At 36.9% G+C, this 121,896-nt stretch overlaps 1 protein-coding gene across 2 annotated transcripts; it reads right to left on the bottom strand.

The window, feature by feature from the left end:
• Nucleotides 1-3,161: 3,161 nt before the first annotated feature.
• Nucleotides 3,162-101,421, bottom strand: TNPO1 (transportin 1). Of its 2 annotated transcripts, none has more exons than XM_045495209.1 (25): nt 101,301-101,421; nt 61,819-61,932; nt 58,998-59,073; nt 54,722-54,871; nt 50,585-50,691; nt 48,211-48,344; nt 44,431-44,512; nt 40,754-40,876; nt 38,784-38,902; nt 32,354-32,414; nt 31,383-31,551; nt 27,893-28,045; nt 26,945-27,170; nt 24,692-24,863; nt 22,663-22,749; nt 21,890-21,997; nt 21,599-21,757; nt 21,431-21,518; nt 19,039-19,137; nt 18,731-18,826; nt 15,797-15,872; nt 14,817-14,916; nt 12,330-12,404; nt 11,161-11,303; nt 3,162-8,903 (listed from the first exon to the last, which is right to left on the bottom strand). In XM_045495209.1, the coding sequence occupies exons 2-24, from the start codon at nt 61,921-61,923 to the stop codon at nt 11,196-11,198; spliced, it is 2,673 nt and encodes an 890-aa protein (XP_045351165.1). In that variant the 5' UTR covers nt 61,924-61,932; nt 101,301-101,421; the 3' UTR covers nt 3,162-8,903; nt 11,161-11,195. The 2 variants fall into 2 exon arrangements, with proteins under 2 accessions (XP_045351165.1, XP_045351156.1); XM_045495200.1 differs by lacking the exon at nt 101,301-101,421 and adding an exon at nt 99,031-99,171.
• Between the last annotated feature and the right edge of the window lie 20,475 nt (nt 101,422-121,896).

Below are 121,896 nucleotides of genomic sequence, written 5' to 3'. Positions count from 1 at the left end.
CTAGAAATGCCTTCCCCGTGCTAAGGAAAAAAATATATATATAATAAAATTTAAGGTTTCAACTTAGATCTAACCTTTTCTTAGTATGAGATAGGAATATTTTTTTTTTTCGCACCGATGTCTACCCAGATTTGCCAACACTTGTCAAATTCATCTTTTTTCACTTAAGTATCATATACTAGTTTCATGTATATTTAGATGTTTCTGGATTTAGTTCTTTTGAGCTACCTGTTCATGAAGCAGTTCTTAATTTCTGAAGCCATAATTTGAAAAGAAAATATCTGAATGAGATTGCCCCATGCTTACTACCTTTCTCTCATAATTTCTCTGGCATCCATCTCTTGCTTTGGCACATGAACTCTGGACTAATCATATCTTAAATAAAAAACTGGCTGCTAATCTTGTGGGGAAGTTTTTAACTTTCGACACTACAAGCTGCTAATCATTTAGGGAAGTTCTGTATCTCTGGCCACTTTGGGCTGCTCACTCTTCACAAGCTTCCACATTTCTTGAACAATTTAGTTTCTAGAACATAAAACTACCTTGCCTTGAGGAAAAGGAAAACCTACAGGCTTTCAACCCTTGGAGGAAGAGAGCTCCTATTCTGAGTCTTCCAGAGCCCTAAGTTTGTCAAAATGACCTCCGTTGTGTTAAATGCAAAGCAAATTCTCGTTCTGTTCATCAGAATACCATGCTCCCCTATAGTTTTATCAATTCTTAAGACTTGTGTTGGAGTGTCTCTTTCCTTTTTTTCCCCTAGTCCTCTAATGATGTTCACATTCAGTTTCATGGTTGGAAGCACCATTTATACACTCTCAGTTTTTCTGCATTTGTTAGCCAGGTTATCTCCGCTGACCTCCAACTGCCTACTCTACCTCTCCCCCCGCCCCACCCATGGATGTCTCAACCCAAATATTGGATTATTTCTATCCTAATTACGGACACTTCCATTCTTCCAGCTGCTCAAGTCAGACCAAGCCTTAAGAGTTCTCTTGATTTCTTCCCTCACACAACCCATCCTCATGTTGGCAAATCTGGATTCCACCTTTAAAATACAGCCAGGTAATCCAACCATGGTTCCTTACCTCACAAGTGCAAAACTGACCTATACCATTGGGCCTTCAGTTACCTCTTGGATCATATCTAACTACTCTTCTCCCTTGCACCCAGTGCTGGAGCTACACCCTTCTCATGTGCATGCAAAACATACCAAACCTATTACTGTCTCAAGGTATTGGTCTTTCTTGCCCCCTTTACTTTTAAATACTCATTCCCAGACATCTATGGGCTGGTTCCTTCAAGTTTTTGCTCAAGTGACACCCTTTAGACTTTCCTCTATCTCCCCTCATCTCATTAAAAATAGCAAGCCTCATTCCGACCATCAATACCTTTCATCTGCTTTTTCTCCCTGGCACTTGCCACCATGTAACTCACTTATTTGCCTTCCTACAAGAGAATCGAAGTTCCATGAAACCAGGGAATGTGCCTGTGACAGAAGACTTAGACAAATGTTAAATATGTAACATGAAGATGAATTTTGTATATAAAATTTCCTAAAGTTAGAAAACCTTGCTATTAAATTATAATTCACAGCATACAACATCATTCACTGAAATTGCTGCTGGGTATGAAAATTAGAACTTTATCTGAAAGGAAACTGGGCTGCAGCTGTCTCCTTTAGACACGGCAATTCCACTAAAAACAAAAAAATCACTGCAGGCATACGAACATTTCAGCACAGGGACATTCATCACAACTTTTTTTTTTTTTTAATTTAAAGTAGGCTCCACACCCAACATGGAGCCCAATGCAGGGCTTGAATTCACCATCCTGAGATCAAGACCTGAGCTGAGATCAAGAGTCAGACACTTTAACCAACAGCCATCTACCCAGGTGCCCCACAACTTTATTTCTAAGAGTGAAAAATGAGAACTTCTGAATGTCCAAAAGTAGTAAGATGGTTGTAAAACTGTTCATGGAAAGAGTGTAGCTATCATGTCAATGTGTATTAACAGGTAAATTTGGATACTAAAAGCAATGCACCAATTCACTATCTTACTAGGTGCACAGGAATGGTCAATTATTAAATTGTTTAATGAAATTCTTCAAAAGGCTTGAAAAAGAATACTTGGAACTGAAAACTGTCAGAGAAAGATCATTGTAAGAGGCATAGAATGAATCACATTAACGGCTAGCACAAAAACCTTAAGGTTCTTAGTATACCAATTTCCCCAGGAGCGCTACTGCCAATGGTTTAGAAATGGTGTTGAATTTCTGAACTGTAATTTGCAATTGCGTTGAACTGGAAATCAATGTGGATGTTTCAAGAGGTTGTCTTACATCCAGTTAACACGACTCTGCGATTAAGGATTACTAAATGACAGTCACAGCTTCAGTTTCTACATTCAACTGGTATGGTAAGGAACAAGTCCAAACTCAAGAGCTGTCTAGTTCAAAAGCTTCTTTTCCAATCACTCCTAAAGAATCATAGGTAACCTACTTAAAACAACATGAATTATGAAGTAATCACAAGATAAAAATCCCCATCAGTTAAAAAAAGAAGGATCAAGTGAAAACATCCTAACATTTGTATTTTAGTTTCACAAAAATATTAAAAGACTTACCAAAAAACCCAAAAGTTTTTACTTTCAGGCACAGTTTCTTTGAGATTATAGCAGCAAATCAGGATCTTGAATGACCAATAATTAGGCTGCCTTTGAGTATTTTCTCCCACAATCTAAGTCCTAAACCCTGGAATCTCGCCTTAATAGGACACACATCCATACACATTCATGCAATCTATCCTCACGATGTTTTATTCAGGACTTCATCTTTTCAATTCCTTTTGCAGAGCACTATTTTTCCCTCCTTGTCCACAAAAAGCTGAACCTAGAATCTGTTTAGAAAATACACCAACAATAGCAGTTAAATTAAAATGTGGGACAAATATTTTTACTGAACTATAAAAATAAAAAATACTTCAATTTAAAAATGGTTGCCAAACAAGAGGGCACTATATGTAAGCTAAGAAAAAAACCTGAAACAAACAAAAATCCCCAAACAACAAAAAACAACACAACAAGACTGATCTGGACCCAAAATGGGGGGTAGGGAGGGAAAGAAAGCTCATTTCCTTTCATTAAAAATCAGAGTGAAACATCTATAGTTAAACAACTTTATTAACATAGTCAAGCAGTGATTAACATTCACATCTATTATGTCACATCATACAAATGTAAATACAAAATTACTACAGTACAATATATATTCTCTGCATGATCCAAAATATTTGGTGGCCCCAAAAAACTCTCTTTAAAATTCAGCAGCTTATCAAAAATTAAAACCATATTCTATTTAAAATGAAGATCTGTTAGCACAGAGTTAGACTTCAAGAAATATCAATTTAGTACAGTTTGAGAAGTTGCAGGAGGATCTATTTGAAGGACACATTCTAACATAGTGTGGCAGGTACAGGAAACATCAGATTTAAAGCTTTTAAGCATAACTCATACAACCTAAGTTGTCAGCAGAAAGATCCAGTTATTTATAACTAACGCTAAAACTACTAAATTATTGCACCCAATGTTAACATGAATATTAATTGTAAAACTGCTTTATAATATGAAGTGAAGTCATTAACCACGTTTAAACATCTCTTCTCACAGATGATCATCTACTAAGTAAAATTAATTATACAGTATTGTCTAATTATTATCTCCATAGAAATCATCCAATCTTAATTTGGTTATATATCCACACAGGAAAACATCAGTAAGGTAATATGGGGAAAGTACAGCGAAACCCCTTTATGAGGCTGGTATTAGGAGGGGACAAACACTGCCTTACAGGCTAACCATGTTATAGTAGGCTTTGAGGAAGATAATTAGACTTGCAAAATAGCTAATTCTGCATAATACCAAGCCATAGTAAAAGAGGATTCTATGGTAGATGAACAAAAATTTCAACAAAAGGGAAAATACTATTTTCCTAATTAGTGATACAGTGCTTGGCAAAAAGATTTGGTTTGGTTTTAAAATGTACAAGAGGTGAGAAAAAAAAAAAATCACCATTTTAACTTCCCTTAAAATCATGCATACAGTTTTTTTAAAAACACAATACATTCTGGGATACAAATCACAATAAACAGTTGCTATTAATTTAAATGTATACCTTAAAATTAACATGTATAAGAATTAGGAATAAAGGTAAAGAATCCTCTACATATAAGTAATACCAATGGGGGAAAGGTCTAAATTAAGACTGAAAAAATTCGTCACAAGTCACCTGGAAAGTGTACAAGTGAATGAAAACTTTTATGCAAAATTTAATTTTAAGAGGCATTAGAAATATCTCCGTATTTAATACAGTATGAAGTCTACTAAGTAAGTATACAATGCTCTTGCATGGTATTATTACTAGATGATATTGTTACACAGCTCTTTATCGATCTGATTTTTCACCTAGATTATCCCTTAATCTGAAGACCCTAGTTTTTAAGATTTCAATGCCTACACTTCAGTAACAGTACTAGTAGCAACAGTTAGTGTTTTCCCCCTTGTAATATTTGCAAAAATAACTCAATAAGCAAAGCTGTATTTTAAAGTACTACTAAAGAAGAATTTAAATTGCAGTTACGCATGGTACACTCTTCTCTTGGGAAGAATGTCTTTTGCACCGTTATCTGTTAATACATTCAATATGAATAATATAGATTAATTATATGAAGCAAAAAAACCACTTTTTTCTTTATGGCAAAGGATTTAAAGTTAAATTTAGACTAAAGAGCTTAAGATATAATTAGTTTAATTCTGGCATCTCAGCTATGCAGGGTAATTCAGTACAGGACAGAAAAACCCCTTTTCCTATCTTGAGGGTTTGGAGAAAAGGAGGACCAAATTGAACTCACTTTCAAGGTAAACCTGCATGCAAAAGGCTTGCCAGGAGGGATCTATACCACCCTAGTCTGCTAGAGTAAGGATTGGAAAATCTGACTAAATGCGAAGATTCTTCATGAAATACACTAAAAAACAAACTAAGTACGATGAACCTTTATAGCATATGTCACCAAAGCAAAAAGGATACAAGAGTATTCACCTGAGATAAAACTTGTATCTGAATATTTCATAACTGAGTAGACAAAGCATTTCAAGAGAGGAAAAGTCAGTTCAAATTATTTTAAAATATACATCTGATCCTATTTTACAATATATGCAATTTAAGCAATTCAGATCAATGAAAAAGTCTTAACAAAAAAAATCACAGTGTTTATCAATATGTTAATTACAAAATGTATGCTACTTCTTTCGTTTTTAAGATGTAATGGCTTGGTTAAGTGTCTTAAAATCTATTCTTCTGAAACCTAACTTGCGTCACAAATCAAGTAGCAATAATGTAAAGCATCAGAACTGGCTCTTAAAGATTATTTACATGTTGATTATTTGGGAAATAACCAACTAAAAAATATAAAAAAGTGATTTTTTTTTACACGGTATGAAGTTATTAAAGAGATTAGACAATACAAAAAGCAAAATTCTTTCCTGAATAAATGAATTCTGTGGCACTAAGTTCACTTGCTAATGAACCGACTACAACACTGAACTGCCAAACATGCATTTAAATTATATTAAATACACTTTCTGTTTCCAACTTAGGTTGATCAGCAGCTTTTGTTCTGTTAGAATCCTTCAAAGAGAGAAGCTCGAACAGGAAAAAGAAGGCATATATAAAACAGTAAACACTGACCTCCTGAGGTTCCTACAACATAAAAATATTCAAGTAGAAAATCTACATCACTTAGCAGCGGCTATTTCTGTAGTTGAGCACACTAACAGCACTTTAGTGTGGAAGGAGCAGATGAAGTAAGCCGTGCTTTAAGCATGCCAAGAGGCAGAAACACTGGAATGTAACAAAGACAAACACGATTTCATAGACATTCAGTCAACATTCAAAACTATTAAGACTACACCACAAGAATTAAGTTGCTTTATATATATCCCATGATGTATTAAGTTTTATCAGAATAATAAATGCTAAATCAGAGCTTACCTCAAAAGAGAACTTAAATGGCTTCTGCAAATTCCTAGGCTATACTACGTATCTGAAATATAAATTAGGGAGAAACAATAACCTCAAGGGCAGAAAAGCACAAAAAACCCAACCCAATCTCAGGTTGCCAATCATATTTCCTTAATTTGACTATTTTTAAATTAAATTTCCTTTAAATTTAAAACAGGTTAAGTGACTACAAAAATGGGCACACTCCATCTTACATATCTGCTTAATTAAAAACCAATTTTTAATCAAAGAGGTAACAAATCGCTTTTCAGTCAGTGTGGAATTGTCAATCACAGGTCCAGATAATTTTACTGAGGGTTGTTTTTATAGGTTTGTTTTAAAGTGTTTAGGGAAGAATTTTGCCATTTCTTTCAATCTATATTTTACTTCTTCCAGAATACTAAAATATCTCCAACACTAAATTCTAAGAAGTATTTGACAAACTACAGAGTGTCACTAGGATTTAAGGATAAAATGGCTATACTAATCAGGTTTTGAAGACTGAAGCAAAATTGGAGCTCCTAATGAAGCAAGGTACTAGAAAGCAAAATGCTACATACCCTTTGGATCCAACTTTATAATTAAAAAAAACCAAAAAACAAACTGGACATTTGTAAAATAGGACTTAATTTTGGGCTCTACAGACTGAAATTTGCAAAGCCAAAGTAGAGGGAAAAAGGTGAAAGAACATGTTTAAAAAAATACACACATATACACACACACACGCACACACACACACACACACACACAGTAACAAAAACCTTTCTGCATGCTACCATGCATTTGAAGTTGTTTGAAACGGTATTTTTAAATTCACACGCATACAGCTCAAACTTCAGTGCAATGGCTGTATCATTCAACACCTTTAGAAGAACAGAACCATGCAAAGAGGAGCAACTGCTTATAAAAATGGTTATTCAGGATTTATTCTGCAATGCAAAGGTGACAAACTAAAATATAAAAAGGTTGTTATGGCTTAACATTTTTGTTGCAGATTAAATATGCAGCATTGAAAAATGGAAAGGTGTGGCTTCATCTCTGACCAGCAGAGTTAAAAAGAAAAATCTCTCCATTTTCCTTCATCATCATGGGATACACTGTTCAGGCAATCCAAATTAATAAAGACTTGCACTTTCATATGGACACAAGATCAAGTGTACCAGTTAGGTTTTCACATTCACAGTATATAAGAAAATACACATGGAAGGAAAAGTAAAGGGTTAACTTAACAAGGATTTATTCACAGGAATACATGTAAGTAGAGAAAAATAACAGAAAAGCTAAACAAATGAAATGAAGAGGATCCAAACCAACTTTCACTCTGTAGCTTTTTACTTGCACCCTGTGTGCATCTGTCTAGGGCACAGAGGGCCACCAACATGCGCCAATACAGTGTAGGAACCCTGCATTACATCCATTAACTTAAACATCTTTAAGATCATGCTTTGAACAAAAAAAGAAAGCTTAGAAGGCAATATGTTGAGTGGGAATAAACATTGAGATATAGCAATCATGTCTTCAACTTCTACAATTGTCTTTATGTGCCAACTAACATTTATGCAGCCTCTTACAGATCTTTTACCATGTATTTTATGTTTTAGAAGTTTTGATAAAATCACTAGTAGTATATAACCATGCAGAAAGCACATCACACTGACAGCACGGAGGCAAAGATTTTGCACAGGTATATCAGCTTTCCACATTGTGCAGGTTACACACAATACAATATCAATCTTACTCCTAACAAGATCCTAAAAAGATATTTCAAGGCCTAGCTGTAAACTACAGTACTTTATATCTATATTCTTAATAAAAATAAAAAATCCACAAATCTTAAAAAGGAATTTTAAATGCAGGGCTATATTGAATTGGTAAACTGCAACACACACTGGCGCACCAGAGGTAAATGAATACCAATCTCACTCTATGTGATGCAAGCATGCTACTTCCCCACTAATTTAAAGTACTTTCAATCACTATGAGCCAGAATGCATGCCTGAACCTTAAACTGCACTTTAAAAAGAACGTCTTGGCCTAGAAATTAAATCTAATGAAGTACAACCATCAAATTATATCCACTACATTAATGTTTTAATGCAAAATCAAGATGTCAATCTTTAGTTTGATATGCCCAACCCCATTTATTCCTCCCTCCCTGCCCATCCCACAAAGGTAAAAGGAGTGACTCATTTGGCATTTCACAGGGTGCTTCATTGTTTAAATTTGCTTGGTTTTATTTCCAACTTTTTTGGGGTACCTTTAAATTGTAACTTCCAAGAACCTGCTTCTACTATGGGTAGGCAAGCTGATTTTAATTCTATTAGCTTCATTTGTGTAGTTCTTCATCAGCATGCAAAAACAAGGCCCCATCATGTGGGAAAATTTATAAAAATCTTTAAATTAAGAAAAAAAAAAAAGCTTCTTTACTGTTTGTAACCCCATTCTTAGGTTTCCTTTATTGTGCGCTATAGAATTTTTCCTCTTTCTTATCCCTATGCATCATTTATGTGGTTCTTGTTTTGGTACAATTCCCCATAATATTCCAGGATGTACTGTTTTGTGAGTAGACTGAATAGGTTTTGGTTTTTTTTTTGTTTTGTTTTTTGTTTTTGCTTCTTCACATCCAGTGCGGAGTTGTAATTGGAGACAGATTTCCACCCACAAAGGCTCCAGATGTTAAAACGTTTCCCAACATCGACTTAATACAGTGACGGCAACACCTCCCTCCCGCCCCTCCCAGTAGGGTTGGGATTGTACTGTATTCCCTACTGGTTTACCCTTCCCCCCTGTAAAGGGTAACATTTTCCCTGGGTGCAGAGGCTCCCTCATAGTCTCCAAGACTGAAGGACCTATAAGAAAAGAAAACAATTTTATATTTTAACAACTGTTTCTCTTAAAGCCAGTGAAACACATAACTAATCAAGTGAGAGCGCTACTTCTAACTACAGAAAATGACAAACAGGATAAATTGTCTAAGATCGTGCCAGTAGTCAGTGATAACCCATGTCGCTGCCCTCTCCTATGGCCTTCAACTGTCATCTGCATCAGGTATGAGAAGTGACACCAAGCTGAAGACATGCAGAGAGGTGTGGAACACCTCATATAGATGAAATTTAGATGGACATCTTGTAGGATGCTATCAATCTAATTCTTTAACCCCCTTTGCACAATGGGCTCCAATGGGAATCGGTTATTCCACAAGTAACAAGCTGCCTTACCTTCTTCAAAGTCAAATAACACTTGCTTTAAAATAATTCTTTCTTCAGTGAGAATGAATACATGATCTTTTTTTGGGGCCACTATGCCCAATATTATGCACATGAAAATCCAATCCATGAAAAAATAAAGAAGAATTACTTATTTTTGGTTGTCTGATGTTTTAGCTTAGGAGGCCCTAATGTGTTTGAACTGTACTAAGGTTACTACATTCAGCAAATACCAGAAAGTAAGTTTTAACACCTGCCTCCCTGATGTTCCTTATTAATAATTCTTCGGGCCCTATCCTGCTCAGTCATTTCCTATGTTCTCAGACCTCTTGATTTTCCTATTAAAGACACCAGCGGTTTTAACGATAAGCACATTGAGAAATAAAACAGATTCCTAGGAGATTGTAACCAGTGCCTGACAGTGGTCTTCACAACAAAAATCTACCAACCACTCGTACCAAACACTGGACATTTATTATGAAGACTGATGTAAATTCAGGGTGTGATTAGCCCATCTGTGGAGAAGTACATGCAACACCTTTTCTCTGCCTCTGAAAAAAGGGAACATTATGAAAAAGGCAGGAATAAAGATACTGATCCACTTTTATCTCTAATTAGATAACGAATACTTTCGTCATACATTGTCTTAGAGTAAATCAACTCAGTTAATTCCTAATTGGTGACAGGACAGAGATCACAGAAGATATTAAATCTGAAAAGTCTTTGCTACAGATTCAGCTCACTGTTCTATTTTTCAACCCTTGATGTTAAGAATCATTCTCATCTATTACATTTTCACGATTTAACATAAAGTGAATTACGCACTTTTCCAAAATGCTAAAGCCACAAAATAGCCCCAAGGACTCAAAACTACAGGGGGATAAGTGCATACAGGGCTCTGAGATATTCCAGAGACTACAAGTCCATTTCTACTGCCCTGCAGCTTTGACAACTTGGAAGCTGAAATCTTTCCAGGTTTAAAATCTAGTTCAAAGTAAACAAGCAAGTCGACAAAAACTCCCAACAGAAAAGGTGACTGAAGTTGGTGGACATCTTCTGGACACCAGTGAGTATACTCCTTGGCCCTCCAGTCAAATATGTCTCAGTTCATGTTCAACACCTAAAGAAGGGTATTCTCGTTCCCCGTACTGGTCCATATTCCTAACATTTACTGAGCCAACTTAGTGTGTTAAGCAATATACACTAAGTTCTGGCATCACATACAGTTTACTATTTAATCTTCAAAATAACTCAATGATGGAACTGAAGCTAAGAGATCAGGATTATTAGTTCTACATAAGTAAAGAAAAACTCGAGGAACAGGAGTCCAAATGGACTTACCCCTCTACCACCCCAAAGCGAAATACACTCTTCCATTGTCCATTTTAAGACAGTGCTGGTCACATGGCAGGTGCTCCGTAAAATACAACCTTGAAAAATGAATATTAAATATTCCTATCTACTGAGCCCTACACTAGTTCCAATTCTAGTGGGCTTTTCCCTGAAGCTCACAACCACAGAAGTCCTTCATATATCACAGACGATAAATTCATACTTCAAAATCATTTCTACCCTGTGCCAAAGTGAATGTGGGGAGAATTCTTACAGTGCAAAAAATTTAAGAAGGATTACTATGTCGAGTAGTCTAACTAGCATACCAACTTAGATTTCCTTCTACTCAGGACTGAAAGTAAAATGATGCATTTTGTTAACCCTTGCTTGTCAGTTAAAAAAAAAAATTCTCTAGCCTTAAGGATTTTAAATTTCAAGTCTAATATAGCTTAAGAATGTTTTACTCAACCTCTGTAGAAAAACATATAGCTTTAATTTCACTCAGTAGGTTTAGATTGCAGACCTAAGTTTCTTCACCCTGAAAAACTCAAAACTTCTTACAACTTACCCCTAATTATGGGACTGCAGCTTAAGTGTATGAGATTAAACACCATAAAAAGCTGCAAGACGCTCTTTTAAGGGAAGCGGAAACTGGTCAGAGAAACGCCTCCAATTTTCATCCCCAACTTGATTTTTAAATCCATGAAGGATCTGCAAAAAGTGAAAAAAAATCATTAATTTATCACTAACAAGAGAAAAACTCCAATCTTTTAAAAACATTTTATCCATTTTAAAGCAGTGATTCTCAAACTTTGTTGGTGTGTCCTGTCTAAAAGCACCTCATAAAAGGGGCACCTGGGTGGCTCAGTCGGTTAAGCACCCGACTTCAGCTCAGGTCATGATCTCACAGTTTCTGAGTTTGAGCCCCGTGTTGGGCTCTGTGCTGACAGCTCACAGCCTGGAGCATGCTTCAGATTGTCTCTCTCTCTCTGCCCCTTCCCCATTCCCGCTGTCTGTCTCTGTCTCTCAAATAAACATTAAAAAAAATAATAAAAAATAAAAGCACCACATAATATATGCTAAACTTGGCTTTGGAAAGTTTAGATAGAATTCAGCAAGTGACCTAGTAAGAGATATATACTAAATAAACTCCGACCTAATACAAGAAAGTACAGAACTCAATCAAGGGATAAAATTCCTATGGCACATTAAGTTTTTTCAAATTGAAAATATATAAATTTTTGGGTTCACATCTGCAACCACAGTTCACTAATTTCAGTAATAGGTGATTCAAATGTGTAACACTGTATTTCTTATTTTGTTAATGGTTGAGTACTGACTGGAGTTAATCCAGAGGGACACTACCAGAACAACTATATAGATTTAATCCCTGTGTAAAACACTTAAAATTTACTTTGTTCAACAGTTTAGACTTCAAATCTCAGTCATCTTTGAAAATATATGCTGTTTTGTACAGGTGGGATAGTGGGACCACATGAAATCAGTGGTATTGCTTCAGAAAATATTTTTGAAGTGTGTACTCTACTGAGTCACTGCTATACCTTAAGAAAAGATCAAGCCAACTTTTTTGCCAAGACCAAAGGTTATATGGTCTACCAATCAATACGGATTCAAAGAGTCCAAGTTTCATATGAAATATAAAAGTAATTTAAACTTTCCAACCAGGATTTTAACAGTCCCAAGATATCTACCATAAAAACTTTTTAGTTACCTTACCTTACAGAACATGTCTCTCAGATCATCTTTTGGGTTAATCCACGATGCAACAGCATCACAAAAAAATATAAAATCCTGTAACAAGAGGAAACACATCTTAGATTGTTATTTGTCAAACACAGCAAAACATACCTATCACGACCAAATCCTACCTCAAGTTTTTTTATGATAAGGAATTATAAAGGATTACTTAATGGGTATCCCTATTATTCCACCATCGAGGAACCTCTACTCATTCAGTTTATATTGGAATGTAATGCCCCTTTGTATTAGATTTCCTATTCCAAAACCCCAGTCTAATGAGCATCAACAATGGACTGAAAATATTAAATGAACACCAGTTTTAAAAACCTTCATTCAATGACTTAAATATATAAATTGGGGTGCCTGGGTGGCTCAGTCAGTTAAGCATCCAACTCGATTTAGGCTCAGGTCATAACCTCACGGTTCATGTGATTGAGTCCTACACTAGGCTCTGCATGGACAGTGTGCAGCCTGCTTAGGATTCTCTCTCCCTCTCTCTCTCTCTCAAAGTAAATAAATAAACTGGAGTAAAAAAAAAAAAAAAAAAAAAGGGAAATACATAAATTCAATAATCTTACAGTTCTGACTGGCCTAGAAATAATTTAAAGCTAGCTAAGTAGAAGCCAAATAAGCTTGGGAGTATAGGAATTAACAGATCTAAACTTCAGGTCGAAACTTAAAACAAAATGACCAAAAGTTAGAAGAAAAACTAATTATATATCAAGTTATAATACCCAATCCAACCTAACCCAACCCAAGCAAAAAAGAATATCCAATGCTTTATTATTTGAAAGATAATTGGGTTATTCTCACTATGAAAACAAGGTGACAAAAGGTATAGGCTTTAAATGTTTCATTTAAGTATTTTTCAATCTTGACTAGCATACTTCAATAGCAGTTCAATATATAGCATTTAAGATATTGTTTATGTTCTGATGTCAACTATTTAAAATTCTGCTATTAAATTCAGGGCACCTTCTTAAATTTCAAAATTTACCGACTGAAATATGTGCATAAAACACATATTTAAGCAAATAAAATTCCATGTGCCTGAGGATCTGGTTTATTAGAATTATGATTCCTTGTCTTCCAAATATCACTCTGTTGTTAAAAATTTAAACATAAAAAATAAACCTTAAGATATTTTCTTTTAACCACATATAAGTGAAGAAGGTAAAAAGCAGAGATTTCTACCAGCTCTTAAACTGGCAGTGATTTCATGACCACGTACATATGTGTTAGTTTTAAGGTCTTAAAATGTGAATTCAAAACCAAACAAAAACAACAAAATTCTGATGGGAAAATGTTTCTTTGTAATGTAGTATACTCTAAACACATTAAAGATGACATAAAGTTCTTTGGTATTGAGGGGAAAAACCCCAAAAAACAAAAAAACAACCAGAAACTTAATGCCAGGAGGTTATTTTGTAAGTAGGGACCATTTCCAAAAATAGTACAGGCTTATTTTAATACTAGGTTATTGTTTTATGAATGAGAAATTAGTGAAAAGATTTTTTCCATTTCTAACTTTTCAATGCTGATCACCTATATCAATTTGAATCTTATAAACTTGTAATTCACATGTTTCTAAACTTGAACTAACAAACAACAGTCATTAACACAAGACAGGAAATATCAAAAAGTGTTAATTAAAAGATGTTCAAAGCATGTTATCTCTTGGAAATGAAAGGGTATTTTCTTGAAAACCCCTCCCATACTTTTCCTTACAATTCATCTGTTGAGGAACCTGGGATACTTAACCTAGAATTCTACAGCCTGCATTTTGTTAATTTCATACACGTGGTGTCAATCAACACATTCCTGTTTTGTGTCTTGCAAATTGACACTTGGGTCCCGAGGTTATCAGACTCATATCTTATACTTTTGCCAAATAATTTTTTTAAATGCTAAAAATATCTAGATATTATATAAAACTAAGATAAGAAACAAAATAACGATGAATAAATCATAAGCTCTCCCAGTTAAAGCAGTTCTAATGGCTAATTCACTATTCTCTTTTGTTCACTACTGAATTTCTAAGTTTAATTCTAAATAACAGAAAGCATAACCTACTCTTAAGAAAGAGTAACCTAAACTATTTGGGTCACTGTTAAGGGTAGGTATCTGCAAACTCAACAAACTGATATTCAATGATAGGAGGCACGTACAAAGTGGACGTAGATGAAAGATGCTTTGGCTTAATTTGAGACAAGAATCTGACTTTATTACCTCAATCTATTTATTTCATAAAAAAAGATTTAAGAAATCACAAACAAGCATTACCATTTCAAGACATTAAGAAATAACACATCTTTTTAAAAACATAATTTGTTTTTAGTACCATTGAAAATATATGTAATATATGGTATGTTTTCATGATTTAAAGCTTTAAAACAGGTGATCCTTTAAAAAGTTTCATTACTCAGAATATTAAAAGTTAAAAAATCTTTATGAACATCTTACTTGGATTACTCCACTGGGATTCACACTGATCATGGTACAAATCCCACGAAATGCTGAATCCTTTTCCTCATTGTCCCTTATGTTTCTCAGAGAAGTGCACCTATTAAATTATAGAATTGAGTTTAGCATTTAAGTAAAAAGCAGGTTCAATCACAATACTAATGGACAGTATTTAATGGAATAAGCAGCACAGTATAATATTTATATTCAAAGAATTTTCATAAAGTTTAAGTTTCTCATACTTCCTGCATGTTGGGCCCATCTAATCTCAGTATAGTGGAAACCTCGAAATTCACATTTTCTTATTAATAGATTGCATCTATAAAATGGACAGTTGGTTTTTAATCCCCCGTTTAACTATTAAGGAGGGTGAGCCAAGAGTAAATTATTAATTTTTAAAACTGTATTATGACTTGTATTCCATTAAACACTACTAAAAATGACTTGAATTGAAAGATTATCAATCGAAAGAAGCAGAACATAGGATATACTGCCACAGTATAAACTATTATTATACAACTTATGGTGTAGATGTTTATCTTTAACATTAACAAGCAAATAAGGTTTTTATACATAACGTAATTTAAACATGTATTTCTTAATGCAATCCAAGTTTTCAAATTAATTCTAAAAAAGAAACAATGCAAAAACCTAAATTTATAGAATTTGCATGCATCTTTATTTTACTGGTGGATATTTAAATGCTTTTCATGTATAATCAAGCTTTTTAACACAGCAAGCATGTGACAATCTTATCCCATGCATCAATTAGTCGTTAGCCACAACATAAAAATAAATATACATGACGATGCTACTGAAAAACCTCACAAACCTGATAGGACAAGATTAGTCACATGGTTGGCAATGATTAAGGATTGTGATTTTTGTAACCAACTGAAAATATATCTAAAAGTGAGATAGAAAGAGAAAGAAAGAGTGAAGAAAAATGAATTAAAAAAAAAAGATTGAATAATACACACCAGGGTCTTATAAACTGCTGTAGCATGGGGGCCACCTCTTGAGGACAAACGTAACCAAGACGACCAATTGTTATTGCTAAGGTAACGCAATCACGGTTATACACCACCAAACGCCAACCAAGACATGAGCAAATGAGGGGGAAGGAGAAAAAATAAAGAAAAAACAACAAATAACTCAGAAACAGAAACCAACAGAATTTGTGTATGATAATAAACATAAGATTTCACCAGTGCTGTTTATTACCACCCCCTAAAGTAAGGGGCAGCAACATATATGGCATACTCTTGGAAAAAGGAAAACGAAAGGAATTAAAAAAAACTTTAAAGATTGAGAGAACACCAAAAACCAGGATGAATTGCTTTTCTCGCTCAATCAAGTGTGAAGACATTCTGTTAATAAAAAGATGAGCGATTAAATAGATGGATTTAGAGATTCTCCATTCAAGGCCAGTTGAAATTTCAGAATTTAATAATGAAATCTATGTTTTTCCCCAAGAAATATTAGTAAATGTGAAAGATTACATTTCTGAATTGTTCACTCAAACACAGTTCTCAGAAGTTAAAAGAGTTAAAATTTCTTTACTTCTCTATGTCTTTTTAAATAAGTGATTTCTAATCTTTGAAAATCGAGGAACTTAATTCCAATTTAGGTAGATTTTTTTGTCTGTTAAGATTTCTAAAACCAGTGGACTGATAGCAAATTGCCATATTGCCTAATTTCAAATCAATGGTCAAATTTTAGGTTTTGCAGTAATGCACTAAATGAAGGAATTGGAAAACTGCTGTGTTGTGTCAAATCCCATTCCAATAATCCTCTGATGGTGATAATGGTAACAACTCAGATAATAGCCCACTATTTTCAAACCGTATTTGACAGGAAGGAAATTTATAGTCCACTGTAATGAGGTGATATGTGGACAAAAGGAATAAACAAATAATCTGTCTTTGCTATAAAAGGCAATAGCACAAAATAGATAAGACATCATACTGATTACATGCTAATATTTTACTTAAAAAAAAAATTTCGAAGTGGGAATTACTCAAACATATTCACCATCAAAATTCAGGAAGTCCTTAAACTTACAAAGAGCTAAAAGAAGTGCAACTCAGAACTGCATTCTGCAATTCAAAGGTACATACATATAAATACATTTATACACAACGGGAAAAAAAATACAAACAGAAAACAAACCATAAGGTGCTTTAATGGTGTTCTCTCAAAAACTTACAGGTTAACCTTTCATAAAAAAAGGGTGGGGGGGGGGTAAAGAAAAATGTTTAAGGATTACTTGAAGCAAACTACACAGATAATACTAAAATCCAGCAGATTCATAATGAAGCAAGAGAAAGAAAACCTATGTTCAAAAGACACAAACTATGCAACATTCTCATTAAACAGGCAAGTATGAACGATCCAATGAAACATGCGATAAAGCAGATGATGGTCCATTGAGAAAGTTCAGTGTAGGATATACTAATTGGAAAAAGAGCAAATAACGGCATACACTAAGGAATTGGCTTTATGAAATATTAAGAAAATGGTAATTAAGTTGCTAAAATCTATTGACCTCAGTCATTGACAGTGGTTTTAATAATTAGCCCCTGCCCTTTGGATAAGGAATAATGGAAACATTTTCCGCAGCCATTTGTGATAAAATGAATCCACTGAATGAATCTCTTATCAATTTAAGCTATCAACTTGATGAGCATAATCAACTACTTTTTGGTTTACTTAGAGTAGAATCATACTTAGAACATAAACTTATAATAAAGCCAATTTGTAAATGGAGCTGTAACAAATTCACAAGCTGATATCCCACAAGAAACTTTAATATACATTACATTCAACATTTATTTGCTGTTATGCATTCACATTTAAAAATAAATAGGAAGTTTCTTTAGGTTCAACAGTAATTTTATAATGGTAAGTGTTCCAAATCTGAATGTCATGTATAGGTACTGCATTCTAAAGATAAAAACCCGACAAGATTTCATAACCATCCTAATACATACATTTTTGTACTTTACAGCAAGAAAAATCTAATTCGCTTTATAAAATAAACAGTACCCATACAGCCAAACAGCTATATAACTGTTTCATAATTGAAAGATTTCCTTCCATACCAATAAACATATCAATTTTCATCACATTAAAATATAAGCTTTCTATAATTAAAACATATAAAGTTAAAATGCCTTTGAAAACAAATTTCCTTATTTAGAAAACCTGATTTTAATCTTTGTCCAGTATTTCGGTAAAACCCTCACTGGCTATATTTATTCAAATTATCTTAGGTATATAAAAGAAAAGGATGTGCCTGATTGAAAATAAAATTTACACCTTTTATCACTATTAGCAAAAATTAGGGAGGGTGGGAAAAAAAAAAATCACCCAGAAATGTGTTCTATAGTATGGAAGGTACTCTTTAGTATCAACATGCTCTCTATAAATGCAAAAGAGAAACAAGCCTCCTGAATAAAAATCCTACAAGGTACTGCCTAAGTTCTCAATTTGAAGGAAAGTATACAATAAAATACAAAATACACATGCCATTGTTAACCAGTTAACCACTACTACAGTGAAGGATATTTTTGGCCACATTTTTATAGATTAAAAAGAAAAATTACTTCCCAGCTGCCAGTTACTCTCTGAATTACTGTAAAATTAAAATTCATACTGTTCAGTAGTTATTTTAGCTGGGGTCCATTTTAGGGAGTATTAAACACACAGAATAGGAGAGAAGTGTTTTTCAAAGTCTCTGAAAACTGGTTATGGAATACAGTTAAAACAGTACGTATCGTTACGGAGAATCTAAAATAGCTCTTACTAATAAGCTGGGTTTCTAAAGCTAGCTTTGCTTTGGTTTCTCTACGCATCTTAACCTTAAAGGCAAATAATTTTCTCTTCACCATAACAGTTCAGTCATATGGTACCTGTATTCTCTAACAACGTCTTTGGTGTGTTGGGTCTGTTAATGATTTCTACAAGCTGGTGCAACACCATAGGAATATAAGGCTGCATCTCTATACCTAAATCATCCCCAAAAGAGAAAACAAAAAAGAAAAATTTGAATGTTAAAATATCAATGGAAAATACTTTGCTCCCTCTATTCACTGTGACACAAGTTAATAATAAATATATGTATATAAAATTCATTTAAATTATAAAGAAAAAGCAATTCTAAATATACTAAGGCATCTAACAATTTATACAGTGCTTTTAAAGGGGAAAAAGATCTTACCCATTTGAATGGAGATTTCTCCAATTGCCCATGTGGCATTATTGCAGACTGAAATGAACTCTGGATTTAGGTTGGTTCCCAATATAGGCATGAAATCAGCTAGAAAAAAAATTTTTTAACAACTATGTAGTAAACTTCTCAACAGTAGTGTACTGTGCTTTAAAGGAAATCTACTAGGTGGAAACTGAAATCTAGGCAAGAAATAATTTCTAAAAGGTATGGAGAGTATTTACTTTAAGAAAGTGAAAGGGGCATTGAACTTTCTATGAAGTAGAAGAGGAAACAGAAGTTTTGGTCTATTTGAGATATTATTAAAAAGAGTTGGTCAAGAAATCTCTCTTATCATGAGACAGAAAATTCAAATTAAAAATGAGGAAAACATGATACAGCTTTCTTCAAAGCTCATTTTTCACACACACAAATTTTTTTTTTTTTTTTTTTTACATCAATGGTTTTGGCTTTTAAAGTAACTTTTACCTTAGTTCTCAGATTATAGTCTCTAAATACCATTTTCCACTGAAAGGAATAAAGGCTATCAGAGAAACATCTCATTGCAGGCTAAAGGCAGGAAATGTACAAAACAAGCCTGGACTATTTTGTCATACCAGGAAGGACTAAGGAGCCCGTCTGATTAAGCTCCCACTGCCAGTGGTAGGACAATTTGAGCATCATGAATTCATACTGACACTCAAAAAAGAACCAAACACAAACAAAAACTAAACTCTGAAACACAATATAGATACCTGTGGAAGATGCTGGGAATCAATTCATTATTTTGAAAACTGGTAAACAAAGAGAAAGAATCAAGTAATTATCCTGCCTCCCCTATAAGGTTTGTATCTCTCGGTAATAAATATACCGGTATGAAAAAGGACTCTATGTACGTATTCTCACTATTAAATGAAGAATTAGAGTATCATCCTTTTTTTAAACCCCCAATAAACTCATGGATTTGAGACAGGGTTTCTAAATCTCAGTAATACCAATCATTTGGTCCAGATCATTCTGCTGTGGGGCAAGGGGTGGGAGGGGTCGTGGCAGGGGTGAGGGGCTGGTGAGGGGCAGGGCACTGTATCATGCATTGTATGATGTTTATCAACATCATTTGCCTCTACCTACTAGATATCAGTAACACACCCCCAGTGGTAAACAAAATGTCTCCAGACACTACCAAATGTTTGGGAGGGTCGGGGGTGTCAAAATTGCCCCTGCTTGAGAAACCCTAACCTAGAAAACAATCATAGCTGATAACAGAGAGAGAGAGAGAGAGGGAGAGAGGGAGAGAGAAAGATAACTAGACATGGTGTACCTCCTGAAGAAGATACACATCTATATACTCTTAAAAAAAAAAGAAATGAAACCCTTCATACAAGTTTAAATTCATAAAAACTAAATCAGGTGGTAAATATCTGTAGAACAAGCTTTCCATAAAACAAGAATTGATTACACTTTCATTTAGAGTAATTGGGCTTAAACTTGAGGGTTTAATACAGAATATTATTCAAAGTTCAGAAATATAGTTGTTATTCAAAAGCACAATTGGGAATTGGACGAAGCTGGTTAAAGGCTACAAACTTCCAATTGTAAGATAGCAGATCTTAAGAGTTCTCAGTAAGAAAAAAAAATCTTTAACTATATTAAGGCGATGGATGTTAACTAAACTTACTGTGATTTTGCAATATATACCTATTTCAAATCATTATGTCGTACACCTGAAAGTTATACAATGTTATATGTCAATTATATCTCAATAAAACTGGGGGGGAAAATGCCAAAAAACCCCAAAAAAGTGTATCATAAATAAGTATTATTCAAAACATTGGGATACAGAAATGAAAGAAAACCCAAAACCCATTTAATCCATGATTTTGATAGTCAAGTCATAGTTGATGTTATTTAAGGAATCCTTTATTATCATCACAAAAGGCTAAGACAAATGCTATCCTACTAAAATAAAAACAAATCATTATTTACTTTTGCCGTAAACTGTTTGAAAAGTTCCCTAGGATATCCGAGAAAGTACACTGTTTTATCATGAGAAAACCTGATTGTTATTATTTTTGGTTACCTCTAATCCAAAAAGAGGCTATTCAAAAATTATCCATAAACTGGCATACAGTCCCAAGGCTTCACAGGTGGCATGTCCTTTATACTAAATATTTTTCCAGCTTTTCTCCAGTCACACAAGTGCCTAATGAGCTGCTGTAGTTGACGATGAATTCAAAGGAGCAAGGGGGTTCCCATCCCACCTGCTTCACTCAGAGCACCTTTTACCAGTAAAATGCATGTTTATAAATGTTGGGATTCCATGACATTTCAGTTTAATACAAAAACAAAGCTTATGTAAAACTATTGTTAAAAATCACATCACAGCAGTAGAAAATATTCATACCTATACAAGGCTTAACATGCTGAAAGCAAGCTTTCGTCAGGTCACCTAAGAGGGCGAAGGAACTCTGTCGAACTTCTGGCATTTTATCCTACAAGGAATAAGAAGATATTAACCCCAATGTAACACAGAGAGTCAGGTCTTAATTAATTTTAATTTAACGAGTCTCACCTGCATGCACTGATACATTAGTGTGAGAATGTTACTTCGGGCTACCAGCTGTTCAATGTTGCCTCCAAGTCCTTCAGCCAGGCCACTGAGTAAATCAAGAGCCACTATCATAAAATCTTTATCTGGAGCCTCATACTGATCTGGTTGAGCATTGTTCAGCTGAAATTAGACAAAGTTTTAAAAGACTTACTTTGAATCAATTACATGAAAAAAATGTGTATACATTATGCCTATCCATAGAAAAATGTTTATGATGCCCGGAGGGCAGATATAAGTATTTTTTAAAAATACCATGGCTTGTGCAAGAGTCTTCTGTACGAGGTTCACACAACGCTGGTACACAGGTTCACAGTATGGAAGGAAACCAGACTGCAGGGCTGTGGCAACTGAAGATAGGCACTAGAAAGAATAAAGTACAGAAGTAAATTTCTGGGTACCATAAAATTATGATAAATGCTTTAGGAGTGTACTCGGTATAATTCTGGTCATTTATTAGCCTGCTCTACTATTCTATAATAGCAGGTTATCTTTTCAAACCTCTCCTTTGGATGCCAGCCATGGCTTTAAGTTTGCTGCTGGTAAGGGGAAGCCCCCCTACCCACCCATCAACCAATCAATAAATAAATATCAAATCTCAAGCCGGTCAGAAAGGGTATGAAGTAAAGTCCCTCCTATTAGCACCAAGTCCCAATGCTACTTCACATAAGTCTGAGTATGTGTGTATATACAATACATTAACACAAAAAATAATTTGAACTATATTAATTATCATGGTATAGCTCTATATCCATACAAAGAAATGTAGCTAAATTCACATGACATATATACATATGCTCATGTGGTAGGATCCATTACGCTTTTTCTATTTAACAGTATTTCTTAGTATGGTTGTAACATAATTAAAGTAAGAGCAGTTACATACTTATTCAGCATTTTAACAGAAATGGTTCAGAATGCAAACGTATTAACATTTTACTTATCACGTACACTCAACACTTCATATTTAGACATGCTGTTTTTGCTGAAACACTACTATTAGAGTAATGGTTGCCAGCTTAGCATACCTCTAGTAAAGGGAAGAGATCTTTATCTTCATCCTTCAACATGTTCCATTTCTGGATCAGTGGAGGCATTAGCATCTGAATATATTCCTATTTATAATGATGAAAAACACATAAAGCTCCACTATCATATGTAAATAAGTCCATTTTGGGTCTATGAAAATTAAAATCCACTTAGAGTAATTGTGTAAAATCATTACAGAATGCCTTGTAAGATTGAGTCTGTTCCTCTTAGCACCTTTAAAATTTTTACTTTCTGCCTTATCTTTTAATTTATATAATCTTACTCTATTCTTAAGTCATCTTCTATCCTTCTTGAAATAAAATGCATACAAATACACCACTACAGAAAAATCCTTTGATCAAAATAAGGGGTAATTCCTGTAAATTTTATTCTGAATTTTTTTAGTTCTGGAACTTGCAACATGTAATATGGCTCTTGCTGTACAGCATGTTATAAATGATAGGTAAACTTACAGAGGCATTTGTAGAAAAAGATCGACAGTCATTTACGTGTCTTTTTTGAACGTTAGAATCCATAAAGAGCTAAATACTAAATAAACAATAGTAATCATGTAAACAAGAGGCACAGATTCTAAAGGCTCTAAGACATTCAGAGAAACACTCCCCACGCCCCAGCACACAAAGCAAAACCAACATCAAAGCAAACCCATGAACCAAGTGTCTTGCACCGTTTTAAGTATAACTTATAAACACAGACAATTTCTCAAGACTTCTTATATAGCAATCATAAAGATGTAATCTATTCTTCTGCTGGGAATTTTGAGCTATAATGAAATTCTATTATTTTAATCCTATTTAAACAAATACAATTCCATCACCTTCTTCTTAACACTACTAGAAACAAGAGTTTGGATTCTTAGCCAAACATACCTCCTCTTCTATACTGCTATTTAGCATTTTTAACTTATCCAATTTCTCGTTGTTTTACCTTAGTATATATTCCCCATACCTGTAAGTTCCAGCAAGAAAACACAAACATTTAGATATGGTACTCTAAAGCTACAATATTTATGAAGTGGTGGATAGAAAAATACTTGGAATTAAAAGTTGAAATCCTTTATCCCTTTTCTATTTTATAAAAAAATTTTCATTTACTTAAATGAATAAAGTTTATTTATTTATTTTGAGAGACCGAGAAAGAGAGCAGGTGAAGGGCAGAGAGAGAATCCCAAGCCGGCTCTGCGCTGTCAGCACGGAGCCTGATGTAAGGCTTGAACTCATGACCTGTGAGATCAGGACTTGAGCCAGAGTCAAGACGCTTAACCGACTGAGCCACCCAGGCATCCCATCCCTTTTCTAAAACGCGCTGGTGCATTCATGTGATATACTGATAAAACTTCCAAACCAAGAACATATTCATTAATACCATCTAAAAAGTAAAAATACTTGCTGCCTTTTAAAGATATACATTCTTGGGGCGCCTGGGTGGTGCAGTCAGTTAAGCGTCCGACTTCAGCCAGGTCACGATCTCGCGGCCCTTGAGTTCGAGCCCTGCTTCAGGCTCTGGGCTGATGGCCTAGAGCCTGGAGCCTGTTTCCGATTCTGTGTCTCCCTCTCTCTCTGCCCCTCCCCCGTTCATGCTCTGTCTCTCTCTGTCCCAAAAATAAATAAACGTTGAAAAAATAAATAAATAAATAAATAAAGATATACATTCTTTTTTTTTTTTTTTTTTTTTTTTTTTTTATTTATTTTTGGGACAGAGAGAGACAGAGCATGAACGGGGGAGGGGCAGAGAGAGAGGGAGACACAGAATCGGAAACAGGCTCCAGGCTCTGAGCCATCAGCCCAGAGCCCGACGCGGGGCTCGAACTCCCGGACCGCGAGATCGTGACCTGGCTGAAGTCGGACGCTTAACCGACTGCGCCACCCAGGCGCCCCAAGATATACATTCTTAAAGTAACTAAGTGTTCACATCTCCCCAAACATTTTCATTTCCACATACATGTTAACCTACTGATTTTAACTATGCTAGAATTCTTTTTCTTAACAGTTAAGAACAGATACTCACTGGTTTGTTTAAATGATGTCCTACTGAATCTGCTAAAGTTCCTATGGCATCATAAAGAATGAGCAAGTTCTTATGCTGGTATTTACTAAACGCGAAGACCAGGGTATCAAGTATATAAGCAAGATAAGGAACAAGTTCCGTACAAGCCTCCTCTTCTAGGGTAGCAAAGGCACTACAGTTAAAAAAAGAGAGAGAGATTACTGCTGTTGTAGAAAAGGAATAGGTTATAATAGAGATAGGAAGCTACCTCTATAGTTTATACAGTATCTATTTACACTTTAAATGCCTATCTCCTTATCTCACCAAAACAGAGACTTATTTTTATTGTTTCTCCCCCATTTCTTATCATTTCCTTCAAAGAGGCTGTCACCTATGTGCATCTGCTTCACTACAATGGTAAAATCTAAAACTATCGTTGGTTCTTATATTCAGACATTCAGCAAATTTATCTGGTATTTACTATTTAGTCACTTAGTGCTGGGAATGCAGCAATGAACAATGAAGTTTTCAGGGAGCTTAAATTCTAGTGACCGGTCCAGATGAATGAAATCAGAATTAAAAATGTTAAACTAGCTTGCACCTTACCCTTCAGATTACATACTGAGAGTCACGAAATGACATTTTTAACAGTTAGTTTGAGGTGTATGGGAACAGAGCGTCGTGACCTCTTAAATGTTTCTCTTAGCAGGAGAGGGGAAATGGGATGATGCAGGTGGTCAAAGGGCACAAATTTGCAATTACAAGAATAAATTCTGAGCACCTAATATATAGCATGGTGACTATAATTAATACTACAGTGTTGTATACTTGAAAGTTGCTGAGCATAGATCTTAACCCTTCTCACCACACAGAAAAAGACAAAGTCTTTGTCAACTACGTGAGGTGAGAGATGTGCTAATTATCTTGATCTTGGTTACTATTCCATAATGTATTATTTTTATCAAGACATACCACTGTACATTTTAAATATGTGGGTTATTTTTGCCAACTTTTCCTCCACAATTCTTAAAAATGTTGGTCTAAGTTCTACATTATACATCAGAATGCATAGTGCGTTTATTACTACAAATTTACCTTATGTATGGCTTATCTATTAACACAAATGTACAAGAAAGGAAAAAACTCCAGAGTCTGAGTAGTTACCTCAATTTAGACCTAAATTTGTCTGGACTCTTAAAGTATACCTGGCTCTTCACTTCTAAAATTAAAGTTTGTATTAGCTTCTATTCTACCCACTCAGGGATTTCCTAAAATGACAGGCTTAAACCATTTGTTAGTGGAAGCCCCATCTTAAATTATAAACTGTTTATGTATTTCCTTTACAGCACTTGCCAGGAATTATAATTATATAGTTATTTAGTATTCTGTACTAACCTCTAAGTTTAAAGATGGCAGGGAATGTAAACCCAGCATTTAATATATGCTTAACAATTAGTAGAAAGTTTAAAAAAATACAGATTATGTTTGTAGGAAAGCAAATATAATTTGTATCCTCCCCTCACTTCAAAAACAAGAAAAAGAAAAAGAGTGCTATTCATCACCCAACTCCTTTTGGTTCAACTTTCTTTCATCTTATTATGAATTAGAGGTATCTCCCAGGTATTTCTGCTTCACATCTGGTAAAGTCCAACTCTACTTAAATTTACACTTTTTCAACAACTGTTTCTTCTTATAAACAAAGTCAACAGTAAAGAAATTCTAATTAAAAAGTTAAGACCTATAAACATGTCAGGCCTTTTTAGAACACAAAGGTTTGCCCCAGAAAACTGGAATATTTATAGTAACGAAACTAACTGCTCATGTGATATAAAAACACAGCTCCAAACATGACCAACAGAGTAGCTACTGGGGTAGATTCACTAAGTGACAGATGATATGCGACTGCACTGTGGGACTTTCTATGGAGTTGTTGACCTTTAAACTAATGATGTGAATCTACCCAAACTTTTGTTATTCCCTCAAAAGCAAGACTCCCAACATCACCACTCCAGATGTCTGTGAGAATCAAGGTAAAAGAGAATTCTACTGTTATCAAAGCCACTGAGAAAAAAAGAACGAGTTGAAGAACCAGCAAAGAATGAGGTCTAGTTGCTTTACATTTGAATTTGCAAAACCACCAGGTAAAACCTATAGATGACAAAAGCTCCACTAATGGTTTAATACTAACATTCCATCATGGAGTTGAAAATTAATTTCTCACTGGAATACCCACTCGAATGCCCCACAATGAACACTGTTATGGATTTGTCCCACCTGCAGGCAGCTTCTTGTACTCTCTTGTTGCTGTCCAGGATTCGCTTTAGCAATTCTGTCATTAATGGCTTCAGGTACGTATCGGGGGGCTGGCTGACTACCCAATGTGCATAGCGGCTAAGAGTCCAGCACGTTATTGAACGCACAAGAGCCTTTTTATCAGAGAGGCACTGAATAAGGTGAGGAATGAGCTCAGGCAAGTATGGAATCATGCCTTGCATGCAACCTGGAATAAAAAGTAACAAATCTTGCAGAAAGTGCTAACATTCGGTTACAATTATTTCAATTGAATACTAAAATCATACAAGCATCCATCAAAAACACTCAGATTATCTCCATTACAATAAATACACCATAATAATCTGTTCAAAATTAAGGGAAAAAAAAAAAAAAAAGGAATGAGAGCTAACTGCTCCTAAGTATCTTCTAGTAGGGTTAGGAAAGTTCATTTTACTTCTGCTACACAAATTACAGCTTTCAGAAGTGCCTGTAAAATACTTCAATTTCTTGTATATACAGGCTTACAGCTAGGACATAATAACGCTTCGTAGAGAATGAGGAGACTCTCCTACCATGTTTCTTACACTTACCTATGGAGAACATGATTTTTCTAGCAATGAGGATGCTTCTGACATTAGTCCTCTCATTCTGTTCCCTTTACTGTAACAGAAGCATTTGTGAACTATCTGGGTGGGGTTAGAGATAAGCCGATGGTTGTTAAAGAATAGTTCACTGTTCAAGGTAAAACTTATCCTAAGATGACTTCTGAATTCAAATATCTTTTTTAAGTTAATGTAGATCACAGTATTGTCTATTTCACATCAGCAACACAAGAGAGTATGTGAATTCCAGACTGAAGAGTCTGCTTATAGGGTAACACTCTTTAAAGTGGGCCATCTGCATTACTGCCTGTAAGGACTTCACAGTTCAGTTCTGACTTAGACTTACCTTCAGCAATTGCTCCTAAAACCAAGATGCCGGATTCTTTAACAACCCATTCATGATGAAAAAGTAATTCTTTCAAAAGGGGCAAAATATGTGGCAAAAGCTCATCACGATACACATTTGCAAGAACATCTAGGGCAGCAGCAGAACATTTTCCTAAAGAAATATTTAATTCAAAAATTTTATATTTAACTCTATTATCATTAACTCTATTATCATGACTATTGGTTACATGCATGACACTTTATTCATACATTTACCGTTTCAAAGAATTTAATTAAATAGGACACAGTCTATCTCTATAAACAAGAAATACTTTTTTATGACCAAGAATGAGCAAACTAACCTGCAGCAAAATGTGTACATTTATTACTTCTACTTACCATTCTTAGGGCTAGATCATTCAGAATCAAATACATAATGACTTAGCAGGAGGTTAAGCAAATAAATCTGAACAAATCACCAGCGCATGAAGCATAAAATATGCTGGAAAGCACTCTCTCCAGACAAAGAACTATTAGCCAAGGAACTATGTATCAATTCAGATTTCATTTAATGCAATAATTAAGAAAACAAAATGGTAACAAAAATTAAGTATAAAATTTTTTTCCAACGTGATTAGGCATACTAAATAGTTGATCACAAACTGTTAAATAGTAAAATCCTTTTTTAAAAAAGGCTGTTAAACTGGCTACAAGTAACACCTTACATAACAGTAAGAGTCTTAGTTATACTGTACGCCAGAACTATACCAATGAGTATTAAATTACCATGGAAGAGAATGAAATCTTTATATACTGATATAGAATGAGTTATACAATAAATGGAAAACAACCAAGAGAGTACACAAAATCAATTTCATTTCACTGCTGTAAAGTCAACCTCTTCTCCAGGGAAAGGTATACACGTTTTTTCCACAGGTACACAGAAAAACTTCTGGAAAGATATAAAAATGGGTGGGATGTGAAGGGGAAGTAGTTCCTTTCCCCCAACTCAATGAACATTATTACTTTTGTAATGTTATCTACATTATAATCTGAATCCATCCTGCTCCCAGCCTACAGGGATATATTGGGAGGAGGTAGAGTAGCACCTCACTGTGCAGTTTTTTGTACTTCATGATTTGTTACCCTTGGTTAAGTGCAGTCTAAAAGCAGATGATCCTCTTTAAAAATATTTTTTAATGTTTATTTACTTTTGAGAGAGAGAGACAGACGCCAAGCAGGGGGTTGCAGAGAGAGAGGGAGACACAGAATCTGAAGCAGGCTTCAGTCTCTAACCTGGTCAGCACAGAGCCCGACATGGGGCTCAAATTCACAAACCACAAGGTCATGACCTGAGCCGAAGTCACAAGCTTCAACGAATGAGCCACCCAGGCACCCAATATAACTGTTCTATTTTACTATCATGATTGTTAATCTCTTATGATGCCTGATTTATACATTCAACTTTATCATAGGTATGTATATATGTACATGCGTGCGCGCACACACACACACACACACACACACACACACACACACACACACAAAATAGTACTTAGAGGGTCTAGTACTATCTGTGAGTTTCAGGCACCCACTGGGGGTCTTGGCACATATCCCCTCGTGGATTACAGGGGGCTACTATAATTTGTGGCAGCAGTGAAGACCTCGTGTTCTCTTGTGGGAGATTTGGAGTCCAAGATTAAATATGCCATTAGTACTAGCTATGTTAACCAACTTTGGGCAAGTTTCTCTTTTTGCAGTTTCCTTACCAACCTAAGGCTGTTGTAAAGATTAAATGGGATACACATGCCAAGTCCTTGGCCTAGTGCTGGGCACACTGGGCACTCTAAGGAACAGAAAACTAAATGGGCAACAGAGGAATTAGCATTATTTAACCAAATGAATTACACAGTTCAGTCTGATAATTCATGGATTTAACTGTTTCATCAGTTATTAGAAATCCCAACACTCTGAATTATAGCCATGGTTCTTGACTAGGCATAATTTTGTTTCCCCAGGGAACAATGGGCAATGTCTGGAGACACTGGTGGTCATGACAACTGTGTGTGTGGGGGGGGGGGGGTGGGTGCTGCTCCACGTTCTACAATGTACACAACAGCCACCACAACAAAGAACCATGTGGCAAAATGTCAACAATGTGGAGGTTGAGAAACCTTGAACTAGAGCATGAAACTTTAAGGACCCGCACAGAAACAAAAACAAAACACGAGTGTCTACATTCCTCATTTCATTAGTGTGTGGGGCGGAATGCTGGCTCAATAGATGATTTCGATTTGTAATTAAGTTTGAAAATAAACAAGAGTTTTAAAAACTTCATTTGTAACTTTGAGAATGAGAAAACAATTTATATTATTTTAGCGTTACCCTTGATAATCAACAGGCAAATTATCGTGAAAAATAAGTTTATATCAAGAAAACAGGAAAATCTTGCGGCCAGTGTTCCTATTTTATAATGTCAAACAAAATGTACGGCCTTTTGAAAAATGGCAATTTGAGGTAAGAAGTCTTTAAGAAGCATAATCACATCTACTAGAATGGCTATAAAATAAGTGACAACAAATGCTGGCAAGCATACGTAGAAACCACAACCGTAAGATAATGCTGGTAAGAAAGTAAATGATGGCGCCACTGTGGGAAACAGCCTGGTAGTTCCTCAAAAGCTTAAACACAAAGATATACCATATGACCCAGTAATCACACTTCTGTCTATATCCACAAGTGAAAACATATGTCCACACACAAACTTTACATTAACATTCTTAGCATCATTACTCACAATAGCCAAAAGGGAGAACAAAATGTCCATCAAGTGATGAATGGATAAATAACATGTGGCATATCCACACAATGAATTATTTTTCCACATTAAAAAGAAATGAAGTGGGGTGCATGGGTGGCTCAGTCTGTTGAGCGACCGACTTCAGCTTGGGTCATGATCTCATGGTTTCTGAGTTCAAGCCCCGTGTCAGGCTCTGTGCTGACAGCTCAGAGCCTGAAGTCTGCTTCAGATTCTGTGTCTCCATCTCTCTCGATGCCCCTCCCCTACTCGTATTCTGTCTCTCCCTCTCTCAAAAATAAACATTAAAAAAAAAATTAAAAAGAAATGAAATACTGATACCCACCATAACACGAACAAATATTGAAAACATCCTAAGTGAAAGAAGGCAGTCATGAAGGACCACATATTGTATGATTACATTTATAGGAAATGTCCAAAATAGGCAATTCCAGAGAGACAGAATAGAGACTGGTAGTTGCTTTGGGCTGGGGGACTGGAAGAAATATGGGGAGCGACCTCTAATAAGAACGGGGTTATTTTTAGGGTGACGAAATCATTCCGAAATTTACTGGGGTGATGGTTCCATAACTCTGAATATACGAAAACGACTGAATTGTACCCTTTAATGAGGGTACTGTACAATTATGTGTATGATTTCTCAATGAAGTTGTTATCAAAGCAGGCAACTGAATTCTTCCCTCTGACTTACTTAGATTCCAGTCAGAAATTGTATCGTCATCATCAATTTCATCGTCATCATCGTCTTCCTCTTCAATTCCATCTTCATCGTGCTGCTGAGCCACTGTCCTCGATCGATGAAAACGTGGCCTTATATCTTGTTCACTATCAGGAATTGTTTCATCTTCTTCAACATCACCCTGTTTTAAGAAAAATTTTGATAATACTCAAACATCATTATAACCTAAAAACATATACATGCATAAAAGAATCAGAATAAGGAGAGATGATGCCATGCACATGGTTTTGAAGTACACCTCTTTGTTAAGAACCACTCTCCCCTGTGCAGAAAACAGTTCTGTGTTAAGGGGAGAAGGAACTATCATGTAACACACGTCAGGTATCAGGCACTTTTAATCTCATTATAGTATTGCCTCCCATCAACTGGTATAATCTAGAGTACCTGAATAAGACTGAGATCCTATTCAATATAGCTTAAAATAAACTACAAATAATTTGAATCAAGAGGAAATTTCTCTACTAGTGTCACCATCTGGTTCCAATGAAGTTAGCCTATGTTATTACTCAAATTCATCGTTTGCTTCTCTGCACTTTGCAGCACATTATACGTAACAGCAAACAGCTTTACACAGGGTCTATTTTATTTATTTACTTATTTAAAAAAAAATTTTTTTTCAACGTTTTTTATTTATTTTTGGGACAGAGAGAGACAGAGCATGAATGGGGGAGGGGCAGAGAGAGCGGGAGACACAGAATCAGAAACAGGCTCCAGGCTCCGAGCCATCAGCCCAGAGCCTGACGGGGGCTCGAACTCACGGACCGCGAGATCGTGACCTGGCTGAAGTCAGAAGCTTAACCGACTGCGCCACCCAGGCGCCCCTACACAGGGTCTATTTTAAATAAATGTTCTGTTAGTCAACTTCAAAGATTCTCTAAGTCAAAAGAAAAAAGCTTCCCTATTTATCAGAAAAGTTTCCTTACCTTAAGAAGGATAATATCTATATCTGAGTACTTCATGCCATTCACTAACACAGGAATCAATCTATAAAGAGAGAAATTCATGAAACAAAGAATTAAAGATTTCATAAGAATTTTTAAGCAACCTTAATGACCTTTTGTATACTAGTAATACCGAAGAGCCAACCATCCCTGCCAGTACTGTCTTAGGGCATATTCTGTGATGTCTGCCCTTTTCAAATGACAGGTATTCCTCATTTATATCCCAGGCCTTTTACATACTCATGCATGGGATCTGCTGGGTGGAATCTTAGGATAAGGTAGCTTGTTAACAGTGGTTAGAAAAAGAACGAGACACCAAAATAAATTACAGTACAGTTAAAATGAAACAAAAATGTGTAAAAACACATATAGCATTTGAGTTTCCATTTAAGTTAAAAGTATTGAGATTAACTATGTAATTAATTGTATAAAGAGACTATCTAGGAAAGATATACAAGAAAATGGTATCTTTGGAGAAGAAGCTGAACAGACTAAAAAGGGATAAAATTAATCATTTATTTCTAAATAGTGTGACATTTTCACAATGAGCCTACATTATTTGTACTTCTTTTAATAAAAGAGAGGATAATGTTCAGAATGTTAAACATACTAAGTCTAAAGTAAGTTATCCAAAAGAAATAATGCAAAAAAAAGAAAAAAATACATGAGGTAGGCTCAGTGCGATAAGTGTCTGTTGGTTTCAGCTCAGGTCATGATCTCATGGTTCATGACTTGGAGCCCTGAATGGGGCCCTGCACTGACAGCACAGAGCCTGCTTGGCATTCTTCCCCCTCCCCTCCTTCCACCCCAGCCCTCCCCCATTTGTGCACATATGGTCTCTCTCAAAGTAAAAAAAACTTAGGGGCACTTGTGTGGCTCAGCCGGTTGTGTTCAACTTCGGCTCAGGTCATGATCTCATGGTTCATGAGTTCAAAAGCCCCGCGGTTGGGCTCTGTGCTGGCCCCTCAGATACTGGAGCCTGCTTTGGATTCTGTGTCTCCCTCTCTCTCTGCCCCACCCCCTGCTCTCACTCTCTGTCTCTCTCAAAAGTAAACATTAAAAATAAATAAACTTAAAAAAAAAAAGAGCTCTATCAAGAAGATCATAGCTTTTGATAAAAAAGTTAGGAAATTTTTAAGAAATTAACTCAAATTTCCAATAAGAAAATAGTTAAATCAGGATATCATATCCAATCTAAAGTATTAATGTACTTATTAAATCAGAACCAAGATATTTGTAAATATGGAATCCCAGGTATGTAAGAATAGTTAAAAAATTATCAAAAAACATAATAAAAAGGTCAAAACACTACAGTTCCTTTGTAGCTATGAGAATTTTAAGCTTTGATAGGTTTCTTAAGCTTTGATGATTTCCTTTCTCAGTGGCCCATTACACACTTAAGAGTCTACTGAGGATAAAAGGTTATGAGAACACTTTGGAAACATTAAAAAAGTCCACAGTTCTCTGCTTCTGAATTCTACCTTTAATAGTTCTGGGTGGCTTGGGAAGTGTGAATAGCCAAAAGAAACTCATACTCATGACTACCAGCTGTGGGACTTATTAGTAAGCACTTTCTTTATAATCTAGTGAAAAAGATATTATGATCTCCTTTTTACAGATGAGTCAGCTAAGGCTCAGAGATGTTACATTATTTCCACAAGGTCATTAATTTTAAGTAATGGGAGAGTCAGAATTCAAAACCAGTTTGGTGTGACTCCAAAAACAATTTTGTTTCCCTACAAAAGATCTAAGAAATTCTCACTCTCTACAATGTCTTAGGCCTTTGTAGAGGCCTTACTTCAAAGAGTTACATCATCTGACACCAATTAATAAACATGTGCACAACTAATTTTGGGTACAACTCTACCATCAATGAGATAATTTTGTAAGCCCTCATTAACTAAAGGAATAATAATAGGGAAAAGAAAGCAGTAAGATTCAAAATTTCCTAGACAGGTAGAAAAAATATGGGCCAGCCACACTTTCATGTTTAAATCCTTTCAAATTCTAAAATACAGATTAATATCAATTTAACATTACAGCTAATATAACACAGCTATATAAAATTTGTAACAAAACCCTATTTTATAAGCTACAGGCATTTTGCAGAGACAGATCCATTTGGATCACCAACAATTAAGTCATCTCTGTCAATAATTTGGGGGAAGTGGGGAGACAGATGGCAGACTGTGAAATAACATGAGGTGAGGTAAAGAAGTAAGGACAGTGAGCCTCAACTGTTCTTCTGAACCATTTTTAAGACGGAAAAAATTCAAGTTATGGAGAAAGAAGAGGCAGAAAGTTCAAACAGAGAAAAGTATATATTCGATGGAACGAGGTACCTGAAGAAAAAATTATGCTGTCCAAGACCACTCACGTGAAAATATATCTTTAAGTTTTGGGGCAAGATGAAGGGTCACTTGTTTTTCCTACAAAGCAGAAGTGCTCAGAATGAATGAAGAGAATTCAAAAGAGTGATAAAGGTTTGAATGGCTGCTCTACTGAATGGAAGATAAAAAGTGACCTGGAATAAGAAAAACTGGCAGAGTGAAGGGGTCACTTGACATCGAAAACCATGCATTTCTACAACCATCAATCCTGGTGGTGTGACTTCCCAAAAGCATTTGACAGGAAGCAAAGACAGTTTATTAATCCAGAGCAGGGGAGATGCAGGGTAGCTAGAAGTTTATGGTCAATATAGTTGATTTGTGAATCGTGATGTCTGTGCCAGAGAAAGACAGAATGAAAAGATATGCAGGCAATAAGGGACTGATAAAGCTGGGTAAGCAAATCAAATTGGAAAGTGAGATATGGACATTAACTGTGACCATGTAGCAATATAGCGTTTGTCTGAAGAATTCCCATCTTTCAAGGCAGACCACTATTTTTAGGTCTAATTATTAAGGAGCCTTCTCCTGAAGCCTCATGTAGCCAGAAAAAAGAGAATTTTTCTTTTTTAGAAAAAAAATTAAGCACTACGCCCAACATGGGGCTTGAACTCATGATCCTGAATCAAGAGTCCCATGTTCTACTGACTGAGACAGCCAGGCACCCCAGTAAAGAGAGAAATTTTTTTCTTTTTAAGGTTTTTATTTATTTTTGAGACAGAGCAGGGGAGGGGCAGGGAGAGAGGGAGACACAGAATCTGAAGTAGGCTCCAGGCTCTGAGCTGTCAGCACAGAGCCCGACGCAGGGCTCGAACTCACGGACTGTGAGATCATGACCAGAGCTGAAGTTGGACGCTTAACCAACTGAGCCACCCAGGCGCCCCAAAAGAGAATTTTTAATGCAATTTCACGGAAAGGCAACGGCGTCAATACCAACAATGAATGTTTACTGAGTCCTTAAATACGTACTTAGCATTACTTGCTTTACATAGATTAATCCAAACAGTGCCAGGAGGTACTAATATTAACGTATGAGAATAAAGGTGGGGGAAAAGCCAAAATAGCTGGGAATAAAAAATGAAATGAGGGGCACCTGGATGCCTCAGTCAGTTAAGCATTCCACTGGTGATTTCAGCTCAGGTCATGGTCTCACAGTTTGAGTTCAAGCCCTACGTTGGGCTCTGCACTGACAGTGTGGAGCCTGCTTGGGATTCTCTCTCCTTGTCTCTCTGTGCCCCCCCCCCCCCCGCTCACTCACACATGCACGCACTCACTCTCAAAATAAATAAACATTAAAAAAAAATGAAGAATTGCTCTGCCAGATAAGAAAATATATCATCAAATATTCAGTAATCAAAAGAGAATAATATTGGTTAAAACAAAAGAAACAAAAAAAAAGGAACAGATTTTACAAAGCCCAGAAACACATAAAAGAATTTACTGTCATCCCTTGACACTCTGGTGCTTTCTAGATGAGTTCATAACAACACAGTTCTCATTACATATACAATTTTTACTCCTAAGCAAACATTTTTTGCTAATAAACATGGGGCTGATGAACAGTGCTAGGAAAAACCAGTGCTTTTATTATGTTTCCTATTTCAGCATCAGATCAGTGTGGTTATTCTCCAGTCCTCAAAATGCATTTTTACAATGAAAAAATAAAAGTAGCCTTGTTTTATATAAATATGGTTCCCAAACCAATGGTTCGGAAGATATATGTATCAAACCCAGTTATGGCTGCCTTAGGTTATTTAAGGTCTGCAACAATTAGCATAGAAAAAAAGATTAAGTTCTGCTCTTTTAGCCTGATACCAAGTTCTTCCTTGCTTTAAGGAAGTTTAGGTTTTATTAGTGTAATAACCAAGTTGGAGCATGAAGTTATAATTGCTTATTAACAATACTTCCTAATGTTATAGCTTGGGTTTTCATGATAGAATTTCTTCAGTCTTTGTATGAATTAATGTCTGCTTAAATAACACTAAAAAAAAAAAGTTTTATTTATTTTTGAGGGAGAGAGAGAGCTGGGGAGGGACAGAGAGAGAATTCCAAGCAGGCTCTGCACTGTCAGCAGGTAGCCTGATGTGGGGCTTCAACCCACCAACCGTGAGATGATGACCTGAGCTGAAATCAACAATCAGATGCTTAACTGACTGAGGCACCCGTTTATATGACTTTTTGAATTATATGGTCCTATAATAAGATTAAACACATCATAAAAGTGGCATCACAAGTTAAGGAGAAAAAAAAAGTTAATTATCTGGATTTCCTAAAGGAGGAAAATCCATTTAGCACACCACCTTGCACTTCACTCCCTAATAAACTCCAGACTGACTAGAATAAAATATAGGTACAACTGCTGCTTTCTTGGTGGAAAAAGAAAAAGAATGCGACAGATATGAAAATGAGAACATCCAAGTAACATAAATATCTGGAAAAAAAAAGTTAACCCACGGATACCATAACATACTAAAACAAGTGGTTTTGTTTTGCTCATCCAGATGACTAAGATTACAGAAATGGTAATGGCCAGCAGAAGGTTGACAGGATGGGATGCTGGTGATGGCTTATAAATTGGTGTAACTTCACTACAGAACAATTTGTGGAGTATTTACGATCCTCTGACTTTGGTAAACATCACTTGTAAGAATTCTACCTGAAAGAGATAACCACTTATGGACAAAGAAAAGACGCTGACTCCAGGATTACTTATAATTTTTAAAAAAGGGCAGGGGTGCCTTGGCTCAGTTGGTTAAGCATCTAACTCTTTATCTCGGCTCGGGTCATGATCTCATGGTTCTGGAATTTGAACTGACAGCATGAAGCCTGCAGGAGATGCTTTCTCTCTCTCCCTTTCTGCCCCTCCCTTGCTTGTACTCTCTCTCAAAACAAATAAATAAAACATTAAGAAAAAAAAGGCAAATGTAAATATTCAACAATAGAAGGGTCGAATATCAAACAGTATGCACAACATGATGGAATAGTATTCAAAGCTTAAAAACTGAGAAGAGGAAACTGCACAATATACAACTGAAAACAGCAAACCACAAAACAGTATAATCAAAATTTTAAGTACTGAAGAGAGCTAGATGCCATGTGAAATGCTTTTACATACTATCAAATTTAATTCTCCCCAAACACTCTGAATAAATGTTATTTGGCATATGGCACTAACATACACAAAAAATTTTTCAAAAGAAAGTTAAACACTACTTTTATTTTTTTTATTCAAAAAAAAATTTTTTTTTCAATGTTTTTTAAATTTATTTTTGAAGAGAGACAGCATGAGTGGATATGGGTCAGAGAGAGGGAGACACAGAATCTGAAGCAGGCTCTAGGCTCTGAGCTTTCAGCACAGAGCCTGACGCAGGACTCAAACCCACAGAGCCTGACGCAGGACTCAAACCTCAAACCGTGACATCATGACCTGAGCTGAAGTCAGACGCTCAACTGACTGAGCCAACCAGGCACCCAAGCATTACTTTTAAAAGTAATTGATCTTAACACATGTATCAAATCATTATGTAGCAAAATTAATACAATGTTTTAGGTCAATTATGTCTCAATAAAAGTGGAAAAAAGATTAAAAAAACAACCTGATATAACAGCATTCAGAGTTAGAAACAGGCTTAATAATAGGCTAACCAAAAACCCGATAGCATCACAACTACCAGAAAATTACTTTTGGGGAGAAAACCCCACCCAAGTCCAGTCAAATTAACAGGATTAAAGGGCAAAAAAAAAGAAAAAAAAGGAAAGAAAGAAACGTGCCACAAATTATCCACAATTAAGATTATGATTTAGAATAAACCACTCACATGTAATTAAAACAAAAAAACAACCCCAAAAACCGCTTCTTGAAAAATCTCTTTAGTTATAATCGACAGTTATACCAAGTAAAATTAAGTCTAACTCATTTAGAATTTCATTCCCTAACGGCAGAAGAATGCAATCTAAAAATGCAAAAACGAGGACTCACTGTTAAATATAAGAACAAGGTAGCATTCAGCAGAACGAACACTTACTTAGGAAGATGCCTTACGAGTACATCTTTGCATATCGGTTGCTCAGCCAAAGTGAGCCAGAATTCACAGGCTTCCAAAGCCACATTTTCATCTTGATCTTGCGTCCTCTGGAGCATGTACTACAAACCAAGCATTAGTATTAATCAGTTTAAATCATACAATTAAAATTAAACCTAACCTTTTTCCAGCAAGCTAATGGTCATCCTCTGCTGTGGCCTTGAACTTTATAGTGATTCTCAACCTAGGCTTTGGATTTTTAAAAGTTTCTGAGTCAATTCTAAAATGCAGCCAAACTGAAGAACCACTGGTATAGAATGTTGCTTAATGAAAAGTGTCCTAAGCATGTCTGGCCTATCTGTTTCTATACAGGTGTATTTTGGTTTATGAAATGTATTAACAAACACTGTTTTCTTAGAAACATCAAAATAAGAAAGTCCATTATACCTCTCTTTAAAACGAAGAATCCTTTTATAATGTAACAACTCAAGCTGTCTTTTGTATTTTTACGAATATAAAGTGACATATACATATTATACAATTACAAAAGTTAATTTTTTTTTAATTTGGAAAGAACTAGCGACATTTCTTAGTGCTACTATAATTTATAGTTTCCGAGAAAATAGGTTTATCATGTCCTTTGAACATACCCCTCTTTTAAAAAATCTTTTAAATCTTTTAAAAAATCTTTTAAAATATGCAAAAACAAAATAAATATAATCAAAGGCACTCATAGCATTTCCCAATGTATATGGGCGTGGAAATGGCGTCAAATGATGGATGAATCTTTTATACACACTCTCTCCCTGACTGCAACATCTCACAGGGCTAAACTTGGCAACGCAAAAGATGTGATAGGCCAACCCCTACTACATTCCATACCATGTCCTACTACCAAGCTCAGTATCACTGAAGAATCGTAGAACTCTACGGTTCTACGCTGGCTTCCCAGCTATGACATGGCCCTAGCAAATGATAAAATAAAGGTCTTTAACTTTCTGGTTAGCTCCAGCTTTCACTAAACTTTCAACTAACTCCACCTGATTCTTCTAAGCACTTCAGAGAGAATAAGTTCATCAGAGAAAATGTACCTTATTCCCATTTAGTGCTGCTACATACCTTTATTTCTACAACGATCCTTCCATATGCTTCAGAAAAGGACTGGCTGTGCACTATCAATGCTAGCCTTTTCCTAACAGGTCTTAGACCCCAACCTTTAAAAAAAAGATTTTCTCTCTCTCTACCATACAAAGGATCTAAATAACATTCTCACACACTTGCCAAGCTATATACTACTCACACACAACTATATCCAATAATATGAAAACTAGGTGCTAGAGTTTGACACTAGCAGTACTGAGTACTGCCCAAACAAGTTATTTTGTTCTAATAATAATTTTACCTTGGTGCTATGTACTACTTCCTTTAAATATGGCTAATCTATGATCAACATACTCAGAATTTCCTAGTAAAATTATTTTAATTGCATAGGGATTGAAAGAGTCTTAAAAAAAAAAAAAAACTATAGCAATTATGTCTTCTCAGAAATTTCACTGTTACCATAAATCACAAGTGGATCAGAATAATTTTACCAGTAATGGGTGGAAAACAAACACTGTAATTCCAAACTCTAATGCCACAAGAATGTGCTACTTAATGTACCACAGTTTTAGTGATCACTTAGTCTAACCCATATCTGATAAACACAAATAATTTAAACATTTGCTAGTTATTCTGGTTAAAAGCCATCTATTCCTTTAAATAATTTTCCCTCTCTATACACATCTTAAATCTCATGAGAGAAAAGTCACCATAAAGATAACTTATAATTTTAAGGCCATAACTGTTTTCATTATTCATCCCCAACAAATGTGTTAAATAAATTGTTAAATAAATTTGATATTATGCATTTTTATCTCAAGGATTTTCTTGGGGGAAAAACGAGGAGAGTGTCTTTAAGTTGTTTGTATTACCTCAACTATATTATGCATGTGAGGAAGCAGGCGATCCATTCGAACTTCAAGCAACATCACAAGTGCCCGGCACACATTTTTCCGTACCTCTGGTTCTTCATCACCAGCCAATGCAAAGAGGTTCTATTGCATGAGAAATTTTTCTCTTGTTAAGCATTTCAATGTATTAGAAAGGTTTATACATAATAACCAGTCATCTGTAAGTTGGTAACATTTAAAGAAACTCTAAGAAGGTACAAATAAAGATGGAATTAATTGGCCTGAAATATTAGGTTATAAGACAATTAATCAAATGTACGATGATAATTGTCAAAACCCATGACTTTGGTAAATGACCTAAAGTCATTCTTTTGGAGACAGTATGATTGGTTGTGGGTTTTGTTTTTGTTTTTCTGTTTATCTTTGAGAGAGAGAGAGAGAAAGAGAGAGAGAGAGACAGAGAGAGAGAATGAACATGAGCAGGGGAGGGGCAGAGAGAGGGGGCGACAGAATTTGAAGCAGGTTCCTCGCTGTCAGCGCTAAGCATGACACGGGCCCACACTCAAACCCATGAACCATGAGGTCATGACCTGAACCAAAGTTGGCCTCTCAACTGACTGAGCCACCCAGGTACCACTGAATGGGTATGTTTTAAGGTAATTTTAGTTTGTGAGAATAAAACCATGTCATTAGGACATGGGCATTCATCTCCCTCACCCAGAAGAAGATAATCTTCAAAATACAATTTAATTTTCCTTCAAAATTACAGTCTGTCAAGAGATTATTTCTACCAATCCCAATTCTTAGGGTAGTAACAGGTACAAATTCTCTAAAAGTATCAATAACTGGGAAATGTATGCTGAGTTTCCAACAACTTAACCCCAAACTACTTCTTGTTCTCCAAGCCAACTACTGAAAAAATAGTAAAAGTAGCAATCAAGATTATGTTTTCCCAAACAGGTTTGTCACCAAGGTGAGGGGGCAAAAAGCCTGAATAAACAACAGACTATTTCATTTAGTCTTTTCTAAGATGTTGTTATACAATTTTACAGATAAAGAAGTTTAGAAGTTACATAACTTGCTACTCAGGGGGCATCTGAATTTGGTTTTCATGGAATTTTAAGTCCAGATTCATTTCCTTATACCAACAAGCTGTGTTTTGTAGAGGTTGCAAAGTGGAGATATAAGAAGTAGAAACAGTAACCCTCCCCCATCTCATTCCTGAATTTTACTTTATCTACACATACACATGAATTATAATAAAAAGATTATTTAAAAAAATTTAATGTGGGGGCACCTGGATGGCTTAGTCGATTCAAGCATCCCACTCTTGATCTTGGCTCAGGCCATCATCTCATGGTTTTCTGAGTTTGAGCCCCATATCGGGCTCTGTGCTGGTGGTGTGGAACCTGTCTGGAATTCTCTCTCTCTGCCCCTCCTCCACTCGTGCTGTGCCACCACCCCCCCCACTCAAAATAAATAAACATTAAGAAAACTTCGATGTCCCACAATCTTTAAAAACAAAAAGCCAAAAAACAAAAAAGAAACAAAACCAAAACCAAAAACCAGAGAAACATCTCCAAACAGATGAACTTGAAATCTTATTACAACGGGTAAAACAATGGAGAAGTTCAAATATCAAATGTGACGGTATGTGAAGTACTGATGTAGAATTTTAAAAACTTCGATTTCCCCAAGTTCTGCCTCTGCATCGGATGCTTTGAAACCTCTATAGTTCCTCTTTTCATCAGATAGATATATATTTTACACAGAGAATACTCCGACAGCGTTGCTTATAGGTTCAATACACATTCTTCGTTAAAATTAATGTTGTCTTAAGTATGAGTATTTAGCTTTGCCAAGATAGGTCTTAGCCACATAATAGTAACCAATACACTTTTCAGTCAATATTGTCAGACTCAGCAGACGTAACACCTGCCCCTGATAAAAACACTAATTCAAGAAATAAATGATCCATTTCTTCATTTAGCAAATGGTTACCGAGGGCCTACTATGTGTCAGGTGTTTCCTATGGATGTTGACTGCTCTCGTAGGATGGAGAACTAGTTGAATCTTGTAGGATTATCAAGTAGGAAAGAACTGTTAAAATGGTAATGGAACACTAATGGAAAAGATTTTAAAATGTTGGGAGATGTTCTTGCTCCACTTGCTGAGTATGGTCCTGTGGAATTTTTGTTTTCTGAGGGAATTTACTATCTTTTATTCTAAATTATATTTCTATGTAAGATATTGGTGTATCTATCCCTGTTCCTGTTTTAAGCTATAAAATAGCTCTGGAATAGCAGGCTCTGTTCCAATTTAGTTACAGCAAGTATCTTTTTAACAATCCAACAAGGTAAATTATTAGCCTCATTTTATAGAGAAGGTAATGGAAAACATGTTAAATAATGTGCCCAAAGTTAGCAGCTGTGGAGCTGAGATTTGAACCCAGGCAGGCTGACGCCAGACCTTGAGATAATCCACTACCTTCTACACCAAACCAGACTGAAAACACCTTGAGGCATAACATTTATTTATGTATCCCTAGCACCAAGCACAATGCCTAATTCACAGTAGGACTCGGCAATATCCACTGAAGACTCGTGTTTTAGTTTCAACTTTTAAATGGCTAGAGGATCCTTATGGCTACTACTCATAGTCTACTGGTAAGATATGTTCAGAAAAAAGCTTGTCAATTTAAGTGATGAGGGAAAAGATGACACCATTTTCCCCTCCTTTCTTATAATTTCCCAACAAAAATTCTAGCAGGATGGCCTCTAAAATTTTTAATAGCTGGAAAGGAATGAACTATTAAACTCTGATTTAATGAAAATAAAAGTGAAATGCTTAAGGAACTTTTTTTTTTAATTTTTTTTTTTTTCAACGTTTATTTATTTTTGGGACAGAGAGAGACAGAGCATGAACGGGGGAGGGGCAGAGAGAGAGGGAGACACAGAATCGGAAACAGGCTCCAGGCTCTGAGCCATCAGCCCAGAGCCTGACGCGGGGCTCGAACTCACGGACCGCGAGATCATGACCTGGCTGAAGTCGGACGCTTAACCGACTGCGCCACCCAGGTGCCCCAGAAATGCTTAAGGAACTTTAACAACTTGTTTACAACTGTGGTGATCAAGTGGTAGCAGTTCTGAAAAAATCCTGTTGCTTAGGGTTCATGGCCAAAAATAATGCTGTTGTTGCCTTTCTGCTTTTATCGAAAAGGTAAAAGGGCCTTTAGAAATGCTTGACGAGACTTAAGAGTCAATTTTTTCCATGACACCTCTAATTTTACAATGGAAACCAATGGAAAATGAAGCACTGTCCTTTTAGTCTATGCCTTCAGATTCTTTATCAAGTTAAGATGATTCAAACTCACCAATGTTTCATGTTTCAAATACTGCAAAATAGCTGGGAGACTTAATTTACATTTGAAATTTGAATAGTATATTCAAACAAAAAATTTGATAAAATTTGACAAACAAAATACTCAAGATATTAAACACCCAAATTCCATAATCGATGTTTGTATCGTTAAAAAAAAAAAAAAAATCAGTAATAGAGGAAAAGTGCTTTTATTTTTAGTTAACAAAAATCACAAAGTCTACACTGTATCCAATTTTAATACTATCAAATAATTTAACATTTTCTAACTTCCCCAAAAGCAAATGGGGGTGGGGGGAAGGGGAGAGAGACAATCTTACCTCTATAAAAGAATCAATGTGCAACATCAGAGCTTGAGTCCTACTGATGATAAACTGATTGACACATGCAACAGCGTGAGACCTAGAAACAAAATTTAACATTTAACACATGCTCACTGCAGCATTTTCTATTTACAGAAGATTGACAAGAACTTAAATACTCCTCCGTAAAAAAAATTACGGTGTATGTAGAGCCATAAATGTATGTATTTATATATATATGGCACACACATATATGTATACACACCCTGAAAAGAATGAGTCAAACTCTCTGTGTAGCTCACACAGAGTATGAATCTTAAGTGAAAAACGCAGGGTGCAGAACATTAGTACTTCTCTGAAAGTGGAGAGACTCAAAAAGGACATGTGCATATTTTTAATAGTGGATACCTCTGAACAGTGGGATGGTGGGCAGAGGCATAATGGATATATATAATGGGTACACATTCCTTTAAAACTAAAGACATAGTCAACTCAATGCCATAGCAACTCCTAATGGCACTACCTGTAAAAATATACCCATAATCCAATCACTTCTCAACCACCTTCACTTCTTCCCTAGTCCAAGCCATGATTTCCTATGAGGATTACTCCAATAAGATCACATTATACCCTTGTTCAGATTTCTCCAATAAAACGCAATCTATATTTTCTACAAAAGATCAAATGGTAATATTTTAAGATTTGTGGGTCACATAAGACCTCTGTGGCACGTTCACCCCCACCCCCAAACATAACCTTTTTAAGTATAAAATCATTCTTAATTCATATGTTATGGGCTGAATTTGGCCCCATGGGTCACAGTTTGCTGACTATTGGCCTAGACATTCCACTACAGTGTGGTTACTCCCTACGTTTCCTAGTATGATGCAAAGTTTTCTTTTTTGGTCAGTGTAAAAGGCTTGTTCCTAACTCTAGGACCTTTATACTTGTTCCCTGTCTTAAATGTCTTTCCCCTTGACCTTTCAAAGATGTGTTACTTTACTTTGTTCAGAATCTCTACACAAATGTTACCTGTACAGTGAAACTTCTATGTAAAATACCTCTAAGCCCTTACTCTCATTTTTCCACAGTACTTATCATGAAACTATAGTTTTTTTTCTGTCTGCCTCTTCTGATAATCCAAGAGAAAAAGGCGACAGAAGAAGGTACCAGATACCCAATAAACCTATGACAAGATATTCAACATAACCAATGACACAGAAATAACCATCAAGCTCATAATGAAACACAATTTTCTATTTGGCAAAAATTAAAATACATGACGATACTAAATGCAGAATATATGCACCCAGAGAAACTTTTCCTTTGTTAATAGAAAGTATGAATTGATGCAAACGCCCTGGAAAACAGTTTGGGGTTCTTTCCTTGTTATGTGCCCAGTGCTTAGAAATTCCTCCTCAAAGACTTTACATCTTCCTAGAAACTCTTGCAAATAGACAAAAGGAGACAAGCAAATGTTTTCAACAGCACTATCCACACTAGCAAGTACCTGGAAGCCACCCAAAGGCTAAGGGGGGGTTCAAGGGGAAGACCATGAATAAACTGTGTAAACCTCGTATGAGGTACTATACAGTTGTCAAAACAAAGGAGCTATAATGACAAAATATGGACGAATCCTAGCAAAATATTAAATTTAAAAAGTCACCAAAGATTAAGTTCAGTAAAATACTATTTATAAAGTTAAAAACACATACAGATATATATATACATTTTTTTACATATCATATATATTTTCAATAATTGTTTTTTAACAATCCAAGGGAAGGGTCAAGTCAGGATTAGATGTAGGTTGCTGTCAAGACCTTAGCTTTCATTCTGGATGGTAGGTTTGAGCGCTTATTATTAAAAATAACTAATATGTAACTAAAGACTAAATGCAAGTGGGCCAAGATGAGAAGGTCATGAGCTAAGAATGATAACCCAACTTTGTGTATTTCTGGTAGGATTTATAAAAAATCGAGTGGCTCTGATTTTTCAATTGCTTAATCCTGTAACGGATAAAACTATAATCCTTTGCCTCATTCTATACTCTCAAAGTTCAGCAGTTATTTTGAGATGGAAAACCACTTTTAATAGTACATAAAAATATCAGTTAAACTGTATAAATAAGGCGTTAATAATATAGAATAAAATATAAAGATGAAGCTTAACGCATTGCTAAAATACATAGCAAATACATTTACCCAAATACATGTTAAAATGAAGAAAAAAATTTAATGGTATGTACGACAGAATCTCAAATGGGTAGTAATGAAGAGTCACTAAACAGAAACATTTCTATATTACTGAAGTCCACCTAGTCAAGTTTTAAACAAATGTCCACCCACAAAAATGTATTAAAATTACAAAACACTGTTATATCTAGTAATGGTATGCCAATTGCCAGGAATATGCTTTTTGGATTTTTGTTTTTCTTTCAATTGTTAAGAATTGGGTCACAAAAAAAGTGACTTTCTTAGGAGTAAAGAAAAATATGCAAATAACTATACCTTTTTTCATCACCTTAGTTGAAAGATTAAGAGGAGAAGACTTCCTAGAGAACATGAACTCTAGTTAACTATGTCAGGAAGAGTAAAATGTCATTATTTGTTTGCATGACACTACCATAAATTAAGCATCTATTAAGTTTCCACTGTGAGAACACTGTATTAAGTACGACTTACGATGAAAAGTAATTAAAATTAGATCGAGATAAAGGAAAAAGAAATAAAGAATTTAAGCAAGAAAAAGATTCCTGATTACCCTCTGGTGACATTGTTGAAATGAGAATCCTTCAGAATACAGCTTGGAATCTTGGAATAAACTCCAATGAACATCTAAACAGTTACAGCCTATGCATAAAGTTCATGCAGCTGGATATCCTTGCCTCTGGGATCCTGCACAATTTCTACTTTAAATAGTAATATGGTGTTTGATCATTCTACCTAAAAGCATGAAGCACTGACAATGGAAAACAATAAAAATCAGAGCAACTGACAATCAGAAAAGCACTGACTTTTCCATACTAATGATAAGCAAAAGACAAAAGGAGAATTAATTGCAGAAAGCAAAAAGAAAAATACAAAAAACACAAAAAAACGAGTAGAGCAGCCTGGGGAACTTTTGGTGAAGTTACAGGAGTCTCACACACCTCAAAAGTGTGAAAGCATCATGATAATTATAGCTGAACAGGACAAGTGATGATAATCAAGTTACTCAAAGGCTAATATTCCAAAATAATATTTCAACAACTATATGCTAGGCACTGCTCAAGGAACTAGGGATATAACAGGAAAACAAAGCAGGCCAAGGTTAACTTGTGGCCAATTGGCCCTACTGATCTGAGGGTACTCAAAAATTCTCCTACCTTCATGCTCAAAGTGTTTTAAATTAGATGTAAAACGCTTAAACTGAAATTACTAAATAATTCAGATGTCGTATTGGAGCAATTTTTACCACAAAGCTGCAAATGAAGGTACCTGTACTTGGCAAGATTCATAAATTAAAACAAAAACAACATGACAACATCCCCAAAACACAATGACTTTCAGCCTTACACAAAGGATCTTTGAAGCATACCATCTAGAAGGTAGAGAACTATCGTATTGGATGAAAATTTCATCAGATAAAGTTCACATTTCATGTGTTTTGCTATGAAAGGAGTACATTTCAACTACTGAAGTTCACCTTTGTGGAATATCAGCATCTTCTGCCAATCACAAAAATATTAGGTAATGGAAAATGAGAGTGGTCAGGCTTAGAGTTTACAAATTAATTTGATACTGGCTACACAGATACCTTATTTTTGGACTACTGTGCTTGAAGAACTGTAAAAACTTGGGGATCATGATGTTGAGAGGACGATCTAAAACATCACTATCTAAAATCTCAGCAGAATCTTCACAGATCTTCTGAAGGGCGCCAAATGCTCCCTGTGAAAGATATTTAAATTATTACAATTAATTAAAAGTGACGCCATTTTATTTTTAAGGTTTATTTTTGAGATAGAGACAGAGCACAAGTGGGGGGAGGGGGGGCGGGGCAGAGAAAGAGGGAGACACAGAATTCGAAGCAGGCTCTAGGCTCTGAGCTGTCAGCACAGAGCCTGACAGAGGGCTTGAACCCAAAGACCTTAAGATGATGACCTAAGCCGAAGTCGAACGCTTAATAACCAACTGAGCCACCCAGGTGTCCCATAAATGAAGCCATTTTAAAAGCAAACTGAAGGGGCACCTGGGTGGCGCAGTCGGTTAAGCGTCTGACTTCAGCCAGGTCACGATCTCGCGGTCCGTGAGTTCGAGCCCCGCGTCAGGCTCTGGGCTGATGGCTCAGAGCCTGGAGCCTGTTTCCGATTCTGTGTCTCCCTCTCTCTCTGCCCCTCCCCCGTTCATGCTCTGTCTCTCTCTGTCCCAAAAATAAATAAACGTTGAAAAAAAAAAAAATTAAAAAAAAAAAATAAAAGCAAACTGAAGAATATTGACTAATTTGTATGAATGTTTTCAGCTCTCATAAGACCCATAAATTTAGTCATCAATTTTAATACAGAAATCATTTTACCATTGAAGTATCTAAAATCTTAGCTTAAACCTAATAGTACATTTTTATCCTAGCATTTAATGACTTAAAATTAAAGGATATTTTGGTTGGGGGGACTATAATAAATATTATCTAACTGAAAAAGCTCACTTCTCCTGAAATATTCTTTTCAATTTTAGGTCAAAAAGAAGTCTTAATATCTTTTAAAAATTACTTATATGTAAAACCATTCATTGGGTAATGGTGACAAAACATGGTAAACGGGCAAAAAATTCAAATTAGCAACTATTTCCCTACATCCATTTTACACCAAAGGGGTTAACCTAGAGCTCCTGCCAGTACACAACATGCAACCTACTAACCACCTTGAACATCTCATTTATTGCTTGTAATTCCATCAGGAGCAGAAACCTGGTACTTACTTTCCTCGTACAATTAATAGAACACTTTCTCTTTAAAATGTGACTTATGGGAGTGCCTAGGTGGCTCAGTCGGTTAAGTGTCCAACTCCTGGTTTCTGCCCAGGTTGTGATCTCAAATTTGTGGGTTCAAGCCCCGCACTATCAGCGCAGAGCCAGCTTGGGATCTCCTCTCTGCCCCTTCCCCCGCTCACGTCCTCTCCCCCTCTCTCAAAATAAATATTTAAAATATGACTTCTATAGAAGCTCCATAATTTCATGATTACTGTAGTTTTAATTTTTTTTATTCTTGGTAAGTGCTTTCTAAAATTTTGATCTCCTTTCATGTTGTTACCACTATACCAAAGCATGATTTAAATTTTAATCAACTCTTACTTAATGGCTGAATACAATTACTATTTCAGTTCTTCTGTAATCTTACCAGTGTATTTCCAAGGCATTATTGGAAAATGTACATATGGGAAAGTACGTCTTTTTTGTTTTTGTTTTTAGGGAGGGAAAAGTGTGACTGCTTTTCCCTCTGCTTACTCCCTCTCTCTCCAGTCCCTCCTTTTCCTCTTTCAGATCAGGTGACAAACTGCCAAGTCAAAAGGCCACCTGATTTTGTTAGGTTATTTCAGTGCTTGTCCTGTCTACGAGCAAGGCTTGCTTTCTTGAGAGGAAGAGGAGTCCCTGCCTTTGAAGAAGCAAAACACCTAAAATGGTTCCCATTCAAAACAGATTTCTACACAAATGGGAAGCCGGCTAATAAAAGAGATACATAAAATGAGGAATCCACACAGACTCCCTTTCCCATATGGAAAGGTTGCTGTTAATTTGATCAGTGAGTGGCAAACGAGATTATAATTACTACATGAAAAAACTAGATTACATATACTGTGGACATGTCATAAGAGGCACAGAAACAATCTAGAGAAAGCAAAAAAGTAATCATGGTTGGTAAATTTGGTAAATTTAAATCTATCTTTGAAAACTACTACACAGATTAAACAATTGCACTTTCTTGTAGGAATTATAGTAAAGAACCTTTATAACTTAACAGTCGTTATAGAAAACAGTAAGATAAATGGTCACTAATGTAAAGCAAAAGGGTAACTTGAAACTTCTAAGTTTTGAAGTTCTGTGTTTCATAGAATTATTTTTCTCAAAGGTTACAAATACACAACTAGATGAGAAAAACAGAGAAAAAAAAGTATGTAAGAAGCAAATTTCTTTACCTCACAAGTGTTGTAATCTTCAGAATCCAACAGGCTACAGAGTTTTGGTAAGAGGTCAGGCCAATTCTGCAATTCTCCCTTGGAGGCTATGGTTGTAATCAAAATACCTTGAAAGAAAACATACACATTTAGGAAATCTGACTGCATTATGTCAGATACCACCATGTGAACGCACACATGCACACACTTTCACTTAAACGCCTCAAATCAGCCCAGGACCTCCACACCATGTAAATAATAACGTTCACCCAGGACCCCCCTTTCCACAACAGCACACCTGTAGAAAAACCACAGCATAAATCAGATGTTTCTAATCTTATTTTCCAACACTTTGCCCTCTTTTGTATTTTAACAATTATCTACACAAAAAGACTACTCTTTTTGTACTACAAAAAGGGCAACAACTACTGCTGCTCTTTTCTAACAATACCAGTAGTTCCCCTCATTAAAATTAAAGTTAGCCCACAAAGATTGGTGAACTGGGCTACATTAAAATTAAGAATCTCTGCCCATCATATAATACCATTAAGAGATGAGAAAGCAAGGCTTGATTTTTTTTTTTTTTTTTTGCCAGTACATATACAGAAATACAATTGATTATTGATTTTTGGAATCTGTAATCTAGTTAAATTCACATATTGGTTTTAGATTTTTTTCCTAGATTCCTTAGGACTTTCTATGTAGTTAATAGTGTTTTTTGAATAAAAACAATTTTGCTTCTTCCTTTAAAAAAAAAAGTTATAGTTAACGCTTGAACAATGCAGGGGGTTAGGGGCACTGGCTCCCCTCAGTCAAAAATCCACATATAACTGCTGACTCCCCAAAACTTAACTAATAGCCTACTGCTAACCGGAATCCTCAGTGATAACATAAACAGTTGACTAATATATACTTTGTGTATTACATGTATTGTACTGTTTTTACAAGTAAGCTACAGAAAAAAAAATGCTATGAAAATCATAATGAAAACACATTTAGAATACTCTATTGCATTTATTGAAAAAAGAAATTTAGCCTAAAAGCAGACGCATGAAGTTTTTCAAGGGTCAAAAGTGTTCCTCTTTTACAGAAGAGTAGAAAGAAATATACCAAAATGTGCTTAATCACTGGGTGATGAGTAGGAGTCTGTTAGTTTCAAACAAAAATACATTAAGAAAGTTGTAATCTGCTCTCTGACTTAAGCTAGGATCTCAGCCACAGACCATGGTAGGGAGAGTGAAAGCAGATGAGCCATCAAGTGAAAACAATCCTGTGCCCAATAATCCCTCTGGTGTGGAAGACCCACACACTTCTCCAACAGTTCCCACTTACGGAACTGAATCACTGTCAAAGTGATCTTGCATCTTGAAGGCTGAGGGGCACATGCTGACTGATCATGTCACCCTGACTAGACTGTTTCAACTGTGTTGTATAGATCAGTTGTGATAGTTAATGAACTTGCAAATATACAAATACATAACACAAAAGTTTTGTTATACACGGTAATAATGCAGTAAGTTTTGTGTGTTTTCCTCTGCCCTAGCAAATTTAACATAACACAAGATGTTTGATGATTTAGATCTTTTAGTACCATAAGATCTGTATAAACACTGACAGTAGGTGAATTACAAGTACTCCAAACTTCAAAGTACTAATTTGTAAAAGTGAAGAAAAAAAAAGTGTTCTCTTGTTACTTTGAGAAGTGAGATATGCAAACAAAATGCCTGGCACATAATAAATACAGTAAGTACTCAATGATCATTACCGTAGCAAATTCTACAGTTTGGGCGTATAAACAGTTTTTGAATTTTCCACTGTTAGTTTTGAGAATGTTGCTCTCAATGGCAAAGAGCTAAAAAATGTAAAGTTGTTGGTCAATATGTACTCTGCACTAAAAATATTCTAAATTATATGGTAAGGTCATCAATGTATTGATAGCATTTTCAGACATAACCTTTAAAATATTCTAATAAAATCAAGAAGCAGCAAGGCCAATAGTAGAGCTGTTCCTTCTCGCCATTTATTCTTTCCTGAAGTTAAAATATGTAAGAAGTGAGGGAGAGAGAAAGCTCTGGATCTGCCTCAATAAAGCCAACCACGTCTTTTTTTAAATTTTTTTTTTTTAACATTTTTTTATTTTATTTTTGAGACAGAGAGAGACAGAGCATGAACGGGGGAGGGGCAGAGAGAGAGGGAGACAGAATCGGAAACAGGCTCCAGGCTCTGGGCCGTCAGCCCAGAGCCCGACGCGGGGCTCGAACTCACGGACCGCGAGATCGTGACCTGAGCCGAAGTCTGACGCTCAACCGACTGAGCCGCCCAGGCGCCCCAGGCCAAACATGTCTTAAAACAAGCAGTAATAAAAATTAAATGCCACCCTACAATTTGGCACTAACAGACTGCAGACATTCGTTACTTCTGCTAGAAAAGCATTAAATGGTCAAAGACCAACAAATTCAAATTCAACTGGCCCATATAATTTCAACCACTCCCAAAAAATCTCCTAATGCCTAGCATCCCAGCAAAAAGCGAAAAATTTTAATTCTCAGTGTACATAGCAAAGGTGGGAATGAAAATTTGTATACTTAGCAATACCTATTAAAATTTTAAATGCTTAAACACCACACTTTGACCCAGTAATGCTACTTCTATGAATTCATTCTACAGAAACGTTCCCACATTGTTTAAACACAAATGACAGTCACTAAAATAATAAAATTATAAACCAACCATATGTTCTTAAACAAGAGAAATAATTTTATATTTGCTTAAAGAATTATCACAGTCAGTGCAATGTAGTCTTTTCAAATAAACTTCCTTGGCAAGATTCCTAGTATGTACTGTGAAGATTTAAAAAATTTTTAAAGTCTGGCATACACTCACCATTCTTTTTACCAGTGTCAAGAGCTGGCAGAGCACTGGAAAGGCATAGGAGGGTCCATCAGAATAAACTAGGGATTCCCTTTTCTCAAAACAGAAATGACCTCTACCCATCCCATGTAAAATCAGTGTGCATAATGTGCATAATTAAGACGTTAATATTTTGAGAGAAGCCACAGAGCCTTTGGTTTTATTAAGTAAAAGATGAACTGGGCACTTTTCAAACCCATGAGACAAAAAAATACAAAAGTAGAGAACTTTTAATGAAAATGACTGAATCATTATGGAAGTTCTCAGTAACCAATTTCCATTCAACCAACCTGCTAGATTAACAGAAGCTTTCTATTTCTAGGTCCTTGTAAAATTGAGCTGCTTAAGCCCCATAGCATACTGAACACTGCCCATTACTAGGCCCCTATAGAGTCCACCTGCCTAGTTCTGCTTCCACGAACTGATGTTACCAACAGTCAGTTGTGTTCACTCCCAAACCTATTTACACCAGCTATAATTAAAAAATTAAACATCTTAATTCAATAAACGGATAGTCATTATTTCACTCAAGCTGAACACTCTGCAAAGACTAAAAAAACTGCTGTAATTAGACAAAGCAAATATTAAAAACAAGAGTAGAACATAATAAGATTTAAAGTCCCATTCTTACGTTGTTTTAATAAAATTTCCTTTCCGTGTAAAGAAAGCTTCCATGCATTACACAAGGAAGCCAGGTAACAAGGAACGCAAACAAAAGGCAGTGATCCTACATTAACACCATTTGTTAATGCCCCATTTTAACGAACTTTGATTAAACCAACCACCAGTGAGTACGGTCTCACTAAATAAGGGATTTTACCATAATAAATAATATTACTTCCAAAGCATTTAGAAGTGGCAATGAAAAATTCCCCCCCCCCCTCACAATTCAACATGAAATGGGTAACAAAAATTCCTACAGAAATAGTCTATCATCTCGGGGCACGCGGGTGGCTCAGTCAGTTGAGTGTCCGACTTCAGCTCAGGTCATGATCTCTCGGTTCGTGGGTTCGAGTCCCGTGTCAGGCTCTGTGCTGACAGCTCAGAGCCTGGAGCCTGCTGCAGATTCAGTGTCTCCCTCTCTCCCTGCCCCTCCCCTGCTCACGCGCTCTCTCGCTCTCTCAAAAATAAACATTTAAAAAGAAAATTTAAAAAAATAAAAAATAAAGCTGAAAAAAAACAGCCTATCGTCTCAAAAAACAACCCAGTTACAAACAGAGTAAGCAAAACTGTAACAGTATAACTTACCTACAGTGGCTCTAATCAGAGGAGAGGAGTCACCAATATTGTTTAAACATTCACTCTTAATAAAGTCTGTTACACCATTTGGAAAGTTCTGAAAATGTGCTTTCACGTTATTCTTCAAAATGAGACCACTCAATGATCTTGTGGGTTCATCTGTAATAAAATATTATTGAGTTTCAAAGTAGTTTTCATTTCAAAATGTATCAAGGACGCTAACTTTTAAAATACTCCTCAAAAATTGATTGCAACGTTCCAATAATTTTGCTATAACCAGGAAAAAAGTACCATAAATAATTATCAAAAGACTAGCTCCATGATTTGGAGTTCAGGGTTTCTCAACCTTGGCATGGACATTGTGGCTCAGATAATTCTTTATCAGGTGCTGTCCTGTGCATCCTATGACGTTGAGCAGTACCCCTGACCATAGATGCCAGTATTACCTTTCCAAGTTGTAACAAAAATGTTTCCAGATAATGTCTGGAATGTTGCAGGGGTGGGGTGGGTGGCAAGGGAGGACCAAATTGCACTTGGTTGAGAACCATGGACTTAAAAAGTTAATTTAGTTTACATAGGGCCACTGCACACAAGTTTTATTGGGACCTGACATAAACATCAAATTACAGATCTCAAAGTATTAGTGACTAAAAATATCTATTAAAAAAATTAAGTCGACAAAAAATATGGGATCACCTTCACATACAAATAAGTGACGTTAATTTATATCATGTTTTTCACTTGACTCTGAGCTAAAAAAAAAAAAAAAGGGTAAAACAATTTTAAAATTTCCAGAAGTTAAATACAATGTACATTAAAACGTTTAGTCCAAAGCTGGGTGTTAACAAATTTTTAAGAAGAAATTTAACACTAGTAGAATGTAATTGATGCTTTACCAACTGACATCACCACCAATATTAGCAATAGTTAGGATCTTCTGAATGTTTATTTGGTACTAAACACTGCTAAGTGCATTCCAAATAGTGTGCTTTTAATCCTCAGAACCCCATGAGACAGGAATTATCATCCCACTGCACAAATGAAGAAACTGAGGGCTCTGCCAAAGTCACACAAGGCTATTAAGTGAGGAAGTCAAAATATGAACCTCAGGAGTCTGGCTCAAGTCTACACTTGATGCATTCTACAGCATCAACCTCCTCAAAGGACTGGAAGACATGAAGTTGTGGTGAGTAGAATATGCTATTACAGCACTACTGTTTTACACACGTTATTTAAAAAAATAAAATAGCCGTGGGTCGCCTGGGTGGCTTAGGGTTAAGTGTTCGACTTTGATTTGGGCTCAAGTCATGATCTCAGGGTTCCTGAGTTCAAGCCCCATGTCAGGTCTGTGCTGGCAGCACGAAGCCTACTTGGGATTCCTTCTCTCTCAAAGTAAATAAACATTAAAAAAATAAATAAGTAAAATACCACGAGCTTGTTCTGGTTTGTAGCATGCTGCCATCATCTGATTGGCACTAAAATATTAAAGGGTGAAGCATATGGAGAGGCAAAAGGATAGCAAAATTTCTTTGCTGATAAACCCCACTCAGGCCATCACAGTAATACAGACTAAAAGCTTTTGTCACCATCTAGTAACTTCTTTCTGGTTTCAATTACAACCCATTCCAATGAGTAAGTTAAAATGAAACAAAAACACTTCTAAATTCACTTGCAAGTTTAAAACTGCCATATAATAAATGAATAGCCAGATATTTAACTTCGACAAGCAATAATCCTTTTTGTCTTGTTAGCCCTTAATAATTCAGTCAGATAGTTTTAATTCAAATAACATATGTGTTTATAATACACACTATCATTCTTACAATAAATGATACGAGTTTTAATAGGCCACAACACAAGGTAGAAGTGATTTAAAATTAAAAATATAAAGCATTCTATATTAAAATATTCATCTTCATTAACATAAAAAATATCTTCTCTCCTAAATGCATTAAGAGCCACTGATCATCCATTTCTTTCTTTCTTTTTTTTTTTTTTTTAAAGTTAAGGCTTTACTTTCCTGGGCCTCAATTTGTTGATTTGTACAGCGAGGGAATTAGATGAGCTTATCTCTGAGGTCTCTTCCAGATCTAAAATTTTCCTCCATGATTCAGAGTAAACAAATTCACAAGAGAAATGGTGAAAAGATTACTAAATAAGCATTTCCACTTCAAGATGTTATTTACGTTCCTTCACTAATAGGATGATCCCAATGCCAGGTTTTTCTTTAAATAGAAAATGGAATATAGCAAGCTCATGTCCCAAATAAATAAGGCACAAGAAATATTAACTGTTAAACAAATGTTAAGCTTCTATCGTGTCCTGTGAAAAATGGTGACTAATAAATTGGAGGCAGTTATATCCAACCGCTCGTGATTTGAATTGTTTGCTTTTAAAAATACTTATTTATTCTTAACATCTCAAAAAAGCTTTCAGAAAGAATATTTTAAACATCTTTAATATGTGGAACTTAGGATGTGCAGATGGACAGGACAGAGAATAGATGAACTGGTGAAAATAAATTTAAAATTTTCAAGTAAAACAATTAGTTTAGAAAAATTCATTTCCTAAATATAAAGTTCTTTAAAAAATGAGTAACACTGACTTGATTACAAATTAGTATGTGGGAAAAATAAATTTCTATATTAAGAAACAAAGCATCAAGTACATTTATCAAACTAGGAATATTAGTTATTTAATTTCAAGATATGCTGAAGGAATTTTCAGTTTCTTAAAACCCAGATTTAGAAAGTTTTAAAGTTGCCATTACATCCCTCAACCACAAATTAAAATCCCTAAAATTAACATTCAAAATTAATCTAAAAAAATTACTATACTGTATAAAAATATTAAATCTGATAAAAGTATTAAAATCTGTAAGATTAGGGAGATTTTACTACACATGAAGGCAATTAACCCACTAGAGCCTTGGATGTCTAACCATTACAGACAAGACGGTCTGGCAGTCTAACACAGGGCATTATATAGCTGGAAAAAGTAAGACAGGTAAAATCAGTGTCAGAATCAGTGTCAGAGTGTAAGACTTCCCAACTCCAAGTGCCCTGTTTTTTTTTTTTTTCCGTTTGTTTGTTTTTTAAATAATTGCACTATGGCTTCTGAAACACTAATCACTGAACAGGCTATAGTGCTTTCAAGCAGAGGCCAATCAGTTGCTTAATAATAAGTATTTTCACGCCTTTTGTGTGTCTGACAATGTTCCAGGAAGAGAATCTTCAATATTCAGGTAACTCGATAAAAAACAGCTCACTACAATGTAAGTTCCATGAGGGCAGAAATTCTTATTTTTTTGTTCACTTTCATTGCCCCTGAGCCTGGAAATGAAATGGTGCTCAATAAATATTTGAGAAATGAATGAATAAAGTCTAGTGGGAAACACTGACATATATACAATAAAATGACCATATCATTTAAAAATAAAACTAGTTTTCAGGCTTTGAATTGCCACAAAAGTAATTTAAGTTTAAAATTATTGTAGACTGGGGGTGCCTGGGTGGCACAGTCAATTAAATGTCCAACTTCGGATTACGTCATGATCTTGTGGTGTGTTTGAAACCCGCGTCAGGCTCTGTGTTGACAGCTCAGAGCCTGGAAACTACTTCAGATTCTGTGTCTCCCTCTCTACCACTCCCCAGCTCACACTCTCTCTCTCAAAAATTAACAAACATTAAAAAAATTTAAATAAAATCGTTGTAAAAGAATAGTTAATAAAGTTTCGTTATACTGTTTAACATATACAGTTAGAAGTTTTAAAAAAGTCGCAAAAGTTTATAAAGAGAATGATCCGAATTTTAATTAAATTTTAAAATAGTAAATAGCCATAGAAGACTGTAGAATTAATTAATCAAGAATAATAATAAATTCTCTCTGGGTGATAGGACAAGTGATTTTTCATTTTGGTTATATGAACTTTGAATTGTTTTCTATGAATCCACATATATTCAGTTAATGAATAAATCCTGCATTCAATCTTTTATAACATTCATGTACAAGGATTCAAGCAAAATACCAAAGTAGACTCCGTAATACTCTTTTCATTCACAAAATATGAAGGAGTTTATGATAAAAACACCCGATTAACAATCGAATGTTTATTAAGGATCTAAATTAAACTTTAGAGTGGACTCTTAAATCTCTCTGCCCATTCCACATCTGTAAACCAGTGGTTACTATAAAACGCAAACCTTTGAAATTAATAACTCTCAGTATATTTTCATGTATCTTGAAGACATTTCCAAGTAGTTTTATCAATACAAACCTCACTTACCTTCAGATTTTAATTTTGTAAGAACAAAAATCAGGTAGTTGTTAAAATCTGGATATTGATTGAGTTGTTCCAGTTTCTAGAACAAACAGTAGTTAAGGAAACTTCTCAATGTATCTAAGGAAGAAATTAAGCATTTTCAATCTAAAATCAGGAATCCCATTTGTGAGATTTTAAAACTTGCATTTTCTTAGAAAGAATAAAATTTTCTTACTAAAACCATCAATACACTATTCCAAGAATGCACTAATGATTATGTTAAATCTCTTTGGTGCTTTATGGCTGAAACATTAAACTTAATACTTTGTATCAATTATATTCAATACAACATAAGCCAAGTTCTGAACAGGGTATATGCTCAACATAGCAAAAAAAAATTTCAAAAGAGAATGTTTTATTTGAACTTTAAAAACCTTAACCAGAAAGGTATTTACGTATAGAAATAATGACAAAAATGAAAAGCATCGCAAAGAAATGAAAACAGGTCTTTAAAGATCATTTACAGAACTTTATAAAATGGCTTTTCAACTTAGAAATCAAAAATGCTTTTACTAGACTCATTTACTAGACTCATTCTACTGAATATTAAATGCCACTTAAACACAAGTCTGTTATCAAATCTTATTATGTAAGGTCAGTATGAAATTACTGAAATGCAACAGTTCCACAATTGTGCCCCCTCCCCAAGATCTAACATTTCCAGTGACATAAATTTGCAGGTATTTCATTCTGTTAGCAGTCAACAGTGACATGATACTCTATTATCTTTCTTCATGCTCTCTTAACCTCTAATTTTTTTTTAACACTAATTGTTTTCTTAGACAGTAATATTCAAATGTTTTTATTCAGCAGACCTAAATTTATTTTTAAATTAAATCCCTGATACAAACTCTAGGTACACCGTATTAGCTATTTATTACATACTAGAATACCCTCAATAGGTAGTGGTCAGATTAACTAGCAAAAGCATTCTCTACAAAATTTCCAAAGTCTACTTCCTTAGACCAAGAAAAAAAACCAATGGTTTTTCTTTAGTCAATGGCAAACACTAGCATACTGATGTGGTAATTTTTCATAAATATTTCCTGCTAAAATTTACTTGAGCTATCTATCCAAATTTACTTGAGCTTTCTATCCAAATTTTATCAATGGTCTTGCAAGAGGTAATTAGGCCTATGCAAAAACAACAATGAAATAAATGCTTTCCTAAGGTCACAAAGGAACAAGATCATCCATCATTAGGCACTTAGAAAATATAAAGCAATACGTATTTTTAAATACTATTCGCTTACTGAAATTTAACTTGTTTCTTTTGCAGAAGGCATACTATGCTCCAGGCACCCAGAATAAACTATAAATTTGATGGTTAGCCCAAGCACAGTTCCAGGCATATAAAAGGTATTTAATAAATAAGTACCAAAACAGGAATCTATAGTGCTACAGAAAAAAATTACAAGGTGGTTACGGCCTTGGCTCCCTTAAGAAATAACTGTGTCATACGATATCCGTAATTAATTCAATAAATATCAACTTCTATCATTCCTACAGCTATAACAACACAAATTAAGACTGGGCCACCACAGGGTTTCAGATACAAGCACCCACACACCCCAAAACTCTACCCTTCCCTTGGTACTGGCATTATCCCCTTTGGTTTTAAATGAGCAGTATTATATTAACCAAGAAGCTACGTGCTTCCTCCTCTATTAAAGGTTTCAAGTTACAGCAATGCAGTACTTCGACACTTATTTAACAGAATTTCTCATGTTATTGTATATAATTTCATGTTTACAAGTGTTATTATGTTTAAGCCCTAAAGGGCTTACTTACCAAATTCTAGTTTTGCTGTTGACTAACAATAAAAATCAAGAGATTTTCTGCAAAAAAGCAGACTTAAATTGTTTAAAGAATTCACTTCTTTGGTCTCAACATAACAGGGATAAGGTTATTTATGACTGGGTAAGTAAATTTGCCTCCTTTATCGGATCCAATGATCCGATATTTATTTGTCCACAGTTCAGGGCACCATAGAAAACACAACAGAGGTTTTGCTGCTGCTTTTAACCTTTTCGGTCTCTAAAATCACAGCAACATGACCGCTACCCCAGCAAACTCCTTAAACACTGGGTACCTGAGCAGTCAACCTTTTGAGCCACAGAGACTATTTCACTAGGGAGCCAGGAAGCCTGCAACAGGTGTGAGCACGAGCAGCCCTGGGGTGAGGCCTGGGACCCCCTACTTATAGGTCTCCAGCACTTTTAGGGCAAGGGCCCTGAAGAAACCCCAGGCCCAATGCGGCGGCAGTTTAAACCCCGCGCCAGCTCCACCCCATTTCTGGTCGGACGCTCGGCCGGCGAGTCCCGTCTGGCACGCAGAGTACTCCACCCGGACTCTCGCTCGACCCGCTGCCCCCTCGGCGCGGGGCGCATTGTGTGGAGCCGAGGAGCCGGGGGGCTCGCCCGCCCGCGCCGCTCTCCGCCCCATGGGCAGGTCAGCGGTGGGCGGGCGGGGACGTGGCGGCCGGGCGGGCGCACATGTAGCGATCGCGGGCGGCGGCCGGGAGCCCCCGCCTCCCGCGGGCCGGAAGCCGGCGGCCGCGGCAACACCCCGAACCCGGGCTCGAGGGCCGCGTGCGCGAGGCGCCGGGCAAGAGCTGCGGCGGCGGACGGGCCTCTCCCCGCGGGCGGGCAGGCAGGCGGACGGAGGGCGGAGGGATCCGGGGAGCGGGAGGAGGGGGAGGGGCGGCGGGAGCCACCCGGCCGCCGGGAGCGGGCCCCGCGCGGGGCGAGCTGCGCGGGCGTCGGCAAGGCCTCGGAAAGGATACTTGTTGCACGGTTCTCTGGATGGTGGTGTCTGGGGACTGGGACTCCTTCAGCAGCTGCAGGATTTGCTGAAGCCCTTGCTCGTCAGGTTTCCACTCATACTCCATCTTGGTTTGCTGCAAATAAAGCCAGACACAGGAAGAGACGGAGCAAATGTTACTCCCCGTGCACAGGCCCGAGGGCTTCCCGCGCCGAGCAACCCCCTTTTCCCCGCCAGAACGACCCCTCTGCTCCCCACACGCCTCGGACCTGCTTGGGGTGCCCCGAAAGAAGTCTCGGACGGCGAAACCCGGGGGAACTGATCCTAGCAGCTCGGCCGCCAACGTCTGCTGGTGCTGCTGCTGCTGCTGCCGCCGCGGCCGCCGAGCGCAAGGAGCCGACCAGACTGAGTCACCGCGAATTTGCAATCTGGCCCCTAGATCCGCTCACGGGAGCCCCCTGGGTCCTAGTGCCACGCATTTTTCTCCAACCCAACCTAACTAGAGTTCCGTACAGTTTATTACTGATTTAAGGACTAATCAGAAGTCGAGTCCTTATCAAAACCCCGGAGAAACACCTGAAGAGATCTGATATGGGGTATTAGTTATTTTAAGTTAACATGGTGAATAATGGAAAATGACTGAAATAGAGGGAAAAGCCTGGTAATTCCCCCGACAATTCAACAATACTTAGAAAAAATAAAAATGCTTACATTTCAACTCGATATAACTGGCACTAATATTTAGTCTAAGATATTAAAAATGTATTGCAATCACAACCCACATCTTGATAAACACCAAATACTGTATTTACATTTGCACGTGATTAAAAAAACTGCATTCTTTTATAAACTTAAACTTTTGAACTCTTAACTGAAATAAATTACATCTCAAATAACCACATTTCACAACTAAGGGCTTTGGTTGGGATGAAGGAAAAACAAGACAAGTAACGTAATTTTATAAGCGGACGGTGTTTAATTCTATTAAAGTGTTCTCACATACATTTTCTCATTTGATTCTCTAGCCAACCTGGGGACGTATATTTGACCCCATGTGCCAATTAGGGATCAAAAAGGTCTGAGCAAAATTACCACAGTTAATTAGCAAAGACTGGGCAGAGTATAGGTTTCTTAAGCTACTAAGAGTTGCATTTGCTACAATCAGTTGAAACTATTATATCAGTGACACAGTTTCATTAAAACTAAATGCTTAGACAAAAACAAAACTTAAGTATCAAGCATAAATTATTTGTAAAAATCAAACTGAGTATACTGAAAGAATTTTTCATAAGGCTTTACTACTACATGATGGTTTGACAACTGAAATTAGTCCCTGCCTAGTAGGGGTTAAAATTACCTGACCTTACTGTAGGTCTCTAGTTAGCAGTGTTTTTCTTTCCTTCTTCCTTTTTTTCCTTTCTTTTTAAACCTTTCCTCTCTCCTTCACCCTTATTTTCTGGTTAATATCCTGTAATGTGGCTTGCTCACCATCTCCTATGGACTTCCTAAATGACCCAATGCAAAAAACTGTTCTTACTTAAAACAAACCTCCCCCCCCCCACAACGATCATCTAAACATATTAATATTATAATGTTTTTATTCCAGTCTTTATTCTGTGTGCTTATATGTACTTTATATTTTATAATGGGATTGCTGTTTCTTGCCCAACTTCATGTATTAAATACTTATTGAAAGTATTTTTTAAAAACATGAGAGTACTCCCTTGTATTGCTGTGCCACAATTTTAATACACTTTCAAATACACATAACCTGTACAAATCATAGGCATACAACTAAATGGGAGTTTTATAAAGTGAAGACGCCTGTGTAACCAATGCTCACATCAAAATATATTATGATCATTACCAGTACCAAGGTTTCCATTGTACCCATCCCAAGTCATCCAAAGTAATTCCTATTATAATTTCTATCATACAGATCTCTCCTTCCCTCTTCTTTTTACTTCAGAAGCTTGTTAACAATTACAAAAATGACAAGAAATCAAACAATATGGTTGTACACATAAAGTTAGTTCAATCCTACCTCCAAGCTTATGTCCACGACAGAATCAGTATTAAGTATGATATTAATCCTGCTACACCTTTCTGTATTCTCAAACATGCATATAGTTCTGGTTTTGTTTTTTAATTTTTTTTAACATTTATTTATTTTTGAGAGAGAAAGACAGAGTGAGAGCAGGGGAGGGGCAGAGAGAGACGGGGACACAGAATCCGAAGTAGGCTCCAGGTTCCGAGCTGTCAGCACAGAGCTGGATGCAGGGCTCGAACTCACGGACTGGGAGATCATGACGTGAGCAGAAGTCGGAAGCTTAACCCACTGAGCCACCCAGGCGCTCCCATCATTCTGGTTTTGTTTTAAAATCATACTACATACTACACTTTATTAATGCTACAACTTTTAAACACATAATATACCATCATTCCAGGCCAATATATATATAAGGCACATTATATATTATAATGTATAATATTTAAGGCACTTTTTAATAGATGCACATAGGTATTTAGAATGAATAGATCATAATTTGTTCAACCCCTTCTTGATTGGCTTCCAGGATGCTGATGCTTTTTTTTTTTTTTGAACACACAAAAAAACATTCTTGTATTAATGTCTCTACACAGTAGTGGCACCCCAGTGGGATTATTAGGCCAAAAGTATGTGCATTTAAAAATTTCTAACAGTTATTACCACATTACTTTCTAAAAACAGTTATGCAATTCACACTCACAAAGAATACGAATGTTTCCCACATCTCCACCAGCACATTCTTTTCATTTTTGTGAATCTAATGGGTGAAAACTTAATTGCTACTAATATTAGGGTAGGGGGCAGGGGAAAGTTAAAGGGAGGGAACCTAAAAATTTGGACTTCAGTTATAAATGGGAGCTGTAACCATGCACATCTCACCAGTGGAGGTGACATTTGGATAGCCTACTTAACTCCCTAGCTGCCCTTTTGAATAAAGTGAAGTCAGGGCCAATAGCAGCCAGGTTGGAAAGGCATCTTCATTACATCCATCCTGAGGATAAGAGCCCCCATAAGATCATTATCATGCTTCCATCTTTATTCCTGCACCCAAATAAGAATTCTTTTTCTTCTCAGTTTAGTATTTAAAACATTTAATTTGATCCACCCATGAGGATGGGATAGGTATAATGAACAGAAACTGTTCCCTCACAACTTACTCAAATTATTGGAAACAAGTATTTTGAACTTCTATACCACATTTTTCTTACTGTGGTAAAATAAACACGTAACATAAAATGTGGTGTTTTAACCATTTTAAGTATACAGTTTAATGGTGATAAGTACATTCTCATTGTTGTGCAACAATCACCACCTGTATCTGCAGAACTTACACATTTTAATAGCCATTAAAATTAGCAAGAGTCTGGGGCGCCTGGGTGGCTCAGTCGGTTGAGCGGCCGACTTCGGCTCAGGTCATGATCTCACGGTCCATGAGTTCGAGCCCCGCGTCGGGCTCTGTGCTGACAGCTCAGAGCCTGGAGCCTGTTTCAGATTCTGTGTCTCCCTCTCTCTGACCCTCCCCCGTTCATGCTCTGTCTCTCTCTGTCTCAAAAATAAATAAACGTTAAAATTAGCAAGAGTCTTCTGCTAGGGTAGCCAGAGGGATCGCAGGGTTATTTAGGTAACATCTAAAGTACTTTAAGCTAACGAAGGACACCAGAATTCTGAGGCAGAAATCATTTATTTAAATAGTAAACTACATCTGTAATAAACAATATCAAGATGAACACTGGATTTTCTTGAAGTAATTACTATTCTATTTGCATGTTGAAGACTGGGATATAACTGTTTCAAAAAAGGGAAGTAATACTTCAAATGTTTCTCTTTTAGAGTATGCAAATCATGCTGATTAGTCCACAACATTCCATGGTGAAACCGCCCCCCCCACCCCCAACCAAAGGCATTTCATTAGCCAAGACAGTTATCTGAACTAGACAGAAGATGGACCAGAATACAAAGTTACTAAGAATACTAAGTTACTGTAAGATACTATTTGGGGTCTTCAGAAAACCAAAGAGTCCCAAACTGTTATGAACTTAAATGTACATAAAAATTTTGAATTTGCAGGGCGCCTGGGTGGCTCAGTCAGTTGAGCATCCGACATCGGCTCAGGTCATGATCTTCTGGTCTTTGAGTTCGAGCCCTGCGTCGGGCTCTGTGCTGACAGCTCAGAGCCTGGAGCCTGTTTCCGATTCTGTGTCTCCCCCTCTCTCTGCCCCTCCACCACTCGTGCTCTGTCTCTCTCAAAAACTAAATAAACATAAAAGAATTTTTTTAAAAATTTTGAATTTGCTAGAGTTGAGAATCATGCGAGGTAGAGACTGGTTGAAAAAAGTAATAATAAATCTAGTTTCTTCTCTGCTGGAGGGGCTGTAAACTATAGTTTAAAAAGCAGATGGGAAGTCTGGACTCAACCAACCTAAGTTTAAATCCTAGTTCTTCCATTTAGTACCTGTAAAAACCTGGACAAGTTAATTAACCTCTCTGAGCTTTAGTTTGTCAACTCTAAAATGAGAATATATCAACTCTGTGATAGGATTGTATGTACCTGCCTGGCATATGGTATGATTTGAAATATAGTAGTTTTAATTGTCACACCAAAGGTGTTCTACTGCCTGCAAGATAAAATCTAACTTCTTTTGAATGGATCTGGTTTCATGATCTGGTCCATCACCTCTACAGACAGCTTTATCTCTTATGACTTAACCTCAAACTTTACGCTCCACCAACACCAACTGAGCCTCTCATACCTCTGAGCCTTTGAATAGGGATTTCCTCACTGGAACGTCCTCTTTACATTTGGCCATTTGGCAAACTCCTTCTCATTCTTCAGAGCTATGCTCATCTATTCAATTTCTAAATATCTACTGAGCGTCTTCCTTGGCACTATGCTTGATACTGGATACTATTTCTCTTCCATGATATTATTCTAGGACCTCCCCACAAGACTTAAGTGGTTTTTTTCATTAGAGATCCAAAGTTTATAGCTATTTCCATTTCAGAAACTATCATATTATAATTATTTCCAGGGCTGTCTTAGCAATAGATCATGTGTTCCTTGAGAAGAGGGACATTGTGTTTTTGCCCTCTTTGCCCAGAAGAGTCTGAGTCAATAAATATTTGTTGAACAAATACTATTGCTGTTGCCATTAATTCAACTGAATATTAAGGTGAGTAACTACCATGTGCTCAATGAGCAATGAAGATTCAAAAGTAAGTAAAATATTGTTCTTGCCCCCCCCCCCTCATTTAGTGAGAGAGACAGATGTGTGGTCTATGAATGAAGCATATGAATAAAGTACAATAGGAAGAGAGAGGAACACAAATATATTCGGCCAGGAAAGAGAAAAGCGCTTTACCCCCCTTTGGTTCAGAGCTTTTTTTCCTTCTAATTTCAATTACATTCAAAAAAATATTTACTGAGTAGCCAGATGTTTCCACCGACATGATGAATTACTATGAATGTGGTAAATGTTAACATTGACATGATTTCCCAAAATAGTGAACAATTCCAAACAAAACAAGGTATACTCTTCCTTCAATAATACAGAAGTTTTATTCCCAGAAACCTCAATATTTAATTAAAATCCTGCAAAAAGTTCCACGTGCATATGTAAAATTATATGAGGTTTTAGGCTGATATTTTTTTCCCCTATGTGACTATGTAGTGGAGCATTCAAAAGTCGTTCAGGGTTTAACACAATTCTTAATGATGAACATCTAAAATCTTTCTGCCCTACCCACTAAATACCAAAAGCACCTCCCAAATTCTAGGACCCCTCTCCCTCGCCCCACCAGACAGAACTATGGTAGAGAAAGTACAGGGGCTGGGGGGACATTAAGCTGAACCTCCTTGAGGAAGTGACTCTTTACCTGAGAATCTAACAGGAATTACCAAAAAGTAAAAATGAGAGGAGGGCAGGGGCTAGGAGGACCTCACAGACCAAGGTAAGAGTTGGAATTCATCCTGAAGCTAATAGAGAGCTTGTGAGGGGGGTTATAAATTAATAGATGACATGGGGCGCCTGGGTGGCGCAGTCGGTTAAGCGTCCGACTTCAGCCAGGTCACGATCTTGCGGTCCGTGAGTTCGAGCCCCGCGTCAGGCTCTGGGCTGATGGCTCAGAGCCTGGAGCCTGTTTCCGATTCTGTGTCTCCCTCTCTCTCTGCCCCTCCCCCGTTCATGCTCTGTCTCTCTCTGTCCCAAAAATGAATAAACGTTGAAAAAAAAAATTAATAGATGACAAAACCAAATAAAAATATGGAAAATAATTACTCTTCCTAGGAAGTGGAAATGAGGAAGGAGAGGTTAATCTTCTGCTGTTCAGGATTGTTTATTTTCACAGTAAGCATAATATTTTCAGAACAAAAATAACTTATGTATAAAACCCATCAGACTGCTATGTGGGAAATCCCTGGAAGGGGCAGGAGCCACAGAAGACCTAACTGTCCAATCTGCATTTAAAATGGAGTTCCAGTTTGTTAGGGGAAAGTCTGACATATTTCACTACCAAAAATACTACTAAAAAATCTGGCTAAATAGTAAAGGCATAAACACATCTATTAGTTGTCAATAATAGCAACAGCTAATGCTTTTGAGTACTAGACAGTGTCCTAAGCACTTACATATGCCAACTAATTTATTCCTCAGAACTTTATCATGTATTAATATTACGTATATTTTGCAGATCAGTAAATTGAGGCACACAGAAGTTACTTGCCCAAGGTTACTCACATAATAAATGAATCCCTCATTCAAACCCAACTAATCTAGCTCTAGAGTCCAGTCTCTAAGCACCTGATATTATTGTCTTTCTAAAAAAACCCATCAATTTCTGTAAACTAGGAAACTAACCATAAATAGAACCATTTGTATTCTAAAAGAATGACAAGTATTTGATACCTTTGTAGTGAGGTAAAAGACAAAATTTTAAATCACATTTCACTGGGACACCTGGGTTAATCAGACTGTTAGGCATCTGACTCTTGGTTTTGGCTCAGGTCATGATCTCACAGCTCGTGGGATCAAACCCTATGATGAGCTCCACAATGACAGCATGGAAACTGCTTGGGATTCTTTCTCCCTCCCTCTCTCCCTCTCCCCCACACTCTCTCACTCAAAACAAATTTAAAAAATCCTATTTCACTATTGTAAAATAAATAAAACAGTAAATATAGCAGTATGTATATTATGAACATATAATAAAAATGAGATATTTCAATAGCACTGAGTACATGCGTTCAAAACATGGTAAATCTAATCTTTAGAACATCCCTTTACAGGAACTAGTTGGCAAGTATTATCTTCATTTGACCAACAAATAAAACAAAATACAGCTTAAGTTATTTGCTGAATGTGAATCAGATTTGTAGACTTCCAAAGAAAATGTCTCTTACACTGGCTTTTTACAAAAAGATGCTAGGATGAACAAGGAAGAAAAAAATCAGAGATAATCCAAAAGGCGAAAAAGATCCTCCTATTTCTTTTAAAGTTACTTAATAAAACTTTTTTTTTTTTTTTTTTTTTTTTTTTTTACTTAATAAAACTTTTATGAGAAATTGAATCAAAGCTCAGGTATGAAAGGAAAAAAGACAAAGTCTAAAGGCAGTCGATTAATAATAACTTAAAAAATGAAGCCATTTAATGTCAAAGAATCAAAATGTCAACAGGCTTGTTAAATTATAGCTACCAGTGAAACTAGAAAGTCCTTTAAGAGATTTATAAAGTAATCAGAGATTAAGCCTCAAGAAAGAAAAGCGGAAAAAGCAAAACCCAACTGTTCAGCCCAAGCTACTAGAAAGGAGCTCAGATGGAAGGGTAGGGATCACAGCTTATGGACCCTCTGCTGTTACAAGGTGGAAGGCATTGAGCTGGTTTTAAATCATCCTTGATTGATTGATTAGGGTGAATGATCTAGTTTACCACTCTGAAGAATTATGCTAAGAAGGGAAAATTATATCGGGGCACCTGGTGGCTCAGTCGATTAAGTGTCCAACTTCGGCTCAGGTCATAATCTCATGATTAGTGAGTTTGAGCCCCATGTCAGGCTCTGTGCTGACAGCTCAGAGCCTGGAGCCTGCTTCAGATTCTGTCTCTCTCTCTCTCTGCCCCTCCCTGGTTGTGTTCTCTCTCTCTCTCTCTCTCTTAAAAATAAACCTGAAAAATATCTTTAAAAAAAACAAGTTAAAATTATAATCCTCAAGCACAAAGTATTGTCATCTAAAAACTGAAAAGATTAATAAGAAATAACCAAAGACAATGGAAAATGGGCACTAAGGAAAACTTAAATATATTCTTAGAGTGCTCTTTCAAGACCTTCTTTTTTTTAATGTTGATTTACATTTGAGAGAGAGAGAGAGAGAGAGAGCGCGCGCACATGCACATGAGCAAGCGAGCACGCGCAAGCAGGGGAGGGGCAGAGAGAGAGAGACGGAGGCACAGATTCTGAAACAGGCTCCAGGCTCTGAGCTGTCAGCACAGAGCCCTACACGGGGCTCAAACCCATGAACTGTGAGATCATGACCTGAGCCAAAGTTGAATGCTCAACCAACTGAGCCACCCAGGCGCCCCTCAAGAAGACCTTTAAAGACGACTAGACATCTGACTCAAATGCTAAAGTTTACAAATATTAAAAAAAAAAAAAAAGTCTAGTATCACAGTAAGCAGGTGGGAATAAGGAAAACTTGATCCCAAAACCCAATCCAATCTACAACTAGGTACTTCCTATATACTTCTGCTCATTTAATATGCACAGCAGCACTACGAGGTAGATACTAACTCCATTTTATATTAACTGAGGTTGGGAGAGGTTAAGTACTTGCCTGGCCAATATGTGGCAGATATAGGCACTCAAAACCAAATCTGCGTATTTTCAAAATCTGTACTGTGCCTAGCAATAACAGCAACCCTGTTATCATTTATGGAGCACTTCTATATGCCAGTTATTTACTAAGTGCCTTAAATGCATGATCTCATTTAATTTCATGAATAGGGACTATTATCATCTCCATTTTACAGAAGAAGAACAGGCTTCAATGAAGTGTTTGAGGTCACAGAGGTCACAATGAACAAAGGCAGGACCCAAGCCCAGATGTACCTGACTCCAGAGCCTGTGCACTGAACCATGCTGTCTGTCGTATTATTCTCATTCTGCTACTTTCATGAGTATGTGACTAACCATTAACACAATTCCTGGGTAGATTTCTCTTCTATTTTAAGCATCACCAAAATTCAACAACTCTCTTGATTAGAGTTTACTTTCTTCAGTGCAAGTGTGATAACTGCACCTTCCTTTTCAGGGTTTAAACTTTTCTTTCTTTCTTTCAAGTTTTATTTAATTAAGTAATCTCTACACCCAACATGGGGCTCGAGCTCATGATCCTGAGATCAAGAGTCGCATACTCTTCCAACTGAGCAAGCCAGGTGGCCCAGAGGGTTTAAACTTTTCATTAAAAAAAAAAAAAAAAAAAGGTTTATTATTTTTGAGAGAGAGAGAGCGCACAAGCAGGGGAGGGGCAGAGAGACAGAGGGAGACACAGAATCTGAAGCTGCCTCGAGGCTCTGAGCTGTCAGTGCAGAGCCCAACACGGGGCTTGAACTCAAAAACTGTGAGATCATGACCTGAGCCAAAGTTAGACATTTAACTGACTAAGCCACCCAGGTGCCCCTAAACTTTTTATTTTTAATCAAATAAAAGACTGATAGCAGTAATATTTCCCATATGCTTAACTTTTGGTCACATCATTTTCATCAGCTTAAAATAGGATGTTATAAATATAAGATATTGTATGTAAGCCTCATGGTCACCACAGAGGAAAAATCTGAGATTATGAAAAAGGAATTAAAGCATACTACTACAAAAAGTCATCAGCTCACATAAGAAGATAGGAAGAAACAAAGACTCTACAAACCAGTCAAAAAACAATTATCAAAATGACAGCAATATGTCCTTACCTATCAGTAATTACTTTAAATGGATTACATTCTCTAATCAAAAGACAAAAAAAATGGGAGAATGTATTAAAAAAACAAGATCCAACAGTATGCTGCATACAACAGATTTATTTTAGCTTTAAGAACACACACATACAGAGACTGAAGAGATAGAAAAAGGTGTTTCAAGCAAATGGTAACCAAAATAAAGCAGGGCAGCAGTACTTAGACACAATAGATTTTATTTCTTAATTTTTATTTTTTTAAGGTTTATTTCTTTATTTTGAGAGAGAGAGAAAAAGAGAGGGAGGGAGGCAGAGAATGAGAATCCCAAGCAGGCATCAGCAGAGCCCAATACAGGGCTCAAACTCCTGGAACCGTGGGATCATGACCTGAGCCGAAACCAAGAGTTGGATGCTTAACCGAATGAGCCACCTAGGCACCCCAACACAACAGATTTTTAACTAAAAATGCTCTAAACAAATAACTTCATTATGGTAATATAAAAAAGTCAATCAAGAGTTTATACATTAATTGTAAATATTTATGCATCCACTATCAAAGCACCTATATAATGTAAACATTAACAGAACTAAAAGGAGAAGTAAACAGCAATACAATAATAGTCGGGGATTGTAATATCCCACTCTCAACAATGGATAGATCATCCAGACAGAAAATCAATAAGGAAGCAGTGGACTTGAACAACACTATAAAGCAAATGGACCTAACAAACATTCCATCCAACAGAGGCAGAATACATATTCTTCTCAAGAGTACATATAACACTTTCTACAGTAGATCATATGTTAGACAATGAAACAGTTTCAATAAATTTGAAATAGAAATTATATCAGGTATCTTTTCTGATCACAATGGTGAAATTAGAAATCAGTAACAGGAAGAAAGATGGAAAATTCACAAGTACATGGAAATTAAACACACTTCTGAACAACCAATGGATCAAAGAAGCAAAAGAGAAATAAAAAATATCTTAAGACAAATGAAAAGGGAAATCCAACATACCAAACATTAGAAAATGCAGCAAAAGCAGTTCTAAAAGGAAAGTTTAGACATAGGCACATATATATATCCAGAAAAGAAATATACCAAACAACGTAACTTTACACTTGAAGGAACTACAAAGAGAAGAACAAAGTAGGACCAAAGTTAGAAAAACGAAGGAAAGAATAATAAAGATTAGCGTAGAAATAAATGGAATACAGATTAAGAAAACAATAGAAAAGATCAATAGATCTTTTGATCAATAGATCAACAATAGAAAAGAGTTGATTCTATGGAAAGATAAAATTGACAAACCCTTAACTAGACCAAGAAGAAAAAGACAGGAACCAAATAAATACAATTATAAATCAAAGAGGAGCTATTACAACTGATACTACAGAAATACAACAGATCATAAAAGACTACTATGAACAATTATACACCAACAAATTGGACAACCTAGAAGAAATGGATAAATTCCTAGAAACATATAACCTACCAAAATTGAATCATGAAGAAAGAAAATCTGAAGAGACCAATAATAATAAGGAGCCTGAATCAAGTTAAATCCCAATAAAGAAAAGCTTAGGACCAGATGGTTTCACTAGTGAATTCTACCAAACAATTAAAGAAAAATTAACATCAATTCTTCTCAAACTCTTACAAAAAACTGAAGAGAGGGGAACATGTCCAAACTCATTTAATAAGGCATTTCTCTGATAGTGAAGTCACATAAGGACATTAGAAGAAAACTACAGGCCATTAATACAAATGCAAACATTCTCAATAAATCACTGGCACAATGAATTCAACAGCATATTAAAAAAAGCATACACCTTGATCAAGTGGGTTTAGTCTCTGGGATGCAAGAACAATTCAACATACACAAATCAATCAATGTGATATATCACATTAATAGAATGAAAAATACAAATCATATGATTTCAAGAGATGTGGAGAAAACATTTAACAAAATTCTATTTCCATTCATGATAATTCTCAACATATTTAGTATATAAGGAACATACCTCAACATACTAAAGACCACGTATGACAAACCCATAGGTAATATCACACTCAGTGGTGAAACGCTGAAAACCTTCCCTCTAAAATGGGAACAAAATAATGGTACCCATTCTCACCATTCCTATTCAACGAAGTACTGGAAGTCCTAGCCAAAGCAATCAGGCAACAAAAAAGAAAAGGCATCCAAATCAGAGTGGAAGAAGTAAAACAGACATGTCTCTATTCACAGATGACATGACCTTATACAAAGAAAATCCTACAGACTCTATAAAAAAACTAATTTGGTAAAGTTGCAGGGTACAAAATGAACATACAAAAACCAGTTGCATTTCTATACAGTAACACTAAATTATGTGAAAGAAAAAATAACCCCATATACAACATCAAAAAGAATAAAATAATTGGAAATAAATTCAAACAAGGAGGTGAAAGATCTGTACACCAGAAAACTGTAAGACACTGATGAAAGAAATTAAAGAAGATACAAACAAATGGAAAGATATCCTATGTTCATGGGTAGGAAGGATTAATATTATTTAAATGTTATACTACCCAAAGTTATCCAGAGATAATGTAATCCCTATCAAGATTCTAATGGCATTTTTTTTTACAGAAAAAGAAAAATGAATTCTAAATTTTATATGGAATCACGGAAGACTTTGAATAGCCAAAGCAATCCTAAGAAAGAACAAAGCTAAAATTACCATATTTCCTGATTTCGAAGTATACTAAAAAGCTACAGCAATCAAAACAGTATGGAACTGGCATAAAAATGGACACACAGACTTATGGAACAGAATTGAGAGCCCAGAAACAAACTCGTGCATGTACAGTCAACTAATATTTGACAAGGTGGTCAAGAATACTCAATGGGGCAAAGACAGTCTCTTCTCTTGTGTTGGGAAAACTGGGTATTTACATGCAAAAGAATGAAAGTGGACCCCTACCTTACACCACTCAAAAATTAACTCGAAAAGGATTAAACACAGACTTGAACATTAAGACCTGAAACAAAAAAAACTCCTTAAAAAAAAAAAAAAAACACAGGGAAAAATCCCCTTGGCATTAGTCTTGGCAATGATTTCATGGGTATGACACCAAAAGCTCAAGCACCAAAAGCAAAAATAAACAGTGGGATTACATCAAACTGAACAGCTTCTGCACAGCAAAGGAGACCATCATCAAAATGAAAAGGCAACCTACAGAATGGGAGAAAGTTTTGCAAACCATGTATCTGATAAGGAGCTAATATCCAAAATATATAAGAAATTCCTACATCTCAATAGCAAAGAGCCCAAATAATTTGAAAAAAAAAAAAAAAAAAAAAAAAAAAAAAAAGGGCAAAGAACCTGAATAAACAGTTTTCCAAAGAAGATATTCAGATGGCCAACAGGTACTTGAAAAGATGCCCAACATCACTAATCATGAGACAAATGCAAACCAAAACCACAATAACATTAACACCTCAAACCTGTTAGGATAGCAATTATCAAAAAGAATAGAGATAACAAGAGCTGGCAAGGATGTGGAGAAAAGGGAACTCATATTAATGGGAACGGAAAAACAGGATGGAGGCTCCTCAAAAACTTAAAAATAGAACTATCATATAATCTAGCAATTCCACTTCTGGGTATTTATCAGAAGGAAATAAAATCACTATGTCGAAGAGTTATCTGTGCCTTCATATTCACTGCAGCATTATTTACAATAGTCAAGACATGGAAATAAATTTGTGTCCATCAACAGATAAAGGGATAAAGGAAATGTGATATATACTGGACCCTTGAACAACATGTTGGGTTTTAACTGTATGGGGTCCACTTAGATGCAAAAATTTGTTTGATACAAGTACTGTGTAAGTGTATTAATAGCATTTTCTTTTCTCTAGCTTACTTTATTGTAAGAATAAAGTATATAACACACGTAACATATAAAATATATGTGAATCAACTTTTTATGTTATCTGTAAGGCTTCTGGTCAACAGCAGGCAATTGATAACTAAGTTTTGAGGGAGTCAAAAATTATACATGGATTTGCGAGTGCACAGTGGTCAGCACCACTAACCTCCATGCTACTCAAAGGTCAACTGTATATACACATTATGTTTGTGTGTGTGTGTGTATATATAAATATATACACACATAAAATGTGTGTATGTATATATATATACATAAAATGTGTGTGTATATATATATCTATATCTATATATATATAGATATATATAGATATATATATAAAAATAGTATCACTTATTTGAGAAATAAAAAAATCCACCAAACTCACAAAAACAGAGAGCAAACTGGTGGTTACCAGAAGTAAAAGAGGGGAGGGGAAATGAGTGAAGATAGTCAAAGGATACAAACTTCCACTTCTAAGCTGATCAAGTTCCGGGATGTAATGTATACCATAATGATTACAGTTAACGATACTGTATTATTATATTTGAAAGTTATTAAGAGAGTAAATCTTAAAAGCTCTCACCAAAATAATATTAATAATAACAGGGGCGCCTGGGTGGCGCAGTCGGTTAAGCGTCCGACTTCAGCCAGGTCACGATCTCGCGGTCCGTGAGTTCGAGCCCCGCGTCAGGCTCTGGCCTGATGGCTCAGAGCCTGGAGCCTGTTTCCGATTCTGTGTCTCCCTCTCTCTCTCTGCCCCTCCCCCGTTCATGCTCTGTCTCTCTCTGTCCCAAAAATAAACGTTGAAAAAAAAATAATTTAAAAATAATAATAATAACAAAAATAAATTGTAACCATATGAGATAATGGATATGTTAACTAACCTTACTGTGGTAATCATTTCATCTTACATACATAAATCATTATGTGTACATCTTAAATTTCTGCAATGTCATATGGCAATTTTATCTCAATAAAGCTAAAAAAATGTTTTTTAAGTTTATTTATTTTGAGAGAGAGAGAGAGAGAGAGAGAGAGTGTGTGTGAAAAGGGGAGAGACAGAGAGGGAGAGAAAATTCCAAGCAGGATCTGTGCTAACAGCGCAGAGCAGAACCTGATGTGGGGCTCAATCTCACAACTGTGAGATTATGACCTGAGCCAAAACCAAGAGTCAGACACATAAATGACTAAGATACCCAGATGCCCCTAAAAAAAAAGTTTTTTAAATAAATAAGTGAATAAGAAATAAGAGTAAGAAATAAGTTTTACCACCATTCCCCCACCCCCAAAAACAACTTTGGTTTGGAACACAGGCCTTCCTATTCTTATTTCAATGCTTCTTCCACTCTAAACTGTTTCTTTAATTCATCGCTCACAAATATGTAAGTATAATTAAAAGGGTAGCTTGTTTTAAAATAACATTGCTTGGTTAAGAGACTCTTAAATATGAAGAACAGAGGGTTACTGAAGGGGTTTTAGGAGGAGGGATGGGCTAAATGAGTAAGGGGCATTAAAGAATCTACTCCTGAAATCACTGTTGCACCATATGCTAACTTAGATGTAAATTAAAAAATAAATAAGTAAATAAAAATAATAACATTGCTCGGGGTGCCTGGGTGGCTTAGTCAGTTGACCGTCTTACTCGATTTTGGCTCGAGTCATGATTCCAGGGTCGTGGGAATGAGCCCTGGGTTAGGCTCCAAGCAGAGTGGGAGCTTGCTTAAAATTCTCTTTCTCCCTTCACCCCCTCCCCTACTCAAAGTCAAAGAGTCAGATGCTCAAATGACTGAGCCACCCAAGTGCCCCTACTTTATGTGTTTATAAAGTGAGACACTGACTGTACAGTTGATAGAAATCTAAGCTGATAAATTTTAGAAAAATTAGAGCGAGCACATTAGGACAACCATTACAGATCATTATGGTAACTACAAGTATATTGTTTCATTGTGGTTAGATTGCTCCTAAAGTTCTCTAGTGACAGGGCCCTAGGAATTTCTCAGTCATGTCTAGAACTATCCCTGATTGTTATGGGGTAATGAGTGGATTGAATATTTCACATTTTCTAGTGTAAACAGAAAAAGGAACATAGCAGTATGCTCACTGGCAAGGGTTGAAGTGGAAAAGGGTCAGAGTCCTTTAGCCAATAAAATAGAAAAGTGGTTGGTAGGCTGATTATTATTAGCTTCAAAGATTGAAATCTTTCTCACATATAACAAGGGCACATATCATTCAGATTTCAAGTGTGAGAAGTCAGAGACAGGAGAAACAATTTATGAGAGAAGATCAATTTTTACAATTTTTGTTCCTATGCTGAATATTGTTCTACACTATTTATTGTTGGTAAGCAGGAAGACAGAGTTCAGGAAGCATGGGTTCCAGAGTCATACACACAGGGTTGAAATCCCAATCCTCCTCATTGTCTTTTTTAGGAAAGCAGCTTAACTTTCTTAGCCACAGTTGAGTTTTCTGTGAAATGGGTTGAAGAGAAGATTAAATGAGAATGGAAACTGCTGCAATAGTAGGTAATATTCATTCCCTTCTCACTTCACCTCCCACTAAAATTATCAGTAAAACAGATTTACTGACAGCAGTTTGTACCACCAGATACCCATTAAGATGAAGATGACATTTTTTTAAGATTTTATTTTTAAGTAATCTCTACACCCAACGTGGGGCTTGAATTTATGACCCTGACATCAAGAGTTGCATCCTTCACCAATTGACGCAGCCAGGCACGCCAAAAATGAAATTATTTTTGTATTACCAAAGACTATGCAACAAAATGGGCTGCTTGAATCACTTAAATGAAATGAGAGTCTAAAGAAGTAAAGATCAAAATAGAAATATTGAAGGAGAAATAAAAGTATCAGAAATCAAGTGCTAAATATATATTTTTCTAGTTTATTTACTTATTTATTTTGAGAGACAGAGAGAGTGCAAGCAGGGGAGGGAGAGAGAGGGAAGAAGAATCCCAAGCAGGATCTGCATTGTGAGTGCAGAGCCCGATGCAGGGCTCGAACTCACGAACTGTGAGATCATGACCTAAGCTGGTATCAAGAGCCTGTCGCTTAACTGACTAAGCCACCCCAGCGCCCCTCAAATGTTGAATATTAAATCAGACATGAATGTAATCGATCTGCAAAAATTTTAGAAGGGCAAAAATTAAGTAGTTGACTGAGGGTAGTCTTCGCAGTATGAAAAGAGAGAGGAAAAGAATATCACAAAACAAATTCTATAGAGATAGTTCACAAACGGAAAAAAATAGCAAGAAATAATGTTGTATGACAAATAGTGCTATATGACTTAGCAATTTAGCACAAAAAACAGTAGCACATATTCTGTGTGTTCAAGTCTGTTTTTCTCTTGCTGTGACAGCAAAGACTCAACCAAGATTGAGACATAAACAAATTAATGAATATAGAAATCTAGAATGAAATGTGCGAAGCTAAGGGAATCTGAGATCATACTAGACACACAAAGAATAATGCTAATCTACTATACATGCTAAGAAAGTGTTTGGTTTATTAAGAATATACCCTTAAAAGTGAATCTTGTGTTAAAAAGCTTATTGTCCTCTTGTAAACAGAGATACTGAGTTATTGGCCAACTGAATATCATGTCCTAATCACCATCCATCCCCCTCATCCCATGAAATTGGAATTCATCAACTTTAACTGTCCTTAGGGAATAGCAATCATAACATCTTCAGAATGCAAACATTATATCCAATCCTTTTATTTACAAAAATGGGGAAATCAAGACCTAGAAACATTACAACTCAATTAAGGGAAAAAATTTAACTTCAACAAAAAAATTTTTTTAACGTTTATTTATTTTTGAGAAGAGAGAGACAGAGCATGAGTGGGGGAGGAGAGAGAAAGAGGGAGACACAGAATCTGAAACAGGCTCCAGGCTCTGAGCTGTCAGCACAGAGACCGACACGGGGCTCGAACTCACGGACCACGAGATCATGACCTGAGATGAATTCAGATGCTTAACCGACTGAGCCACCCAGGCGCCCCTAACTTCAACTTTTAAAAACATAGTTACAGGGGCACCTGGGTGGCTCAGTCATTAAGCATTTGACTTTGGCGTGAGTCAGGATCTCAGAGATCTTGAGTCTGAGTCCCACATAGGGTGAGCTTGAGACCCACTTTGGGTGAGCCCTGCTTCTCTCCCGCTATCTCTCTCACATAAGATTCTCTCTCTGCCCCTCATTCACTTGCTCCCTCTTTCTCAAAAAAAAAAAAAAAAAAAGTATAAAATAAATAAAAACATAGAACATTCAGTTCTATATTATGAAGTTCTTTTCCTCCTTCATTTTTGCATACTATACCGATTTTCTGATAGGTATCTACCAGTAAACTCAAACCCTTTCTCTAAAGGGAACTGGATAGTCCATGGCCAAGCCTAAGTGTTGGGTCTAATGGCAAGGTTGACACTTTGCATTTCCTAAATGCAATTGATTAAACCAAGATTGGGTACGTGACCTTCCATATGATGAATCCTGGCATAAAAAGGTGAGCTCAATCAAGTGGATTTCCTTTCTCAGAAATATGAACAGAAAGCACTAGGATCATTTACCAGTGCTCAAAGAAGCTAAAATGTCAGTGATGTGGCCATCATTAGATTCCATATGCCAAGACAAAATTATAAAGGGGCAGAAATTCTAAGTGGGCAGAAAGGAGAACGGACAGCACACAGAGGAGGAGGGACGCACTGAGCAAGATTACATGGTCCACCAGAGTGAGAAGTTAACTGCTCCCGGGAGCTGTTGTATTTTCTGATGGTTTTCGACTTCCACAAATGACTTAAAATAAACCTTTCCCTTTCTCTTAAGACAATCCGAATGAGTTTCTCTTCCTTGGAACCAAAAGAGCTTAATTACAATAGAAATATTAAATATTATAGATATAATCACATGATTATATATTAAATGTTATAATAAGCTATTCCCAAAATGTACTTAAGTGGAAGGAACTAAACTTTTTAAGGAGTTCTCTAGGAACTGTAGGGTTGGTATAGTGAAGCTGATGACTATCGTGGAAATCAATTTCCTTAGACTGAACAACGAGAGTAAATTTGAGAGCTGACATGAAGTCTCTGGGAGATACTGAGTATAATGAATATATCAAAATGGGTGGAGAATAAACTGAGTAGGAAAACAGAGAAAACCAATAAAGCCAGCTGCCAGTTCAGGTGTACATCCTCTTTCCAGACAGAGAATTCCTTATTCATCTACTTCTACCCTTCCCTTGCCTATAATTTGCCTATTCCAAATTATACTATTTTGGTTCTGAACAATAGCAATCACTGCTTCTGCTGTCATCAAGGGAAAAAATGCTTCGTATTTGTTTCATTCATATTTATACCTGTGAGAGATGTAGGAATAGTGGCAATTTACCCTCGCTATGACGTTAGCTTTCAAGTAATACTGGCTTCCCAAGACTAAGACAGTCCACATGTCAAAGAACTTACAATATCTCTTAAACATTTCCAGAGGCACCACTATTTACAAGTATGGAAGATAAACACATGTCTTATATGAGCAAATATAAAGGGAGCTCCTCCCATGTTAGAGAAATACAAAGTGAGATGATGCAACAAGACAGTAATATATTAATTATTTATCTGGAAAACTGTTTTAGAAGAAACAGATAATACATGAAAGAAAATTCACAGAATATAATAGTAAACAAACCCTGGAAAATACTGAATCTTATTAATAATCAATAAATGTAATGAAGTAAAAATTTTAGACTAATTAACAAAGATAATTTTATAACAATAACACCCTATGGTGCTGAAGATATGAATCACCTCCAACAGATTATTGAAGGTAAACTAATATAACCTATTGGAAATCAACTCAGCAACCTGTATCAAGAGCCATGTGCATTTTAATAACCTGTGACCTCATGATTATACTTCTTAGACTATATCCTAAGAATCTTAAATAAAGGAAAAAAGTTTTTCCCAAAGATTTAATCCTGGGATTCTTTTATTTTTTAATGTTTATTTATGTTTGAGAAAGAGAGCATGTGTGAGCAAGGGAGGGGCAGCGAAAGAGGGGGACAGAGGATCCAAAGCGGTGCTGACAGCAGTGACCCTGATATGTGGCTCGAACTCCCTAACAGCAAGATGATGACCTGAGCTGAAGTTGGATGCTCAACTGACTGAGTCACCCAGGTGCCCCAGTCATCTTTTTAATAACTGCATAATAACCGAACAATTGAATGTTTACCCATATATTTATTGTTGAATTAGAAGTAATCCCAGGGGGTACCTGGGTGGCTCAAGTCAGTTGAGCATCCAACTATACAGCTCAGGTCATGATCTCGCGATTAGTGAATTCGAGCATCACGTCAGGCTCACTGCTGTCGGCACAGAGCACTGCTTCAGAACCTCTGTCCCCCTCTCTCTCAGCCCCTCCCCTGCTCAAACTCTCCCTTTCAAAAATAAATAAACATTAAAAAAAAAGTTAATTTCTGTAATGACATGGAAAATGTTTATGGTTAGGAAGTAAAGAAACTAATCAAAAGTTGTACGTAGAGAACAATAACAAGTAAGTAAAACATATGTATAAGATAAAGTCAGAATTGTTAAATGAAAAAGACCAGAAGGAAACAATGAAAAGCTAGCAGCAGATTAGAGGGTTAAGATTATAAGCCTTTTTTCCTTTCTATTCAAAAAAATTTCACTACTGTGGTTAAATTACCTTTAAAATGAAAATAAATAATAATGATCTCCAAAAGTGTAAGTGTTGGAAGTCATAAATAGGACAGGGCAAAAGATCCCAGGGAATGTTACCATAATATGATACAGTGCTTGCTATTCATAATAAAAAAAGAATCATCAAAGAGCTTAAATTACACCTTTTTTACTTGTTAAAAAGGCAAAAACGTGTGAAATATAATTTAGAAAGTTTTATATGAAAATGCTTAAAGGTTGTGGCACTTAAAGGGTTAAATCTTAGTTACAGAAAATTGATGTACTCGCAGAACTTTCCCCCAGATTATGCCTTTAAAATGAGTACACACAATGATATAAAGAGGATATTGGAAATTAAGAAAAATATCTTTATTACCAATGGAAAAAAACTCAATTTCTGCAAAGCAAAAGAATTATACCAACAAAGATGTTTTATAACCCCAGACACCTAGTTTCAGAGAAAAAATGGAAATTTTACTTTTACCTAGATAATGGAAATTATTATGATTTCTACATTTGTAATTAATTTGATTACAGTTTAAATATCTTATATGTGTGGAAAATTTTTTATGTTATGATAAATTAATATTAGGACTTTTTTAACTGTTTAAATACTAAGAAAAGACATACAGAAAAGACTACTACAAAATTTAAAACAAGAATACCAAAATTTTGCTTAATATAAAAAAAGTTTCAGGGTGCCTGGCTGGCTTACTCTGTAGAGAATGCAACACTTGATCTCAGGGTTGTGAGTTCAAGCCCCACATTGGACCTAGAAACTCCTTAAAAAAAATTCCAATCACCTCTCATCAACTTCTTAATTTTTCAAAACACTGGCACATAATTTCAGAAATACCACTTAAGAAAAAATCAATGAATAGCTTGATTAAACCTTATACTGAACTAGAAGGAAAAAAATCTCATGAAAATGTAAAAGCCAAAAGCAAATTAAAATATAGCTCAGAAAAGAGGGTCTATAATTCTTCTACAATGATTCTTAAAAATTCTGTGGCAGTTAAGTTCTATAGATTCCCTCACTAATAATAACTACAAATATTACAAGCAAAATTTACTAATGTATGATAAGAAAATTCTAATTGCAGGGGCTCCTGGGTGACTAATTCAGTTGGTTGAGCATCCGACTTCGGCTCAGGTCATGATCTCACAGCTCGTGAGTTTGAGCCCGGCATCAGGCTCTGTGCTGACAGCTCAGTATCTGGAGCCTGCTTTGGATTCTGAGTCTCCCTCTCTCTCTGCCCCTAACCCACTCGCATTCTGTCTCAGTCTCTCTCAAAAATACATAAATGGTAGGGGCGCCTGGGTGGCGCAGTCGGTTAAGCGTCCGACTTCAGCTCAGGTCACGATCTCGCGGTCTGTGAGTTCGAGCCCCGCGTCGGACTCTGGGCTGATGGCTCAGAGCCTGGAGCCTGCTTCTGATTCTGTGTCTCCCCCTCTCTCTGCCCCTCACCCGTTCATGCTCTGTCTCTCTCTGTCCCCAAAATAAATAAACGTTAAAAAAAAAAATTAAAAATAAATAAATAAATAAATAAATAAACGGTAAAAAAAATTTTTTTAATTAAAAAAAAAAGAAAATTCTAACTGCAGAAATAAGTACATTCTACAAATAAATTTGTCACTGAGCATATACTAAACTGATAAAGGTTAGAGTTCGAGTACTTTTTACTTTGCTATTCAATCATTTGTGTCATATACTATTTTACTCTTTAAGAAAATAATTCATGGGATGCCTGGGTGGCTCAGTCAGTTAAACATTTGACTCTTGATTTTGGCTCAGGTCATTACCTCAGTTTGTGAGACTGAGCTGACTGTCTGGTTCTGGGCTGACAGCATGGAGCCTTCTCGGGATTCTCTTTCTCTCCCCCTTTCCTATGTGCATGTTCTCTCTCAAAATAAATAAATAAACATTAAAATCAATTCATAAATCAAGAGTCAGACTAAGCGCTTAACTGACTGAGCCACCCAGGCACCCCTACACCAAAGTGATTCTTAAAAAAAAATTATTTATTTATTATAAAAAAAACCTTTTCCTACATAATTTCCTTGGAGTAGGGTTAGGTACACAGAAACCAAATTTTTAAGTCACATGAAATGATATTACAATTAAAAAAATTTCATACAGCAAATAATCCATATTATCATTTACAGTTAATAAAATACACAATCTCCAGTTGACTCTTCATTATGTATTCTTACAGGAGTAGTATGCATATTCTAGAAGAAAGGAACTCCAGAAATGAAATCAATAAGCCAACATTTACTAACCACTGATATATGCAGGGTTTTATAGCTGGAAACTACAAAAACAAAATTCCTAAGGTTTCTTTATGTTATTAAGTTCAATAATTCAATGTGTGGTGGGGCATTTGAGGAACATGACCCAAAACATTTGAGATGGCCAGGAGTTTGTATTTCCACAATTCAGAAAATGATACTTTTACCTGAGATCACAATTTTGTCCTGCCTGCTGAGCAAATGAAACTCTACTAGAATCTCATGGGAGTATGACTGTACCAAATCTGTTTTATAAATAAAAATTGCCTGCTGTGTCCCTGATCAGCAAATACTGACACCAACACAAAAGCCTCTAGCCCACTAGGATGTAAGGGGCAAGTAAAGCTAGGATTTTTATTACAGTCTTTTCCTTTTTATGCTTCAGCATTTTATTTCTCTACTGGCTTTTAAGCTTCCCCATCAAATTCCTACCTCAGACCTTAAACTACTATACCACTCTTGAATCTGTGCTTACTATTTACACTGAAGTAAGAGTCCAGAAAAACCTCCTAACCTTTACAGCTTCTCCACTATTTCATCCTTGACCTATGGAAGGATAAAGTGTCAGGTCAGGAGAAGGATGGGCGATAGACACTTGAATCACAGCCAAAGCCCTTCTGGAGCTAACAAAAAAACCACTGTTAACTCCATGGGGTTTGGGGACAAACTGTCTCTGACCATGGTTTTGTTTGTTTGCTTGCTTAACATTTTTAAAATTTATTTTTGAGAGAGACAGAACATGAACAGGAAAGGGGTAGAGAGAGAGGGAGACACAGAATCCAAAGCAGGCTCCAGGCTTTAAGCTGTCAGCACAGAGCCCGATGCAGGGCTTGAACCCACAAACTGTGAGATCATGACCTCAGCTGAAGTCAGACGCTTAACTGACTGAGCCACCTAGGTGCCCCTGACCATGGGTCTTTTAACTCTTCTGTACCATGAAGAGCCAAAATAATATCAGAAAAAAAAAGGAGTGGTAGAGATCTGACATGCTTGTCTCAGTTCTTCTCTGCAGAAAGAAGAGCAGGCTGGACGACCCTGTACAAATCACTTCTACTCATTTCGTTCATTTCCTCACCTATAAAGCAACTAAAGACTGTGGTCCTTTCAGCTTCTAGAAGTGAAACATTTAGTTGATTATAAACAATCAGTCTGGTCATATTCCACATACAAAAGCCAGACTTTCTTCTTTCCTTTATACTTGCTACTGAAATTCTCCAAGCCTTCAGGGAAACTTGTATTGAACTCAACTGTTCAAATGTAGTTGCGGGATTACTAAGTTACATGTCATTTGATTCTTGCAGCAAATACTTGGGTTCCCACGTCAGGCTTAGGTCACTTCTTACAGAAATCACATTCAATAGTAAGAACAATCTTTAATTGAAAATGCCAAAGAAAAACTTTCACCATAACTTGGGTTTCTATCCCACACAAGTTTTTACCCATTATCTCCTTAAAACTGTAACAGAAACTATGTAAAAGCATTATTCAACTAAAAAGCCAATGGAGCATTCTAGTTCCTGTTCTGGAGCACCTGTGGTTTCAATGATTCACTGTTTAATGCTCTTTCCCTAAATTACGTCTCATAATATTTTCTAATAAAGGTTGACAGGTAGCATTTTATGAGCTTAGACAAACTCTTTCTGAAACACAGATCAGAACTCTTTATAACCAGACAGTGCCAACTGAACTCTATCACAAAATAATTAATCCAAGCATTTTATTTTACCTTTCTAAACATTAGCACCAAGAACTCTGAAAACATGTAATTTATACCAAAGTCTGATAACTTTCACATACAAAGTTTAAATATCTTCACTTTTCTTGCTTTTCTCTCTGTCCTAATGCTCATTGGGGTGATATATTAAACTTTGATCCACCATTAAAACAGTATAATCCAGATCTAGAAAGTTACAATCACTCTTTCAATATAAGCATCATTGTCTCTGAGCTGTATCTTTGACTTATTTGTCCACTTCAAACAGGGAATTTCACATTTTTCTGTGCATCACTTGAGAGGCATTTTAAGACAGAGCTTAAGAGTGCAAACCCTGGAGTTCCTCTACTTGACTTTGAGCTCCTGTCTTGCCACTTATTAGTCATAGAAAGAATAATTAACCAAGGGGTAGTTAAGAGGATAAAACGGTCAAGTTCCATTAAAAAAAAAAAACAAACCCAAAACTCTCTGTTTAAAAAAGACAATTATATGTAACATAAAACCACGGGCTGGATCCTGTACTGGAGGAAAAAATGTTATAAAGAATGTTATAGGGACAAGCAACAAAACTGTAATATAGACAGTAAAAACCCTAAATTTCCAGAATTTGATAACTATTACGTGGTTTTAGAAGAGAATATCCCAGCTCTTAAGACCCACAAATCAAAGTACTTAAGGGGTAAAAGTGCAAGATGTATAAAGCCTACTCTGAAATGATGAAAAAAATAATTGTGTATGTGTGTGTAGGAGTGGGAGGAAAGCATGTGGCAAAATGTAAACAACCGGTCAATCCAGGTAAGCTGTATGTACATGGGAACTGTCTAAATTATTCTCACAACTTTCCTCTAAGTTTAAAATTATTTTAAAATAAGGTCTTAAAAAAGCAGCTTTGACTCCATTCATCCTCCACTACTACTCCATTGATCCACTTCCTTCCATTCACAGAAACATCTTGAAAGTTGTGTACAGTCACCATCTCCCCATCTTTACTCCACTCCAATAAGACAGAGATTTCCTTTTTGCCAAACCCAACTATTTCTTGGCCTTATCGCAATCCCTCCACAGTGCTGAACACAGGCAACCACTCTTTCCCTTCCCAGCCTCACATCTCTCAGGTTTTCTTCTTGTATCACTGGCTACTCTTTGTCAGTCTCCTTTGCTGGCTCTCCTACCCCTAAATATCCCTTTCTTTTCTCTACCTATACATAACCTCATCCAGTCTGTGCCATTAAATAGCATTCTGAACTCCAGACTCAAACATCCAATATTTTATAAGACATACTCATTTGTTTGTGAAATGGGCATCTTAAACTTCACTGGCTAAAACACAACTCTTGATTCTTTTCCTCATCCTGCTCAAACCTAGTTCTCCTCCACTTGCCTATAGTAAGTGTGCATCCAGTTGTTTAGGCCAAAATACTAAGAGACCATCCTTGATTTCCTTTATATCCCACATCCAAATCATCAGCCAGGGCTATCAGAATATATTCTAAAATACACTCTGAGTCTGACCACTTCTCACGTCCCTAGTCTGGGAACCACCATGTTCTACAAGAGAATGGTCTACTACAATAGGTTTCCCTACCTTTCTGTTTTGTTCCCTTACTGCCCATTCTCTGAGACAAAGCAGCAAAAATGACCATGTTAAAGCTGCAATTAAATCACATCTTCTGACCATCAAAACTTTCCAATGGTTTCTCATCACACTTAAAATAAAACCTCATATCCTTACCACAGCTACATAGTTGTAACTAATCTGGGCTCCTGCCTCTCTCTGAACTAATCTCCTAGTAGTCTCTGATCCTTTCTCACTATGTTCCATGTTGATTTTCTGGCAGTTCCCTGATGTTATGCTTATCCCTACCCAAGAGTCTTTACTTTTGCATGTTTTCCTCAGCATTCATAATGCTCATTCCTTCTAATTCAGATGGTTGGCAAAATACAGTATTTAAGAAAGGCAACATTTTCTTCCCTTTCCACTGCATTACTATTTTCTCTTACTGGTTTAGTTAGTACCTATTTCTTTCTTTTTCCCTTTCTCTTCAAAAAAAAAAAAATCTTTAAATGAAAAATAGACATGTGACTGCTTCTCACTGTATACAAAAAAAGGAAACAATATGAATGAAATTCTAGCTCCCTTCAAGTATCTCTCCTAATCTTGATCTCCTCCCCAGAGGTATTCTAATATTCACCCGATGCACAAGCTTATAGAGCGGTTATTTTGTGCATCTAAATACGTATGTTTCTATAGAAGTAATGTTTTCTGTTTTATAAAATTCAGGGGTGCCTGGTTGGCTGTTGGAATATGATCCCTGCTTTGGGTGCAGAGATCACTTAAATAATTTAAAAAATTCTTTTAAAATATGCCTTTGCTTACCTACTCATTATGTATAACTCTACTTCATTACTAATTGCAGTATGAGTTCTTGAATACTTAACCTATTTATAATTTTGTACCACTACAAGCAATTCATTCATTTAACTGATATTTACTGAATGCCTACTGTATTCTAGGCACTGTTCTAGCTGCTGTAAATACAGCAATAAACAAAACAAAGACCTTTGCCCTCTTGGAGCTTACAATTGCGTGGGAAGAGAAAGAAAATAAACAGAATATACCATTAAACTTTGCCTGCAAAGGGCCTGATAGTAAATATTCTAGGTTTTGCAGAGCACATGTCTGTTGTAGATTCTTTATTTTTGTTTTACAACACTTTAAAATGTAAAAACTGCTCTTAGCTCACAGGCTGTACAAAAACAAGCCAGAGGGTAGTGGGGCTCTAACTTGCTGACCCCTGATATAGCAGTGTAAAAGGTAGTATGAGCTATGCAAAAAATAAAAGAATCCAGGATAAGGGGCGGGGGTGGGAGAAGGTAGGATACCATATTAAAAACGGTGTCTGGGGGATTCTGTCGGTTAAGTGTCTGACTCTTGGTTTCAACTCAGGTCATAATCTCACTGTTCCTGAGTTCGAACCCCACATCTGGCTCCATGCTAACAGCACAGAGCCTGCTTGGTGTTCTCTCACTATCCCTCTCTCTCTCTGCCCCTCCCCTGCTCATGCTCGTTCTCTCTCTCAAAAATTAAAAAAAAAAAAAAAAAAAAGAAGAAGAAAGAAAAAAAAAGAAGGTGTTCAAAGGAGGTAACATCTGAGCAAAGACTAGACAGTAAAGCCAGTGAGCCAAGTAGATATTTGGGAAAAGCAGATTCCAGATAGTTGAACCAGTAGCTAAAGCAAAAGTCCCAAAGTAGGAACATGACTGATATGTTTTTGATAGAGCAAGGAGACCAGTGTGCAAAGAGGGAAACTGGTAATAGGAAATAAGGTCAAGAAGGTAAGGGACAAAGGGGAGTGGTTTGGGCAGATTATAAAAAGTTTTGTGGGCTACTGTAAGGACTAGATTTTCTCTGAATCAAAAGAAGAGCCACTGCAGTGCTCTGAATAAGGAAGTGACTGGGACTGTCTTAATTTGCAAAAGACTAGCTCTCGCTACTGTATTAAGAAAAGACTATCGGGAAGGACTAAGGTAGAATGGGGACACCTGAGTAACCTATTTAAACAGTATTTATGACAGTAGTAGCTTGCATCAAGGTGATAGTAGTGGAGACGACAAGGCACTGTAAAATTCTGGATGTATTTTGATGATATAGAAAAAACAGGTTGTCCTGAAACTATGGATGTGAAGAGTCACAGAAAAAGCAAGGTCCAGGATAACTCGAAGATTTCAGCCTGAGCTACTGGGAGGAGGAGTGGCTACTGACAGATAGAAATGGGGCAAGTCTATGTGTAGAGTAGGTACTGGGGAGATGTTTAGGAGTTTAGTTTGGAAATGCTGAGTTTGATGTATATCATTAGACATTTAGGTAGAGATGTTGAAGAGGCAGCTGTACATAGGAGACTAGAATTAGTTTGGTTGTTGCTGGCATTTACATGGTATTTAAAGCCATGAGACTGAGTAAAATTATGAATGAAGTGATAGGAAAAACAAGACAACAAAAAGCAAGGACTGAGCCCTGGGTTCTTCAACAAACGAGGTCTGAAAGGAGAATTACAAGGGGCCAGGAAGGAGGTAGAAGATAAGCAGGGGGTGTGTGGTATACTGGAAAGCAAAGAAGAAAGTGTTTCAAGGATAAGGGAACAAACAGCCCTGTCAAATGCTGCTGATAGACCAAGTAAGATGAACAGAATCAATGGCATATGGCATTTGATAACATGGAAGTTACTGGAGAACATGAGCCGTTCAGCAGGAATGGGGCAGGCAAAAGCCTGATGGGAGTGGGTTTGGTGTAGTATACGAAAGGGAAGAATTTGGCATTACCAAGTACGGACAACTCTTTCAAGGAATAATGCTGCAAAGGAAACCCCCAAAATGGGGAAACAGGTGGTGAGGAGTGGATCAAGATTTTTGTTTTTAAATACTGGGAGAAATAATAGCATGTCTGTTTGCTGATAGACATAATTCAATAAAGGAAAACCATGATGTGGAAGGAGAGAAGCTGAATTAATGTCCTTGAGCACATGGACAAGGATGGGATCTAGTACAAAAGCAGACACAAGAACATGAACAGTTAACCTAAGTAATAAGCAGGAAGACAGCAAGTACTGACACAGATGTTGGTAGGTACACAGGGTGCTGGCAGTCTGTGTAAGCTTTCTGATTGCTTCTACTTTGTTAGCAAAGCAGGAAGCAAGATCACGTATGAGCTAAAAGTGAAGATGGGAAAAGAGATTCGAAGGTTTGAAAAAGAGAAGATATGAAATAGTCATACGGGAATAGGAGAGTGAACAGACTAAGAAAACACAGTGCAACCAACAGGCAGCATCAAGGGTCCCCTTGAGTAAAGAGGTCAGGTATGGTTGTGTGTTTTCTTCCAGCTATACTAAGTTGCATAATGGCAGGTACAAAGCAGAGAATTGGTTTTACGTAGGCCTGTGTTACTACCAAACAAGCAAAGAGCAAGGAAGTGGATCCAAAGGAGTGATTAAAATGATAAACTGTGGGTGCCTGGGTGGCTCAGTTGGTTGAACGTCTGACTTCGGCTCAGGTCATGATCTTACAGTTCTGTGAGTTTGAGTCCTGCATCAGGCTCTCTCTTCTGTCTTCCTCTCTCTCTGCCCCTCCCCTGCTCATGTGCATGCGCTCACTCTCTCAAAACTAAATTTAAAAAAAAAAATTAAAAAAGATTAACCATGAAATTTCAGCCGGGTTAAGAAGGGGAGTGAAAATATCAAGAGCACGAGTGGCAGGGAAACAATAACAGGATCGCTACAATGGAGATTACGCTGGGGTCAAAAGATGGTTGGGGCTGAGATATTAACCAGAAGGAGTGAACTACAAAAACAGAAAGTGGGGTCACAAAATAGAACACATAAAATTGCAACTACGTAAGGACTGTAGTTACTGACAAGGCAGAAGGGTGTCACTATGGGAGTGAGTGACTGAGATAGGATAGACGAGCACTGGAGGAAAGGTCTAGGAATGAGAGGCCAGGATATTGGAAAGATCAGTTATGTACATTTTTTTCAATTTCAATATAAAGACTGAGGCAGTACTGAAGAGAGGGGCAATGAACCTGGAGCTAAAATAACTAAAAAATGAAGAGGAATGATCTGGAGGTCACGGATAGCAATTATACTATCAACAGTTAATAACCACCATGAGGGGTAATGGATTATATAATCTGAGGATTTTTAGGGAGGAGGAAGGGAGAAGAGTCTGAAAGCAGCAAGGAGTTGCACGGCAGACATCTTTCCCACCTCTAGAAACACTGATTAGAAGGGCTATAGAAAACAACACCCACAACTGCACAGTGCAAAAAAGTCAGCTTTCCAGAAGAGCAAGGAAGTGAAGGAAATGTTTAAGAACAGGTTGAGACCGGACTCTGCAGATGAAGGACTGTAAATTCCAGTGGGCACAGAAGGGTATAAAGAGTTAGGAGGGATTTTTAGTGTTTTGTTTTGTTTTTTAAAAAGACATATATAGACCCTTTTATGAACTGGAGTGCAGGCAACTTCCAGGCTGGAAGTCTGGAGGTTCTGTGGCTACCGACATTCTCGAACACACAGGACCCCTGATACACTCATCCCCATGCTTCTTTAAGAAATGGAAATTGCTGTGTCAAAATGTTCTTGCTGTAAAATTAAAATGGCTCTACTGACTTACTCAACGTAGGAGTTTCCACTACAACCTTGTCAATACACACTAGCAAAACTTTTTCACTTTTGCCAGTATGACGGCAAACAAAATATCGCCGTTTTACTTTGCACTTCTCTACTGGTGGGGCAGAGCATTAGCTGTATTGAGATTCTCTTTTGTGAAAAAAAAAAAAAATCTTTTTAATGTGTATTCCTTTTTGAGACAGAGAGAGATCATGAGTGAGGGAGGAGAGACAGAGGGAGACACAGAATCCGAAGCAGGCTCCAGGCTCTGAGCTGTCAGAACAGACCCTGACGCGGAGCTCGAACTCACAAACCGCGAGATCATGACCTGAGCTGAAGTCGGACGCTTAACCAAGACTGAGCTACCCAGGCGCCCCTCTTTTGTGAATTTGGCTGTTAAGAAACCGAGTTGTCTTCTCTTCTCTTTTTTTTTTTTAATGTTTGTTTATTTTTGAGAGGGACAGAGAGAGTGACTGGGGGAGGGGCAGAGAGAGAGGGAGACACAGAATCCAAAGCAGGTTCCGTGCTGTCAGCACAGAACCCAACACGGGGTTCAAATTCACAAATCACGAGATCATGACCTGAGCCAAAGTCGGACGCTCAACCAACTGAGCCACCCAGGTGCCCCTTCTTCTCTTTTCTTAGTGGTTTATAGTGCTTAGAAAGAAACTTCTTCTAATTCATTCCGCTTTTAATGATTCACACAAATGTTACAAATTCCTTGTTTCAAATCTTCCTATGGCTCATGCTAGGCCCAGTAGGTTATCTCTTCCTCAAGTCCCTCTACTATCTACTAGAGACATTTAAGGCCCACCAGTCTTACTGGTCAAACCCATTAGTTTCCATACTATGACTGTTTTTGCACTACGTTTGAGGTGGTTTGGCCCACAGAGCAGAAAATATTTACTGTCTAGTCCTTTACAGAAAAAGTTCATGGGCTCCTGCTCTGTATCTTTTAGGGCCCCTGAACTGCTTGCAGTTTCAAGAACACGGTAGGTCCTTATCGTTGCTGACAGTGTCTGAAGCGCTGCTCCTATCCCCTGCATGAACTCTATTACTAGCCCTGCTAGATACGGCCACAGATTTATACTGTAAAGCTATAACTACACTTTGTTACACTTTTTTCTTCACATCTCTCTCTCCAGTAGTATGTAAATCCCTAACTGACAAGGGACAATCCCAGCACTAAAAAATGTTTAGTAAATGAATAAATGGCACACAAAATCAATCCTTCATAATTTGCCATCTTTCTCATCATTTTCCTGTTTTCCTATGCTCCAGCTAAAAGTAACTATTTTTCCTTTTATGTCATTATTTTTCAAAAATACTATTTTTAATGATAGCATAGTGATCAATTTTCTAAGTGTTTCTTTATAGTTTTGGTGGATACCACCTATTCCTAATCGTTTATTTATTGAGTACGATCACGATTTGGTGAACTATTTCTCTACTCTAATCCCTTCCTTAGTAAAGACAAAAGCAATGGAAACTTGGCCTTTCTGGGATGGACCATTTTATCTATGACAGCCACTTCTATACCTGAGGATTAAGAGGCTCTGCTGAATATTATTTTATTATAGGCTTCAGAGTCCTTCACGGTCAACTATAAAATGCAGTTAACTTTTTCCCTTCACTTTTCAGCATATAATTAATTCCCTACAGCTTGTAGTCTTATTCTCCTTAACTGGAGTATCTTTTATTATTACTATTTTTTTTGTTATTTCTCTACTAAGACTTTAGTTTGGCAGGGGTTTTACTAAGTTTATTTTTCAATTTGGTTTCTTAATAGGCCATTGTCACTTTTTTTTTCATGTTTTATTTATTTTGAGAGAGAAAGTGTGTGTGAGCAGGACAGAGACAGAGAGAGAGAGGGAGACAGACACAGAATGTGAAGCAGGCTCCAGGCTCTGAGCTGTCAGCCCAGAGCCCAACATGAGGCTCAAACTCAGGAGCCGTGAGATTATGACCTGAGCCAAAGTCAGACGCTCAACCGACTGAGTCACCCAGGCCATTGTCACTTTTTATACAGATCTCCCAAATTTGATGGATTTGTTTTTTCTTCCCCTATCTGTGTTGAGGTCATTACAAAGAGTGTTTCACCACAAATACTTTTTGCATTCATTTTAGAAACCATTCAGGTACACCTCATTACATTACTTTCAGGTAAGGATATTTTTTCCTTTTGTAAAATATATGCAGATAGTTAAGGCCTCTCTAGTTTAACTTTGTAATTTACCCATTCATTACCTCCAGCTCAAGTTTACTATCTTCATAATGTGTAGATCCACTAAGTTATAGTGAACTATAAGATTCATCACAAGGTTCTGTATTTATTCAATGTGTACATATTCATAAGATTCTGAGTATGTATATTACATGAAATTTTACAATTAAAGGATATGAGCTTTGCAATCAGGTAGATCTAGATTCAGATTCAGCCTTGAACATTCTGAGTCCATGGGCAAAGTACTTGCTTATCTACAGGTAACTCCCAGGTGTAACAAAGAACTATGATACCGAGCAGCATGTATATAAAAGTAAAAAAGTATGATAAATACCTACAAATAATGCCTGGTATAGTATATGGAAAAAATGTTATTTTACTCCCTCTTCCTTCCCATCTCAAGCAATAAGGGCAATAAATGCTGTGCTCCTCAGTTTTAAGTCCATTATTAAATTTTCTTAAGTAAAAACAATATGGGAGCTTTGGATATTCTTATACTCCAACCCAGTATTTTCCCTTTGGAGAATCTATCTTAATGAAATAAGCTAAAACACAGAAGCTGTTTGATGTACAAGGATGCTCATTGTAACATTTCTTAGACTGCCAAAAAAAAAAAAATTAGAAACTTGCTAACTGTCCACTAGGACATTGTTTAATTATGAGAAAATCACATTATGAGGTCATTTTTTAAAAATGCTCACAGGGGCACCTAGGTGGCTCAATTGGCTGAGTGTGTTCAGCTCTTGATTTTGGCTCAGGTCATGATCTCATGGTCATGAATTTGAGCCCTGTGTCAGACTCTGTCCTGACAGTGAGGAGCCAGCTTGGGATTCTCTCTCTCCTCCTCTCTGTCCCTCCAACGCTCATGTGCACTCTTATCTCAAAATAAATAAATAAACTTATAAAAAAGAAAATTTAAAATAAAAAAAAAATTTTAAGTGCTAACAAATTAACAGGAGAAAATGCTAATGTTGCTAAGTGAAAAAGCAGAATGAAAAGCTATTTATTCATGGGCGCCCGGGTGGCTCAGTTGGTTAAGCGTCCGACTTCAGCTCAGGTCACGATCTCACACTCTGTGAGTTTGAGCCCCGCGTCGGACTCTGGGCTGATGGCTCAGAGCCTGGAGCCTGTTTCCGATTCTGTGTCTCCCTCTCTCTCTGACTCTCCCCCGTTCATGCTCTGTCTCAAAAATAAATAAACATTAAAAAAAAAAAAATTAAAAAAAAGCTATTCATATAGTAAAGTCTCAACTATGAAAAATCAAACTGAGAAAAAATATTGAAAGGAAATATATCAATGGGTTTACAGTAATTATCTCAAAGTCTAGATATTAGTGATTATAATTTGATGGGTTATTTTCTAAAATATCAATGATCATGATGATAATAGCACTTATTATTTATGGAGTGTTTACCACATCAGGCCCCATTCTAAGAGTTTACCAAATTAATTCAGTTAATCCTCACAGCATTATGAGATGAAAAAACTGAGGCACAGTGAAATGAAGTAACTTGCCCAAGTCCACACATGATTTCAGAAGGTGCCAACATTTGAATCCAAGGAGTCTGGCTCTAGAGCTCCTGTTCCTAACTGCTACATTTGAAGATTTGCTTTGCTTTTAAATTTTAACTATTAAAAAGGCAAATGTCAACTCCAATCTTGTGGTCATTCAGTTAACAGCTTTCTTTCAGCTCTAGGCATTCTTTTAGTTCTGAGTTCAACTATTTGCTCTGCCATCAGGTGCCATTTTGGAACAAGATGTAGCCACCATTCCTGTATGGGTTCTATCCACTCCAGAAAATTCCAAGACAAATCTGCATCCCTATTTCCTGTTCCAATATCTCATTTAATCACTGAGACTCATTTAACCATTCTTAGTTATTACACCCACTTTCAGTACTTCAAAGAATTCTACTAAGGAGGTCCTGAGGCAACCAAATGAACAGAGGCTTCTAGAAACTCTCCTACACCAACACCCAACCATAGAACTACAAATCTATACAGTTACCACTAAACCTGTCCTCCATCATAAAGTTCACCCTGCAACCCAGGAGACTCCTTTCACCTGCCAACACTCACTGGATATCCACCGCGACACTGGCTGAACGGGACTAATTAAGAAAGACTCCCAACATTTGGGGAATTTTTTGTCTCTAATCCTGATTTTTGAAGATGGCATTATTCTCCACTGTTTTTGAAAACAATCATCAGTTAATCAATCACTTTCATTCTTTCAGCTTTCTCACCCATTTGCTGGTAGACCAAATTGTTTTTCTGGGAGAAAGACCTTTTTGGCACCAGTATAAATTCAAGTATCAACTCCAGGAAAAAACAGTCACAATTTATACTCCAGGCAATAAACGTAACTCCCACTTACTGCTGTGTTCCTCTCTGCGGTTTACATTTGATAAATTTATTTCATGACTTGTTACTTGTTTTGCCTTCCTTTATTAATCAAATTTCTTTTAAAAACAGTATTTGCAGATTCCAACATGGATAAAAGCAAGCAATTCTTCTAAATATAGTACATTTACATTTCAGTGAAGTTCATTTACAATATTTAGAAAACTTGAGCTCATGTGATGGATTTAACGTTATATAAAAAAGAAAAACTAGTCATAAAAACAATGAACACAGTATCAAGTGTTGATAATGGAAATATTTACAACAAGAATGTGTATTTTTTTCCAAAATCTTATCCTGCTCATAACATATTTTGGTAATACGCTTGATTACTTTAAAACATTTTTATAGGTATTTCTGTGGGAGGAATTTAGTAATTCCCTGAATGCCTGGGACAAAAATGTAACCTCAAGGGTGACCCAGGTGGGGCCCTTTTAGGAAAAACGAAATGGAGCACTAGTAGTTCATTAGGCTAACATTAACTCAGGTGACGTAAAAACTGGACTGGTAAACTGTTAGGCATTTATGAATGCATATGCTGGGGAGTAAAAGAGAAATCTGCATCTTCAAACTAACATTCCCCTTTTGCGGCTGCGAGTTTTCAACTTGGTGGAGTCATTGTTCAAGAAGAAAGGTGTGCAGGGCAGGGTACAAGTGGAAAACAAAATCGTTTCTCCCCCAAGACTGAATACTTCCCTGCTTCAGTAAGTGGAACTTACTTGCCATTCTAGTATGAAAGCTTTGGTACAAAAGGGAAAGTTAAAATCTAAAAGGAACTTTTGTTACCCTAAATGAAAATAAGCCTTTCAAGGATAGCCATTTTACAACCTTGTATTTCCAAATACCGATTAGACAATACAACTTGTTTTTTTATAGACATCTTTTCTTTAGGATAAAAAAATTACCATTTATAAACTCATCAATGAAGTCATCACTGTTTCAAGGTAGGATTGTTATGAAGCTTCTTAAAACAACTGTCAAAACCAATTTGTGAATCCCTCCAAGTTTAAATTTCTACATCCAAATCTGTTGATGGACCAAACTAATTAATGATTAAGAAAACGGACTTAGATTTAGGTAGCAAGCAGTCCTTGCCACATCCAGCTGGTTTTTACATCAGTAGACAAATAGGCGATCATTTTTAAAGGAAGAAAGCCTTTTCTTAATTGCGGTAGCTGGTCTGCTCCTCGGCAGCTGTTCCCTGTCGCGTGTTCGCGTGGGAGAAGTACAAAAGGGTGGAAGTGAAAAAAACACAAGCCCACGCAAAGCCCGTGCAGTTACTAACATTAAAGTTATGTAAATATGTCGTGAGGCCAAGAGGCCACAAGGGGCAAGAACCGCCCAGAGAAAGCGATCCGCCCGAGCGGAGTGTGGAGAGGAAGGCGTGTGCGGGCCTGGGACACCCGGGCAAAGGGGAAAGGGCGGGGGACAAAGACGGGCCATCCGGGGCAGAGGCAGGCAGTGCCCCAAAGCGCCGAGAACCGGCAGAAGCAGCCGTCCTGGCGCAGCGACTGCGGCACCAAGGCCCTCAAACGCCGCGGTGTAACAGCTCCCCGGCGAGAAGACGCTCCCCTCCTCGCCGCTCTTACTGGCCGTCAGGCCGACCTCGGACACCTGAGGAGGCGCTGCCCGACCGCCGCCGGCGTCCCGCCGGACAGCTGTTGGGCTTAGAACCGCGCCGCCGCCGCCGCCGGGCTCCAAACGGCCGGGAGGGCGGCGGGTCGGGCGCCTCTCCCCGCGGCCCCTCAGGCAGCTTCGGAACAGCCTGCCTCCGCTCCCGCCCTCCAGTCAGGGGCCGCGCACCCTCACGCCACCTACCCGGTCCCACACCATCCCAGAGGCCTCCGGCGCTCGGGCCCTCTGCCGAAGCGGCGCTGCCTCCCGTCCGGGGCCTGAAATGGCTGCGGAACAAAGAGAATCTGGGCTCGGACGAGCGCTGGTCCGATTGGCCGGGGGGCGGGGCCCGCCGCGGGAACGTTCGGCGGCGGTCGCCTAGGCAACGGCGGCGCGGCGGGGAAAACCGCGGCCTGGGCCTGCTAGGTCCGCTGACCTGCGGTCGGCGGCGCGCGCCAGCGGTGGCTCAAGCCGCGCTGCAGCCGGCTGCTCTGTGCCGTGAGGCCTCGACCAAAAATGGCCCTGCAAGTGTGGACGCTTAGGGGCTGTCCAGGGCCTCCTAAGCGTGACGACCCTACCCCAGACGAACTTCCATACTTCCGGATAATCTCCAAAGTGACAGCCCTGCCCCGGGAGCCTATTTAACATGGAACATGCCGCATATCCCCCAATAATACAGTTCCAACGTTGCTGGTAAAAAACAGGAACGACTTCAGTAGATGGATATGGGCAGAGGGCTGCCTGCGAATGTTGCATGATTGACTTTTGAGGTATGCTGTATCTAGCATGTCAACTGCTTTCTATGCAAAATTAAAGGATTTATAAAATTAAGTTTTACATGTCCAGGTGTATGTTAAAACCAGTGTCTTCCTTTTAGAAATAAGAAGCCCTCCTCTTTGTAAGCAGCCATCATGAGAAATTAAAATGCCTTCTGTTTTCTAAACAGAGCATAATCCAAAATGGGAGACATAGATGTTTTTATACTCAATTATAATAATGGTAATGAACTGATAAATAACAGTTCCCTTCCCCACATTATTCTTATATATAAATTTCCTATGTATTATTATTTTAAATTTGCATAGCTAGATGATCATTATAACCCATGGTGATGATGCTGCTGATAATATCCTTCCTCATACATTTTTACTGTCCTATTTGTAAGTGCTGTATATATTATGTTTTGAAAATGTGTAGCAGTTGTTGCCTTCCAGGCTTATTGGAGGTAAAATTATAGTACCAATACTAGAAAGTTTTTTTTTTTTATTTACATTGATAAAGCTTATTTGGTAACAAACTTGCTAATAGTTTTCATTTGCAACAAGTCATTTTACAAAACAATTTATTTCACTTAAATTTTGAATCTAGAAGGACTATTTTTTATCATTAGGAAATGGAACATACGAAGAAAAAATATTTTACATAACTAAGACACTCATAATTAGGATTCCAACATTTTCTAATGTTAATTTGATAGCAGTGAGATACAGGAGCACGCACCAAAAGAGGCCTCCAGATAGGAGTATATTACTAAGAAAACAACTTAATGTAAACCTTCCGAAATGTAGGTTAGTGTATCTGCAGGAAAATTTACCCAGAATACATATATTTATCCAAATAACAAAAAGAGCTTATTTCTGCATTTGAAAAGTCCCATCATGGGACTTTTTTGGGACATCAAGGGAGCCTTGATCCTTGCAAATCAGGGGATGTGTGGTTTCTGCAATTTACTTTGCTAAGGAAAAACAACAGGAATACTTTTTAAATGTAAAGGTTTAGCAAATAATGACAGATGTAAAGAACTACTGACAAAGCAATTAGTCAGGAATTCACCTGAATAATACCTTGGAAGTAAATGAAATTAATTTTAAAAGGTGAAGTATTATTTAGTGTATGTAAGAGGATTTATTGACCAAAATCTTTTGAAATAAAAAAATACTGATCATCAAATGTTGTGAAATTGAGACTAAGAAAATTAAATATTCACACTTTTATGAAACTTAAATGAAAGTGCATTAAAATTTAGTATGAATAGCTCTGTATTGAATGAAGAGCTGCTTGCACGTATAGCCTTTTTGTCTCTACGTTCTAGGTTAGATTAAAAATACATGTTTTAAACAGTAAATCTTCTTACCATTAAGAAGGGCTTATTAACATGGCTTCTTTTATTTTACTTTTCCTGTTACCTGTTAATCCTTTGCACAGTGTGCACATGAAATAGCAGCTACCCAGCAGTGTTTTCTCTTTAGACCCGAATACAAAGCAGCAAAGCTCATGTAGTAAAACTTTGTCCGTATTTTTTAAGGACATACACTTAAATTAAAAACAGTAAATGCCTTAGATTTTAACCCCCAACCCTACTACAGATACCTTATATTTAAATTTTCTGTATTAATTCTTTTTTTAGGTGAACAAATTTGTGAGGATAAAAATCAAAGAATGGTAGAAATTACAAAATACATTGAGAAACCTACCTATAAGCTTTCCCCTCGGAAGGAAAAGATGCTCACTCTGTCAGATGTAGCATTGTCAAACAAGCATGAAACTGGGAGGCACAGGGCTTGTATGCTGACACTGGCTTCACCACTTCTGAATGCTTCCAATTCAGTCTTTCTGAGCTTCACTTCCTTGTCTTAAACAGGATTAAATAAGATAAAGTATATTAAGAGCTCATTAGCAGAGTGCCTGGCAGGTAGTTAGAAGGCAATAAAAGATACTATTACTAGATGTTAATACGTATGAAAGAACAGATGTTTGAGAAGGAGGAACGGTGATTGAATAAAAATTACAAGTTTGAAAGTCCAAAAATTGTTAAATATCTTTAATAGGCAATTGTTGGTGAGCGTATAGAAACACAGTAAAAGAAGTAAAATAATCTTTTAGATACAGGTGATCTTAAAAAACAATGCTTCTGAGTAATGTTCCCACCTTACACTTCTGAAAGATGTGGGAATTCTCATTATATTCTTTAATAGTAGACAGTTTAAGGAATTGCCTTCCATTGAAACATCTTCAGACTGACATCAAGGGAAAAAAAAATTTTTTTAAGTGATATTTAGAAGAATGTAATTCAAATTTCAAAAGAGGACAGTGATAGTCAATAGTTAGAAATGTGTAAATAATCTATAGGCATTTTCCTTTGAAGCAAACCCCCTATATAGTTTGAATGTACAAAAAAAGATAAATTAGAGAGTTATTAGGGAGTTAAAAGGATTAACTTCAAAGTTCCTTTAACTATTAATATCCCCTAGTGATTAAAATATGATTCTATTTATGAAAAGGTCTACTTAGACTTCTACGTCTGGGAAGATGGAGTAGACCTACTTTCTCTCTATTCCTCCCTGTAGGTACAACTAAAAACTCTAAACATTACATATAAAACAAACATAAGGAGACTCTGAAAGATGGAGAGAAGGCAGGCCAGCCGGTGCCCTCAGGACTCAAGGAACAACATGCTAGTTAGTTCCCCAGGGTTTTGTTTTTGCCTCATATATCCCAGACTCGAAACTGAAGGAGCTGGTAACCTGGAAATGCCAATGGTTCAGAAACACCAAAAAAATGCCCCACAAAATACTGCTCTCTTTAGCTGAAGAACCAGGAAAGAGGCAGTATGAGAGATAAAACAAAAGCAAAAACATTTAGACAGTAACTGCTAAAACTAAGGAAAAGTGGAAACTACAGAAAAAAATCCTGGATCCCCCTTCCCCTCGTTCCCCAACTCAAGTCAGCAAAGACCTAGTGGAAAGCCCAGACTCCCACCCTCACCAGACTATATAACAAGGTGCCCCAAGCCTACCTTCCATCCTCTGCTGTCAGAGAAGCTAAGTAGGCAGCCCAGACTTTCATCCCTGCTGGCCAGTAATGTGAGACAGAGACAGAGACTTTCTTCTTGGGTGTCAGTGGAGGCCAATGGAGGAACTTAGACTACTCTCCAACCTGGCAGTAATGAGGTGGAGACTGCTGCCCACCCCTACTTCCTCTTCCAGTGCTTTGTCAGAAAAAGCCAGCTAAAACAGAATATTTAAATAAGATCCAAAGTCTTATAACATGATACCCCAAATGTTTAGGTCTTAGTTGAAAATTGCTCATCATATCAAGAACTAGAAAGATCTCAAACTGTATTAAAAAAGACAACTAATTGGGGTGCCTGGGTGGCTCAGTCAGTTAGGTATCTGACTCTCGATTTTGGCTCAGATCATGATCTCATGGTTCGTGAGATCAAGCCCAGGGTCTGGCTCCACACTGACAGCACAGAGCCTGTTTGGTATCCTTGCTCTCCATCTCTCTCTGCCTCTCTCTCTCTCTCTCTCTCTCTCTCAATAAATAAACTTAAAAAAACAAAAGACAACTAATAGATTTCAAAACCAAGATGACAGAGATGTTAGAATTGTCTGACAAAGATTTTGAAGCAGACATAAAACACTTTTGAGCAACTACAAAAACACTTGAAACACAGGGAAAAAATAGAAAGTCTCAGCAAAGAAATAGAAGACATAAAGAAGGACCAAAAGAAATTTCGGAACTAAAACATACAATAATCAAAATAAAAAACTAAGTGGATGAGTTCAACAACTCTCTCAGTAGAGGAGACAGAGGAAAGAATCAGTGAAATTGTAGACAGAGCAATAGAAATTACCCAGTTTAACAACAGAGAGAAAGTAAATTGAAAAAATGAATGGATGGAGTCTCATGGAATTAACAAATGGTTTAAAATTCATGTCCTCAGAGTCCTGGAAGGAGAAAAGAAAGAGAGTGACATTAAAAAATACTCAAAGAAATAATAGCTGAAAACTTCGGAAATTTGACAAAAGGCATAAACCCACAGACTTAAGAAGTTTAGCAAAGCTTCAACAAAGGTGCCAAAACAATTAAATTGGGAAAGACGGTTTTCAACAAATAGAGCTGGGACAACTGAGTATCCAAATGCAGAAGAATAAATCTGGACCTCTACCTCATATCATATACAAAAATTAACTCAAAATATAAGTGCTAAAATTAGAAAATTCTTAAAAGGAAACATGGAAATAAATCTTTATGACCTTCAGTAGGAAAGGACTTGTTAGATATGACACCAAAAGCTCACACAACAAAAGAAAAAAGTAGATAAGTTGGACTTCATCAAAATTTAAAATGTTTGTGCTTCAAAGGATACTATCAAGGAAGAAAGTAAAAAGACTATCCATGGACTAAGAAAAAATATTTGCAAAGAACTTATCAGAGAAGAGACCTGTGTCTGGAATAAAGAATTCTTACATCTCAATGATAAAAAAGATGAATAACCAAATTAAAAAATGGGCAAGGGATCAGTATTTCTCTAAAGAAGATGTACAAATGGCTGATAAGCCTAAGAAAAGATGTTCAACATAATTAGCCTTTAGGGAAATGCAAATCAAAATAACGAGATACCACTTTATACCCACTAAGATAGCTATAGTAAGAAGGACAGATAATAACAAGTATTGACAAAAATGGGGAGAAATTGGAACTCTCATGCATTGCTGGTGGGGATGTAAATGCTGCAGCTGCTTTGGAAAAGAGTTTGGCTATTCTTCAAACAGTTAAACATAGTGTTACCATAGGACCCAGCAATTCCACTCCTAATGGAAATGAAAGCATGTGTCCACACAAAACTTGTGCACAAATGTTCACAGCAGCATTATTTGTGGGAGCCAAAAAGTGGAAATAACTCAAATGTCCATTAACTGATGGATGAATAAACAAAATATAGTATATCCATATAACAGAATATTAATTGATATTAAAAAGGAATAAAGTGCTTATACATGCTACCTCAAAAACATCATTCTAAGTGAAAAGATCCAGTTACAAAAGACTACATACTGTAGGACTATATTTATGTGACACCACTATATATCTCTCTATATTTCTATAGAGATATATATAAAATATAGAGAGATATACAAAAATATATGGGTATATAACTTTCATATGTAAAATATATATCTCCATAGATATATCTATACAGATGTACATAAATCTCCATCTATCTCCAGAATAGGCAAAGACAGAGACAGAAAGTAGATTCATGGTTTCCAAGGATTAGAGGAGAGAAAATAGAGAGTGACTACCAGTAGATATAGGGTTTCTCTTGGGGGTGACAAAAGCGGTTTAAAATTAGATAGTAGAGATTGTACAATCCTGTGAATATACTAAAAACCACTCTGTGGTTTTTTAAAAGGGCGAATTGTATAGTACATGAATTATATATCAATATAACTGTTATTTTAAAAAATAAACAGGGGCGCCTGGGTGGCTCAGTTGGTTGAGTGTCCGGCTTCGGCTCAGGTCATGATCTCGCAATCTGTGAGTTCGAGCCCCGCGTCGGGCTCTGTGCTGATAGCTCAGAGCCTGGAGCCTGCTTCGGATTCTGTGTCTCCCTCTCTCTCTGCCCCTCCCCAACTCATGCTCTGTCTCTCTCTGTCTCAGATAGAAATAAACATTAAAAAAAAATAAAAAAAATAAACAAATGAAACTGAAAAAAAGATTAACCCAAAGAAATCCATGCCAAGACACACTGTTCAATTCCTGAAAACTAAAAACAAAGGAAATAAACCTTGAAAACAGGGAGCAAAAAATGACATTTTACCTATAAGGGAAAAGCAATTTGAATGACAATGATTTCACATAAGAAATCACGGAGTCCAAAGAGAAATAACACTATGTTTTACAAGTATTGAAAGGAAGGAACTATCAACCCAGAATCCTGTACCTGGAAAAAATATCCTTAGGAATGAAAGGGAAATCATAACATTTTCAGATGAAGGAAAACTAAAAGATTTTTGTCACTAGCAGACTTTTTTATTTTTTTATTTTTAAAAAAAAATTTTTTTTTTAACGTTTATTTATTTTTGGGACAGAGAGAGACAGAGCATGAACGGGGGAGGGGCAGAGAGAGAGGGAGACACAGAATCAGAAACAGGCTCCAGGCTCTGAGCCATCAGTCCAGAGCCCAACGCGGGGCTCGAACTCACGGACCGCGAGATCGTGACCTGGCTGAAGCCGGACGCTTAACCGACTACGCCACCCAGGCGCCCCACTAGCAGACTTTTCATAAAAGGATGGCTAAACATAAAGGAAATTATAAAAGAAAGTGTATAGGAACATTGGGAAGGAAGGAAGAATAAGCTAAGCAAAAATGTGGGTAAATATAATAGGCTTCTCTTCTCCTCTTGAGTTTTCTAAATTACGTTTGATGGTGGAAACAAAAATTACAACATTGTCCAATGTGATTCTAAATGTATGAAGAAAAAATATTTAAGACAATTATAATATTTAAATGGAGAAGGTAAAGAGACATAAAGGGGGATAAGGGTTCTACAATTCACTTGAACAGGTAAAATGACACTACCAGTATGCTGGGATAAGTTATACATTCATAAAGTATATTATATATGCAACATGTATATTACATTTATATAACTAACTATAACAACTATAACTATAACTAAAGACCTAGAGCAACAAGTCAAAAAGTTATGTAGAGATACACTCAAAAACATTATATAGATAAATCAATATGGAATTCAAAACAATATGCAAGTAACCCATAGAAAGTCAGGAAAAACAAAAATAAAAACACAACAAAAAATAAAAAGTACAGTGACAGACTTAAAGCCTTTACATATCAATAATTACATTAAATATAAATGGTCTAAAGCATTGTATTTTGACTGGCAAAGTGGATCAAAAGACACGACTCAAGTGTATGTTGTCTATGAGAAACTCACTTCAAATATAATGATAAAAGCAAGTTAAAAGTAAATGGAAATAACAAAAATAAGAGCAGAAATCACTGAAATTGAAAACAGAAAAACATTAGAGAAAAATCAATGAAACAAAAAGCTTCTTGGGGGGGAAAATCAATAAAATTGATAAACCTCTAGCAAGATTGAAAAAGAAAAAAGACACAAATTATCAAACTCAGGAATGAAACAGAGGATATCACTACAGACCCTGCAGATATCAAAAGAATGACAAGGGGATGTTATGAACAGCTTTGCACACATAAATTTGAGAACTTATATGAAATACACAAATTCCTTAAAAAGTACAAATTACCATAACTCACCCAACATGAAATAGATAATTTGAGTAGCCCTATAACTATTAAGGACATTGAATTTATAATTTAAAAAGTCTGCAAAAAGAAATCTCCAGGCCCAGATGGTTTCACTGGAGAATTCTACCAACCATTTAAGGAATTAATACAAATTATATACAACCTCTTCAAGAAAAACGAAAGACATGGGAACATATGCCAATTCATTTTATGTAGCAACTGTTACCCTGATACCAAAACTAGACAGACAGCATAAGAAAGAAAACTATAAACCGGTATCTCTTACAGATGCAAACATAGGCTCAACATAGACTCAAAATTTCTTAGCAAAGTATTGGCAAATAAAATTAAGCAACATATGAAAAGAATAGTATACCATGACCAGGTGTGGTTTATTTCAGGGATGCAAGGCTGATTCAATATTCAAAAACTAGTCAATATCACTAACCATCAGACAAATGCAAATTAAGCCACAAGAGATGAGATATCACTATCTACCTATCTGAATGGCTGGTGAAAAAAGAAAAAAAAAAGCAACAACGCTAAAATCTGGTGAGGATTCAAAGAAACTGAAACACTCACACATTGCTTTTGGGAATATAAAACACTACAGCCACCCTGGAAAACAGTATGGCATTTTCTTAAAAAACTAAACATGCATACTGGCACAAGAACAGACACTCAGATCAATGGCACAGAATACAGAACCCAGAAATGGACCCACAAGCGTATGGCCAACTAATCTTTGACAAAGCAGGAAAGAATATCCAATGGAATAAAGACAGTCTCTTCAGAAAGTAGTGCTGGGAAAACTGGACAGCGACATACAGAAGAATTTACCTGGACCACTTTCTTACACCATACACAAAAATAAACTCAAAATGGATGAAAGACCTCAATGTAAGACAGGAAGCCATCAAAAGCCTCGAGGAGAAAGCAGGCAAAAACCTCTTTGATCTTGGCCGCAGCAACTTCTTACTCAACACGTCTCTGGAGGCAAGGGAAACAAAAGCAAAATTGAACTATTGGGACCTCATCAAAATAAAAAGCTTCTGCACAGCGAAGGAAACAATCAGCAAAACTAAAAGGCAACTGACAGAATAGGAGAAGATATTTGCAAATGACATATCAGATAAAGGCTTAGTATCCAAAATCTATAAAGAACTTATCAAACTCAACACCCAAAAAACAAATAATTCAGTGAAGAAATGGGCAAAAGACATGAATAGACGCTTCTCCAAAGGACACATCCAGATGGCCAACCGACACATGAAAAAATGCTCCACATCACTCATTATCAGGGAAATACAAATCAAAACCACAATGAGATACCAACTTACACCTGTCAGAATGGCTAACATTCACAGCTCAGGCAAAAACAGATGTTGGCAAGGCTTCGGAGAAAGAGGATCTCTTTTGCATTCCTGGTGGGAATGCAAGCTGGTGCAGCCACTCTGGAAAACAGTATGGAGGTTCCTCAAAAAACTAAAAATAGAACTACCCTACGACCCAGCAATTGCACTACTAGGCATTTATCCAAGGGATACAGGTATGCTGTTTCGAAGGGGCATATGCACCCCAATGTAAGGAAAGAGTCCAAATGTCCATCGATGGATGAATGGATAAAGAAGAGGTGGTATATATATACAATGAAGTATTACTCGGCAATTAGAAAGAATGAAATCTTCCATTTGCAACTACGTGGATGGAACTGGAGGGTATTATGCTAAGTGAAATTAGTCAGAGAAAGACAAATATATGACTTCACTCATATGAGGACTTTAAAATACAGAACATATTAACATAAGGGAAGAGAAGCAAAAATAATATAAAAACAGGGAGGGGGACAAAATAGAAGAGATTCATAAATATGGAGAACAAACTGAGAGTTGCTTGAGAGGTTGTGGGAGGGGGGATGGGCTAAATGGGTAAGGGGCACTAAGGAATCTACTCCTGAAATCATTGTTGCGCTATATGTTAACTAATTTGGATGTAAATTTTAAAAAATAAAAAATAAAATAAAAATAAAATAAAATAAACAAAAAAACTAAACATGCAATTACCATATAATCCAGCAATTGCACTCTTGAGCATTTATCCCAGAGAAATGAAAACTTATTTTCACACAAAACCTGTATGTTGATAGCAGCTTTATTTGTAACAGCCCCAAATTAGAAACAACCCATACGTTCTTTAGTGAATGAAAGGTTACCATAGAATACTACTCAGCAATAAAAAGAAACAAACTACTGATACGCCCAACAACGTGGAAGAATTTCCACAGAACTGTGAATGAGAAAAGACAACCTGATGTTTCTTCTAGCAAAGACCACTCCCCTCTGCTTGATCTCCTTCCAGGCTTCTCTCTCCTTTATCTTCAACCTATCTTTCTTCATTGGATCCAAAATGTTTCCAAATTAAAAAAAAAGTTTTTTAATGTTTATTTATTTTTGAGACAGACAGAGACAAATGCGAGTGGGTTGGGGCAGAGAGAGAGAGAAAGGCACAGAATCTGAAGCAGGCTCCAGGCTCCAAGCTGTCAGCACAGAGCCTGACGCGGGGCTTGAACTAACAAGCTGTGAGATCATGACCAGACGCTCAACCGACTGAGCCACCCAGGCGCCCCTAAAATGTTTCCAAATTTAAACTGGATATATTTTAATATTTTAAGAGTTGTGGAGTCCTACATTAATAAAGAGAGTGAGATTCTATCAAATTCAAAAGTCTTTCTAGGGTTGGAGAGAGATTGTATTTGCAAATCTTATGTCAAACAGACACAACAGTCTTTCAAGTGGTTCACCAGAATAGAATAGATCAGGGCCGCTTACTAAGTGGAGTTTGGGTGTCCCAATGAGCACTCTGCCAAGTTATGGCCTCTTTATTATAAACTAGAAATAGGGCTCAGTATGTTCCATCAGCGTTGCTGGGAAGATTCCAGTAAGTGTCTTGGCCCTAAGTTTCTAGTCATTATGCACTCTCAAGCAAGCTAAGAAAAAAGCATGTTAGGATTAGATTCTGCTGCAAGTGACTGAAAACTCGTAACAAGATAGTAATTTATCTCTCTTGTAAATATAGGCAGTTCACAGCTGGTCTAGAAGGTTCAAAATAATCTGATCAGGGGTGTAGGCTCTTCCATCTTGCTGCTTTTCCATTCTTAATAATAAGCTCCCTCCTCACGGTTCAGTGTGAATTCCTAGGTTTCAGCTTAGCGATTTACAACCACATCCCAGCCACTGGGAAGGAGAAAAAATAAGGAGAGGTGCATGACCACCCTTTAAAAAATTGCACATACCACTTTCCTTTGTTATCAGCTAAAACTTTGTCACTTGTCACATGTCACATACCTAGCTTGGCACCTAGGCCTAACTCCACTGCCAAAGGAAAGTACAAGTTTATCTCTTACTCCAGTCCAAGGCTTATCTCTCAGAAATTGCATTCTGTCATTTTTCTGAAAACCTCCCCAATGGCCTCCAATAACTCCTAGAATAAAATTCTTATGATAATTATGAAACCCTACATGAGCTAGCCTTTGCCTACTTTCTGACCTCAGCTCCCACCTGTCCATTACTTGTTCACCTGCCTGCAGTTACACTGTCCCTTAAACGTACTGAGCTCACCTCTACCTTCGACTCTCTATACTTGAAGATTTCTCTGCTGGATTGCTATCCCCCAGGACTTAAGACAATTAATCTCTCTTACCTCTTCAGATGCCAAATATCCTGTTAGATATTTCTTGACCAACCTATTTAACCTCTATCTTCTTACCATGAAATTCTAGGCATTGCACTTATCAGTATCTAAAATTGCATTCTCTACTTGTTTGAGACTGTCCATCTCTTTCACTAAATTGTGGACTTCATTACAATGGGAAATTCTGTCTCTCTTATCAACAATCACATCCTCAGCATTAAGAACAATCATGTCCTCACATAAAGTAAGTACTCAGTAAATCGTAATTGAGTGGACTCATTGATGAGTGGATGACTAGGTTGGTGTAGGAGTGCTGACAATGCTGTCTCCAACTTCGGCCCTCCATCTTGTTCATGTGCTTTCAATGTGCTTTCAATGACCTCCCTCTAGGCTATAATGTTCCAAGCTCCTTGGAGGTTAATGTATGCCTTGACGAGAATACAGGAAGGCTTGTTCTGATCTTGTGTAAAGTTTAGATGGCTCATATAGGTAGCTTCCCCTCCTTCTCCTCTGGCACGTGGATGATGCCATCTTAGATAACTACATCCCTTTGCTCTATAAATATGTGGATTAAGGTCCAAATTTTCCAGAGAATAGCTGTGTAGCTGCTAGATTGTTGTCCACCCAATCCCCTCCCCTACTTCATCAGTAAGTTACCTTGAGTAAAACTCCTTGTAAATGGTATGGAATGGCTTGCTTCATTTCTTGGGCTCAAAGTGCCTTCTCAGTCTGGAGGATACTTTACTGTCCCCGTCTCCACCTTCTAACACTTGGTGAAACTAGGTATTAAGAGAATCTAACTCTTTGGCTTTTTTTTTTCCATGCTCACTAAGCAACTTTCTGATTATAACCTACCTTTCCACACAAATTTGATTAATGAAGAAAGAAACATTCTAGGCAGGTTTGGACATTGACTGACATTCTGGTTCATAATGCATAGGTTTCCCTGCATTTGGTTAATGGGAGTTTGCTCCCGAGAGGCAGATCTCTCTTTGGGTTTAGAGTCTTGCCAGGTGACCCCTGATTTTGCTGGACACCTTTTCTTAGAACAGCAGTCAGGACCACCAACATTGGACCTATCAACACCATATCAAGGAAGAGGCCCATGTGAGGCCTTGCCTAGGAGAACAGCTCTGCTTCCTCTGTAACATTTCTAGGTTTACGTTTATCTTCAACTTGTAAAAATTTTGAGGAATCCATGACATATATCACCACTTTACCATTTAACCCCCCCCCCCATTTTGTTCCCTCACGATATAACTTTGATTTTCTTTTTCTTCTTTAAAAAGTAGTGCACATAGAGGTTAAAGGCAAAGCCTTAATGCCCGGAATAGGTGGTTTCAAATCCTTTGTCATCTTGAAGATGTCGAGTGACCTTTGGAAACCTTGGTTTCTGTATCTGTATGATGAGAATAATAGTAGGTACCCACCTGCTAGGGCTGTGAAGAAGATGAAAAGAGCCTGTCCTTGTACACAGTCTGTCCCAGTGCCTGGCACAAGTGAGCACTCGCTACATGCCAGCTATCACCATCATCATCATTATTACTGCTTGGAACGGGTAATGATCTTTGCCGAGTGAACTGAAAATAATGCTAATTCTACTAATATTATTAACCATATAATAGAGGGATGCAAACTTTTTTTTTAAAGTCTCTGTTTTGATAAATGTTTTGAGTAATTGTGTTCTACTCTAGTAAAGATAAAGATGAGTTGGGCAGATCGTCGAGTCCCAACAAGGCAGAAATAGTGGCAAAGAGTGGCAGAATTAGTGAGAGTGGTACCTAAAGGGATCTCAAACCCAGCTCTCTTATGGAGGGCATGGTAGGAAAAATTCTGGGTTAGTCTTCTCTTATCTCTTGAGGGATATTAATCAAAATTTAAAAATGAAATCATCTTCTACCGCCTGCATTCCCCCCCACCACCCGCCCTGATTCCTTTTGTTTATTTTTCTCTCTGCCTTTCACCTTTTCACTTCAGAGCTTTCCTCAAATGTCTGGTGAGACTTTGCTCACCATTCAGGCATGTTTAAGACTAAGGCACTGACAAGTAAATTGGAAGCTCGTTGTGCTGGAGAAATTGTGGACAAGTGGGCATCTTCATTGTGTGGTGGGGCTCTGAGACAACTTGTACGTTGACAACTTTTTTCATGTCTTGACTGGGAAGAATAAGCATGGTTTCTGGTGTTCCAGGACCTGGGAGGATTGCAGGGATGGAGGTGGGAGCTTGCATTGTTCATTAAGCCTAACTCAGATTTATTTTCATTTTGGTGCCTCATCCCTGCCCTCTACTGTGTCTAGAATCCTCAAGTCTACCGGTGCCTGGGTGGCTCAGTCGGTTAAGATTCCAACTTTGGCTCAGATCATGATCTTGTGGTTTGTGGGTTTAGAGCCCCGCCCTGGGCTCTGTGCTGACAGCTCAGAGCCTGGAGCCTGCTTCGGATTGTGTCCTCTGCTCCTCCCCCACTCGTGCTCGCTGTTTCTCAAAAATAAACAGGTAAATAAATAAACAAACAAACAAATAAATAAAAAGAATCCCCCAATCTAGGACCTCTCTAGTTCAATTACTAGAGAGAATAAACCTCCCCCTTTTTCTAAGGTAAGACAGGAGTTGTCATCTGGCTTCACAGGAGAGGATTGCAGAGTTCTTTTCAATGGGCTTTCCTGTTGTCATTCAGACTCTGCATCTCTGCCTGTTTCACTACCTCCAATTCTTGAGCTCTTCCTTGGCTCTACGGAGAGTCAGCATGCTTCAGTTTGGTATTTCGGCATTTAGATTTGAGGTTTCTCCGTTCTTCTAAGCCGGTTTCCACTTCTTCATCTGCTTTCCATCTTCACGCATTTGTTAATGTTCCTTGCCTGCGGTAGTGGCTTTCCAGCTCTCTTTGTGCCAGTGGATTTAATAGACCTTTTAGAAAGTTTCCCTTGCTGCCATTTTTAGGGGATTTCCTAAGAGGGAGAAAAATATGTCTAACAGGTTAATTCAGAATGTTTGATCCTACTTTTAAAAAATAAATGTTAAATGAGATACTGGACATGGTTTCATTTTAAATTTTGAGTAAGTTTGGGGCGCCTAGGTGGCTCAGTTGGTTGAGCGTCCGACTTCGGCTCAGGTCATGATCTCGCACTCCAGGAGTTCGAGCCCCGCATCCGGCTCTGTGCAGACAGCTCAGAGCCTGCAGTCTGTTTCCAGTTTTGTGTCTCCCTCTCTCTCTGCCCCTCCCTTGCTCATGCTCTGTCTCTCTCACTCTCAAAAATGAGTAAATGTTAAAAAAAAATTTTTTTTTTTAATATTTTGAGTAAGGAAGTATTTCAGTGTATGTAATTTGAGTCAGGTTAGGTTAGCAACTGAGAATTAAATATTAAGAAAATAAAATTTAGGCTTAATTCCACTGATATCTTAGGAGTCAGTGTTATGATTGTATTATAGCCCATCGGGGATTACATTAAATCAATCCCAATGAATTTTTCATGTTTTGTATGTCATGAAAATTCTTCTCAAAATTAATTTACAAGTGAATCCTCACCTTTCATACAAGGAAGACATTGTATCCAGACAAATTTATGTTTTTTAAAAAATGTTTGTTTATTTTGAGAGAGTGAGCAAGCAGTGGAGGGTCAGAGAGAGGGAGCGAATCCGAAACAGGCTCTGTGCCGTCAGCACAGAGCCCGACCTGGGAGTCCGTCCCATGAACCATGAGATCGTGACCTGAACTCAAATCAAGAGTCGGGTGCTTAACTGACTGAGCCACCCGGGGGGCCACAGACAGATTTATGTTTTTAAACATAGACAGTCATAGCAAAACTTACAAATTAAATACATATGCACATCTGTTCGAATAAATCATTTCCGTGGAGACAGAAAATAGGAAAATCTTTTTCGAACTTTTAATTTCTGCACCAGAAATTCAGGGGTTATAATATCTAAGCATTCCACCAAACCACAGAGACTTTCTGCTCTTTTTATTCATAAATTTTAAAGCAATATAAGATTTCCTTATGAAATTTTCCCTTGGTGCTCTAAACTTACATCTATGCTGGACTGACTTCTTCCCACCTGGACCTTTCTCTGGCTGTTTAGTTCAATTTTCAACTGCATCTCTCAGCTGTTACTTTTGTCTCGTCCTTGGTGTTCACTGTTGTTCTTCCTATAAGAGTCACTAGATTGGCAGCTTGTCAGAAGACCCATTTGTGATTCCGTATGTTATGCTTCCTAGTGCCCCTGACGGGGAACATTTAGAGAATTCTAAAATGAGGGCTATCTCTTGTTTTGTTGGCTTAAAGTGGAAGTGGTAATTTGGATTTGCTTTGCCTACGCTGGTCATGATTGTACATTCAGATAAATGAATTTTAAGGCATAAAAGCTCTGCTTCCATTTCACAGGACGTGTGTTGCCTATGGGGGAAAACATATCTCATGGTCTCTAAGGACTAAACAGAAGGAAAGCTTTCTAATCTTGGAATCGGATTTTTCTGAGGGGATGCATATTCACATCAATTAGAAAGAAAACCATTAGGGAATTATTATGAAGACCATGTAAGCTGATAATACGTCTAAAAAATCAAAACAAAGGAAAATTTCAATAATAGTTGTGGATAAGCCCTTAATTTATATCCCTTAACACTTTTCCCATTTCCTCATTAACCTTTTTTCTCTGCCTGTTAGTAATATTTCTGCTCAAATAATTTGTGTTCCCTCCTCAGAAGAATGTTCCAATAGATGGAGTGCATAATTACACTGTTAAAAATGGATGTATTACTGGAATTTGGATTGCTGAGGAGGCAGGTTGCCACCACAGTACTATTTTGATGGTTTACCATGATTCTAGTATATCTTGAATTGTTTTGCTTCAAATAATTATTAATTTTTTAATGTTTATTTATTTTTGAGAGAGCGCGTGTAAGCATGGGTGGGGGAGGGGCAGAGAAAGAGAGGGAGACACAGAATCTGAAGCAGGCTCCAGGCTCTAAGCTGTCAGCACAGAACCCGACACTGGGTTTGAACCCATGAGTGGTGAGATCATGACCTGAGCTGAAGTCAGACACTTAACTGACTGAGCCACCCAGGCATCCCTCAATAATGATTTCTTACACATCTTTTATTTTTTTCTTTCACCTCAAGATCTAAGTAAATGAAGTTAAGGCCCTTCTTACAAGTGCAAAAGAAATATATAGATAGCAGATATAAATACCATCTACTGATCTGCGTCTATAGAATTTTCTTTTAAGGAAACTATAGTGCTCTATGCAACATAATCTGAAGGAGAAGGACTCAGTAGTGAAAGAAACAAGGTGAAGATATCTCGAAATCATACAGGTCAATTTTAGTTGTACTTCAGAAAGTACATCTTTTGCTAGTTAAGCTAATGGGAATCCTTCAATTTAAAAGAAGTGGCATGAACAGATAACTCAAGGCAGTATTAGAGAAGTCACAGAGATGAACAAGGCTATGAGAGAAGTAGTCATCCCTGGCAGCGAGATTATCTGAAGACAAGAGATTCTGATCTATTTGGATAGAAGTTGTATTACTTTAGATTTTTGGTGAGGGTAGGGGGCAACAAAGCAGATTTTCACCAGCTAAGGCAAAAATAACTTACTGAAAGTACACTGGGGTATTTCTCAAAGAAGAGTTAAACAGTCTACTCTAGGGATAGTAATACAGTTTGTCTACGGACCAGAAATATTAGATCCTCTGCTTGCCTCCTGTTTCTGTAAACCATCTTTCCCATGGAGAACATGCCTGCCTGGTATCCCCAGGGTGTACATTTATGGTTTCAAGCATTAGGGACCAAGTCTCCATTTTCTTTCCTCCCTAAGACCCAAATTCCTGCGAATGGGACTTCCTGGCCTTTAGGAATGAGGTGTCCAACTTGGACCACAGGTGATTAACTGTGGCCAGAAGGAAGAGTCGTGTTGCAATAGGACTGCCCTGCTGTGACTGCACTGTGGTGCGAGGGGGGACAAAAGAGGGAGGAGCAGTTTCTAGAATAAGCATTAGGGCCCAGGCCCGATGACCAGAGTTTTCCACTGCAGAAATATATCTCTAAATCGTTTGATTCATGTGATTTAATTTGAAGAGATGATTTGATGTTTGGGCATAAAAATCCCACAAAGCTACCATCATATTCTGGTAAGATGGCAGTACCTGAAGGTTTACCAAGGTTTATTTTAACTTCTTAGATTTAAAAAGAGTAGTTTATTAATATTAATTTTATAAATGTTCTCTAATGAATTATTCATTTCGAATTGCAGCTGGAAAGGCATTGATAAATCTAATGCAGTTCCCTCATTCTACAGAGGAGAAATCTAAGAGGATAAATAACTTGACCAAGGTCACATGGTAAATAAATGAAAATATCTGGGCTGGAATCCAAGTGTTATTTCTTATCCAGTGCGGATATCTTGATCTTATTATTTGCTTAGAAATGGTTTCTATTTTGCTAAAAATATTTAAGGATGATGTCTTCTTATTTGTACAATCTCTGAATAAAAGTGTATATATAAATTCTGGATCTTTCTGTGTCCAGTGGCAGCAAGACTTAACAGCAGCTTAGAACTTTAGCTCAGAAATTGAAAACTGTCAGTTCTACATAGTGCTGTCTCCTGAGTCAAAGGCCACTTCTGCACAGAGATGCCTTGCAAATAGGTCTGCAGGAAAAGCCAGGATTTAGGAAGCAGTTTTGGATTTCATTAGCTCCAAGATGGCACTGTAATGCTAGATCATGGTATGTGACAATGTAATGTGGCCACGATGGTCTGACCAGTCAGGATTTCAAAGCAGCAGTGCCAATTAGGGCTCTATGTGTAGGGGACAGACAATAAATGCATAAACATATAAACAAGATAATTCCAGATAGCAGTAACTGCCATGAAGAGAATACAGTGAGAAATGTGACAGAGAGGTGGGATGCTACTGAAGACCGGGAAATCAAAGACATTCTCTCTGAATTAATGAATGATTCAATCAAAGGGAAATTATTAAAATAAAAGCCACATATCAATAATTTCAATAATAAAATCATACAGTCACAGCAATAAAAGCCCCAAATGATATTTGATAAAATTCAATATTCAGACTTAAACACCTTAAAAGTGAGATGTAGGCTTGCTCTTTCTTGACATAAAAAAGGAAAAATTAAGAATTTTATATTGGGGCCCTTGGGTGGCTCAGTCGGTTAAGCAGCTGACTCTTTTTTTTTTTTTTTAATTTTTTTTTAACGTTTATTTATTTTTGAGACAGAGAGAGACAGACTATGAATGGGGGAGGGGCAGAGAGAGAGGGAGACACAGAATCAGAAGCAGGCTCCAGGCCCTGAGCCATCAGCCCAGAGCCCCACGCGGGGCTCGAACTCACGGACCGCGAGATGGTGACCTGAGCTGAAGTTGGACGCTTAACCGACTGAGCCACCCAGGCACCCCAAGCAGCTGACTCTTGATTTTGGCTCAGGTCATGATCTCATGGTTTGTGAGACTGAGTACCACATCCGGTTTTCACTGACAGCATGGAGCCTGCTTGGGATTCTCTCTCTCCCTCTCTCTCTGTCCCTCTCCTGCTCATGCTCTCTCTCTCACTCAAAATAAATAAACATTAAAAAAGAATTTAATATTGAGTGAATTTTATAATGTAGAGCAAATCTAGCAATATTTTCCTTTAAGAAATTGTCTTCAGTATTTGCAAATATAATGTTAAAAATTTATTTTATCATATATATTATATATATGTATATTATATATATACATAATAATGTCTGTGCCAAATGTGGGACTCAAACTCATGACCCAAAGATCAAGAGTCATCTGCTCTCCGAACTGAGCCAGCCAGGAGCCCCTCAAAGTTATTTTTTTTAAGTTTATTTATTTGTTTTGAGAGAGAGAGAGAGACAGAGAGAGGGCGAGTGGGGGAGTGGCAGAGAGAGAGAGGGAGAGAGAGAGAAAATCCCAGGTAGGTACCACACTGTCAGTGCAGAGCCTGATGTGGGGCTTGAACTCATGAACCATGAGATCATGACCTGAGTCAAAGTCAGATGCTTAACCAAGTGAACTACCCAGGTACCCCAAAATTATTTTTATTATGGAAGGATCTCCAAAAGAAATGAAAACTAAATATAGGTGGGGTGGGGGAGGAGAAATAGACAGAAATGTTATTTGAAGAAATAAAAGACCCAAATTAAGCCATTCTCACCCTCCTCAGAACTATTTGAAATGTCTAACGCATTCAATGAGATGGGAAAACACAAGATAAATCTATAAACACACAGATCTTTCCTAAAAATCAGTAAAAACCAACTAGAAAAGATAACTAAAAAGATCTTATTGACAATGGCAGTAAATTATAAAATATATGGATATTAATGTGGAAAATGTAAGACACATAAAATAAATTATAAAAAAAACTTTAATAAAAGAATTCAAAAAACCAAATGAATACAGAGACATACCGTGACTGTGGATAGTAGAGATGGCACTTCCCAAATAAATATATAAATTTAACATATTCCCATTAAAAACTAAAGAATAGGGGCGCCTGGGTGGCTTGGTCGGTTAAGCGTCTGACTTCGGGACTTCAGCTCAGGTCATGATCTCACGGCCCGTGAGTTCGAGCCCCACGTCGGGCTCTGTGCTGACCGCTCAGAGCCTGCAGCCTGTTTCAGATTCTGTGTCTCCCTCTGTCTCTGCCCCTCCCCTGTTCATGCTCTGTCTCTCTCTGTCTCAAAAATAAATAAACGTTGAAAAAAATTTTTTTTAAACTAAAGAATATTTTAGAGAGTTCAATAAAATGACTCCAGAACTGTTTTGGCAAAACAAATGAACAGAATTATCAAATATAGTTGACCCTTGAACAACACAGGTTTGAACTGGGTGGGTCCACTTACACATGGATTTTTAAAAATAAATACAGTACATATATTGTACCCCTAAAACTAATATTACACTGTATGTTAACTAAATGGAATTTAAGTAAAAACTTAAAAAAATTAAATGCAGTACAGTGCTATAACTGTATTTTCTCTTCCTTATGATTTTCTTAACATTTTCTTTTCTCTAGCTTACTTTATTGTGAGAATACAGTATATAATACATACAACATACAAAATACATGTTAATTGAGTGTTTATGTTATGGGTAAGGCTTCCAGTCAACAGTAGACTACTAGTAGTTAAGTTTCTGGGAAGCCGAAGTTACATGTGGATTTTCAACTGTGCAGGGGTTCAGTGCCCCTAATCCCTACATTGGTCAAAGGTCAACTATATTACCTTCTCTCTCTATAAAAAAAAGAACAACGAGGAGGAACAATATTTGGTAGATACTAGAATTTTAAAGGAAATGAATGGAAATGATATGATATGAGTTCATAAATGAAATTAAGGGTAACCAAAAGGAATAGAAAACCTAGCTTATATAGATGCTTAATACATGAACCCAGTCTTCTCAAATGATGGAGAAAGGAGATGATTTAAGAACTCACAAGAATAATAGATATTAATATGAAGAAAAATCAACTTAGGCCTTCACCTCAAACTGCATTTTTATCCCTTCCTCAAGAGGCTGCCTATTAGGATTTTACCATTTTTGAAAGCTGGCATTATTGAAAAGTTTCCAGTTTTTTTCTTGTAGAGATGGAGTCATCTATTCATTTTTGGGGAAGACTTTCTTAGTTTTGAGAAAGCATCAAAATAAACCCTTTTAATTACATAAACGTAGAACAAGGACATGATTGTTGCTTTTGGAGGAGACGGAAGTCTCCAGTAAGCTGAAAAGTTTAATTTTGAAGCATAAATTGTTTGTATTGACTGGTGTATGTCCTTTTGAAACCAAGGGGGAAAAGTATGTCCCTGTGTCTTAGGCTGTTCACGTTGCTATAACCAAACACCAGACCAGGTAGCTATAAACAAGACAAATTTATTTCTTACAGTTTTGGAGGTTGGAAGTCCAAGATCAGGGTGTCAGCCTGTCTGATGAGGGCCCTCTTCCTGGTGGCAGACTTCCCATTGTATATTCACATGGTGGAAAGGCCCAGGAGTATCTCTGGAGCCTCTTTTATAAGGTACTAATCCCATTCATGAGGGCTCCACCTTTTTTTTTTTTTTTAATTTTTATCTAATGTTTTTTTTAATTCACCTCTGAGAGACAGAGACAGAGCATGGGCGTCGGGGGTGGGGGGGTGGTGGCAGAGAGAGAGGGAGACACAGAATCCGAAACAGGCTCCAGGCTCTGAGCTGTCAGCACAGAGCCCGATGTGGGGCTTGAACCCACGGACTGTGAGATCATGACCTGAGCTGAAGTCAGACTCTTAACTGACTAAGCCACCCAGGCACCTCAATGAGGGCTCCACCTTTTAATTTATGTACTTTCCCAAAGGTCCCACCTGCTCCATACCATCACATTGGGTGTTAGGACTTCAACATATGAATTTTGGTGGGGAGGAATGCAAATATTCAAACAATAGCACCTTAGAATGTGGATTTAGGCTGACCTGTCCTTGCAAGTACTTTTTTTTTTTTTTTTTGGATAGCTAGATAGCTAGATAGCTAGTTTGCATGCATGTGTGTGTGTGTGTGTGTGTGTGTGTGTGTGCGTGTGTGTGTGTGTGTTTTGGCTAACTGATTGCTTATAGGAGACTGTGATACTGGACCTTTGGGTAGGCCTGATCTTTTTATACTAGAGATAAAAAGTGTGAAAGGGAATCAGCAAGATTGAACTTGGTACAGTAACACTTGGGTTGGACCATTGGTGCCTTTCACATAGTGTTTTTTAAGATGGAAAAACTCCGATCTGGGAAACACACTGCTGACCTTTATCACTGCCTTGTGTGAGCCATGGGAACCAGATTACGCTCTGAATGAATGGGTGTTTCCACTGTCAATTGTATAATTTATTTTACTCACTGAATCTTCACAAGCATCATATGAGGCAGGGCATGGATTTTGAGAGGAGACATCTCTCTGTGAATATCTCTGGCTCTGTCTCTCTTTTTCCTGTATATGCAAGTACACACCCACCCACATGCATACAACGATGAACACGTACTCAGTCACACTCCCATTGCCGCTATATGGGTTGTTAGGGCCAGTATTCCAGTGCGTGGAGATGCTTGGAGATTTTCTGTTGTGGGTGGAGGTAAGCTGGCCACTGCTGTACTGGGTGTTCTGAAAGTAATACATCCTAGAAGTGGTTGTAACCTATACCGTATCATTGCTGTTACTGCGTCCCTGAATCTACAGTACATTTTTGCTAACTGTTTTACTCTTGTCTTAACTGTGCCTTGGTGAATTGAGGGAGAAATCAGTGCCGGTCCTGGGAGAGA

The sequence above is a fragment of the Leopardus geoffroyi genome, chromosome A1 (genome assembly GCF_018350155.1).
Source record: "Leopardus geoffroyi isolate Oge1 chromosome A1, O.geoffroyi_Oge1_pat1.0, whole genome shotgun sequence".
Classification (NCBI taxonomy): domain Eukaryota; kingdom Metazoa; phylum Chordata; class Mammalia; order Carnivora; family Felidae; genus Leopardus; species Leopardus geoffroyi.
This window is presented reverse-complemented; position numbering and strand designations above follow the sequence as displayed.

What these genes read in the sequence shown, in the direction of transcription:
- TNPO1 (XM_045495200.1), bottom strand. An exon ending in TACAAAATTAAAATCTGAAG is followed by an intron (nt 54,872 to 58,997) that starts GTAAGTGAGGTT and finishes ATTTTATTACAG; the next exon opens with ATGAACCCACAAGATCATTG. An exon ending in TTTAGGAGCAATTGCTGAAG is followed by an intron (nt 27,171 to 27,892) that starts GTAAGTCTAAGT and finishes TTTTTATTCCAG; the next exon opens with GTTGCATGCAAGGCATGATT.